Source organism: Pezoporus flaviventris, unplaced genomic scaffold, assembly GCF_033815535.1.
Source record: "Pezoporus flaviventris isolate CSIRO_AGI_PZ_B2104156 unplaced genomic scaffold, CSIRO_AGI_Pfla_v1 ptg000047l, whole genome shotgun sequence".
Lineage (NCBI taxonomy): Eukaryota > Metazoa > Chordata > Aves > Psittaciformes > Psittacidae > Pezoporus > Pezoporus flaviventris.
In genome coordinates, this window is record NW_026892595.1 from 15,186,586 (window position 1) to 15,329,663 (window position 143,078).

The 143,078-nt window shown below is 39.4% G+C and overlaps 7 protein-coding genes and 1 long non-coding RNA gene across 13 annotated transcripts in view; 7 read left to right on the plus strand and 1 right to left on the minus strand.

Moving 5' to 3' along the window:
- Positions 1-556: 556 nt before the first annotated feature.
- STEAP1 (STEAP family member 1) lies at positions 557-9,246 on the plus strand. 2 transcript variants are annotated; one of them, XM_061468422.1, is made up of 5 exons: positions 557-583; positions 3,150-3,254; positions 4,746-5,258; positions 6,708-6,872; positions 8,632-9,246. In XM_061468422.1, exons 1-5 carry the CDS (start codon positions 572-574, stop codon positions 8,887-8,889), a joined length of 1,053 nt encoding a protein of 350 aa, XP_061324406.1. In that variant the 5' UTR covers positions 557-571; the 3' UTR covers positions 8,890-9,246. The 2 variants fall into 2 exon arrangements, with proteins under 2 accessions (XP_061324406.1, XP_061324405.1); XM_061468421.1 differs by lacking the exon at positions 557-583 and having other exon boundaries at positions 2,987-3,254.
- A 12,856-nt stretch (positions 9,247-22,102) lies between these two features.
- STEAP2 (STEAP2 metalloreductase) lies at positions 22,103-39,142 on the plus strand. 3 transcript variants are annotated; one of them, XM_061468425.1, is made up of 5 exons: positions 22,103-22,302; positions 25,419-25,940; positions 27,563-28,090; positions 29,715-29,879; positions 34,659-35,395. In XM_061468425.1, the coding sequence occupies exons 2-5, from the start codon at positions 25,449-25,451 to the stop codon at positions 34,680-34,682; spliced, it is 1,209 nt and encodes a 402-aa protein (XP_061324409.1). In that variant the 5' UTR covers positions 22,103-22,302; positions 25,419-25,448; the 3' UTR covers positions 34,683-35,395. The 3 variants fall into 3 exon arrangements, with proteins under 3 accessions (XP_061324409.1, XP_061324407.1, XP_061324408.1); XM_061468423.1 differs by lacking the exon at positions 34,659-35,395 and adding an exon at positions 36,229-39,142 and having other exon boundaries at positions 22,110-22,302; XM_061468424.1 differs by lacking the exons at positions 22,103-22,302; positions 34,659-35,395 and adding exons at positions 23,277-24,881; positions 36,229-39,142.
- A 5,221-nt stretch (positions 39,143-44,363) lies between these two features.
- CFAP69 (cilia and flagella associated protein 69) lies at positions 44,364-77,891 on the plus strand. Its single transcript, XM_061468426.1, has 23 exons — positions 44,364-44,628; positions 44,909-44,971; positions 46,307-46,372; positions 47,427-47,536; positions 49,500-49,576; positions 51,020-51,118; positions 53,004-53,153; positions 53,278-53,455; positions 54,466-54,589; positions 57,052-57,100; positions 57,185-57,306; positions 57,773-57,989; positions 58,877-59,041; positions 61,161-61,279; positions 61,749-61,867; positions 62,927-63,008; positions 68,256-68,448; positions 69,068-69,205; positions 71,426-71,502; positions 72,479-72,673; positions 73,627-73,713; positions 75,333-75,437; positions 77,528-77,891. Exons 1-23 carry the CDS (start codon positions 44,446-44,448, stop codon positions 77,660-77,662), a joined length of 2,853 nt encoding a protein of 950 aa, XP_061324410.1. The 5' UTR covers positions 44,364-44,445; the 3' UTR covers positions 77,663-77,891.
- A 3,404-nt stretch (positions 77,892-81,295) lies between these two features.
- Positions 81,296-84,715, minus strand: FAM237B (family with sequence similarity 237 member B). Its single transcript, XM_061468427.1, has 3 exons — positions 84,225-84,715; positions 82,950-83,346; positions 81,296-81,903 (listed from the first exon to the last, which is right to left on the minus strand). The coding sequence occupies exons 2-3, from the start codon at positions 83,329-83,331 to the stop codon at positions 81,878-81,880; spliced, it is 408 nt and encodes a 135-aa protein (XP_061324411.1). The 5' UTR covers positions 83,332-83,346; positions 84,225-84,715; the 3' UTR covers positions 81,296-81,877.
- A 10,308-nt stretch (positions 84,716-95,023) lies between these two features.
- On the plus strand, positions 95,024-106,566 carry GTPBP10 (GTP binding protein 10). The gene is made up of 10 exons (XM_061468438.1): positions 95,024-95,144; positions 95,663-95,856; positions 95,936-96,027; positions 97,097-97,241; positions 99,645-99,718; positions 100,688-100,740; positions 103,620-103,727; positions 104,229-104,306; positions 105,257-105,380; positions 106,109-106,566. Exons 1-10 carry the CDS (start codon positions 95,112-95,114, stop codon positions 106,324-106,326), a joined length of 1,119 nt encoding a protein of 372 aa, XP_061324422.1. The 5' UTR covers positions 95,024-95,111; the 3' UTR covers positions 106,327-106,566.
- Positions 106,567-107,949: 1,383 nt separating this feature from the next.
- Positions 107,950-116,696, plus strand: CLDN12 (claudin 12). Of its 3 annotated transcripts, none has more exons than XM_061468428.1 (3): positions 107,950-107,999; positions 110,602-110,669; positions 112,716-116,696. In XM_061468428.1, the coding sequence occupies exon 3, from the start codon at positions 112,738-112,740 to the stop codon at positions 113,473-113,475; it is 738 nt and encodes a 245-aa protein (XP_061324412.1). In that variant the 5' UTR covers positions 107,950-107,999; positions 110,602-110,669; positions 112,716-112,737; the 3' UTR covers positions 113,476-116,696. The 3 variants fall into 3 exon arrangements, with proteins under 3 accessions (XP_061324412.1, XP_061324414.1, XP_061324415.1); XM_061468430.1 differs by lacking the exon at positions 107,950-107,999 and adding an exon at positions 108,268-108,306; XM_061468431.1 differs by lacking the exon at positions 107,950-107,999 and adding an exon at positions 108,484-108,508.
- A 1,998-nt stretch (positions 116,697-118,694) lies between these two features.
- LOC133276983 (uncharacterized) lies at positions 118,695-123,879 on the plus strand. The gene is made up of 2 exons (XR_009746068.1): positions 118,695-119,974; positions 121,170-123,879. It is a non-coding gene; the product is annotated as an uncharacterized LOC133276983 (long non-coding RNA).
- Positions 123,880-128,760: 4,881 nt separating this feature from the next.
- LOC133276984 (pituitary tumor-transforming gene 1 protein-interacting protein-like) overlaps positions 128,761-143,078 on the plus strand; it is a 30,073-nt gene continuing 15,755 nt past the window's right edge. The window contains exons 1-4 of the mRNA XM_061468432.1: positions 128,761-128,896; positions 133,100-133,152; positions 137,703-137,811; positions 141,565-141,673. Of these exons, the coding sequence (XP_061324416.1) occupies positions 128,779-128,896; positions 133,100-133,152; positions 137,703-137,811; positions 141,565-141,673 (389 nt within the window). The 5' untranslated portion in view covers positions 128,761-128,778. The remainder of the gene's footprint in view (positions 128,897-133,099; positions 133,153-137,702; positions 137,812-141,564; positions 141,674-143,078) is intronic.

Consider the following 143,078-nt stretch of genomic DNA (forward strand, 5'->3'; position numbering starts at 1 on the left):
CTGGCAGCCCACCCGGCCCTGCCCCGGCGACTGTGACCGAGGAGGACCTGTGAGCGACGCGCTCCTGCTCCCATCCCCCCGGCCTTCCATTAGGTTTTCCACAGAGCTCAGCAGAATTCCTGAAGAGTAAGTTAAGGGTAAGTTATTTTCTCCTGCGCTGAGTGCTTACATCGTCCTGCGCGGTGCGGCGGGCACTGCAGGAGCGAGGCAGCTATCGCTAACGCTCCCACCTTGTCGTGTTCAAATAGTGCCAAAGGAGAGAGATGTGGGCCCTGTCCCGTGCCTTTGCCAACACCTCATCCACATTATCATAGCCTATTTGTTTTGCCCATTTGTGCCAGCCCTGAAACTCTTTACAAGGGAAAACCTCTCATTGACTTTGGATGAGATTTTCTTGGGGTGATGTCTGCACAGTGTGAGTACTTGTTGGTTCAGCCTTATAAAGAGCCTGTTTTCTTGGTACAAAATGCAGTAGCGTACTCACAGTGTTGGGAAATTGGCTTCCTGCAGCTGGATATCCTCCATCCCCATCATCAGCTGCCTCCCAGAGCAGAAGGGGTGTGCACTGTGAATGGACATTACTGCAACTGTTGTCTTTCGTAACAGTTACGACTTCTGTAGGGCTATAAATGGCGAGTTTTTGTCTCCCACAGGACTCCTAAATTTCTTTCTTCAGAGGTATTCCAAAAAGATGCATGCTGTAGATGACTCCTTTCTGACAATTCATAGGACAATGAATAGTGGAATTGTAAGTGAGTTGTATTTAAGAGTTTCCAAGGCTATTACTGTGCTTTGTTACTGGGCCTACTCAAGAAATAATTTTGCGTTAAAACTGGTATCAGAAGCCAAGGGGACTGTTGTCATTTGGCATCTATGTTTCCTTGCATGCGGTCGCTTGGCTGTAGCCCATCTTTCCATGGATGAATGCTCATCCATGGAAATGTGGATGGAAAAATGCATTCATTTTTTTCATACACTTTCTTCTTTTTTTTCCATTTTGTTTTCTGCTGCATACACCATTAATGCTGTACTTAACATGGTATTAAACATTGTTTCCCAAAATAACCATTAAATCAGCATTTAGGATCAGCAGCTGTCATTCCAGCTCATGCATATTTTGTTTCTCATCATGGTACATCTTCATCAATACAAACCTTTGCTTGAAAACCATTACTGGGTTCTTCATTTCTAAATTTTCTAAATTAGGAATGATAGTACATGAGAATCAAGTGAGTCAAGCTCTTCCACACAGAGCTTCACAATCTAAACATTCTTTTGGACCCCCAAGACAGTGTGGTGATCAGAAGAGGAAAGTTATTGAAGTGACTGGAATCACCGTGTAAGCTCACATAGACTGGGGATATTAACAGTTGAAAGCTCAGTGGAGATCAATACAGAAAAAACAAATTAAAAATAAAACAGCAGAAAAGATCCAAGCCACACACTGTTTTAACAATTTTAAGAAGTCAGTCTCATTATCTAAAAGAATAAAAAGTCAGTCTGTAACTTTATGTCCTTTTATTAAAAAACATTATACTGCAAAAAAGCATTATACTGCAAAAATCAGAGGGTAGGCCCCAAAAAGAGTAAAGAGTGACTGCAGATATGACTGCCCTTCATATAATGAGTTCTTTTAAAAGTAGATCTGGAGCTCAACCTATTTGTTGCTCTTTTTTTCCAGGTAGGTAAGTTATATTGAGTTCTGTTGGCATTGCCATTGTAACAGGTAGAAATACAGCATATTGAAACATACAGAAGTTGAAATTCTTAACTAATCATGGGACTGCATGAGCTGAAGTTTTATGAAGATGTCTGATAGCCTGAAACTTGTGATAAAATCGCTGGGATTAGACATAGGAATAGCAGGGAAAAACAGAAATGTGCCTTCCTCAGCCCATGCTTTCTGTGTGCAGGATACACAAAACATCCATTGGCTGGTGTAGGGAAGGGTTAACAGCCTGACCTTCAGACAGAAGCTCTTGTTGACCCTACTCTGCAGCACTTGGCTGAAAGGTTATGCCCAAAGGTAGAACTTGCTAGCAGGAGGGAAAAATCCAAAGTGAAATACTTAGGAAAAGAATACTTTGGCTTCAGGAGTCTGGTGGCCTGGCAGAAAGCAAACCCTCATAGCAGACAGTACGAGGCTGTAGGGCTTATCCACTGAAGAACCAGACACAGTAAGAAAAGGTCAACTGTCAAAGTCTGATTTGTCCATACAATTTCCCAAAAGGTTTATGAATATAAAAGAATGAGTTGTTAGCAAAACCGTTTCCTATCTAGTAATTCAGCTGCTCAGTATGAAGGTACATGGAAGAGCTACTTTATCACTGTTTTAAAGGTAGCCACAGAAAATCAGGCTGTAGTATGGCACCCAGACCTTCCAGTGGTGTGGTGCTAGCACCTCTCCTCCTTCAGTGTGCAACAGTGGGATGCACACATGCGATCCTGATGCAGGGTCCTTGCAGTTCTTGTTGTTACTTTACAGCCTTCAAGATATTGTCTTTCCTGCTATCCTAGGATGGATTTTCAGAAACATCCATCAGTTTATCTATTCTCCCTCATTTTTTTTTTCCCTGGCTTCTGATTTCTTGTAATCCTCAATAGCTTAGAGTTTCTGCTGGTACTTGTGGGTGATGAGTACTGCCAGTATACCTTGAAACAGCATGAGCAAAGCTCCAGCTGGAATTTCCTGGCAGTCTTGAAGGAAGAATATACCTCTAAAGCCGCTGAGTGACTGTCAGGTAGACCAATCCTAAAATCTAAAAAATATTAAGAACAACACATTTGCCTGGGCTTCTTGGATCAGCAAGTCTCATGAACTTTCCAAAAATCCATCTTCATAACATTTTACATGTTATTTCCATAAGCTGTTTCACACTTATTTGCTATCATTTAAAAGCTTTCAGTGTGAGTTAATGCCTTCATTCCACTGGTGACATGGGCATTTAGCTAAAATTTTTCATCGATGATTTTGTTCTGAAAAAAATAAGCAAGATTTTCTGTTATCTTTTCAGAATTCAGACTTTCCCTAGATTATCACACCTTCTCCAGTATATGGGTGGAGGAGAGGGAAGAAAACATTTGAAGGCCCCAAAGTTCAAGTTCAGGGCTTTTCAAAACCTGTTTTACATTCTGTGTTTGCTTTGCAGGGAATTTCTGTAATGGAGAAGAAGGAAAGTGATAAACATGCCATTGATCAGAATGCAAGTCAGAACATCGTGCCAAGAAGAAATATGGGAAACTTTGGCAACTTGGTAATGTTTCTGTAAAAAAAAGTTAATAAATAAAAAATAAAAAAGTAAAAAGAAATAAAAACCTGGGTAAAAGTTTAAAAAGCTGCAAAAACAGATGAAGTTCTGTAAAAAAAGCAGCTCCAATGTCACCCAGAATATTGCAATCTTTCATGTGATTTTGTCTGTCGAGGTTACCTCATCTCCAAATGGGATTTTTATGAGATAGCAGTGCACATTTTTTATCTTTCTGTTAAAACAAAACACCTGTGTTTCTCCAAAAATGAACGCAAGATTCACATCTACCTAGCCTTACCTTATTTACAAGCAGTAACTTGTTTGAATTGACCCCTTGATCAGCTTCAGTATGATATCTGATTCTTGAGCATAAAGACAGATAACGTTGCTGAGATAGGAAGTTCTCTTGTATCTTAGCAGGATGCTAATTTACAACTTCCAAGCTACTATTTGTCTTTCTCAAAACGGACAGTGCCATTTTGCTTCTGGAGGTCTGGACATCTGCTACATTAGCCATTCTAAAGCTGAGCCATTGCATCACTAGTTCAGTTTTACTTTATATTGCACAAGAATATTAAAGGACTTACCTGTTTATTACCTAATGTTATCAATTCTCCACTGCTGGTCAGCTCTCTGATGCATCAAGTGCAATGTCCTACTGTTGATACACGTGTTTTCATTTTGTATGTACAACGGTCATATACCTCTTCCATGAATCTTTAATCTTCCATGCATCTTTTATCACCATGTAATACAGTTTATAATATTACTCCAAAATCTTGTACTAGTTTAGCCCCTTCTGAAGTCTGTGATAATTCTGCCAAGATCTGTGAGACTAGAATCAAGGCATGCCTATTTGGCAGCAGAAAATTCAGCTTTTTAACCTGAAGTGACTCCGTTTCACAAGGTTTAAGAAAAGTTAAGAAGACTTTGTGAAGGAGAGGAAGAAGACCATAGGACTTGATGCTAGGGCTGACCAATGTGCAGCTTGCCTAATATGCTGGACCCCAAATATTTCTATTTACATCTGTATTCCCCAATTAAATGTCATTAAAATAGCAGTGACTGAATGAAATATTTTAATGTCTTGACACTGGATGCTGTTATTTTGCATATTATTTGGGCTACATCATGAAGTCTGTAGCTGAAATTTGACATTTGAAATCTGTAGCTCATATCATAAGAAGCTGTAATGATGCTTCACATAATGTAATTCATCTTCCCTTGTGGTGTAGTTAACTTCCTGAAAATTAAAATCTATTTTGAAATGATCACAGATAATGAATGAAGAATGAGAAATCTATGTTAAAAGTGCCTGGCTTAACTACTATGTTTTAAAATGCTATGTTTTCAAACTACCTTGTTTATAATAGTGTGTATGTTTTGTATATGGTTTCAGTGCAGTACAGTGTAAAAGCCACAACGGCAAATACTGCCATTAGTGAAGTTTCAATCTTCTCTTGAACTCACTTGGTATTTCCTTTCTGTCCTTTCCAGAATGTGGATATGCAAGTCACCAACCCATCAGAAGCAGCTGCACTTTTTAATTTACATCGAGCACACCATTTTAGTGAGTTTGAACACTCTTCAGAACGACACTGCAAGCAGGATCTGTTCCCCAAGTGGCACTTACCAATGAAGATAGCATTCGTGCTCTCATTATTAACATTTATTTACACTTCTATGCGAGATGTCGTATATCCTTTTATAACCAAAAAGGAAAACGTTTTCTATAAAATTCCGATCCTTGTCATAAACAAAGTTTTACCAGTGGTTTCAATTACCCTTTTAGCACTAGTATATTTACCAGGAATATTAGCTGCTGGTTTCCAGTTGTACTTTGGCACCAAGTATAAAAGGTTTCCTCAGTGGCTGGATAGATGGATGTTATCAAGAAAGCAATTTGGACTTCTCAGTTTCTTCTTCGCTACAATGCATGCCTGCTATAGCCTATGCTATCCAATGAGAAGATCATACAGATACAAGCTGCTGAACTGGGCATTCCAGCAGGTATGATGGGTATGCAAGCAGAATTATTCAGAAAAAAAATGTATTCAGAAAATCCTTGGTTTTGATCATTCAAGCAAATCTGGATGGGGGGAAAAGACTGCCTTCCCCTGATTTTGAAGCAGATCCCTACAGAGCACTGTTAAGGGATGGAGCAGGACCTAGTTGTTAAAGCATGTAATAGAGAGTCAAGAGTCAACACAGCTGTGCCAGTGTGTATTAAATAAGTCATTTTCTTCATTTGGGATTTTATATCTCTGCAAAATGCACATAATTATACCTGCCTCACAGGAACATATAAGTCTTTGGCACACTATTAATGTGGATCAACCTTCTCTGCCCAGGTGGAATCTATCTACAAAAACTAAGCACGTACCATTTTTAGACATCTCCTTTCTAACATGAATTAGCTAACAATGAAGGAGGGCTGAGCTAAATCACAATAATCCGTATTTGCCACAAACTAAATTTGTGAACACTGATGTCTCCACAATTGGGATAATGCACACTAACTTGTTAAAAGATAGAATTTCAATCATGCTTCTGAGTCATGGACAATAATTGGCTTGCAAAGCTCTCCAAGATCTTCTGTGACTAGACAGTTCCTAATACTTGCATATTACGTTGAGTGCAAGGACTATTCAAATATGAGGTATAGACTGCAAATGTACATTTTATTACCCCCGAAGCCTAATCTAGAGTTTAGCATGATGTTACAAATTCTGTAAACAGTTGAACCCGTTGAAAACTGAAATCAGCCTTACTGGTAATCTGATTTGAATGGGTTACCAGAAATTTCATTGAGATTCCAGTCTTCAAGATGAAGAAATTATCATATTTGAGGCATATTACACCATGGTGAGCACTAGCAGCATCAAAGGGCTGTTGTAAGTAGTCATAAATAAGAGAAGTTTTGACATCAGTTTATTAAAATCACAATCTTTTCCTCCATACCAGCTGTTGTATTCAGTGAAGTTGAATGTACCAAGTTGTTAAGCTGTTTTTAAACAAATAGAGCTAAGCAACTATCTTGGAAGGATACCATCATTAAGAGTGCCTGCTGAATTATCTCCCTAAAATAGTGCTTTAATATATTTCCTGTTATAAGCTCTCAGATATGATATTTAGCCATAGACAGAATTTTTTTGTCAAAGAGTAAGATTTCTCCCGCTGTGAAGGCAGGCTAACAGGCCTCAGAACCAGTCTCTCCTAGAACAAGACACTGATGAAGTCTAAATTCTTCTAATTTAAAATCCAACTTTGCTTTGCACATAACTGCAGTTGAGACTTTGTCATTGGACATAAATAGCGGTTACATTCAGAAACATTCAAGAAAAAAAAAACCTGTGTTTCTTGGTATATTTCCTTAATATTATGGTGAAAATAGGTGTATTTCATGCAAATGGTAGAGTATGCCAGTCTTTCATGTTAAATATGGTGTTTGTTTGGCAGGTAAAACAAAAAAAAGAAAATGCCTGGATTGAACATGATGTTTGGAGAATGGAGATTTATGTGTCTTTAGGAATTCTGGGACTTGCTTTGCTGGCCTTGTTGGCAATAACATCAATTCCATCTGTTAGTCACTCTTTGACCTGGAGAGAATTCCACTACATTCAGGTATGCATAAATGTCATTATTGCATGTCATTAGTCCTCACTTGTAGGACTGCATGTTATCAGCTAAGATCATTAGGAGTTAGAAATATCAAACGCAGAGAAGTTAGAAAAACCAACCTAAGAGTTTGTTTCGTACTCTGTCAGTTGCTTTGCAAGAAATGTTTATTTCATCTGTTACTTTGTCAGGAGAAAAAACTGTCAGGTTCAGGGAGTAAAATGGGAAGAAAGACAACTCCAAACCACTTCTTCGCTCCTCTGCCTTTGTGATGAGCAGCAGTTGTTCCTTCAGGACGTATTCTTAGGTCAAAGACCTCTGGTGCTGAAGGCACTTAAGTCACCTTCTAGGTATCTTATGTTTCAGGAATGCCCTGTATCCTGCTGAATTGGAAGTAGGTGGTATTGAACCAGCCAATGCTGTTCCTACATACCACAGTGCATAAGGAGAAATGCTTGTTGCTCCCTTGGAGCTACCTTGGCAATTCTTTACCAGATGACTGGAAAGTCCAGAGGAAGACTTCTGCCCAATAATATATGCAAAGATTTTCCATTAGCTTCATAACCCCCACCAAAAAAATATCCTGAAAAGGAGACATCTTAGAAGAGATGCATAATCAAATGCAGCCAGTCCTTAGTTCGCTACAGATGTGCTTGTTTTGTTCACCTAAGCATCTCATTTGCTCTTAGTTATCCTGTATCATAAACAGTAATAATAAGGGGTGGCTCTGCTGGCATCAGTGTGATCACACTAAAGTTAAGCAAGTGTTGAATTAAGTCCCTGAACACCAAAATCTTAAAATTCAATGACTTAATAAGTACCTGACATTAGAAAATTTGATCTGAATTTGAAAAGTAGCTCTGAAATATGCATCTTCCAGCAATTACTGATCTGAGATTCTACCCACTCTGTGGAGTACATAATTTGTAAGAAAAGTTTTCAGCTCCACAGAGAATATATATGGACAGGTCTAGGAGACAGCCTCTGAATGAATGACTGCTTTCAGAACTAAATTAACATGGTGAAGAAACACAGAAGAGTAATACTACTATATTAGATTTGTTTTATAAACAAATAAACTTATGCTCGAAAATCTGATTCTGTAGTTTTAGCAGTTGGAAAGGCAGTGTTTGTCTTCACTGGTGGGTAACTCCATTTTTCCAACAATATCAAGATTCTTAGGCAGCAAGAATCTCAAAATTACTAGTAACTCTAGCATAAAAAATCCTTTACTCCTGTATTTAGTAGACATCCTAAGCCAAATTTTTCACTATAATGGAATGAAAGACTTCAGTTTCCCGTAGTTGTGCAATGGCTTTTGTCACAGTACTGGACTTACTAGAGCTTCTGATATTAATTGACCTTAAAGTTTTTCTTTGCAAATAATGGAAAACCATTTATAAATCTGCTTTTGAACTCACAATAATTTATAAAAAAAATAAAGTAATTTGGGATACAGTTGACATCTACAAATTGAGATATTGAGAACTGACCCTTTTTCAGGACCAGCCTGTAATCTGTAATCTCTTCTGTGTATTAGCAAAGTGCATGAAAAATGTGCCTCATCTGTTTTCTCTTACAGTGGCATAGAGGGGTATAGCTGGATTATTGAATTACAGTTCTTAAATTTAATTTAAAGCCAATAGTCTCTTTTCTTTGACTTAGGTGTGTTGGTTGAGGCCTCTCCTGATTTCCATGTTTGCTGAACAAAGTACTTTTTTTGCCAAGTTGGAAAAAAAGCTTACTGTTTTCTCTCTCTTTTCAGAGCAAGATGGGATATTTAGCTCTGCTGCTATGCACTGTTCACGCACTGGTGTTTGCTTGGAATAAGTGGGTTGATGTTAATCAATTTATTTGGTATACACCACCTTCATTTATGGTAGCCGTTTTACTTCCTATTGTAGTTCTGCTTTGCAAATGCATATTACTCCTCCCATGTTTTAGGAAAAAGATAAAAAAGATCAGATGCGGTTGGGAAGATAATGTACAAACCAATCAAACCAGTGTAACTTCCAGACTGTAGCTTAAATATGGACATATACTTTGTATGTATGAAAATCTGCTCAAGGCCATGAAATGTTCACCCGCAAGCTCTGTTTTCACATTTTCCATAGACGTTTCTTTCTCATTTTTCATTTCAGCTTCAGGAACATGGAATACTTGATGCAGTTCGAACTTTTTCTAAGACAAAGAGTGGAAACATTCATTTTTCACTCTATTCATTGTTACGGTATCTGATCATTTATTTCTTCTGACTCACTCCTTCTAAAATCCAAGGTCTTCATTGTCTCAATCCTAATTCTTTCAAAGGCAAAAGCAATCATAAAGCATTGTTACAGATGACCACAGAAAGTCAATAAAAAATTACACCACAAAACCCTGGAATGCCTCCCCCAGCCGTATTTGTTTGCTCCTTCCTTAAATCTCCAAATTACAATGGGACAACAACTAGAGTATTTATCATCCCATTCCCCCTTATTGCCTGCATCCTGTGTTTCATTCTGTGGAATGGGGACCTTGGCACATGAACCAGACAGAAGCTGTGTATTCCCGACAGGCCTTGAATTTAGGCAATTGAGCAAGCACAATTGCAGGGAACTTTACAAGGTAAATCTCTCCTGAGGCTTGGGCACAGTCTAAAAAAAGATGGCGATCTGAGTCTAAAAATTAGGTGTGTCTGTTTGCTTAAAACGATAAAACATTTCCCATTTTTTATTCCGTGAACATGTCCTTTTGTTTCTGATGCTGGAAATTTTCCATGCTTTTGACCTAAGCCTACAGTAGTTGACATGTGCTAAGCTTTATTTGCACAAATTATTCCAGTGGGATAACTCATGTCAGGTAAATGTGTTTTTGTGTTTACTCTAGGGATAGCACAATTGTGTGACTGGAAGAAAAACATTAAAAATAGACATTTGAATTTTGACATTGATTTGGTGAGATTTTCATGTAAAATGGCTTCTGAATGCATTTGCTTTTACAAGAATTTTCACGTAAACTATTTAAACCTCACTTTCCTTATGTTGCATAAGTCTGGCTGAATGTTTTAAATTAATAACTCATTTCTTAGTATCTATTTTTAAATATGTTATGCAGTAGTTAATATTTTCACCCAGCACCAGGAACATTTCTACCACTCTCTGTGAATGAGTTGACTAGGACATGGACTGACGATGCCACCTGTTGCTGGGATCATCTGAATGATGAATTGTAATTGGTAATGGCTCCAGTAATAAAATAAACAGGAAAACAATATATGTGTAAAAATAAATACTTAATATATGGGCTAATGATTCTGTTGTACATTTGTGGACTTGGTACAATGAGCATAAATAGCAGCCAAATTAAGTAGCTACAGGGATACCACATTTTGTATTTTCCTGGTTATAACTCCATTCAACTTAAAAGTTAGCTATGTTATTTGCACTTAATGTACTATGAAAATAACTTGGGACGTGGCGGCCTGTATAGACTGAAATGAGTGGCATTGTGTATCAAATCAGTAATGCATGACAGAAGCAAACACTCTGTAAAACACAGGAAGCTAGTCTGCAATGTGAATCTAAGAAATTTCTAACAGAACAGGAGAAGTGTGACTGTCAATGCACTAAAATTTACATTTGTAGAAATAAAATAAATATTTTAAAAGTCATATGAGAGATTAAGAATAATGTTTGCCAAAGGTTTATTCAGAATATTACCTGCACTTTGATGTCAGGAGTCATATGAAAATAATAAAATCATTTTTCTAGTGGAATATGCTGAGGCAAGTGCAATGATAATCCCTTTGTGTTCTGCATTGTCCACTGGCTACTCATAAAGCGTGCTCAAACTTACTACTTACGACAAAGCTGAGACTGTAAGTATTCCAAGCAACCTCTGTATACATCCATTGAAAAGAATGATGTTTGGTTTTATCAAAATACATACTAAATTATATTAAATAGTGCTCTCCCAAAACAACCCTACTGCTTCCTTACTTAGAAAAGCTGAAGAACTTAATTCAGTCTCCAGCTTTGTTAAATTCTGGTCAAATAGTTGGACTAATTGTTTACAGCTGGTCAGAGAAGCCACCCATTTGACACAAAGGAATATGAATAGCCTCAGGTGTAACAAAGCATCTGGCACAAAGAGCAGAACTTGACCCTTCATAACTGGAAAGGGGAGAATGAAGACAATCCTTAGAAGAAGCCATTCAAAGCTATTCATATGGCATGTATAAAATAAAATCAAGGCAAATTGATATGTGTATGCATGTAGAGAGCAAAATAGTTCAAGGTTTTGCAATACCTGCGCAAAGCCAGCAATGGACTTCAGTTGTTACATGTCTCTGATGTATTCGTCAGAGATACAGAATTTAAACCCTAGGAGACACTTACAAATTATTGAAGGAACTTGAGGAATTTTATGACAAGTTTACCTGGGTGGTGAGATTCCAGAATACTATTCCTGAGAAGTGGTAACAACAATCTGCCCAGGAAGCTACAGCCAGGGCTGTGCTGACAATGGCTTACTGCAAATTCCTATTGACAGCAGCATTTACTGTAAACAGTCCCTCTGTTTGGCCACTCTTCTCTGTTCTCTCAGTTCCACAAGTATTTTAAGCTGTGAAGTTAATAAGACAAGGGAATTAAATCCAGTTGAAAAGGAATGCAAGGAAAAGAATGATATAGCCAGACCCATGCACTGGTGTGATTCACCTGACAGGCGTGCACACATGCTAGCAGGAAGGACAAGAAAAGGAATGGTTACAAGTGCTTCTGAAATTCAAAACTTCAGCTATTTCATCCTGTTTCAGTAGAAAGAATGTTTCATTGCTTCACTTATTTGTCATGTCCTTAGTTTTCCATGAATCAGTAGGCAAAAATGTGTTCTAGAAATTGTAACTGAAAAACATACAAAACTGATTGATTTCTACATGACTGTGCACTGTATGGCTTCATCTGTAGAAATGATAATCTCACATCTTCCTTTTTTTTCTGCTATATCCATAGTTTCTATTGGTGTCCCTTGATAACATGACAGGTTATGTTAACCATTTTTGAAATTCAGACTAATTCCATTTAAGCTGATTTTCTTAAAATGACATTAAATTAATAACTTAGAACAACAAAACAAAAACAGATTCTTGAAAACATGCTGAATCCACCCCTGGAGAATGTAGTCTGCTGTAGTCAGTGTAAGTGTCTAGCAATGGCTGACTATTGCCACTAATTTTTTTCAGTAGTGACAGGAGTCCTTGGCCCCATCAGTATGCTACAGCTGCTGATGTCAAAATAATTTCTTTTGGTGAGACCTTGGACTCCTTAAAAGAATCTCACTGAATTCAGTTGTACAAGGGTTCAAATTTTGCATCACTGAACTCTTCTGTAGCTAGAATGTAACATTTGAATGGGGGTGGTGAGGCTAATTTATTAAGAATGCATAATAAGTTTTGAGAGATTTTCAAATTAAAATATATAAAACCAGTCAGCAAACCAAACTCTATGAACCACAGCTACTTCCAGTAAAGATGATGCAACAGAAGCTATAGTTCGTCTTTCTTTGTTTTTTCTTTTTATGTATATTTCATCAAAAGTATATTACTGAGATAAATATGTCCTTGACTTGGATAAAAATTTATAGTCCCTGTGGGACTGGTAGAATACTGCCACTGCTACTGAAGGAAGTATTTGGTCTTTAAATTTCATCTTTCGTGCTCGCTATTAAAAAGGAAGTGAGGCAAGTGTGGGTTTTTTTGAACTGGACAGTCAATCTTGTACTTTGCAGTTATGTGCAGTCTTCATATATACGCTGACACTATTTTGCTGGATGTACTCTACTTAAAAAGAATTTTCCATGTGAATGTCTCCATTACTTGAAAAGATGGGGGGCCTACAGGGGGCCCATAGGGATGCTGGAGAGGGACTCTTCATTAGAGACTGTAGTGACAGGACAAGGGGTAACGGGTTAAAACTTAAACAGGGGAAGTTTAGGTTGGATATAAGAAGGAAATTCTTTCCTGTTAGGGTGGTGAGACACTGGAATAAGTTGCCCAGGGAGGTTGTGGATGCTCCATCCCTGGCAGTGTTCAAGGCCAGGTTGGACAAGGCCTTGGGTGATTTGATTTAGCGTTGGGTGTCCCTGCCCACGGCAGGGGGTTTGGAACTAGATGATCTTAAGGTCCTTTCCAACCCCAACGATTCTATGATTCTATGAAAAATAACTTACTGCTGGACTTAAGGAATGGCCATGTAACGCATCCCTATATATTTCTCTGCCATTTTTTCCAGTCCTGTGATTCATGTATAATACTGAATGGCATTTTTGTCTTGCCTGTCCACCTGTACCTGTGCATATACAAGAATTATTTTTGAACAGTGCATCTCCTTCATTCAAAAATATTCTATGTATTCTAACCGAAAATCCTTAAAAACAAAACAAAACAAACAAGCAAACAAACAAATAAAACAAAACAAAACAAAAACCCCCAAAAACCAAACACCAACAAGAAGCTGGAATAGGAAAAAACAAGCCACTTGCAAGGCACCTTAAACATCTCTGCAACAGTTCAGATCTCTTAACAACTGATGGCACTCATAAGTGAAATAATGATAACTTTCTCTTATGCCTTCTAATTTGACTAAGTACATTTACAAAGATATGAACATCCTAAATTATTTATTCCCCAAAAATGATAGACAAAGGGTTATTATGGGGCAGAGGAAGTCTGGGGCTGTGAAGCTATGCAAAGAAGGATTAACATAGAATCATAAAGAGAACAATTCGAGATCTGGGACAAAGAGGAAAAGAGACATTGCCAGCACTCAGATTTTTTTTAAGAGAAAGGGTAAAGAAGCCCAGTGGAAAAATAGGAAAAATAAGTAGGTGGGGGATACCAAATGAGATTAATGCAACACTGAGTTGACAAGTAAAATGGAGGACAAGTGAATGACAGATTGTAAAGAGTGTGAAAAATATGAAGTGAATCCTTGAAAGAGAGGGTATGAGGGGGGTATCCACATGGAGCTGGGGAATTTAATGAACAAAGAGCCCAGGTGTGTGCAGAATTTGGCCTGCAGAACTGATTAAGCTGCAACCATTTCTCCATCCCTGAAATACCATTTGAGGAATTTCTGGGCAAATTTGTTCAAATTCCACTGATATTTATGAATACCAGCAAGTTATAAGTGGTTCTGTGACTTGATGGAATTATTCTCTGAGATGTGACCCTATGATTTTAATATGAATGAAGAATATACTGTTTCTGAATCTGGGGAGACATAAGTCATAGATATTACTCCAGTTTTCCTAACAATCTAAACATAAACCGAGTTATGTTCAAATAGATTACGCTTATAGTGGAGCAGACTTGGCTGCTTTACTTCCTGGTAAAGTGTACAAAATATTGTGCTAAATGAAGGAAAATGTTTATGTAAGACACAATGAAGATAAGCCACTCTTAAATGTTACTTACACAAGATAAGGAACCATTTGAAACCAGATTTAAATGGTGCATGAGACTATATTCAGAAAAGTAATTCCTAATAACTTCAGGTTTATCCTTGTTCTGATACCACTATTCTACCGTAAATTTTTAATCTTCACCATTTAGTTTTTGCAGAGGAAAAATTCCCAGTGAAACCAACAGCACTTTTACGTCGCTATTCAGAGTCAGGGTTGCCCCCTGCAGTCACATAAATACGGCAGGTCTGTGTTCTCCTTGACACAATTGCCAATAAATTGTTTACCTTCTCCAGTGTTTGGGATGTACTCTATTCTGCTGTGTACCTGCCATCAAGACAGCCTTTTCAAAGGAATAGCATTAAATTTTATTACCATTTTATTACCAGAGCCTGGACTGGAGCATGCCATATCACAACACAGCAGCTGAGCCACAAAATATGCTACTCACCAACAGCCCAACTTCATTCAGCCCTGTTTAACATCCTGTTAAACTTGCTAAAGTTATTCTAAGTTCCTCCCTGAAAACTCTTACATATAATAGGGTTCTTACATGTTTCTGACACCGAGTTGCTAAAAAGAGTAAGGGAAAATTGATAGTTGGGAATGGCAGTGGTGAGGAAGAGGAAAATACAGTCTAAGAGGGAATGGAATACACTTAGCTACTAGAATGAGGTGAGGGTGGGTAAATGAAGTAGGAGGAAACTGAGAGCCTGAAACAACTTTGCAAGACGGAAGCCAGGGGTAAGGCTGCTTTCACCTGTCTGTAAAAGGCCTAATCTACTTCATCCTCCTGATGAGGTGGTCGCTAGCAAACATTCACAATAGTGTCACCCTTGCTGGTCTGCCCTTTAATCCTGACCCATAAGCTCTTGACTTACTCACATCATCCACCCAAAGACAGAACTCCAGGTATTCCAGGTGCTCTCTCCACATGAAGGCCAGCTTTTCCACCTCGCCTTCCTGGCCTGTCGTTCCTAAAAAGCTTGTATCCATTCATGACCACATGCCAGTCATGCAACCTCTCCCACCATGTCCATGTAATTGCAATGAGATCAAAGCCCAGCAACTGCATGTTGATCTCTAATTCATCCTCTTTGTTTCCCATACTACATGCATTGATCTACAAACACTTCAGAGAGGTATTCAAGTGTGTCAGTTTCCTAGGAAGAGTGCAAGAAGATACCTTACAGTCATATCCAGCAGGCACTTCTTTGGCTTCGCCTCAACTTGGAAGGCAGTAAACGTGTTCTTCAATTGCAAGTCTTCAGGAGGAGCAGGAGCCTTTCTCCTACTACGGAGAGTGACCAGTTTCCAGCCTTCATCTCCTACAGATTTTTGACTTACTGACTGACATGGCACAGACCCCACCTGCATCTCTACCATAGTGGGGGGTTAAACCTATAGGGTCTCTATCTATCTCTTGCTCACCTTTATGAATGCTACATAGCATGCTTACTTCTTCTTTTAACTCTCTGACCTGGCAATATAGCTCATCAACAACAATACACCTCCTGCAGAAGGGATGACTGTCAACACCAGCTTCACAGAGAAGCACCATGCACTCCCTGCAACCTGGGACCTGCAGAGCTACATCTGCTCTCAGAATGTCTGTCTGGGTGGAAGCCTCTAGCACAGCTTACATAGCAATTTCAACAGCTACCAGAGAACAAGCTCTGTAGTGTGTCGTAACCACATCATAGGGAGCGTACGTACACTACTAGGACTGGGGACAAAGTGACCTCCTTGTGCCCTTCTGTGCTAACTGCTGTGCCCATTCGCCTCTGTGACACAACTGCTGCATCTGCTTGTTGCTTCTGTTAGCTGCAGTCAGATAATCGCAGAATGGTGCCCAGTGCATTACCAGGACTAGAGAGGATTCAATGAAACTAGTTGGAAATCAGTTTACAACCAATTAGGAAAGTGCGTCTTTATGCCGTGGGCAGTGAACCTCTGGAGCCTGCTGCCACAGAGGGCTAGGGAGGCAAACAGTATGAGCATGTTCAAAAGGGAGTTAGACAAATTCAGAGACAACAGCCCCTAAAACAACACTGAAAGGACCTTGCAGACATGTACCCTATGACATCACATGGTTTTAGGAGGAGAGGACAAAGTACAGCAGCCAGGCTTGCACGCTCTCCTTAAACAGCATTTTGGTTTGCTGCTCTTGAAAATATACTAATTGGTTAGATAGACTATTTTTCTAACCAGGTAGGGTGTTCCTATATTTCAAGAGGAAATATCTGTCAGACTGACATGTTCCTCTAAGTTCTATGGCTGGAAAACAAATGTGCTGGGAATGCCAACTTAAATCCTGAAGAAAAAGCTATTGCCTTGATCTTGAAAAGAACTTCTTAACTCTCAGGCTTTGTAGCAACTCAACTGGCCTCAGTTCATTTCTGTAGTATTAACTACACTAATCTTCACAGGACTAAGAACAGAACTGGTATTTCATTGTTCTATAAAGATACAGATTTTCCTCTTGCGTGTTAAGCTGATCTTGAATTACCATGGTTTCATTTTTATTTGTCAGGGAATATTTTACACAGCTGGCACAGTCCCATTCAGTGAAACAAAATGTTCAGAATAAACTAGCTGAAGACCTAACCTATGGCAAGGAATATGTAATAAGAAGGTTACAAATATTTTACATGTTAAATGATACATTTCTACATTTTCACAAACATGATGCTATGTATTACACATTTTGCTTCTCCTCTCAAGAAAAAACTGTGGCCTGCAGCTTTGTGAAGGCAATTTGAACTCGAAGAGCTAAAATCCTGTTAGTAAAACAAACACACCTGTTTTAGGCTGTCAAATGGTGATCAAACCACAATCTAGCCTATGCTTCCCTCAGCTACTTCAGTATTCAGGCAAGTATTATTGTCTTTCAGTTTTGCAATATCCGTTCTTCACTAGAAAGGACATAGGTCTATTTTTTGTCAACAGGTCAACTGACTGAAAGTTTTGCTCTGGATTTAGTTTGTATTATAAAAATAATCTATTTTCCCCCTGGTTTTGCATCCAACAATTCTTGCAGGCACAAGATCATACTTTTAGAAGCTGGTGTCTCACTTTGTAGATGCCTTTTAAGTTGAGCAGCCACAAACCATGAAGAAGAATTCTGACCTCATATAATCTATACCACAAAGCAAGTGTTTCAGAGTTATAGGGAGAAAGGGAAAGGTCATACATGACCTCGTCCTCCATACAAAGCCAAGGACAAAGGTCCTGAAACCTCTTAACTGGCCTTCAACAATAACTATGGAAAACCGTAGTCAGAAAAATCTAGGAGAGGTTTCCTTCCTTCAGCTTTTTCTGGTGAATAAATTTAATCTGCTAGATCATAAAAGCAGAAACAATCCTCACTGTTTTATTACTTAGATTGCCACAGAAATTGAATTGTAAGCATAGATCTCCTCTACTTTTGGTTGCTTTGGGGTTTGGTTTTTTTTTGTGGAGGTCCTCCATTTTGGATGAATTGCCCTTAATTTATAATTGTTCTTAGGAAGAAGGAGATACCTTGTCTTGTTTTGTATGACTTGCTAGGATTTCTCAGTAATGGCTTATTAAATGTGCTCTATATAAAGGTTTTAATCTTCTCTTTCATTCTGTCTTCTTTTTCCTTTCCTTTTTTCCTTTCCTGTTTTCTTTCCTATTTTCCCATCTCCTTTCTCCTGTCTCCTTTACTATCCTTCCCTTCTCCCCCTCTCTCTCTCCTTCCCTCCCCTTCCTTCCCCTGTCCTCTTCTCTCCTTCTCTCTTCTCCTCGAAAGAATACCTAAATGTTTTTATTTATCTATTTCAGTTTGTCCTTTCCTTCCTTTTGGTACTGAAATTCAGATCCTACAAGGTCTGAAAGAAGTAGTGATACCTGGACAGTTAGTGAAAAGGGAACATCAGAAATAGTGAAATCCAAAGACTACAAGAAGGGAAGAGATTTTAGTTGAGGTATTTACCATTCATTTTTGTTCTTTGTTTAGTTAGTGGTTAGGGTTTTTTGTGGGTTTTGGGCTTTTTTTTTCAGATTGTCTTTATTAAAAAAGCAACATATTTTAAGTAAACAATGACATCAGATTAATTAAAAAAATCAGAGAGAAACAAAATACTACAATATTTTTTTTTAAGAAAACAACAAAGTAAAAATAAATTTCAATTCTCTAAATATCTCAGATCCATTTTGTTCTTATAAAGAATGGGTAAGAGGTATAAGTTTTATTTTTAGTGTAATTGCAGCTGCCATAAGAAAGAATTGGCCTGAATGTTCCTGGCTGGGAAATACTGTATTTTTCTGCTAAGTTACGAAATTAGCTGTGCTGAGGGTCGTATGCCAGAAACAATTGTATTTGGGTTTGTTGCCCTGATAGGAAGCAAATTTTTGTGTGTTTGTTTTCACTCTCTTGCCACAGGGAAATCCCCAGGGCTCTGCTTTCACCTTGCCAAGAGGAAGAACCAGAATATCTGTTTCCATTTGCCAATTGGAAACTCTTTTGTTATGTTCCATCCTTTAAAGGAAGAAATAATAATGCTGCCCTTTGCTAAAGATTTTTGCAAATTACTTTGCTAAAGAAAAAAAAACACCTGCTAAGAGAAAATAATATCCTTTCTTTAACAGATTGTTTAAGATAGCCCTTTAACAGGATAGCTGAGAATTATGTTGCCCATAGATCTCTCTCTATAATTTTAGAGAACCGTATCAGTTTTATCCTCTCACTAATGAGACATGGTCCAAGTTTGCAGAAAGTTTAAGTATACAAAATGTTTGTATATATGCTTGCTGTCATGCTAAACGCCATGGAACTCTTCATATTTCTCCTGCTTGAACGGGTCAGTTACACAGCAATGGAAGGGAGGCTGTAGCTCAGTCCCAGTTTCAAAAGAGGATATTCAAACTGCAAAAAGAAACAAACAAACAAAACGAAAAAAAAAAAAAGAAAAGTTCCAAGGAAAACATAGGGTCAAGTTTTAAAGGTACTAGATATCAAGTTAGTGGTGTCTGTTCAACAGGCTGGTAAATGATCATGACTTGAAACTTTCCTCATTTATCCCTGTGCAGAAAGGCTAAAGCTAGGTAGGTTTGAACAGAGTGAGAGGAGAAACAGCTGGAGAAGAAATTAACAATGTAGGTGAGAAATGACACTGAATGACATCTGTGGGAAACCAAGTGGGCTAGGCATGAAGGACCAGGGGCAGAGATGGCACACCCTGCATAGAGCTGGCTAGAAGAAAGAACCTGTGATGGTTGCACACGGTAAACAGCTGCACAAGAACCAAGAAACAACAGAATTCAAGTGTCATTAACCATATACTATCTGTGTAAGAAAAAAGCCATCTCCCTGTTAAAAAGTCAGAACAGATCTTATAATACACCATCTCCTAAAGGTCTAAGTCTTCTGATCAAGACTTATGCTGGATTAATAATGTAAAATAAAGCCCACTAAAAAGCAATCACAATCAGATTTACAGCCTTCTTATTAAGGCTATAATTCAAATAAATTAGAAATTACAGGACCGTGACTACTCTGATTATGCATGATGCACTATCATTTTGAGGTGCATAAGTTACTTTCATGACTAAATATGCCTATTTTAATATAAATGCTTTTATGGCGACAAGAGTTGTATAAAGTTGTATGTAAAGAGAATCAGCCAAAAATAATAGAAAAGAAAAGAACATTCTGCTTTTTTCTTTTGGTATGTTTGTTGGTTGGACTAAATTTTTTGAGCTCATATTACTGTAATTGTACTGACTACAGAAAAATAAGACTGGGATGATGGTTTTTGAATCAATAGCAAAGAAAAGAAGAACATTAGAAAAAGGAACTGGAGGGCTGAAATAGTTCTCACCATGGAAAGGGCCGATTCAGTTCTGAGTAGTGTGCCAATGGACTCACCTTTCCACTGGCTTCTATGGAGTATTAACCCTGTCCTCACTGTATGGGAGCAAAAACACAGTCTGGGAAATCAGGCAACAGGTTTTCTACACATCTGTTTACCAAATTTAAAAATACTGTAGAAATACATGTTTTCAATGTCAGGAAAATGACTTATTTAATAATTGGGGGGAAATGGCCTCTGAACTACACAGGAAAAGTTTCTCAGCTCTCTTTTCAAATTCTATGGTATGCTTGTTTGTGATTATGTATTGAAGCAAATGTTTGAATTAATTATATGCTTTATTCTGCTTAAGTCCTCAGTTAAAGCACTACAGAAACAAGTCAGCATGCACACACAAAGGATCAAAACAGGTATGTTCAGTGTATCGCTGCAATCATAAGGCTCCTTTCAATCATCTGTGCATGTATTAGTTTTTTTGCTGCAGCATGAGAGACATACATTATTATGCATGTTGGTCAGTTTTAAATGTGTAAAACACAAACAGACGAGGGTTACAAATTGTTACATATACAGCACAGCTTAAGGAAAGATGGAATTATTTGGTAAATCAGAAGCTACACTTTTTCAGGAAAACTCTCCATTTGTTTTCAGCTGGAAATTTCCTTGGCCAAGCAACACAGAATTCAGATCTTGGACTTCAGCTTTGTGTTTATGCGGCTGAAGCCTGTATGTCTTCTCATTTTGTATAACACTTGTTATAATGAGAATTTTGTATAACAAGTACACAGAGTACACAGCAACCATGGGGAGTGACCTCCCTGCTACCTACACCAGGGCAAGCCAGCCTGGGCTGCCCGCACATCCAACACCCACAAGGAATTAATTTATTTTTTATGCTGAGGGTGGTGAAACCCTGTCCCAGAGACGTGGTGGATGCACCATCCCTGGAGACATTCAAGGCCAGGCTGGATGTGGTTCTGGGCAATCTGATCTAGGTAAAGATGTTCCTGCTCACTGCAGGGGGGGGTGGCCTGGATGACTTTTGAAGGTCGCTTCCAACCCAACCCAAACCATTCTATAATTCCATGACTATGATTCCTCACCGCTAGCCCTGCAGCGGGTACTGGTTGAGGGCCAGCATCACCCTTCTGCCAGGATAGAACAAGAAAAATCGGCCTGAGGAGAGCTCCCGCTGAAGAACACACCTGGGCCAGAGTAGCCGATGAGGGCAGGGGCCCAGGAGGAGAGGTGCGTTATGCATTCGGGGCCGTGAGCTCGCCTGGGGACCGACGAGGTCCCAACGCTGTGCCAGCGGGACCCCGAGTTTGGGGGTGCTGCGCAGGCTTGAGGGAGTTGCGCAGTGACTGGGTGCCGAGTTCAAGGGCACCGCGGGCCCGGCCATGTCGGCCCTCTTCTCCCACATGCAGCAGACCCCCAGGACTGCCACCCCACAGCCACCTCAACCCCAGGGGCAGCGCTCCGCTGCTCGCCTGGCCGCGGCGTAGGAGCGGCCGCAGGGGGCGGGTCGCAGCGGCAGGAGAGGCACCGCCTTCCTGCCCACCCGCCCTCCCGCCCGCCACTGCGGGCAGGAGTCTGAGGCACAGAGGTGGCGGCGCTGGTGGAGGTGAGCTACTCTGGGGCCGGGGCAGGAGGGGCTCCATCCCCGCTGGGCGCCCCCTCGGGCCGGCCGTGTCCACCGTCGCCCCGCGGGTTTTCCCCGCTGTCCATCGCTGTGGCGGTGGCCTCCCGCCGCAGCTGGACCGGGCTCTGGCGGGCCTGGCGGTGACAGCTGCCCTCCACCCGGAGTGGGTCGGGCAGCGGGGCTGCGTGCGGCCGGCCCGCGGCAGCCGTGAGGGGCAGCCGGGTGCCTGGCGGTGATGTGGAGCCGGGCTGCCCTCGCCCCGCGGCGGCCGGGCCTGGCCGCGCTGCCCCGGCTCTGCCCGGGGTTACGGAGGAGGAGGGGCGGCGAGCAGCCGGGCCGTGGGGTCGCCGCTCTTGTCATGGGTGATGTTGTCATTGCAGCTGGAGATGCTGGCCAGGACCTGGGCCCCGCCGAGTTCCTCAGGGGTAGACACCCGCACCGCGCTACCGCCCGCCAGCCTGCCGGGGGGAGACCGGCCTGCGCCCGGCCAGCGACTCGCCTCAGTCCGTGCCCCGTAAGGTGACGCCCGAGCGGGTACTCACAGGTTCAGTGACTGCTCGGGTCTGCGTGCGCTCAGGCTTCTTCTCCAGTAGTTGTTTTTCCAAGAGCTGGTTTTCACATCTGTGTCACCTTCTGGCTGACATAGTTCTGTCGTGTTTTCTTAGCTTATCTAAGGGCAGATGTCAAATTTATGTCACTACTACTCTGTTTTGTGCCTGTGAAGCCAGATATTTTGTAAAATAATAAAAAAGGGTTTGTTGCAGTCTGCTACTGAGTAACCCACCTTAGATAGTTCTTATCATCTGCTTCCCATCTATTTACAAATTGCTTGCTCAGTAAATTTTTTCCAGAGGCTGAAGTTAGGCTAACAAGTTTTTGCTTTCCTCAGTTCCCCTTCCCTCTTTTAGACATGCATGCTAGTCTGTCTCTCTTGTCCTCTCTGAGTTCTCAAGATGTCACTTCAATCATCGTTTTAAGCATTTAAGCATTTCATAAGCATTTGCTGAGTTGAGAATCTTTATCTTACCTTTATCCTTTACTCTTAACTTACCTTTTCCCACTTTAACCTCGCCTTCTGTCTCCCTGTAAATGGAATTTCAGGAAATATCTATTCACAGTTAACCTTTCTGCTGAGAGTTGAAATAAAGATGACATTTAACACTTTGTCCTACTTTGTGTCACCTATAGTTTATTCCTTTTCCTGTGAAGTTATAAACCTTGCATCCTCTCTTTTATTGTATTATGGAACCTTTACTTGTTGCCCTTCATGTCATTCACTGCTTATAACTCATTTCTGTTCTGTTGCTGTTCTGATTTTATCCCTATGTGATACCACTGTCTCTTTATAATGTTACTTAGCCATGCACATACACACCTTCTAATTATTTTTTTTTTGGTCTGATTTTATTTTATTTTTTTTTAGGTTATTAAAGCTCTCCCAATGCAGTTAAAACAGTCTTATACACTCTCTGGCCTATTATTGTGCATTTAATATAGTCCCTTTCAGTAACTGCCAGCTCTTTGATCCCTTCCATCTCTTAAATTACTTGCCGAAGTCATGTCTGCCTATCCCCTGAGGTTTTTTTATGAAGTCTGTTATTCTGTTCCTCAACTCTACTTTCCTTATAATAGGCAGTGAGAAACTTTGTCATGTTTGCTTCTGTGAGAGCCAGTCACCAGAGCACTTCCACATGTTCAAATCTTGATGTCCACTCTCCTAAGGATCCTTTGGACAAAAACTGGAAGTAGACTGCAGTATGGTTAAATGGTGCTGGTAGCCCATTTCCTCATGGTGGTTCCCTTTCTATCCCAAAGTTTTGCAGCACCTTCGCATCACATGGCATGAACTAAAGTGCGCATCTGTAGTCATCTGGTGGAAGCATGTGTGTTCTGTCATATCTAGCTGACATATATCTCTTATGTGATCAAAATACAGCTATTCTTATTATGTTCCTGGATGTGAGCTCATCATGGTTCAGGAAATACTAGTAGTTTGGTCATGTGTTAGATACATTTCAGGTCATGTGGTAACAAAGAAATCAATGTTTTTTCAGTGCATGCATGAAAATCTGTGTGGTATGCTTTTGCCAGAAAGGTTCACTTTTAGAATCTTTCCTTAGAATAGTGGTTTTGTGATCACTGTCATTATTGCTTTCCATATGTAGAATCTCAGTCCAGTTTCAGTGAGTTCTTCCTTTCTAGTTAAAGGTGAAATGAAAAGCACTCATTCTTCTAAGTAGCTTCCTCCAACTTCTGAAACTCAAAGGTACTTTGAATTGTGGAAGGTTGTTCACTACACATACTGTATTCCTAGCTGATGGCTGCATAAAGTCCCCTATTTATGCTTAGTTACCATCACATCACCTTCTGGTGATGTGATGGTAACTAATCCATGGTGGCTTATGAAAAGGTTCATTCAGTTCCTCTTTTGCACATGGGCTGGAATAGCTCCCAAGAGAGTAACCTCGTGGTTTCTCTTTTCTTCTTAGCCTGCCATTCCTCATTGCTTCCTTCATTTTCAGAACTCATTCCTGTTCTACAGTGCAGAACCACTTATGTCTTAACTGTGGTTTCAGGTGATAACTTCCCTCCTGGGGAATGTTTTGTTGATTTTTTTATGTCTGTTTGTCTTTGTTACAGCTATACTGCAGTTCTGTGAACTCTGCTCTCCAAACCTATAGCAGTATTTCTTTTAATTTTCTGTGAACCTTAGCATCTGTTCTTCAAAGCCTCCCTTACAGCACTGAATTTGAATCCTAAAACTCTCTTCCTTTTTATTATTGCATGAAACCTCTCTCTTTTCCTGCCATTAGCTCTTCATGGAATGCTCTCCCATGTGTTTGTCTTCAGGATTTATCTTCTCTGCTTAGTCGGAAAATTCTATTGAGTGCATTTTTGACCTCTGGCTTTGAATCCTTTACCTTTGCACCCAACATTTAGTTCTTATGCATCCACCGCCAGACCTAGAAGTCTGACCTAGCAGTGTCATTGGTGATCTTATGAATAGGCCTTGACAAATTTCAAGGCAATTGAAATTGGCAAGTTGTCTTTGCCAGTGGATGCTTGTGGGCAGCCCATCTCCTAGGCGGACAGGTATGTCAGATGGATGTCTGTCATGGTGGTACAATGACATTTGCAGGTTTGAGATTTTTGCATCCATTCTGTCCTGGCCAATATAGGATACCCCAATAACAACCTGCATAAGATTTTAATGGAGTTCAGCTTCCCTGAACTCAGTGTCCTTATACCAGACACAGGCCAGCTATCTTTACCTTCTAATATTTTTCATGATTATCCAGGATTCTTTACATGTATCTTATCCCATTGACCATTAGTTTCAGGAGCACAGGGTTATCTTGTTATCCAGTATTCCAGTGGAAGATAGGAATAGAAGATGGAAAAAGTATTATTTCCTTCTGTATCATTGAAGTGCCTGAAGTATTATATGTTTCTTCTTTTACAAAATTGATTTGCATATACTTTATTAAGGAGAAAATAAAACATGAAACTTAGAACCACAGATTTTGCTCACAGAGGTGTTTATGGATTCTGATGTCTCATAAAATTGTATTATGCTAAATTTTTCCTTTTGTTGCTTGTTTTGTTTTGTTGTTTTTTTTTCCCCAGAAGAAGTCATTGTAGGTGTGGTGTCTTGGAAGTATGGAATCAATCTCTATGATGGGAAGTCCTAAGAACCTCAATGAAACTTTTCTACCAAATGTTGCCAATGGCATCAAGGATGCCCGTAAGATCACAATAGGCATCATTGGAAGCGGAGACTTCGCAAAGTCATTGACAATTAGACTTATCAGATGCGGGTACCACATAGTTGTAGGAAGCAGAAACCCTAAACTTGCTGCTGAGTTCTTTCCTCATGTGGTTGATGTCACTCACCATGAAGATGCAGTAGCGAAAACAAACATCATTTTTGTAGCCATACACAGAGAACATTACGCCTCTTTGTGGGACCTCAAACATTTACTCGCTGGTAAAATTCTGATTGATGTCAGCAATAATACAAGAATAGACCAATATCCGGACTCCAATGCAGAGTATTTGGCATCACTTTTCCCAGATTCCCTGGTTGTTAAAGGGTTCAATGTCGTTTCAGCTTGGTCACTGCAGTTAGGACCAAAGGATGCCAGCAGACAGGTAAATGTTATATTTGTATTAATGTAACTTCTTTATAAGATGAAAACGACGGGAACTGAATGAAAGAGGCAGAACTCATGAGTTTTATCCTGCCTGACATAGCATGCCTGAAATGCTGGGCCTTTAGTTTAGCTTTATTGGCTACTAAAACTTTCAGAGTCTAGTTCATTCCACTGTAAGATATATGGAGTAAGTGGTCCAAATTGTTTCCTGGGATGTTTCTTGTTTCCTGTTTATTGCAGAGGAAATGTGGATACTAGCTTAGACTACGTAGTTGACCTTCAGATGACTACAGACAGAGGAGAGGAGTTGGGTCTTAGTGTCTTCTGTAGGAAATATATTAAGTTTTGTCCTTATGCTCTGTACAGTGATAGAAGCAGCCTTTCCCAGAGTATTTTAATTTCAATATTGATTTACATGGCATGAGCTATTGGAAGAGATGCACAGAAATCTGAGGTCCTGATCAAAGGGCTTAGGAGTCAGCTGTTCTAAAAATGCACTCGTTCAGCATAACGGCAAAGTGAAAGAAAGAATTTATCTAGCTTTTAGAATGTCCCAAGATCATAAATATGGGGAAGCAGAAGGAGGCACATATGTTTCTAAGTGATCATTCATTTGATCCAGGACTACTTGGGAACATCATGTTCAAGTTCCTTCCCAGTGTGTTCCCCAAATCCATCCTGCATATAGGAAAGGCAGCTTTATGTTTTTCATACTTTGCTGAAGTGATAGAAAGGATTTAAGTTTACGCAAGAACCCAGCCCTTCATGGTGTTATGGACTCTGAGAAACACGTGAGAAATGACTGGTATAATATGACTGCTGGAGGCTAAATTGAGTTTTCTGGCACTTCAGGTAGATTTTAAAAGGAATGCAACTGATATAGAATTACCATAATTTAAAAAATATCCTCACTGTACTGTTTTTATCCCCTTTCAGAATAGCACTGCATTATAAGTAAGTAACTTCTGTCAAAAGGGATCATGTTTGCTCTAAAGCAGATGGTCAGCAAACAGTGTTGGGCAAACTATACCCCACTGCAAATTTTAAAAGAACTTTAAACTACTTTGTAGCAGTGCATTTCTTTCACTATGTAATAAACTGGTCTTTACAAGGAGTTGTTATTTGGCTGCTAGTTTCTGTCTTTTCTGTGAAATTAAGCTAAAATTGTTATACATGGAGAGAATACACAGTTCTCTGCATTCTGTTTACGGGACAGCTATTCTGGGGTCATTATTCAAGATTCCTGTGTTTTTGAGATACCATGATCTTCTGAAATGCTTGTAGCCATTGTTTCAAGTTCAGTACAATCTTGTAGACATCTTGTGGGAAGTGGGGAGTGGGGTTCAATTTACAGATTACCAGGGCATCCTGCAGTCAAGAAAAAGCCAATTTCATTTTGGCTACTTTGTTGCTAAATTAGTGTGTATATTTTCACTTTAGCTGGGTTTGTATGTAGTTATATTCTCATCTTGGTGATACAAACTGGGACAACAGCATACAATTCAGCAGTAGTGCTGTTCTCTTGACCTGGAGGCCCTTAAGTCTTTTTTGTGGTTTGGGTGGGTTTTTCCCTTTGAGTCTCTCTCTGACTACAAATGATTCACTTAACTTTCCCAACAGGTCTATATATGCAGTAACAATGTTCAGGCTCGCCATCAAGTTATTGAGCTTGCCCGCCAGCTCAGTTTCATTCCTATTGATTTGGGGGCATTGTCATCTTCAAGAGAGATTGAAAACTTACCTCTGCAACTATTCACACTCTGGAAGGGGCCTGTAGTGATTGCCATTAGCCTGGCAACATTTTTCTTCATCTATTCCTTCATCAGAGATGTAATCCATCCATACGTGAAAAATCAGCAGAGTGACTTTTACAAGATCCCTATTGAGATTGTGAACAAGACTCTACCAATTGTTGCTATCACTTTACTTTCTCTAGTGTATTTATCAGGACTTATCGCAGCTGCTTATCAGCTTTACTATGGTACTAAGTATAGGCGATTTCCACTTTGGCTGGACAACTGGCTCCAGTGTCGAAAGCAGCTTGGACTGCTCAGTTTTTTCTTTGCAACAGTGCATGTGGCATACAGCCTCTGCTTACCTATGAGGAGATCGGAGCGATACTTGTTCCTCAATATGGCATACCACCAGGTAAGACAAACTAGTTCAGTGAGCCAAAAATGACTTGGCTGTATACATACGGCTAATGAATACAATATGCTTGTTTTCTTAACCTGTTCTGCTGTTTTCAGTGGAGAATGTTATGGGTTATCTTATGCATAGCTAGTGCCAAACAAGGATACTAAAAGAAACTTATGCATTGTGCTCACCTCGTGCATCAAGTTATAGTCAAGTTTGTGTGGTAGGAGGAATCAAGGATGTGTCCTACTTAAACCCCTGATAGTAATGTACACAAGGAGAATGCAGGATAGACATGATAAGAGCAACAGCAGCGAACTTCTGAGGTACATTTCTCTCTATGTATACATAACGTATGGGGGAAGTATGCATATCGTAAGTGCATTTACAAGTGTGAAAAGTATAAGAGTAGATAATGTAATAATGCTTACAGATACATCTGTGTTTACAAAATAAAAATGCTGTTACTTTATAATGCTTTTGGACCAGTGGTAAAAATATTCATTAAAAAGTATGTGAACATCACCTATTACAGGCAATAGAGATTGACTCACAGTTCCCAGGAGCAACTGGTCTTGCATAACCCTGAAACAATCTCTGGTAAATCTGTCATCCTTTAGAAGAGGGTCTGATGCTCCTGTTTGTCACTGAAGTAGCTTATTGTCACTTCTAAAGTAGCAGAAAAGCAGCAGAAAAGCAGCATTGCCAGAAAAACAACATTGCCATTCAGCACATAAAATCTGCAGGAAATACAGATGTGATGGAACAGAAAGAAAAGCAAACTAAGGAAATCAAATCAAATGAAACAAATTAGAAGGTATTGGATCCACAAATTCTAAAAGGGCTATCATAAAAAACTGAACTGAAGAGAAAGGCGGGAAGAGCAAAACTATTAAAAGGCAGCAAGAAACTGTAATTGTTCACACTTAGTAAAGGACCCACTGATACCAAGAAATTATCTTGGTTTTAATAATATTGTAAAATTCTTACTTGCTAATACTCTTGGTCAGCCTCTTTAAAGCCATGCCATATGACAATAGTTCACCTGAAAGTGGAAAACTAGTTAAATATCCAAGCCTCTCAATTGTTAAGGACCTGAGTTATTTCTTTTTTTCTGGTAAAGCTCTCCAGTGAGAACAATCTTGGATGTATCTGATGTCAACAGTGAAATAGGCAAAGTAACTTTGACTTAGCATAGGGAGCTGAAGCAAAAACAGGAAATGATGCTAAACTATTTCTAAATGCTACAAACTAAAAACAAATTGCCGGTTCACCCAATTTGTGTTACAGAATTTAAGTTTCCAGGGTCTGAAGAACACAGCTACTTTTCTACAGTGTATAAGAATACACAGATTTATCTGGTTTTATAACATACTTGTTATAAATAGTATATAATGTTAAATTTTCTTTTAAAAACTCATTTAAGCTTCCATGTTTAACATAATCTAATCTAACAAGAGCCAATACCAGTAGCAAGGGAATAGTTGTTTTTCTCCAAGACATGAGGAAACCTCTAAAATATTTGACCCCATTTTATAGTTGTCCTGTGACTGTACACTTTTACTCAGCAAAATAACTTCTGTGATATTTTTAATATTCTGTAGAATAAAGTGCTTCCTTTCTGCTCTTTCATCAGGTTCATGCAAATGTTGAAAATTCTTGGAATGAGGAAGAAGTGTGGCGAATTGAAATGTATATCTCCTTTGGAATAATGAGTCTTGGATTGCTTGCTTTGTTGGCAGTAACTTCCATCCCTTCAGTAAACAGTGCCTTAAACTGGAGGGAGTTCAGTTTCATTCAGGTGAGTTACTTTTTAAATAAGGGGGTTTTGTTGTTAACAAGAATTCCTTGATGATAATGATGATGAACAAAAGCACTTTGCAACATGGTGAGAGCTTATTTTTCCCTTCTCTCTGGTAAGTTAATAAAAACAACATATCCTTACTCAGCAGATATATTACCATGAAAGTAATTAAGCATTTCATGAGTATTAGAATGGGAATTTGCATTTCACACTTCTTGGTCTTAAATAATCACATAGCTAAGACCAAATGAGCACTAATCTATTCCTTTTCCCTTGTTACAATTTCTTGATGAATTCAAATTAGATAAATTTGGCCAAACTCACTAAAGGCAATGATCCTGATGAGATGCTACTATATGTAGATGCACACAACTGTTAAAATTGAAGATTTAATTTGTCCTGCAGGATTTTTATTGCACAGGCCTCTGACAGCCATTCAATTTTGCTTCCTTTCCACTGTGTGCAAATTAATACAGCTCTCAACTGTATTATTCCTATTAGCTGAAAATACCCACTAGCTTTGTTTATTAAACAGAGGCTTTTCCAGGTCTTGGCATGTCTTCTGCCGCCCTCTTTCCTTAGATAAATATCTACAGCATGCAGACCTAATGAGCACAAAACACTGAGGAATACAGGCTTTAATAAACAGCCTAATGTTTGATTCCAAGCAAAATTGTCATTAGTTTTAGGTAGCAGTCAATGATAAGAAATTTTATTAGATTTCAGTCTTGTGATAGATTTTGCAAGTGTGTACACACAGTTTTGGGTTTTGTTGTTTTGTTCTCTGACTTTGGAGATAGTACTCTAGTCTTAACTCTATCTTTTCTATTAAACTGTTTTTCAACACAGTCACTGTAATAATATTACCTAATTCTTAGACCTGTCACTATACAAATTCCAACGTTCAGAATGCAAGCACTGACTTAACTGTTCAGGGCTTGGGTTGTGCTTCATAATTTACATTTTAAAGGGAGTGATGAGGAATGCTTCTTTGGCTGTAGCAGTCACAAGTCTTCTGTCTGTAATGTCTTCCCTTCCCCTAGGGTTTCTGTTGGTGGAACACTCTGGGTGGGTGTACAAAAAGTTGGCCGAACAGTTTTTCAAATTGGAGTTCCCCTGATAGAACTGTTTATTCATGCCCATGTTTTTGAGCCTTCAGAGGGGGTCAGTACCCATTTTTTTATTGTTACAACATCCCTGCCATCCAAAGTTCTCTGTGCAGGGAAACAATAGTACTGCTGTTGGATGATGTAAATCAGTGTAAAAGCAAAAACATGTATTCACTTGTGACTGAGGTGATGCCTTTAAACAGTAATGACTGCCAGCCACAAACCCAGCAGTTGTGTCTTATTTTTCCTTACTCAGATTTTTAAATTTTCAGCTTGCGTGTCTGAGTCAAAACCCATACAATAATCGCATGGTGATATGTCTATAGTGGCATTTTTATTGTGTCAGATTTACTGCAGTTATTTCCACTGTAAACAAAGTCAAAATAGTTCCAAATTTAAATTGTTTGCTCTAAAGGTTACAGTTGATACATGCTGAAAAGAACTGGTATTGGTAATTAATTATGATCATTTCCAATTTTTTCTCACAAAAAATACTGAACTACTAACAGTTAATGACCATTAAATATATTTTACTTTGTCATTAATTACTTCAGAATGTAAGTTGTTCTTTATTGTTACTTGTCCTGCAAAAAAGTCCTCTTGCTTTATTCAGTCAGAAAACAGACTTTCAGTGATCCCTCACTAAAGGAGGCTCCATTTCTGCACAAGTTTCATTGTACCCAGTATGCAAGAAGAGATAAAACAGCATAATGCTTAATGCCTTTTATATTTTTCTTTACTGAAGCGCAATATGACAAAGTGAATTTTAACTTAATTTCCTTCATCTCAAACAATGGAACTATTTAGCCCATCATCTCAGTTCTGTGAAAAACAGTGCATCTCTAGCTTTAGTCCTGAATCTCAGATGATTTGCTACAATAATTGCTGAACTTGCTTTGCGTCTGACAGATGAAGAATCAGTCAGCACACTTAGACAGTTTCTCACCTCAGCACTTCCCACTGAGAACAGCATACTATTTCTTGCTCATCTTGGTAAATGCAGTTTCATCAAAATAAGGGTCTGACCTTTTCTAAAGAGTTTTACTGCTACAGCATACTCAGTCTTGAGTCCTACTAAGAAAATCTGAGTTTAGGATTAACAAATTGTAGTACAGTACAGACTGTTTTCTAGCCTTGTTCCAGTAGTACAAGCCCTGAGCAGCATCTCCCCTACCTACAGTAGTTCAAACAGGTCTCTACCACAGACTGCCTAATACCATAAAGAAACCCCAGCTGTGAATGTTTTTGCCCAGAAATCACTGGTGTCTCTGATATCCCCAGTTGTTTTGGAGATGCCTCCATCTTACCTAGCCTAGTTTCACAACATGAGTGTCAGTGCCGAAAAATACCTTAATTACGGGAAAAGGACTTTGAGAGGAGAAGCAGTGTAGGCTCCACTCCTTCCCTCAGAGTATGAATATGAATGGAGATGTGAGAAAGTTGAATAGTGATGCAAAAGAAAGTTAGCAGGAGCTAAGAGACCAGCAGAAAACTTGGAGTGGCTGGAGTACAGAGCTGACCACTGTACAAAACAAGTATCTAATTACTTTATTGCAATTCAGAAAGAAACACTTATGACATCCAAAGGAAGAAGCCACAGAATGAGAGTGATGAAGAGTTTGCTGAGTAGGTGACCCTACGTGATGTGAATTTCACATGAAACTTTGCAGGCATCTTAACATGACCTGCAGTTAGAGCTTACTGAACAAAGAAGTGGGGAAGAAGCTGGGGATGACAAAGTAATGCATCAATTTTCTTAAACACCACTGAAGTACTCTTCTTTTTCTTTTCTAAACATATTTGAATAAGGAACAAAAGTAAACATGGGCAAGAAATAAAAAAGAGTTCGTATTTTTTCAAAGCAAGCAGAATAACAAGCCTAAACCAACACACTGCAAACAGAAAAAGACATTTATTGAAAGCAGTTGTTGAACGTTCACATGAGCTACATGGAAATGGAGAACATTGTTGCAAGCAGTGCTGCACCAGGTCCTTCAGTCTTCTGAAGGAAGTTAAACTGTAATTATAGAATGTAAGCATAACTAACTAGTGCTTTTGTTTTCTGGTCTAGCAGTTCAAGGCCAAAGCACATCACTCAAAGTGGCAATGGGCAGAGCAGACTGGCTTTGAAAACTAAGCTTTAGGTTTCTTAGCAAAAATTAGTGCAAACCTGCTATTTGCATAGTAGGAAGCTGATGTTTTTGTAGACATTCCTTCTGTCTGCTAGCACAATCCAAAAGTTCTTTGGAGACTAAAACTTTTCTTTATTAATTGAAAGTATCATTAAAACTTTTCTTGTGCACACACATTGAGGAAGGGCTGTTCTGCTTTGGTTCTCTCACAGTAGGATACTTTTCCCCAAGAGTAAAGAAGGATGAGGCCTGAGTATTTAGAAATTTTATGAGTAAAATTCCAGTCAGAGTTGCTGCAGCCTGTTTGTAAGTTTAGCAATATCCTGTTACTGGGGGAATCTGAAGTATACCTTGCGTAATGTAGGCTTTAGAAAATACTTTTTGTATATATAAATTGCTTGGAACTACTTGACCATTGAGGTGGAAATTCCTGAAGCAGATTTGTCCTACAGCAGATTTGTGTTTCTATATATATGTACATCTTCTTGGTAACATTTTAGGATTTTCCTCCTGCATCTTTTCCTCTGTTTTTCTCTAACTTTTAAGCTAAAAGATAGGGAAGTTCACAGGAAATGTGCTAATCTAATTAGCTTGCAGAAAACACAGTATTACGGGAAATAGAGAAGCAAAGCAACCTAAGATGCTCTTCCGCTTTTCCCAGCATTACTCCTAGAGCTTAGACAGAGGGTTCCCATGACTTAAAACTGCTATTGCTACTCACTCGGCAATGTAAATTTACCAGTGAAGGAAAAGTATCCCTTCTAGCTGCTTTCAGAAGTCCTCTGCTCTTAGATAAGTTACCATCCTATGCTGAATACTGGCCACCCTGTACAGACATTGCTGTAGTGTTTGAACATTTGCAGATAGAGAAAAATCAAGTCTTAATAACAAAGTTTTGTACTAACGCAGCCTTCTGCAGTGGCATTTTACCTAATTAGCAAACACAGGCAGAGTTGCTTGTATTTCTGGAAAACTCATTGTCAGTAGCTACACACTGGGATAAATGTTCTTAGTGGAATTTTCTAGTGCAGATCTGCCCTGACTAAACAAATGAAATACTTCAGAATGCTAAGTCGTGTGGAGGACACCCTCTTTCTAGCTAAGCAGTGTTATTACTGTCAAAAGGTACAGCACAGAAATGTAGCAATTAAGGGCCTGCTAGAAGAAAATACCATCAGTAGCTGACAGAAGCTCCTATAGGAATGTCTTTGTTGTCATATTTTTAGATGAGCAGTTCAAATGGTCCAGTACATACTAGCACATGCTCTGTCAACACTTCAAAGAAACACATGGCAACCTTCCACAAGGAAAAAAATTAATAGGGGTGCATCATATGTTTTTCTTTTCCTTGTGATGTTAATTCAAAATGTATTCATGTAACTCTTAGCTTCCATTTTGACCATTAGATGGAAAAAACTATAGATGTCTTAAAACTGTAGATTGCATATGGAAATTAAACAAGCATTTTTTATTTCATTTTTTTTATTATTTTGGGAAGAGTCTGCATAACATTTCCCTCCAGTTTGTTTTTCAAGAATTGGTATAGTTCTCACCAGTAAGCCTGATGAAGTGAAGGGATATGATTCAGTTGTGCCTTCTTCCCTGCTGGCAGTGATACAACAACAAATTCAGGACAGTAATACCAGCAAAAATCTGCAATAACATATTCAAACATCAGGTTTTATAGTATTGTTTGCTGTCCAAATTTCTTAGCATAAGTTCTGTTTAGATACTGAGTATGTAATTTTCATATCCACAAGTGGTTGTCTGATTGTTCTGTTTCTTATAGGACATTTTGGGAGCAGATTTTTCTTTTTTAAAAAAAAGGTTGCAGCATACCTAAGACGTACCAACATGGCTTTGAAAGCCCTGGCAAAAAAGTGCATGAGTATTGGCAAGTTGAAAAAAAACCATGGTACCAACCTCTAAAAATCAAAAGTATTTTCTTTTTCCTACCATTATATCCTTGAATCCTTGCAAGCAGTATTAGCTCAGGCATTCTTCTCTTACTAGAAATTGATTCATCTTGAAGTAGAAAGAATTCTTTCACTGACTATAATAGACCCTTAGGATGAATTTTAATTGGCCTCTCTGTTTGCTGGAATGAAACCAAACCTTGGTAGCCAGTTACCTTTCTTAATATCCGTTCTGTTTCTGTAATTTTCTACAAATGTTTTTCAACCAAGTTAGTCATTACATCAGTTTTGGCCAAAAAGAGGTTTTCTTCATTTGATCACCATCAGAATTCAAAGCATAGTAGGTTTTTTTGGTTGGTTTTTTTTTTTTTTTTTACCATAGTTTGGAAAAGTGAAGGTTAGTACATTTAACTTGAGTCTGCAGAACAGCACAGCTACAGGATTCTCAAAAGGGCAGATTCATAGAAATGGCAAATGACCCCTATTAACACTGCCTTCTGTGGCATGCTCTGGATTATATAAGAGGTCCTATACAGGGTGCTGTGGGAACCTTCTAAATCACACTCCATCAGGCACTACCTGTTTATGACAAACTAACTGCATCATTTTGTCGTGCCATATGCCCAAGTCGGGCAGTCCAGGTATTCCCATTAACCAGACAACAGCTGATGGCAAGAGGTGAGGATATTTACGTTAACTTCAGGCAAATGGATGTAGGCCATTGTGAGAAAGAAGCAAACTGCACCTCTCACTGATAAAAATCTGGACTGTTAGGCTCAGATTTCCTTCAGGAGAATTGCATTGTTCCATAATCACAAATCTTGGAAGTGATCTACCCTTGTACTTAAGAAATGGGGAACTGTAGTTCCAGTAACTTCACTGGCATTGTTCCTTATTCACATACATATCCTGAGGTTGACTTCCACTACTTAGAATTTGGGCAAACATATTCATTTCAACTTTGATTAAGTCCTACAGATGCTAGCAGAGACATGTTGTAAATCAGTGCTCAGTTCAACCCATAGTTTTCAGAACGATAACTTTAAACCACACACTGCCCATTTAAAATAGTGTATAGGTAAGAGATTTTAACACGATGTCTAATAGAAGTGTTAAAATAATGGGTTAGAGCTGTCAGGACCAAGTACCATTATCTCTTCTTTTTCCCCTGTTTTCTCTTTTATCAAAGTCTACACTTGGATACGTCGCTCTGCTCATAAGTACTTTCCATGTACTGATTTACGGATGGAAAAGAGCTTTTGAAGGAGAATATTACAGATTTTATACACCACCAAATTTTGTTCTTGCCCTTGTTCTGCCTTCCATTGTAATTCTAGGTAAGATCATTTTACTTTTGCCTTGTGTAAGTAGGAAACTGAGGAGAATTCGAAGAGGATGGGAGAAAAGCTATGTTATAGAAGAAGCAAGTGGGTCTGCTCCACATCTCTCCCCAGAAAGGATAACTGTGATGTGATGATAAATCAGTATCTGTTAGCACTGTTGTAGATGTTTGGGTTTGGAGGTTTTTTTTTCATAAACTTGTATTTGTAGGAGTTGAGTTAAAGTATGAGTAAAGTCATTGTGGACTTGCTTGGTGTACAGTACAAGCTCTCAACCAAACTATGAGAAATCTGTAACTAGAACACTACTACTTCATATAGCTACAAAAGTATTTTTGTTTTGAGTTACAGAGGCCAGATTATTATGAAATCAGAATTTTTAATATTCCTTTGCACAGTTTTATCACAACAGTATTTTATTATAACCATGCTTTCCAGATATTTGACTTAGAGCATATGTGTCAGAGTGCTATTTATTAATGGCACATTTTCTGGGTAGTGTTTATTTTATTAAAATAACACTCCTGGGTTAGTGAGTTCAGAATATAGACTAATAAAGTTAATAATTTAGGAAATAATCAAGTTTTGAAGCAAATTAATTTTTAATGATGTATTGCACATGTACAGTATATATCTATTTGTGTGTGGTTTTACACCATTTCAGAAGTTGAATATGCAAAACCACTTTCAATTATGGTGTAATTGTACATCTTATAAGCAAATAGTATTGTACTAACAGGGTTGTTTTTTCCAAAGTATTACATAAGATTTTAGACCTTTGGCATCTGTTTATTTCCATACATCATATAATGAAAATTCAAAATAGTGTTGTATAGAAAGACATGCAGGTATGTATGCAAGCAACTAATTTTTTTATTTTAGAATTATTTCAAAATATCAGGAAATATTTTAAAATGTTAAAAAAAAGCTGAGAAATCTACAATAAAAATCCATTTTCACTGTGAAACTTCCAATACGTTGGTACAACAGGGAAGTATCACAATGTTCATGTTCTATATGTTTTTACACTGCTGTTTCAGTTATTACATATGAATTTCCCAGAGTCTGTCTTAAATTCTTAATATCTTTTTGTGCAAATTCAATCTTCTATTTTTATATGAAAGCCTTACTTTTACAAGTGTCTCTGGGATATGCCTGAATTTTTGAGAAACAAATTATTATTCTTATACTTAAAAATGAATTTATCTCTAAAATTTGTCATTTGCATTTCCTGTGAGATTCAAAAGAATGTTCACAATTACTTATTACTACTGCTTTGTCAGGTTCTACTCTCCTCTAACAAAATAGCCAAACTCAACGCATACTGTCAGGCTGCCTCTGCTTCATTAGCAAAACCTCTATTTCAGTGAGTCAGAATGTGGTCCTAATTTTTTTACTTGTATGAAATTATATTTTTCTTATCTATATTTGCACTGTCTAGGATCTTTGATCTCTGACTTTCTTAGCTGGACCTTCACTTATTATTTATTACTTTGCAAGAATTTGTCATCAGTAGAATACATCAGAAATATACAGTACTTAAACTTGAATTTCTCCTTAAAAATCACTAGTCCTGTAAATCTTACTATCTCTGTAATGAAACCAACAGCTCCACAGAATAAGAATCGAGATTCAAACTTTGTCCATGGTTATGGCAACCTAAATCTAAAGAGATCATGCTGTTCCAAATTCAAAAAATCTACAAGAATTTTATTTTCATTGTAGTATTCATATTCCCCAAACTTACACATTGAATCTGTGTGTATTCTGGGATTGCTGCAAATCAAGAGGCAAGAGATAATTAAAACGTCTAACTTACTTTGCCTCTATTTTGCCATTCCAATACAGGAGGCTGTACAGTTCTTGAAAAGCTTGCAGAATTATATGTAACTGAATTTCCTGACCCGTTTCCTATTCCATTATTGCAAAGGGAAACCACATATAGCTTAAGCATTTGTGCTTCAATTCTTTAAATAAGATTAATTTAAAAAATCTCAAAATACACAAAGTCATGGAGAATTATAATGGGATAAATACCATGCTGCATCTACCCCAGTCCTGTGCCCAAAACTTGATTAAAATCACTAGAATGGGATGGTATAACTACGAGCAGAATTTCATACTACTGAACAAATTTAAGGCAGAAACCATTGCTGTTGAGAATCTGATGACATTTCAAAATTAAATATGCTGCTATTATTTTGTAGTAACTCTACACTTCTGTAGAATAGGCAATAAACACTGCTGTTCCCTACAATTACCTAATTCATTTGATGTAATAGCGATAATGTTACAGAACTAAGATACGGTAGTAATTAAAAATTCCTGTCAAAGTCAATATATATTGTACTGTAATGCAACCACTGACAGTATATACAGATATGTATTGGCCCTCTAGCCTATGCAAAAAGTTATTTCATCATTAAGTTTCTTCATGAGTGTTTAAAGTGTTAAATTTTGAACTGCCAAAGGTGTCTGGAAAGGATAAGTATGTGTTGCTTCTTTTTTTCAAACTGTGTGTGTAGAAAGTTAAAAATGTGTTTTGATTTTATATGTTACTTGAAAGGTTGAAATAGTGAAGTATTAATAAATAGATGATATTTTTAGCTCAGATATATAAAGGCATTCTGTGAAATATTTGTGCTTCAATAAGACGTGGTTTCCTGCTAGGCCATCTATTTCCTGCTAACTGGAATAACAAGTTGACTTGTGATTTAATATTTTGTAGTCTATAAGGACCAATTCACTCTAACAAGACACTGTTTATTACACATTATGTATCATATCATGCATATGTTTAGTCACGTAAGGAATCTTTATTCATTTCTATAGAAGACTCACATTCAGACTTGTCATTGGAAAAAGACTTGAGGCTTAAAGTTTATTTTCGATTGCCTGAATATAAACAACTAAATTAATTTACATGTCTTCTTAGTTACTTAGGAGAATAAGTACATATTTTGAGGAACAGCCTGCTATTTTTGTGTAGCTTTATATAAATTGCTTACTGCCTAATGAAAAATGAATAATGAAATAAGCTTAATTTCTTTTCATTACGGTTCAGTAAAAAAAAAAGTAGTGCTTAATATGTAATACAGAACTATACATCATCTTAGAAAATTGAGATCTGTATGTATTTAGCAACAGGTTATTTTTTCTATGGATATTAAGGTATTCTTTCTTAACATTGTCTAAGATACAGTTCTATTACAGGTTCCATATGTGTGTTTAATTTTATCTTGAAATTTTATTAACTGTGGCAACTATATACAAGTTAATTAAGTACCCATGTTCTTGAATTATTTAGATATTAATTATTTTGTAATTGTTTTGCAAGTTCTTTGCCTGTCTAGCTTGTGGTAATGATTACTGTGAATTGGTGCCACATTTAACTTTCTGTTCCAACATTATGCATTATATGATGTGCTAACATGAGCAAGTACATTTGTATTTTTATTTGGCATTACTTACCTATAAAATACCGTGTCTGTCTGTTTGTGTCTATATGTTATTAGCTATACATGCTGCCCAACTAGCACTAAGGGAAATTCTTAATATGAGCCACTGAGTTCCCAAGTGGCTATAAAATTTCACAGTTATGAATATAGTTAGGAAACAGCTTTCCTCTTTGAAGGTTTCCTCTGAAAGTTAAATGTATCAGGTGCATAAAGATTAGATAGAGTTTTTCAGTATAGTATTTTCATATATTCAGTGGTAGTGGATGCATATGCATAGTTCCTTTCAGACACTGCATCTCCTAATACACAAGTTTTTGATTTCTTGGTTGTTCATCCTGTTCTATCAATGTAATGATTAATGTTGCAGTACCGATATTGTATCATTATATGATACTGCTTGAATTAATTAGATTACAGCCTTTGAAATAAGTGGCACATCGAACTGACTTGAGCAATGATCTCTATAATTATATATTGTTTCTGATGCCTTGCTGGCAATGTCTTGCAGTGAGCATAGGATGTCTCCCATGTGCAATATTCTCTTTGTAGTTGTGTTTGGCAATTTGTGCTGTCTCTGAACAGGGCTATTATAAATTATTAGTGATGCTCTTATCTATTTTTCCATAGAATGTGTTTTACAAAAAAATCAATAAAAAATCAGTGTCAGGTATTTGGCTTTTTCTTCTGTGCTTATGCATAATAAATTTTAGCTTGCATTTCTTTATAATACATGTGTGCTGTGATCAACATTTTCTTTGAGAGGTAGAACTTGAATGTGAGTTCGTTAAAAAAAATCTAAAGGGCAATTTGTTTTTTTTGCAATAACTGGATAACAGATATTTCACACGGACACCCTGGAAAGCCATATCCCATATCCTACTGTGAGGTATTCTCCATGATTTTAGAACAGAGAGTAAACACTACACTACTATCAATATATTCAGCCCACTCATTCAACAAACAAAAAGTCTGGCAAAATTGAGACTGCTAGGCACAAGTAAGTTGGTCAGGTGGAGATACTTTTCCTGTTTGGTTGAATATGTGAGAAAGCACTACTGTTTAAATGAGAAAAACAGGTGAACCACTTGGCAATCCTTCATTTGGGGATGTCACTTTTTTCCAGAGAGGCTTATGCCAACATAAGAAAGAGGAAAACAGTACATGAGAGGTAAAATCCTGCTTAACTAAAGGTCAGCAGCATAAACTGTTCTGAGTTCAGACAAGTCAAGATGCATGAGTCAGTGAAGCTGGCAGGATTCACATTGCTTTCACATTAAGTTACAAAGCCTTCCCAGATCCCCAGATGGAATTTAGGTACTTTTAAAATTCGGAATATATGCTAGCTGTTAGTGTCATGCCTGACATAACAGTAATGTTTTGGTCCTTGAAATCTGCCTTTTCTTCCTATTTTTTTTTTTTTTTTTTTAATCTCACCCGTTTTCTGTGTATCACAGTGCTTGTTTTACTGAGTGTTGATGCTGTGCTAGCAGCTGGAGCCCCAGACTTACACCTTTGTCCAGCTGTACCTTGTACTGTATAAAACTGTAAGTTCTACTGTGACTTACTGCATTTCCTCACATTAATAAAGATCAGTATGAAAGCCCCCCCTCAAATCCATACCACTCAGTAACCTGTTAATAGTATAGGCAGGTAAATCCAAGTATAGGCAGGTAAATCCAGATGTTGGAAACTGTGTTAACTTTATAGGTTTGAGGTTGAGTCTACTGCCAGCCACTTCACAGTTCTTTTCTTTTTTTTTCTGTGGATGTCAAACACAAGAGGTCTGGCAAGATAGTTCTGCATTCTGCTGTTCCCATGCCCCCCCTTCTTCTTCCCCTTCCTACTGACCAGAAAAAGAGATGAGAATGAAAAAGAAGACAAGGAGTCAACAGATGGATTCTTAGAAAGACTCTGATTTCTGTACTATAAAGAGCTCAGTGTCATATTATTAAACGGTGTAGATGACTTTGGAAAGTTACAGGTTCATACAGCCAAGGAAAGGATATCACTTGACTAGGGCTGAAGACCCCCACTGCAGCACATGGAAGATGTATCCTCTACTGAATAATAGTCCTTCAAAAGCTTGCAACCTAACTTGTAAGATAGTAGAGGAAATAATTCACTCAGTAAAGTCAACAGGAGATTAATGGCAGACTTAGATATGGAACCTTCTTCTAATGTACAGCTGTGTCCTACACACACAGTCCTGTAGTTTTATGAAATTTTATCCTTACCTCAGGAATAGTTTGCTGAAACCTCTTCACACCGAAAGAGTTAGTCCTGAGTCAAAACAGAAATTCTCTCTACATTGTCTACTTTTTAAATACTTCCCTTAGCATTTCTGAGACTTAGCATTTAGTATTTGTGAATTAATACCCTCAGAAGTAAGGTACTATAGCCTTGATGTCCTGAATGTTATTTGTTACCAACAGAAGAGGTAGATGCAATAAAAATACAATATAAGTCTGTTTGGGGTAGAAAACTGTTAAGTAAATATTTTCACAGTAGATTGAAGGTTTTGGGGTTGGATATTTGCCATTTGCCAAGGGCAACAGAATCCCTGTAGCTAAATTTGCACAGTGTAGCTTTCATCCCAGTTTTAAAAGTTTCATATATGAAGAAGGTGCACAGTGAGCAAATGGAGCTTTGCAATATGATCTTTGGAACAGTCAGCCAACAAATGTCATGTGACCTAAGCTTATAATTTACAGACTAAATTGCCCAATTTAGCTATGTTCTCTATACATTTGTCATTCAAAACACAAGCAACAGCACTTAAAACCACTTAAACCACAATAAAAGAAAATTTTAGCATTTGGATTTTGTTTTGTTTTTTTTTAATATATACAACTTCAGTAAGTATCTGGCCAAAAAGCAAAAAAGACCACAGTCCAGTTTGTTCAGTGATGCTTGCAGACCTGTAAGCACTGTCATTACAATTCATATCAAAAGTCTAATAGGAAAACCTGTTCCATTCAGTGTAGGCCCAGATACAAGACAGCCACTGAGAATGTTCATAGAAACAAATGTTTAATTAGAATGTGGAAGGGCTAGTAAAATGCTTAGTGGAATGGAGAGATGTGTCTGCTTGGATGGATGAAAAGCATCAAACACCAGACTAGCAGCAGCATTGGCACATTAGGTGAATGCACTGTAATGTCATGGTCCTGTATGCCCTGCCATTTTGTGACCTGCGTTCCTACCAATGCAACTCAATGCGTTATGGCTGTCAAAGTGGTCACTGCATTTTCCAAATTAGAGTCCCATTCTGTGCTAGGTTATATTTTTGCTGCCATTCTGGAGTTGTATACAGGATGAACTTGTACAAAATGTAGAGCATGGATGGGTACGTGTGCTCTTGTATATTTTCCCTGTGATGGAAGGAGAACTGTATAGTGTATGTGAGTACTAAACATGATACACATCTTATTTCTGAAGAAGGCATATATGAAATATGGGGAGGTGTAGCATTCAAGCTGGGAGGAATGAAAATAAAAACTGTGTTGGTTATAGTTGGAGCCATAAAGGTTTCTTTCTTGTTTCTGTTACCAGTTACTTCTTTTTCCCATAAAAGCTGTCTTAAGGATTTAATAAATTTATTTGTGTATTTAAATGTTTCTTTGGAATCACAGGACTTAACTATTTGTTAATGAAAACTGGGGTTGATATCAGTCAAAGACGTGGGGTTTGTGAATATCCAAAGCTGTATATGTGTAACTTCTCCGAGGCATAGCTGAAGTAAGCACATGGTGAGGTGTTCCCTTTTGCAGCCACATCTGGATAACCAGCTCTCCTTTGGGCATTAACCCAGCACAGGGCCTGGTGGCCCCAGCCAGTCTGGTGTTGATGGGCTCAGCCATGCTCCCTGGAGATGGTATTTCAGAATGTGACCATCAGGTGTACATGTATCCTCACAAGAGCAGCCGTGCTTTTAGCTGAGAGATGCAGTAGCAAACCTAGAGGTGAAAACTGTGAGCAAGTAAAATATATCCAAATCCCCTGATGCTTCTGTCCCTGCCTTTATTACTTTCCAGGCATTAGTCATCTGTTTTGTATCGGCCTATGCAGGGAAAAGATTCCTCTCCCCTTGCTCCCCAGAGGCCACCTGAGACAGAAGTATCCCATCTGCACCAGTGTTTGTTATGGTGGTCTCTCACTGTGCGTTTATTCATGATCAGAAGTTACGGATCAGCCAGCCTGTCTCTTAACAGCTTCTCATTAAGCGGGAAAAGCCCAGCCTCTGCTCTGCACAGGACTGGGAAATAATTTTCTCGCTGAGCAAGCACTATATAACAAGCCACAAAATGGCATTGCTGGTAGCGTGGAGGAGGGTGTAACAACAGATGGGTGTCCTGCCGAGGCGCAGAGATGGAGCACCGGGATGAGGGCAGAAAGGGCAGGGCTGGGGCCTGCAGGCCGGGGGGAAGCGGGAGGCTCGCGGCCCACAGCAGCCAGGCAGCTCCGCGGAGCCGGGCACCCACAAGGCCGCAGCGGGCCTGGGCTCAGCTGCAGGGAGGTGGCACCGCCCCGCTCCCATGGCAACGGCGTGAGGCCGCTCTGCTGCTGCGGCCGCGGCAGGCGGTCGGGTGGCAGTGTGAGATCGGCACCATGGCCACCCTAGCCGTGACCGAGCCCCCTTCATCACGGGCGCCCTCCCTCTCCCCATCCCGCTCCCCCGCCCGTACCCCCTCCCGCTCCCCGGCGCTGTCGCCGGCTCTTGGCCCCTCTCGTGGCGGCGGGGAGCGACGCAGGAACGCCTTGGACGCCAGCGCGGACCTCGGCGCCATCCAGGTGAGCTCCCCCGCGGCCGGGAGTCACCCTCAGCTCCGCCGGTTACTGTCGCCGCGGCCGGGAGGCGCTGTTATGGCCTGGCTTGGCTTGGTTTGATTTGGTTTGGCCGCTACGTCGGGCTGAGAACAAGCCCCGGGTTGTGCTCCACACGCAGCCTGGATTTAGCCGTCCGTAGGTAGATTCATGTTGGTTCAGAGCGGCACTCTTACATTTTAAGTTTTAAGCACTTTTAAAGCACAGCATATTAAAAATATAAAGGTAAAAAGTGTGACTTTTCCAGGATACACAGCTAAGATCAGTGGATTTGAATCGCGTCATTAAACTACTTGAAGATTCAAACTCAGTAAGTAAGCCTAATACTTAATTATTTCAGTTACACAGGTAGTAAGGGGGCTTAGAAAAATGTTTCATACATTACTTTAGTACCCACCCTAAATAAAGCAGGTGGCACTGTAGCCAGATGTGACTGACTCCAGTCAGATGTGACTGAAGCCACAGAGACTGAAGCTCTGGTATTTGAACACTTCTTCTAAAGATGGTCATTGTAATAAAGAATGGTATCAGTGATGTTTATATATATATATATATATATATAAAAGATTATCTATATATACATATATAATCCAGTAGGGCCTCAAACAGGCAAAATTCGTAGCTTATCTGGGAGTTTTAGAGTGCTGAAACCTACAGCTGAGAAACAGAAATGCATGCAGAGTACAGGCACTGAAAGTATGTCAGGAATTTATGTAATTGCCCAAGTTAACTGCCGATGTATCTCCAGGGAGATGATTTTAAAGGAAGGAGAGATACACAAAGTTCAGTATTGAGTACCTAGGCACACAGATTAGCATCTCATGGACTTCCACAGACTACATGAAGATTTGGCAGACTAAATTCATTAAGCTGTCAGTTACTTTTGATCTAAAAACCTAATAATTTATACTCTAAAAACAAGAACTTGATTAAACATACCACATTTTAAGTTAATGTCCACAGAGAAGTCATTTGTGTCTCCCCTCCCTCCCCCCTTTAGACAGAGTTGATGGTATAAACTGAGAGACTGGAGAAAAATGTGCTGGATGATGTTGTTTACTGCTTCTCTAGAGAGTATATGATAAAATGCCTTTAGGATTCTGGGTTTGTACATTCCTGAAACAACTTTCTGGCCTGCATCAACGTGCAGTGCTCTTGCCCAGCGTGGAGGTGCTCAGAAGTGCTGGAATGAATGCTGTGTATCACTGACCCACCCTGACATATCCGTGCTTCAGTTGTTTTCAACTTTGAATTTGCAGACTGTTTCCTAGCGGTGGCAGAGCTCTACTCTAAACCACTTAAATCTACATTTTTACACATCAGCGTCATGTGTGACAGAGCTTTGGTTTTATTAGGTGTCTCTCACAGAATCCCAAAGAATTTAAGAGAAAGAGCCCACACATTTGAGCTAAAGATAGGGTTTTCAAAAGTTTCTTCATTTACAAGAGCGTAGACTCTGTATTTAGAAATGAGGCTTGATCAAGGAGCTAATCCTGCTGCAAAGCACTTTCAGAATTTCCTTGTGTCTTGTGATTTTTTTAATCTGGTTTCCACTTTCATTTAAACTTAAAAGGGGATAAACATAATCATTTAACCTGCTAAGGCAAACTGCAATTAAAACCTGTTTTCCATTCTTTTACTTAAGAAAGATTTGGAAAAAGAGCAGCTGAAAAGTCTCAAGAAGGTAGCCAAGCATTTTGAAAATGGGCTTGTATCCTTTTTGGCATTGTAGCACTCTGAATTCATGGTGTTTTATGTATGTTAATACTCTGACTTTCCAGCAAAGCATTTTATCGTGTGCTGTGCTTTCACATGGAGAACACACACATTCTCATCATTGTCCTTCTTGTGTACACATAGCCAAAGCTGGCAGGTTAGCAAGATTATTGTATGCTAGATTCATTTGCTACAAAATTCAGTAGAGGGATCTCACCTTTACAGTGGTTGAAAGTGCTCAAAATGTAATTAGTGTACATTCAACTCAGCCCAGACATGCATAATAATTGTCACTTACTTAAGAAGCAGCAGATAAAATAGCAATGACTTCCAGTGAAGGAGACTTTTAAATTAAAGTCAGGCTACTTTATCTGAAACTTTTTTCATATTTACAGTACAAATTGAATGTCTTCCAGTAATCAGAAGTACTAGAGAGGGCATGGGCATGTGGAAAACTGCAATTAATTTCATACAATTCAGCTAATTGCCACAGAGATTTAAACTATCACATTACTTCACAATCAAGTTGTGTCTAAGTACTTAGAGGCAGTTTCCGTGAGTCAGTGGATTGGTAGTAAGTTCTTGGCCTCAGTGATCTGTTCAGTTTTGATCTTGTGCCTCTACCTCTACCTTAAATTTGATGTCTCAGTATGTGTTTGGGTCCAGATTGTCAAACCTTAGTCAGTCACCTGGGACTAGAGTAGGAAAGAATTTAAATACCTCAAGGATGTCTCAGAATTTAGATAGGTAAATCTGATACTGTGATGTAAAAACTTTTCATCCTGTATTTTTAAATATTCAGTACTGAACTTCCAGTGAGTTCAGCTGATAAGAAAGCAAAATCAGTTTTGCAAGAGTTGTAGAAGTAAGGCTGCTTTGAAAAGCCTAACTGTTGGCTCGTATGCTTTATTTTACACATCTGACTTTGAAAGTATTGGCCTTGCTTTTTCTCGGTTGTGTTTCTGAAGTATGACAAATATAGTGTTCAGCTTTTTCTTCTGATTCATAGCAGTACAAACAACCTGATTTCCTTTACTTTAAATTAAAAGCCCCTTAAGGATTTAGCACAAATAATGGAAATTCTTAACCTGTGTGCAGAAAAAATGAATGAACAAGAAGCTTTCACCAAGCCTTTATGTGAACTTATTAAATTATGTGGGTAAGTACTTCAGCCCTCATTTTAGAGATTTAAACATTGCTTCTTAACATGTTGATACATTTTCTAAGGCAACTGAGATATGCATACAGCAACCATTTACAACGCATCTGTACCTGCAAGGCATCTGTTATATTACCCTTCTTTTCTATGAACTGTGTTTTCCTTGAGTCCAGTTTCGGTCGGCATAAAGGAGGGACCCATTTTAGCAGTTCAGTATCTGTGGAACCACCTATTACGTCATTCAAAACTACATTGTAATTGGCCCCAGCTTGCTTGGAAGCAAGATTCCCCAGGGTGACTGAGTAAGTTGTTCTGGGACTGCTGGTCTCTGAAGATTTCAGCAGCTAAGTCCTGCTGAAGTATGCTTTGCAGTTTTAAACAAACTCTTTAAGTCAGTTTAAAAACATGAGGTGGCACAAAGACAGTTTAATACCTGAAGGTATTAAAGGCTTTACAAAATGACAAGCCACACTGCATAAGAGAAAGAAGCAAAATTGGAACATCTGGGATTTGTAGTTACTTTAGAAACATACTACATGAACTTTCAGGCATCTTTATTGTCATAATGTACCTTATTTGTAGAACGGATTTTAGGTGTTATCCACACTTGTCAGTAGCTTTTTCCTCCTCAGTAATTTAATAGTTACGTATGGAATGTTTGTAATTACAGTTACTCCTGTATTTAATTATAATCGGAGAGAATAAGGAAGAGAAAAATCACAGACAGGAGTTGCATAGTAAACTAGCTATTCAAATAGTTTTTTACATAACTTCCTCTCAGCTGCTAGGCTTAATAAGGATAGAATTTCTCAGCTGAATCTTTTAGTTCTCTGAGCACCATCAGTTGTACTGCTTTCTTTTGCTGCCACACAGTGGAAAATGAGAAACTACATCACGAAGTTTCATTTTCTTCCGTTTTAGGCAGAAGCATGGCAAAACTGAGAATGAGTGTATAAAGTTGATAAAATGTAGTTGTGAATAAGAATTTTTATTTATTAAAGCAGTTAAGCAATAATTGTGCTGTGATGAATGTATTGTGGAAAATTGCACCCTTGGGTTTTGCTTTAATTTCTGTACTGTGGAAATTCCACCACTTTCACTACTACTTTGCAGTATGGCAAAGAGAAGCCTATAACTAGAGGGAAGGGCCGTTACTTCAAATTTCCTTTCAGATAGTAGGACACCTATAGTAAAATTTTCCACTCTTTCATAACTGCTTCTGTTTACCTGTCTTCTTCCCACTTCTTTTTCAATGTCTGTTTCTTCCCCCACCCCCATTTATTCCATTATTTGCTTTCTCCTTCCTTTTTCTCTGGCTGCGTTTGCAGAGGTAAACCTACCGGAAATCTGCTTCTGCACTATGAGATGAAGAGTCCTTAACATAACATTGTAATGCTTACTGTTAGAGAATTTTTAACACTTACATGTTTATGTCATAACTAAGTATTTTGTAAATGTTATTGAGTATTTCTTAATATCCTGTTTTGAAAAATAAATTTGTCTTTGGGCTATTTGGAGTCAGTTTATTAGTTTTATTTTTATCTATTTCAAGAGATCTGCCCAGGGATAGGATCCTTTTTCTTCTACCTCTGCACATACCTATGCTTACTTTATCTCTGCAATAGCCTGATAGTGCATAGATTCCAGGATTTAATCTTCTACATTTAAATGACATTTGGTTTTGGTGTGGGTTTTTTTTTCAGTATTTCTTATTACATCGAATATGAATTATGAAAATAGTATCTATGAACGTGCACTAGTAATTGCCAGATTTTGGAACTAGAACTTTCAGTGTAGAATCAGCATTGCAAACAATGTATTTGTCCTGGGAAAACTGCCCTTTATTTGCAAAAAATGCCAAGGAGGAGAAGAAAAGCTACTGAGCTATTCTGGTGACTCGATTAAAGTGTTCTTCTATAATGTTTTAAGGATAGTTATAAAATCTTTAAACTCCATTTTGCAGGTTACCGTTTCAAAAAAAGAAATTTTCTGATGAAATAAGCTATTCTGCAGTGGTTTCAAAATTCATTGCACAATTGGGTGAGTGTAAACTGATATGCCACAACAAAATAATAATTATGCTATAATAAAATTAACTGCATTCTTAGCACAATTTTAATTTCTTTAATTTCCTCCGTAAATGTAAGTAATTTATTCCAATTATCCATTCAGTCCTCTGTTCTTTTTAGTATCAGAAAACATTCTTATTTTGCTGTGCAGGTAACCTGTAGATTAGCTAGCAGTATTACCTATTTGCCAGTGTCAGAAGCTATGTGAGTTAACTTTATCAGTCCATCTGAAGAATTAAACCTGTCTATAATATGTTTTACTTCATTTTGCTCTAAGAAATTGGTATATTACTATAAACACTGAAGCCTAGCATAAGGGGAATATGTATCCTTCCTGCTTCTTTGAAACCAAATGGAGGAAACAAGTGAGAAACAGTAACACCTGATTCCCAGCTCAAACTTTCAATTCCCAAAAGCCCGAGACCTGTCATCTAAAAGGCGAAACAGAAGTCAGTTTAGTGCCATGCCTTACTAGGAGTAGCAGTTCCTGACTTCAGTCTCCTGCTGCATCTGAGTCATAAGCTTCTATTGTTCAGAAATCTATTTTAAGAGAGCTATTGAGGAAAAGGTGTGAAAGGCATGTCTTAATGTCTTGGACCTGTCAGTATCATCTTTTTACAACTTTGCATGTCACATTTGTGATTTTCAAAGAAAATACTTCAAGTGCTGTAGGTCAAAAAGGATTTAGAATAGAGCAGGAGTGATATCAGCTCATTCAGTGGTAAGATTTAAATGGTAAAGAGGTAGCAGTCAGCCTGTCAGACATGAAAATAAAATATATATATCCTTGAAATGAGGGAGAAAAAAATATTTTTCGAAGGCTGTTTTCACAGGTCCAAGTAGGTAGCAGAATGGCCTCCTGATTTCATGAAGTTGTTGAAGGTAGTTCAGATAGTTTCAGGTTCTCTTGAGGGTACAATGTCCAAAAAGACTCTCAAATCTAAAAGATTGTTTATATTATCCATGTTAGGCATGGATAGCTGGTAGCTTTCAATGGAATTCTCTGTATCTTGTGGAAAAGTATCTCTTTCTTTGCTCCCTTTATGTCACATTATGTCTGCTAGAAGAAGAGCTTCTGACTTCATCACGTTTACAACAGCCTAGTGTAGTAGCTTTCTTCTGAATTCCACAACCTCTGGAATAACATCCAGTTTCTTATAAGGTTCTGTAGCCATAAAGCAGAGGAGGTCACTTTTTGATTAACCTTATGCTACTCCTCCAAGGTCCCTTTGTCCCCTTTGGTGTAGGAGTTCCTGTCCCTTGGGTATTTTATAATCAAACTTTGCACAAAATGACAGATTTGTAGGGGTATGACCAAAATAAACACTAGATACTGTAAATAGAAGTGTTAAGATTACTTCTAAAACTATTATAAACTTTGTAAGTTACCTTTTTTTTTTTATGTTTCTGACAGGTTATTTGATGAGGGTGCCAAGCTCTGAAGTTAGAATACAAATCTGTAAGTGTGTTATTAGCTTTTATAATACGGAGCCACCAAGAAAACTACTTTCAGGTAAAGCACAGTATTTTCAAGTGTCACAGGAAATCAAGTGTATGTGATCCCAGCTACTTTGAAAAGGCTCTTTTAATTAACTGTGGATTCAATTTTCTTTGTAACTATAGTTACTGTATCTCACGCATTAAATATATAGCATTGGCAAATGTGCAGTTAGCACTTTTATAGAAAGGCATACTCAAAATCTGAAATTAGTTCATCAATGTACAAGGAATTATTTATTACACTTAGGGGATGAGGATAACATAGTATCCAGAAAACGTGAAGTTTTCACAAGTTCTATGAAATGTGGACAGTGGAGGAAGAAATAATAGTTGGCATCAGAATTATAACAAGGGAAATGTAATTTTCAACTTTGTGTATGTAGGCTGGAGAGAAGCAGCTCTGGTTTCACTTGTGTTGCTTGTGAGGGATAGATCTGAGTCCGTCTAAATGTGGTTGAGTTCATATTATATGGACACATTTGAGTACAGGCTTTGAATAGATTGTTTGACTTGTCTCTGCAGAAAGAGGGTGATGATGCCTGTGTATGAGCTCAAGCATGATCCTGTGGTACTAAGGATCGGCATGCAAACTGTCATCAGAATCCACTACTGCTTATTCCTTTGACCCTTGTGATGGTGCCAGAGGCTGTTATCAGGCAAAGTTAGTCATGGATCCCCTCCTGAAGGGCCACAGTATCACACACTGAGAGACAGCACTAGATTTATAGCAACTAGCTAGAGATGACCGTTGTCACAGTGAGGATCCCACGCAGGAGTATGTTGGATGCTATGCTCCCTTGCTGTAGTCCTACAGTGTGGAACTAGTTCCTGTGCCCTCTTGCTAGTTTTAATTTATTTTAGGAGGCCTGAAGAAGCTGCAGCTGCAACAGCCCTCAAAGGAGACTAGAAGTAGGAAAGTATATAAATCTGGGTTTACCTTACAAACAAGACTCAAATCCTAAAGGTAGCTATGAGTGCAGCTGGTTGTATGTTTGTAAATACTTCCACTGAGATGAGTGAATGTTAAATATTGACAGGTTTTGTTACTCTCCGTCAGATTTAGAGAATAAGATGTTATCACAGAAATGAAGAATGTAGTTCAGTCTAATTTTTTAAGTGAAAATCTTCATCTCTAAGCATATATATAAATCTTGACAAAGGTTGATCTTCAAAGTTCTTTTACCTATAAAGCAATATGAACTTAGAGCCTATCAGATTTTATGCCTAGTTTCACTATGTGCATTATCTGCATTTATCAGTCCTGCATTTCATATCCTTTGATGTGTATATTTTTAGAAATCTAAGAGAAAATTTACTTTCATGAGTTAGAATATATACATAAAATTTATTTTCTCAATGCTTTTCCTTCCCTACTAATTCAGTGATGAAATATAGATTTGTATATGCAATGACAAAAGTAAAAAAGAGGTACATATTAGAAAGTCAAGCTTATAAATCAAAGGTTGGATTCACGTATTATAAGCAATACAGTTATAGAAGGCATTAATTCTCTAGTGAATAGGCTACAGAAGAGAATTAAGTCCTGCACCAACAACTTATTGCATGACCCAAAGAAGGGTTTTTAGCTATCTATAACCCCACTTGTTCTTTCAGTCTGTAAATTCTAGAAAACAATTAATTTATTTGTATAGCATTTTAGTCTTTTTGAGGGTGAGTGCTGGATATGCTTTAGGTACTGTTAATATGCAGATATAAGAAAAGCAGCTCTTATTGTTTGTTAGATTTTTTTTTTTTTTCCAAGTGATTTTAGGACTAAGGAAATACGATACTTGGCTCTTAATCCTTTCTTGAGAAGGGATGAATAGGATGAATGTTTTATGAAGTAACCAAAACTTTGAATATTTTCTGCATTTTAACTAAAGCTATTGTATGTGCAGGTTGCCAGCCAACAAGTGCAAACTATAAAATTCAGATGGCTGAATTAGGAGGATTAGCAGAAACTCTCATTTTGTCACTAGCAGTAGTTGAAAGTCAACTTATTGAGAAGTTGTGGGTACTTAAAGCTCTCCAGCATCTGTCCAGCTCTGGTTAGTACGAAGTGTTCTTTCAGCAATCTCATTACCTCTGAACTTAGATCATTTGTTCTCTGAACATGCCTAAAACACTTACTGATCTGCAGGGAATTACTTATTCTTATTTTCATAATTTTAGGAGTAAATTGCAGGCTTATGCTGAAGGCCCGAGCAGCCAGCAGACTCTGTTTGTATCTAAATGGTGATGATCCCTCAGGGCAGCTGGTGTTCCGCTCCTCAGAAATCCTATGGAACCTGGTAGAAAATACCTCAAAAGAAGAAGTCTGTAATCAGCTCAGTAGCTTGGAATGTGTACAGTAAGTACAGGGAAGCATTTTATTAATTAATATTGTGATTTTGGAGACATCTAAAGCCTTGCTATTGTGTAGCATTTTGTTTGAAATGAATCGAAAGAAAATACAAACAGGGAATGGAGGACTCTCATTAAAAACCCATCAAGTTTTCAGTATTAACACATCTGATTCTCTGAAGTGGAAGGATTCAGACCTTATAGACAAGCAGCCCATGATTTAGACCCCTCAGGCACCTGTTTCTGTTTCAGCACGTTAGACAGCACTGTGGCCTGTGAAATGCCAGGAAATGATGTATGATCCAAGAGGTGCCTGCCAGGTAGCTTACAAACTCAGTGGCTGGGGTCCAGCTAAAAGCATATACGGTCTACATCAAAACTATTTCACTGTAAAGCCTCTCTTTATTTCATCAACATGGCAATCCACCACCATTTTATTCTGCTACAGGGCAAGAGGAAGATCAAGGTGCTCTGCTGCATAGTGTAGGAGGTAGAGCCCTATCAATTGTTTTGTGTGATGAAAAAGTTGCACCATTTTCAAACTTACACATTAGACTCAGTAGGCCATGCACTGTAGAAATGCTTGTGTTATAAACTTAGTAGAAAATTCTGTGCTATGATATACAAGGCTTAGTTCTAGATAATCTGCTGGAACAAATAACAGGTTTTCCCTTAGGTGAGTTACACTATTTTAACTACTTAGGATTAGACCATTTCTTCTCATTAATAATTCAAGAACATCCAGTTCCATGCTTGAGTAAATTATAACACAGACAGTGTGTTACTGTGTGCATACAGTGTGCGATTTATAATACATGCATCTTGTGTATATGCTTAAAATGGATGTCAAGTGCTATACATAGGAATCCATTCATAATCATGTTTTAAGTTATTTCTCTTGCACTTAAACCCTAAGGCTGTGAAAAGTATGATGCTGAATGAGAATTCATATACCTAGAGCTGTCTAAATATAGAATATGAAAATAAAAGGTAAAATGCATTTCACTTTCTTTTAAGTACTTTGAAAGAAGTATTTGAAGACCTTCTTATGCATGGTTTCCGGGATCATGATCGTCAGCTACGGAATGACCTCTTGGTGTTTGCCACGTTACTAGCTGAAAATCCTGCAGCACCTATGATTGTAAGTATTTATAGATATATTCCAGAGACTAATAACTTCTCTTTTACTATTATATAATCAAGTATTTTTCCCCATTAGGGTTCTACTCTGTCTCCAGTGCTTTCCTCTTTCTCAGATTACCCTTTTTCTTTCTGCCATTCGTTCTGCCTCAGAGAGGCTTCAAATCTGCAGATCACTGGCCTGGAGCACTAACAGCAACTTTATTTAATACTTAGAAAATTACACTAACACTATTTATGTGCAAAACTTGTTAACTCTTGTATTCTTGTACAGCTTCTCAGATGTGCCATTCTGTTACAATGAGTTTTGCACTAAATCTCATTTGTTGTTTGAAAATTTAGGAGTACAGGCTATATTCAGATGGCTCAAATTCAGCTGAAGTATCTGTGCCTCATAACCAGAAACAAGAAGGTTTGCTCAGAAGCTTTAAAGAAGATGTTGAGAAAATAATAACTTAGATCCAGTTAATAAGAGGCACGTAAATTCTTTTTAAGACTATGTTACATAAATGTAGTCCAGAATGCACTAGGGTTGCTTGCGTAACAAGTAGATGACTTCGTTCTTCTGTAATATTCTAGAACATTTCAGAGGGGCCTACAGAGAAGTGAACTTTTTATGGATGTTAATACTCTTCTACTGTCTTGTTTTACAGTTGAGATTTAGAACTTTAATGAAGCTTTGACATATGTACTGAATAAATAAGCAATCAAATTCCTGTAGATCTTTTCACTATTTAGGAATGGATTGCTTTCAAGGAATTAATTTCTCAACTTGAGTCAAAGTTTCCCAATGGCTGTATTACTAAATAGATTTTATTGTCTCTAATGAAGATTACAGATTTTTCATTCAAGTTTTCTATTTTATTACTAACCATTATGAAATGTCTGTTATACCATCGCAGCAACTTGATGTCTAAAAGATTCAAGTTGTTTATCTGGCTGTAGAAACATGGCTTTTTCCTACAAGATAAATAACCAAGACACATATTTTTAATGCCTTATACTACAGGGAAGAAAAATAGTTTCAATGCAAGGAAAAAATGAAAATATCATACTTTAGATTCTGTATTCTCAGCCTCCCTAGAGATTTTACAAGGTACTGGGTATAAGTAGTAGGTAGACAGAAACATTAACATTACCGTTGACTCCTGCCTTGTAGATAATATCAGAGAAATTATCATCAGAATGTTATCATTTTTTCTTCTTATCTAAGCAACTTGAGAAAATCAGTCTTGCATTTCACATAATTCAGAAATCAGAACAGGAATTTGAGCATTTGAAAAGGAAAATAATTTTCTCACCACAAGTAAATTGAAAATTATATGTAAAATAAAGCTTATAATGGTATTAGTTATTATGTCTGTGTTAGAACAAAACTGTCTGTTTGGTAATTGCTTACTGTTTCCATTAGAATTTATTACTGCATTAATCAGCAAGGAGAAAACATTAAGAAGTTTTGATGATGTTTTTTTATTTAACCATTTTGCAATGGCTTTGTACAGATAATACAGATACCATAGAGACAAAACCTAATAGGCAATACATTTGTGTACTTCAATATTTTCTTTAAAATTACTTTTCAATCATGTTCAAATTGTGTGTATGCTAACCTCCAGAACTAGGCTGAACAAATCTGAGCCCAGCTGCTGCAAAACTAATAGAACCACTTGATTCTGTGGGGATGTCTGTGTAGTGTTCTGTGAGCTCTGCTCCTGTTGGGAGCTGGTGGAAGGATCTGTGTTGGCTTTGCCAGGGTACTGAGGCCAAGCTAATGTATTCTATTGCTCAAGAAGAATAATGTACCAGTAACCATGGTTTCTGATCACCTCAGAAACAAAGCTCTGTTGCCTGAACTGTACTGCATAAACATCCATTGGCTTTGGCCCTATCCATAGTTATATCTGACATAATTGTCCTATTAGCTTTCTAGAAGCTATGAATTCCAAGATGTTATTTTTTTCTAATTTCTTATAAGTAATATTTGTAAGTGCATGTTGTTCATACATGCAGTTTTTAATGTGCTTACTTGTAAACGCACTGCAGTTCAATGCAAGTGTATGCACAACTGATGATCCTTTTGTGCAAACTTACACATGCACAAATACATTTTGAAAACCACAATTCTAACAGTAGTGAGAACGTGGTCTTCTTGTGTGGTTCATAGTAGTGAATAAAGTTTTTTTGGATTTCCCCATAGATAGAAGTTCAGACTTGTACTGAATGAGACAAAGATTTCACTAATTGTACCCTTAGGACTGTAGTTAGTATAGTACAATGTCCAAATGGTTTATCTTCTTTGATCAAATTCTCTTTATTCTGCTATAGGATACATTAAACCCTGTTCTGGGAAAAAAAAAAAAACAAAACCAAACAAACAACAAAAAAAACCCTAAAATTAAATCATAAGTCTTGATTTCACTGCAATTGAATTTAATTAATGTATGTTTTTTTGAATACCTATAGGAAAGTGGATTTGCAAAGCTGTTAATAGCCCTTGCAACATTTACTGAAGGTAAGAGATTTCGTACTGTATAAGTACACTATTTTTACTTTTAATCATGTGTTTTTTGTAACTTATCTACAATTTCCTTCATAGTTAAAATTCCCAATCCCTTGGTGAAAGGTCTTAAACTTACGCGCTCTTATGAGGACTTTGAGATGAAGAAATTGCTATTTCATGTAATAGGAGTCTTATCTAAAGACCCACGTGCTGTACAGGTAAGTTGTAACAGAACAGAACAGAAGATATAGTAAGCAAAAAGTAAAAAAAATAAATAGAATTCAAAAGAATCACAGGAATTTTATAATGCAGTAGACTGAAATCAGCTGTTCTCCAAATCAAGAATTTATACACAGTTTGAAACAAGTCCTGCTGTTTGAAAGAAGCATAGAGTTTCTATTTTAGAAAAGTTAAAAACCTAGACCAGGAAAATTAGCTGGCAAGTGACTGCCAAGCATTGTTGAAATATATGTTAAGAACATAATAATGTTTAACAAACCACAGTCTGTGGGAATGCTACCAAATATAAACAGAGCTTGTCTGTACTTGTAGCCTTCATGACATACTTTCTCAATAAAGAATAATTTTCTTAGTGTGTGACAGATAAAGTTGACTCATTGCTTTAGATTGTTCTTACTTGCATGTGAAACCTGTGTTCTGTCTCTCTTTGTCTTGACTCTGCAGCTTCTCAGTGAGAATGATGTTATGCCAGCTTTGCTTTATTATGTAAAACCAAATCAAAAGCCTGGATTTTATGGATGGTCTGCTGCTCAGTATGAAGAATTACAGCTTCATGCAATTGCTATTTTAGCTTCTGTGGCTCCCTTGTTAATAGATAAATATTTGTCCTGCCAAGCGAATACTCTTCTCCTTGTGTTTCTAGAATGGTGTATAGGCCAAGGTAAGTACATGCTTATGACTTTCATCCACAGTAACCTCAAAACAAAACTCAACTGAACTTAGTTTCTTTGACAGGAAAGAAAAATGCAAAACTCATGAAGTCAAAATGATTGTTTTTCAATAGGTCACTTAGGAAAGTAATCTTTCGTAAGAAAAAAAAAAACAAGCAGCATATTTGTTTTTTGTACTGAAGGGTAAGCTGGTGCCCTGTTCCCTGTGTACCACTATATTGGCATTCCTTCATTTGTGTGGGCAGCCACGCATCTCTACTACCTGGGTTTTAAGCTAGTCAGATACAATTATTGTGGCAACAAGTCCAACCAGTAATTCCTGCCATGAGGAAGGACACATTAACTCAAATTGAAGAGCTGTACACAGTAAAATAGTTTGCAGACTAAAGCTGGCTTGTGGCCATCAACTAAGAGTATGGGCTAAACAAAAAGACAACCAACTGCACCCATTTTCATTGCCTGGTTTTCTGGGGATGGATAGTTTCCTTCATAAAATGTAATATATTTTTCTAGAATTTTTCATTTGGGTCTAATAGAGATCGAAAGGTTGATATTGTATGTCATGCTACAAAAGATATTTTGAATTTTGTAGACTGCTCATTAACCTAGTAAGGTTAAAAAAAATTCTAATAATTTTAAATGCTCACCGAAATCATACCTTTCTTACAAATTTAAGAAGCTTAGCCTTGTACAAAAAGGCTTATTACTAGGTAGTTTTGAACAAGAAGCCTTTCTAACACGAAGCAATTTTGTTTGGTTTTAGCTACACTAATAAGCTGGGGTTTGGGTTGGTTTTTTTTTCCGAGCACATTATTTTTCTGAACATAACTGTCTGCCAAAAGAATAAAATGAAGTATGTATTGTGATTGCTCCACAGATGCTTTCTTTGGTCAAGGTAACAGTTTCCATGCAACAAGTGGTCGTGGCAACAAACTTGCACAAATGCGCTACAGCCTGAGAGTGCTGAGGTCTGTTGTGGCTCTTTACGATGATGCTGTGAACCTTAATTTGTGTGACCAGGGAGCAATTAGCCAGCTACTGGGTAAAGCAAAATTTTTATTGCTGTACTTATATTAGGACATTTCTGTTAACACTAAGAATGTTCATGATAATTTGTGTGTTCTGGTTTTATGTGTTACTGCTCTGACTGCTGAAAAAGTTAAAAATCTCTGATTGGATTTTGAATTCTGTTACACTTTAACCCAGATAATTGAATGAATTAAACAAAACAGCTGTAAAAACCTAGGTATTTAGAGTGAAAGCTGCCCCTTTCTCCCTTCATTATACTGTATTTGTTACATCTTATTTTCATTGTGATAGTTCCTAGAAACTCCAGCCATGAGTCTTGTTCTAAGTCTATTATAGAATCCTAGAATCATAGAATGGTTTGGGTTGGAAAGGAGCTTAAGATTGTCTGGTTCCAACCCTCCTGCCATAGTCAGGGACGCCCCACACCAGACCATGTTGCCCAAGGCCCTGCCCACCCTGGCCTTGAACACTGCCAGGGATGGAGCATTCACCACTTCGTTGGGAAACCTGTTCCAGTGCCTCACCACCCCCATAGTAAAGAACTTCATTCTTATATCTCACCTGAACTTCCCCTGTTTAAGTTTGAACCTGTTTCCCTTTGTCCTGTCACTACAGTCCCTAATGAAGAGTCACCCTCTGGCATCCTTTTAGGCCCCCTTCAGATACTGGAAGGCTGATATGAGGTCTCCATGCAGCCTTCTCTTCTCCAGGTTGAACAGCCCCAACTTTCTCAGCCTGTCTTCATATGGAAGGTGCTCCAGTCCACTGATGATCCTCATGGCCCTCCTCTGGACTTATTCCAACAGTCCCATGTCCTCCTTATGTTGAGGACACCAGAACTGTACACAGTACTCCAACCAGAGGGGCAGGATCACCTCCCTCGACCTGCTGGTCATGCTCCTTTTGATGCAGCCCAGGATATGGTTTGTCTCTGGGCTGCAAGCGCACACTGAAGCTGGCTCATATTAAGTTTCTCATTGACCAACACCCCCAAGTCCTTCTCCTCAGGGCTACTCTGAATCTCTTCTCTGCCCAACCTGTAGCTGTGCATGGGAATGCCCAGACCCAGGTGTAGGACCTTGCACTTCACTTTGTTGAACCTTATAAGGTTGGCATTGTCTCACCTCTCAATCATGTCAAGGTCCCTCTAGATCCCTCTGGCATGTTGACCAAACCACATAGCTTAGTATCACTGGCAAACTTGCTGAGGGAATGGTGTCACTTTCCATAACTCCTCTTTAAATAGAAGAAAGTTAATAATATACTTCTATATGAATAACACTATAAGTGAATAAAAGCAGAATAAAACTGCTTAACCACCGCTCCTGCAAATTTAGACCATTTTCTTGTTCAGTAACACATACCTATTTTTAAATTTGGTTTTAAGTTCCAATACAAACAGGTTTAAGTTCTCTTCTTACAATAATAAGTAAGTTTCCAATACTCTGAAAAAGTTATATTGAAAGAAACAAAACAGGTAAGATCCTTTGGAATTCAAAGAGTATGTTCTGATAGAAAGCCTAGAAAGAACAGATTTTATATCCTCAGTTTAAAGTTGAACTCCAGTGAAGACAGATTTTAGTGAGAGCAAAATTAATGCTATTCCTTACGTATTAGATTTAAGTAACTTGTCTTAATTTGGGGGACTTTTTTGTTTGAATGTCCTCTTTCACGCAGTGGTTCCAAGGCTGATTTTTCTAACAGAGGTAGTGTTCTACGTCTCCCACATTTGCACTGTCAGTGCAAATGTTAGTGAGGCTGTACAGTAGAGCAAATCAGTAAGTTCATTGCCTTTTTCTAAGAGTTCCCTAATTCAGTTCAGTTCCCTGAACTCATTGCACTGGCACAATACACAGGGCAGCACAGAGGCTGAACAAAGAAGTCTGTGCAAGCTACTGTCATCTACTATCATTTACTCTTTCACCAAGAGTAAAGCCCATGAAACTACAGCATCAGAGTGCTGCACTTCTGTAAGCTAGTACAAAACACAGGAGATAAATCTGAACTGTGTAAGTAGATTCCTTTAAAAATCTCTTGGTGTAGATTTGATTTTTACTTCTTTGTCAGCAGCTATTATAGAATTCTAACTTGTGTATAGGACATTCACATGTATAAAATATATTCACTTACAGACATCCTAAAGTATGCAGTAAACAAATCTAAAGAAAAAGAAGACGCCGTTCTACTGGAAATCCAAGCTGATATATTATTTATTTTGTCTGCTGTCTGTAAAAATGATCTCCTCAGAAAGGTATGTAACTTTCTGCCTCACACTGTGAAAAAAAACCAATAAAGCAAGGTATATTTTAATTTGAAGTATAGTGCTTCTATTATTATTATTATTAATTATTCAAAAGCAGATGTCAATGACAGTTCATCGCTAACCAGTCGGGTCTGATAATTGGGTTTTGTGACAGTGACAGTTAATATTCAAAATCACTCAGAAATCCAATAGGAAGTGTCTCACCTATTTAATTGCTAATTTACATAATTCTGAAATTAATATATGAAAGTGTTAACAAATGAGACTAGCAGTTCAGAAAAACTGAAAATCTCTTTTTCTTATGTATATTGTAAGGGATTATCTTGCTCTTGCAAGTGCACTGAATTTATTATGATATAAATATTTCATTTTTGCAATTTCCTTTGTATTTTCTTGTATGTAGCTATTTAGTAAATATTATTTAAGAAACATGTTGCTTTAATTAATGTCTCAACAGGAATTCTTCAGCTATGAAGGAGTGGATATACTTATCCCATTCATTCAGATGGATCCAAAGAAGTTATGTAGTGGATTAGGCCACAATTTTCTCCTTTTAAGTGCACTCGACTGCTTGTGGTTGGTAAAGTATTTTAGCAGCAGTAACTCTTAAAAATGACAAGTCACGTATTTTTAGGTCTGCAATAGTATGGGTTTTCCCTGCAAATATAGGCTTTTCTTCTATTTGCAAAGTATAAAAATCCTTCATTCAATTTGACTCAATCAAAATGATTTAAAAACAACAACAACAAAAAAAAAGGAATATTCTGCCTATATTCTCTTCTATTAAATAGGGGATCAGTATGACAACTTAACTCCCTACACAGCAGTCTTACCTCCCCACACAGCGTGACCTCCTGACATGTAGAATCACCTAAGACTTTCTAAAAGAGGTGTATGGTTGGGGTCTGTAAATAACTTCAGAGAAGTAAACGGAAGGCAAGAATTGACCATTATTAGCTAAAAACTGCGTAAGCATAAGAAGTGGTTGTAAACTTGCTCTATGGGGCTAGAAATAAAGGAGGATAACCAAAAGTTAATTTGCTTTAAGACAGAGGTTGATAAATACATTGAAAGCCAAAAGGTATGTTTGCCTGGCAGAAAATACTAATGCAGGAGATCCCTTGTTTCTCTGTTAATGACCATAAGTGAGGAAGTAAGAGAATGAAGCAACAGTAACATGAATAGTAACATGAAAGCTGGGAGAAGAAAATACTGTTGCCAAAAAAAACAACCAGTCTTGCTTGTCTCACCCCTTGATTCTGCTGGCAGAAAATTCAGAGTCTTGCAGTACGCCAGATCAGGGATATGATCTAGCTAAATTTTAGCCTCTTCTACTGAGTTAGTTTTAGTTCAAATCCATATTCTAATCCAATTCATTGTCAGCCTGCCAAATTTTTGGGCTGCTACAAGGAAGATGTGCCACCTGCAAGAGAAGAAAGAGCAGTCAAGTAGGTTATGTTTAGTTACATGGTGTAAATGAAAAGGCATGTGAAACATGATTTTTTGACTTCCTGAAGGTATGAAGCGTATTGCATAGCAAATGAATTTGTTCAATTCCGTAAAGTAGATTAGATGTTTGTAAAATATTCTAAAGTATAAAAATGTTTCTACACAATGAAATTATTTCTGTTTAAGGTCCTGTGTCCTTGGATGTTACATTGCAGAGGATTATTTTCTTGAAAAACAGGGTGTTTTTCTCCTTCTGGATTTGTTGGCAGTAAGTATTTTGATTATTGCTTTTATAGAATGGAAGAGTAGTAAAACAACATGGAAAGTTGCATTATTTTGATACAGTATCTCCTAAGACGATGATAATACTAACAAAAAGATCAATACATGTAATTCTGTGAGATAGGAAGGTGATCATACACCAGGGTAACTCCCCAGAAATGACTGCATGGATTTTCCATGTAAATAAGAATTTGGCAGAGGGGGCTTTAAATTTAACAAGAATTTACTCTTTTTAAAAAGAAAAGCTATGCTCTTACTTTGGATGACAGCTCTGTTTAGAAAAGCACCTCACTTCTTACTTCATATTGAAGTTAGTAAGAGCAGAGTTAGTATATATTTGAACGCTTTAAAAGTTTTGATGTTTAAGGTTACTTTGTACATGTATCTTGTCTGTATAGAATCATAGAATAGTTAGGGTTGGAAAGGACCTTAAGATCATCTAGGTCCAATCCCCCTGCCATAGGCAGGGACACCTCACACTAAACCATGCCACCCAAGGCCTCGTCCAACCTGGCCTTGAACACTGCCAGTGATGGAGCATTCACAACTTCCTTGGGCAACCCATTCCAGTGCCTCACACCCCTAACAGTAAAGAACTTCTTCCTTATATACAATCTAAACCTCTCCTGTTTAAGTTTTAAGCCGTTACCCCTTGTCCTGTCACTACAGTCCCTAATGAAAAGTCCATCCCCAGCATTCCTATAGCCCCCCCTTCAGATACTGGAAGGCTGCTATGAGGTCTCCATGCAGCCTTCTCTTCTCCAGGCTGAACAGCCCCAACTTTCTCAGCTTACCTTCCCATGGGAGGTGCTCCAGTCCCCTGATCATCCTCGTGGCCCTTCTCTGGACTTGTTCCAACAGTTCCGCATCCTTTCTATGTTGAAGACACCAGAACTGTTCACAATACTCCAGGTGAGGTCTCACAAGAGCAGAGTAGAGGGGCAGGATCACCTCCTTTGACCTGCTGGTCATGCTCCTTTAGATGCAGCCTAGGACACGGTTGGCTTTCTGGGCTGCAAGCACACACTGAAGCCGGCTCATGTTCAGTTTCGCATCCACCAACATCCCCAAGTCCTTCTCCGCAGGGCTGCTCTGAATCTCTTCTCTGCCCAACCTGCAGCTGTGCCTGGGATTGCTCCGACCCAGGTGTAGGACCTTGCACTTTGCATGTCAAGGTCCCTCTGGATGGCATTCCTTCCCTCCAGGGTATCAACCGAACCACACAGCTTGGTGTCATCGGCAAACTTGCTGAGGGCGCACTCAATCCCACTGTCCATGTCAGCGACAAAGATGTTGAACAAGACCGGTCCCAACACCAATCCTGAGGGACACCACTCGTTACTGGTCTCCAGCCGGACATTGAGCCATTGACCACAACTCTTTGCATGTGGCCATCCAGCCAGTTCTTTATCCACCAAGTGGTCCCTCTATCAAATTGATGTCTCTCCAATTTAGAGACAAGGATGTCATGTGGGACAGTGTTGAACGCTTTGCACAAGTCCAGGTAGATGACATCAACTGCTCTACCCCTGTCCATCAGTTCCATAGCCCCATCATAGAAGGCCACCAAATTGGTCAGGCAGGATTTCCCCTCAGTGAAGCCATGCTGGCTGTCACCAAGCACCTTGTTGTTTTTCATGTGCTTTAGCATGCCTTCCAGGAGAATGTGCTCCAAGATTTTGCCAGGCACAGAGGTGAGACTGACTGCTCTGTAGTTCCCTGGATCATCCCTTTTCCCCTTCTTGAAAATGGGGGTTATATTTCCCTTTTTCCAGTTGTTGGGAACTTCACCTGACTGCCATAAGTTTTCAAATATGACGGCCAGTGGCTTAGCAACTTCATTCACCAGCTCCTTCAGGACCCGCGGATGGATTTCATCAGGTCCCATGGACTTGTGCACACTCAGGTTCTTAAGATGGTCTCAAACCAGATCCTCTCCTACAATGGGCCTAGGGTCTTCATTCTCACAGTCCCTGCATCTGCCTTCCAAGACTTGGGTGGTGTGGTCAGAGCCTTTGCCAGTGAAGACCGAGGCAAAGAAGTCATTCAGAACCTCAGCCTTCTCCAAATCCCGTGTAGCCAGTTCTTCCGATAGCTTCTGGAGGGGGCCCACATTGTCCCTAGTCTGATTTTTATTTGCAATTTACTTATAGAATCCCTTCCTGTTATCCTTAACATCCCTAGCCAAGTTTAATTTAACTGGGCCTTAGCTTTCCTAACCTGGTCCCTAGCTTCCCAGACAACATCCCTGTATTCTTCCCAGGCTGCCTGTCCTTGCTTCCACCTTTTATAAGCCTCTTTTTTCCTTCAAATTTTCCTCAGCAGCTCCTTATCCATCCAAGGAGGTCTCCTGGCCCTCCTGCTGCACTTTTTTCTAGTTGAGATGCAACACTCCTGAGCTTGCTGTAGGTGATCCTTGAATATCAACCAACAGGGCCTCCCTGCCCTCTAGGGCTATATCCCGTGGAACCTGAAGAGGCCAAAGTCTGCTCTTTTGAAGTCCAGGGCAGTGAGCTTGCTGCACGCTCTTCTCACTGTCCTGAGGATCTCAAATTCGACCATCTCATGATCGCTGCATCCAAGGCTGCCCTGGAGCATCACATTTCCAACGAGCCCTTCCCTGTTGGTGAGCACGAGGTCAAGCATGGCACCTCCCCTTGTCGGCTCCTCTATTACTTGCAGAAAGAAGTTGTCTTCTACACAATCGAGGAACCTCCTGGATTGCTTGTGCCGGGCCGTACCATCCTTCCAACAGATACCAGGGTGGTTGAAGTCACCCATGAGAACAAGGGCCTGTGAGTGTGAGGCTTTTCCTATCTGTCTGTAGAGCGCTTCATCCGCAGGTTCTCCTTGATCAGGCGGTCTGTAACAGATCCCCACAGTAATGTCTCCCATAGGTATATTCCCTTTAACCCTGACCCACAAACTCTCTGTTGACTGCTCATCTGTTCCCAGAGTTCCATACTCTCCAGCCAATCCCTAACATAAATAGCAATTCCCCCTCCCCACCTGCCAGGCCTGTCTTTTCTAAAGAGCCTGTAACCTTCCATTCCAACACTTCAGCCATAGCAGCCATCCCACCATGTTTCTGTGATGCCTATTACATCATACCCCTGTACACGTGCACACATCTCTAATTCCTCTTGTTTGTTCCCCATGCTATGGGCGTTTGTATAGAGGCATCTGAGCCGAGCTCCAAATGGAGCCAGCTCATTGGCTGGAGTGGATGAAATATTTCTGCATTGCTCCGAGCATTTATTATAGGTGCTAGCAACTGACTGGGTGTGTTGGGATGGAATGATGCCCCCCTCCCCCAACACATCTAGTTTAAAGCCTCCTTGACCAGTCTGGCAAGCCTCCTACCAAAACTGCTCTTTCCCTTCTTTACCAGACCAGCTCCACCAGCCCCCAGTAGACCTGGCCTACAAACTTGGGTCCCGTGTTCAAGACACCCAAACCCCCAACTATGGCAGCACCCTTTTAACCAGTTATTAACCTGGCCAATCCTCCTAGCTTTTTTAGAGTCCTCCCCTGCATCCTGGAGAATTAACAAAAAGACAGTCTGAGCTCCAGAGCCCCTAACCACCTCCCCCAGGGCTCTGTAGTCCTTCTTTATGTTCCCCAGGCTACTAGTATCTATATCCCTAGCACCCACATGTATCACCAGGAGTGGGTAATAGTCCATGGGACTTACTAGAGCAGGCAGCCTCTCTGCCACATTCCTGATCCCTGCCCCAGGTAGGAAACACACCTCCCTTGAGACCGGGTCAGGCCGACAGATGAGTGTTTCTGTCCCTTTCAAAGTAGAGTCCCCTACTACTCCGACCCGCTGCTTTTTCCTGGCAGCACCAGCAGAGATCTTCTTTAGCAGTGCATCAGCCGGATCTTTCTGGCTCGAGTGCTTTTCCTCATTAGCCCCCTGCAGGACAGCAAAGCTGTTCTGGGTGGGGACAACAGATTTAGGGGGAAGCCACTTGCTTTTAATTGTCCTCTTCGTCCTTTTTTGTTGGTTTTTTTTTTTTTTTTTTTTGTTACTATTTCCCAGCTTCCCAGGTTAACGGCCTCCTTCTTTTCTCCATGAGGTAGAGGTGAACCTCGAGGCCCCTGCACAGTTTGGGCCGGGAGCAAGCGTTCCTGCTTACTCTCAGCTTCTCTGCCATCTCGCAGCCTATTAACAGCATCCCGCAGCTCAGCCCCTGCTGCAGGAGGACCTCCACCAGGGAGCACCGAGTGCAGCCCTGCCCATTGTGCACCCTCCCCTCACCAGACCGGTGCAGGCACTCTCTGCACCCCGAGCTCTGCACTGCAGCCTCCCCTCTCACCGGCTCTGTCTGGGTGCCTGTGCTGGCCACCGCAGGGGCAGCCAGAGCAGAGCACCCAAACTGGGCCCTGATCATACGCCGAGTGCTCACCATCCCGCTCGCCTGCCCGCGCAAACTGCCTCGCCACGCTCCTGGTCGCTCGCGCTCCCTGGGGCAGGTTTTTACCCAGTCAGGGCTGGTGCCGCTGCTCCTGGCTCCGGCCCCTGTGAGTCCCTGCTTGCGTCAGCTGAGCTGCCGGCTCATGGGCAAGCTCGTTGAGGACTTGAGGCTCCCTCGGTGGCTCTTGTCGCTCTGAGCTGAGGCTCCTGGATGCTGATCTCCCCTCTCTCCGGTGTTGAAGGCGTCCTCTCTCAAGATACTCACCTCAGTAATTGACCGAGGTCTTGGACATAATGCTGGCACAGGCATTTCACCTCTTACAAAATCAGCATGCACATTCCTTGTTTCATTCCCTCCTCATTCTCACTGGCTGTACTGCCTGCCTCTGATGCCCTCGAAGTGCAAGGCTGTGGACCCTTCCCTACTCTCAGCTGCTGCTGAAAGTTCTGGCCGCAGAATAGAACAGGTGCCATGTGGTACAGCTCAGCCACTGCCTTCAGTGTCTGTTTCTTATAAAAATAAATCTTGGTAGTAGTAAATTCTCCAGCAATAGAGCCTGGAGGCATCTACACGCAGGTATGCACATCTTACATGATCCTTCATTATTCCCCTAATGTTCTTTGATTTATGAAACTTGGCAGGATTCCAGAAACTTGGCAGATTTACAATTTTATACAGCAGTTTTGTGCAAACAGTTGTGATGAAAAGCTTGCAGTTACTTGATTACATTATACAATTTCTCTATTTTTGAAGGTAGGCATCACTGTGTTTTGAACAGTATAAAACATTTTTTTCCTTTTCCCTTCACCAAGGTAAAGCAAAAGAACCTGTGCAATATAATCCTTGGAATCTTGGTTGAATTTTGTGACAACCCTAAAACCACTTCACACATCAGTACCTGGCGAGGGGAGAAAGATCAGACAGCAGCTAGCCTTCTAATACAATTATGGAGACAGGAAGAGTTGGATCTAGGAATCAAACGTGATCGCTATGGAAGGATTGCTGGTAAGTTTTATGATGCATGTGAAACTGTGAGCAGTTCCAATGAATGAAGTAAAACAAAGACAGTATTTCCTTTTGTGGTCTGAATTCTGATGAAAATAAATTATAATATTTATAGCTCTATGCTGTAGTTCTTCTCAAATACAAAATACCTTCTAGAGCCTGGCCACTAGATGGCATTTTCTACATCAGCTGGGAATGAACCAGGTAATAAATAGAACCATGGTTGCTTTGTCATGAACCATGAAAAGCTCCTGAACAGCTTTTCTAATAATGGGCAGTTAAACTACTGATTTTTTTCCCACAAAAGGCATTGTGTTTTGTTATATGTTATAAAAAGAAGTAAGGACAGTGCTATGTTCTTGCAAAACTTTAGTCATGCTAATTCATATTTCCCAAATTATGTTCAAATTCATGTCCAAACTATCAAAATGATTTACAGAGCACCCACAAAGTAAGCTTGAACTGTCTTTTGGGGGAGAAATCACACGAAAGATTATGTCCATAGCTGCCTGCAAAAGATCCTCATACTTCATTGCATAGATAACATTTTCTTTAATAGCTTTGGGAACATACTACTTCTTCACTCTTCTCCTCTGGTTTTGTGTTTTGAAATTATTAGACATGAAGAGGCCTATTATTAGCAGCTTCCAGAAACAGCAAGAGGTCGTTCCCTTGCCTGCCAACTGTCCCAGCTTTGCCATCATGGAAATTTCAGAAAACTTACAGGCAAAACTTTATTCATTATTGTGCAAGCTAGGTAAGACAAGTGAATTGCCTTTTCAGTGTCATATTTGTCATTAAATTGAATTTGTTCACTGGCAATCAATAAAGTCACTATAAAAAAAGTCAAAGGAAACTTGGAGAAGCATCATTAACACTCCATTGATGTTTGCTCATCCTGTTCTTAAAAGTCTCAGTTGTTGAGGATTTCAAGACTTCCCCAATACTTTGCTGTCCCTACCATTAGGAAGAGTTTTCCTAGAATTAAACCTAAAATTTGCTTGAAATGTTATGTAATTTGCTTTCCCACACACAATATCTCTTTCACATAACACTTTTACATTTCATTTTATTTCCCTAGATTAAGATGTTACTCACTCATTCCATTTTCTGGCATGACCTCTAATTATTTTCTGTTTTTTTTTTTTTTTCTTGAGTCTGTCCAATTGATTCACATTCTTCTTGATCTCTAGTGTCCCAAAACCGAACACAGTACTCCAAAAGAAGCCTCACTGCCATGTAGAGCTACCTTACTCAACTCATCTTTTAAATAAACATTCTGACATTAATATAACAATCCTGTATTCATTGTGCATATTGTTTGCTCATTTGATTTAGGATCTTGTACAGTGAATTACCATCCTGGATTTGCACATATGACTATTCTTACATTTAGAATTTTTTATTTGTCCTTACTGGATTAAATTCTGTAGGTTTAGATCATTTTTTGGATGGCAAAATTAATTTGCATTTTAATCTTTTCATTCAAAATGCCACAGTCGCTCCTAATTCTATGCTCTTTGTACACTGAATAATACACATTACACCCTTGACTAAAAAACCTAAACTGAAGTCAAGATACAGAATAAACTCTTGCAAATCTGTAAGATCTCTTATCTGGCTATAGAAAAAAGCTAGACCTCAGTTTTCACTAATTCATGTTGGATATAAATGTTTTCACTGTTACATTTAGCTGTATAAACATTATTTGCTTAATCATTTGTTTCAGTCTTTTTTTGTGAACTGAACTGAACCAATATTCTCTGGCTTGTCCTTTCCCTCTTTTAGAAATAGGCATTATGTTTGTTTTTTCCTGTCCATCCTCCACAGATTCAGAGATGATCAGTAATTGTTCTGAGATTGCTTCAGCCAGTTCCCTCGGTAACCTAGAGAACCAACTGTGTTGAAAGCATCTTTAGTTTCTCTAATAAACTATAGCTAGTTCTTCCTCTGTTGTAACCCAGGTTCTTACTAATTTTTATAATGTTAATTATGTTAAATGTTGGATCACAGCTAAATTCTTTATTAAAGCAAAAAGGCATGAGATTTTCTTACAGCTTTCTCCTATGTTCATACATACCTCGTGTTAGTTGTATGTCTCCTGTGAAGTACTGAAATGACGTGAGAGTGGATAACAAAAGAAATGAAAATATTTTTATAGTCTTTTGTCAGCATCTTCCTCTTACTGTAGTGATGCTCCATAACATCCTTTAACATGGTGATCAGGAAAAACAGTGTTAATTGGTCTGTATTTGTGATATTTCTTAACTTCAAAAATAATGTGATTATAGTCTAATAGATAGATGCTACATTACCAGTTACCACACAGATGGTATGATGGGGTGTAGAATGAGATTTGACAGATGTGGTTTGGTTTTTTACCATCAAATATAATTAACATTCATCGTGCAAAAAAAGACAAAGATATAATCTCAACAACCATACCCCTCTACCTTATTCTTTTACATATATTGTAAATGTGTTTTTTAAAAGATGGACTCATGCTCAAGAATTATTCTCAAGGCTCAAAACTTTGAGGTGGAGGACACCCCCATTACAGAGCTTTGAAACAAAATACTGGACATCCTGTACTATGATTCTCCTTTTGGCTGCTTCGCAGCTAAAGCAAACTGTGCTGAATTGCTTCTTTAGAAACTGACCTGTGGACTCAACTGTCTGCTTTAAGGAAAGATTAAGCCCTTTCCACACAAGCATAGCAAATCCTGGCTTTCCAAGTGATTGGAAAGTTACTGGAGCCACTCATAAGTAAAGAGTTAGTATAAAGAGAATTTATTAAGGAGCAAACAGGGGGTTTGTCACTAAAAGCCTGCTCAGGATTTTAAGAGTGACTGGTATATGTGATGAAGGTTTTGCATGTGATTATATGACAAATAGCATGGTGTCTTTTTTTTAGAATGTTACGTTTTAAGATAATTTCAGGATGCTGTTAATACTGACATGATTCATTTTCTTTTAGGTTTTGAAAATTTACCTGGCTTATCGGCTAAGGACCGTGTCACGCTTGCTATCATACAGCATTATATTGACTTTAAAGTGAGTATTGTGTTAGAAGATCTTACTATTGCATCTGTGTTTGCAAAAATAGCAAGTATATGTGAGGATACAACAAACAAATAGCCCTTCAAAAGCTGTCACCTATGTTACAAGTCGCCTATAGTTTCATAGTAAGCCAGTATTTACCATCCAAAGAAACAACCCTACCTCCCTCATTGCAGCACTCCTCAGACTCTTCCTCTGTACTGTTACAAATGTTTGTGACTGCATAGAAAATAAGACTAGAAACCAGTATTACTTAAAAATAACTCTGAGAAAGGTAGATTTAACTAACTGTTTGCCAAATCAAGAAACAGGAATGCACCAGAATATAAGTAAGAAATTAGGGAAGGGCTGGACAGTAGGACTGCCTCTTTGTCAGTAAGGTCAGTTTAAGGGAGTGGTGGCTTACTATTAAAAATTACTTTAAATCCACATTCTGGTAAAGGTTTTTCTGTGCTTTCCCATCTTTGTCCCCACATACAGTATCCATCCATACTGTCAAAAGTCAAGGATGATGTGCCTATAGGAAAAAAGAACAGGATAATAAGCTTTGTGGGAGCCATCCTGCTCAAAAGATCCTTCAGTTTATGCCAATTTTCTGCTAAGAAATGAAGTATGTGAGATCTTGAAGTGTTCAGGAACTAGCAAGACTCGATCTTTAGTTGATAATTCCAGCTTCATTTATGCCTCACATTGCAGTTTGATCTGATCATGTGTGTAATTTGAGATTTTAAGAACTAGCCAGCAGGACACAATACTTCACTCTCGTAACGTGGTATCTTGTAGCTATATGTATTTCTTCTGAGTTTCTCTAGTTGTCAGCATTCTTTTTACTCCTCTGTGGAGTCAAGCTTGGGCTTGGGAAGGCTTAGGGAGGGTTATCATAAATTAATTTGGTGTAGAATTACTGAAGTCTAACTGGAACTGAAAAAAAGATATAAATAGCAACTACTGTGGTGCTTTGCATGTACAGGTTGGAGAAGTTTGGAGTGAAATTTGTGCAGAACTAAAAGAAGAATTCAAGCCTATTGCATCAGATGAGGAAGCCTTGAAAGTTCTTTCAGAGGTATCAGAAGATATTGGAAGAATGGTTGCTGCTTTGCAGACTGAAGTGCTAGAAAGTCAACACCAACAAGAAATACAAGAAGAACAAAGAACATATAAAAAAGTAAGACAAGGAGTATTTAAACAAGTAAAGGTCATGAAAGCTTTTTTGTCAATTTATATGAAGATTTTATTATTACATAACGTTGAGAATCCCAGATCTGTACACTGCTTGAAGACATTTTAATCTGTCTCAGCAGCAAAATTTTAACTTTAAATTAAATTAGATTAAACTCAGTTCTCCCAATTTGTATAATTTTGCCACTATTTAGAGAGTAACATGAAAAAATGAAGCAGTATCATCAGTGATGCATCAGCAACAGTGTGATGAGAAATGACCATTATGCTACTATAGAGTTGCACATGTGTTCATCTGTACCAGATAATGATTTAAAGTACCTATTACAACTACATCTGATTCTAAAATGAAACATAAGCCTTTGTTACATGATCCCTTGGTTGAATAGTCACAGAGTTTCATTACTTTAGAGAGCAGGCCTTTATACTTCCTGGCATGCTAAGTGTGAACAGGAACAGACATTTTCCAGGTTTGGTTTTAAGGCAAGCATTTGGCATTTTTGCTCATCCTCTCCTGCTTTCAGATAAGTAAGTTCAGTTGGTCCAGTTGTCTAAAATCTCATGTTAGTGTTTTTGAGGATTGTCATGCATTATGATGCCTGCACTTCTGTCACCAGAAATGATTCCATCTCTGTTACTCATCATTTGAAAGTGAGAATATACAGGAAGTATTCCTGAAAGAGCTGGGGCTTTTCCAATGTCTCTGTTGGAAAAGGGGAAATTAGTTTGCACAGAGAAGGTAAGCCTTTGTTTTTATAAAGGCAGTACATAAGTGAAGTTTTTAAAGGACAAGTACATTGCTACAACATTATCATCCAATCTCAGGTGAGAGGGATGAGCTAAGGTAGCCAAAGGGGCATAGGTGAACATGATATTCAAACAGCTCAAAGAATTCAGAAAAGCTTGTGTTGCATCTTGTAAATTTTATTTATGTTACAGATCAAAGCTATCCATAAGCAGAGAGAAATGCTAAATAAATCTTGGGAAAATTTCTTGACTCGGACATCCAACTATGAGGCATTGAAGGTAAGAAATATGAGTGATGGAGCAAAACATATATTCACAGTATAGTTATAATAATTTTGAAGTTACAGATATATTTCTTAATGAATTATGGGGATATTCAAGTAGAAGTTAGAGTAGATTTTATATTCACACAGACATAGAACCGTAAGATGTATTGGCAAAGCAACACAATCTTTGATTCTTCTGCTCTTCCTATTGCCATCACAAAGGGGAGATCAACATTGCTTATGCACTTGTAATTGGGGGTGTGTGTATGTATATATATTTGTCCTGAAACTGTGGAAACTAAAACTGTGATTATTCTTACTTTAATTTTTCTAATATTTCATTCCCTATTCTTAGTCCAGCAAACATCTTTCAAGACGGGAAACACTTCATGATGAAAGGAGTTTCTTTTAGCACTATTTGTTCTTTTCCAAAAGAACATAAAAACTATTAGAGTCCTTGTTAGGCAAGCAGACTAAGTTGGAGAATGAATTAAATCAGACTTAAAAGAAATGCTTTGGCAGCTAAATTTAATTTTTCTTCATTTCCAAATGCAAAAGAGAACAATTTCCTTCATGTGCAATCACCTCCCTGGCCTGTAGTAAAGATCTATGCTAGAATTAGAAATTGAAAAAGGGCCAGAAAAAGGATCTGGAAAACTGGATAGTTCTGACTGAGTCCCTGGGAAGCTGATTTAGGTATGCAAGGGACAAGAAGGTAATTGGTAATGGCTGTCATGGATTTACCAGGGACAAATCACACCTTGACAACATGGTTGCCTTTTGTGATAAAATGCTTTGCTCTGGAGAAGGAAGAAGATGGATATTTCTTCTGTTGGCTTTAGCAAGATTTTCAGCTCAATCTTGTGTATCCTCCTTCGAGCCAAAATGGGGAGATAAGGACAGGACTGCATACCCATGGACTACAAATTGGATAAAAAACTGTCTGGACTGATGGGCTCAAAGGACAGTGGTCAATAATTAAAGTTTAACTAGCAGTCAGTTTTGAGTGATGTTCCACAGAGTCAATTATACTGTCAATACTATTTAACATTTTCATTAATGACTTGGATCAGCTTGTTCTCATCACATTCATGCAGGGTTCTGAGCTGGAGGAAGCATTCCATATGCTGGGAGGCAGGGTTGCTATTCAGAAGGACTTTGACAAGCTGTAGGGCTGGGCTGACCAAGAGTTCACGAAGTTCATGAAAAGAAATGTGAAGTCCTGCACCTGGGATGTATTATGCTTGTCATGCATTGGTACAGCCTGGGGACTAACTGGCTATGGGGATGTGTACTAGGTATGGGGTGACAAGCTGAACATGAGGCAACAGTGTGCTCTTGTGGTGATGAAGGCTAACAGCACATATGGCTACATCAGAAAGAATATAGCCCAGACGTCATAGCAAGTGATTATTCCTTTCTCACCCTTGCAAAGTCATGTCCATTTATTCTGTTTTCATGTGCCCAGTACAAGAGAGATTCACAAACCAGAGGGAGGGTGCCTATAATTAAAGACCAATAGAATTATCACCTCATTTATTTTGTTGTTGTATTTGTATATTTTCTAACAAGTGCAAATGACACAATTCATTTGGATTAAAGCAATTTTATGCTTTTACTGACTATCTTTAGAAAGCAAAAAGGCTTCAGGAAAAATCAATAGAGGCTTCCAGACCTAAACTGAAGACTCAAAATGAAGCAGTCTATTCTACTGATATTAAAGGCCTCGGTACAACAGTTAAGTAATCCCCAATTTTATTTTATTTTATTTTCATTGATGTATAAGTGCTTTGGGGTTGATTTTGTCTGTATATGTGCTGCAGCTTACTCTTCCTTCAATAATGTTTACACTGACAAGCTCCAAATATGTAAGAAAGAACCTGTATCTCCTGCAAAGCACAACTTCCCTTTCTGATATATCCTCAGACAACAGGTAGCTGGTCAAAATGAGATTCAGATCTACAGATTCCTCATAAGAAGTTTGGGCAAGATGGTCCTATGCTACTTGACATGTACCTCTTGCGGGATAGCCTTTCACGAAAACCTCGATGAGGTCAAGCCTTCCTTCATTAATTGTTGGGTAAATCTGCCTATCTCTAATACATCAGTAGAGGTGTCCTTTGTCAGTAAATGTGTTCCTCACTGTCTGCAGATAAGCCAACTCCTTGCATCTGCAGAAAAGATTTTTTTCCCCCCTCATTTCTATCAGTTCATTGAAGTGTAAGAAAATAAAAGCCATTGTTACAATCATATTTGGGTGTAACAGCATATTTAGATGTTGATTTTTGACAACCTAGGGTAAGATGTGGGAGAATCTCCACTCCAGTCAGTAACTGCTTTTGAGTTACCTGGATGATTTCTGTGTAAGCATCACAGCTAAGGAGGATTTTAGGGGAGGGATAGCTTCTTGATTGCTTGTAAGTTACTTTTACATGAGAGGAGAAACAAAGAATTAAAAACATGAGGTGTTGATTTAAAACTTGCACAAAGGCAAGAGATTCCACTATCATGGGCTCTCTGGCATGACAGCTGTAATTGACTCTCTGTAATGACAGCTAAGGGGGATGCATCCTGAAAAGGAAAAGAAGCAGCTCATGTTTGATGTGATGAAGAAAGGAGGTGCTTAATAGGAAGACAGGGGATGGTCTCAAAGTGCTGGACTAGGATTTTTATCAAATCATCTTTGCCCTAAACTTTAGTAAATGCAAGATGAAGTGGGCTCAAAAAATGATATAGTTACATGCCTGTGTCAGTGAGACAGTTAATCAGCAATATTTTGCAGAAAGTCTCTGAAAAATTTTGATACGAGCATTATGGAAATGGTTAATAGACAGAAATATGTTGTTATACTCTATTTTAAAGACTTGGATCTCAAGCCAAGACTATTCATTTTTTTGGTGGAAGAGGTTTTAAGAAGAAAGTATTTTATGGTTTTATAAACAATATCTCAACAACTGTAGGCAAAAAGAAGGAAAGGTTAGTCCATTTTGCAGAATAAGTGTGTTAAGAAATGGAATACATCAAGAACATCAAATAAAACTGCTTGGGTACATTGCTTAGAAGAAATACAAATAACAGATATGGCTGGCAATTTTTTTCTTGGAACAATCTTCTTCCCTCCTCTCTGCTAAACACCCTTTGTAGGGAGAGATAAAAATTAGGCCAAGATGGTTGTTGCAGACCAGTCAAAGTCAAGTAATTAAACATGTGAGCCACAAGCATTTGAAGAGTTGCATTGTTTGTTTTAGTAGGTCATGCTTAGAAGATAGAGGTGTCACTGGGATTTATATATATATATATATATATATATACACATATATATACATATATATAAAAATATGTATTCCTTATACTGAATATACTTATCCAATATAGAGAGTAGTATGTCCCTTTCAGTCTTCAAGTTTTCCTGGAGGAATTGCATTCTGAGAGAAATAGGGTTTGTTCCTTTTTTTTGTCGTTGAAGTATTAATGTATAATGAAATGCTGAGGACAAAAACTGGCTCATATTATATACAAATCCAAACAACATTGCACAACAAACTTCTATTGTAATAAAGGCTTGATTTGCTTTTCCTTTTCATAAGATCAGACGTGAAGGCAGAAAAGCAGAGTACATAAAGGTACCTGGTGAAAAACCACTCTGTCCTTTCCTTTGTACTGATGGGAACAATTTGTTAATTTCACATAAAGGATAGCTTGAATAGGCCTCAGAAACCTCAGCATGCATCTCTACCAGATGAATAATGTTTTTGAAAGACAGTTCATGATTTAACTCTCATTTTAAATACTAACATGACTGTCATGTAATGTATTTTGTTTTTCAGATTGGATCTGGTCACTTAGTAACCGTCAAAAGTACACCTCCTCAATTAACTGGAAGGCCACTGAATGTTACAGAACTTGCTCTTAGAAAGCTGCCTCTTTCTGAAGAAGCCTTAAAGAAAGATCAAAAGCATTAAAACACTGGACTTGGTCTAGAAAGATATGGTACCTGTGGAATAGTGTTCTGAACAGTGCTTTTATTATAGTTAACTGTATGTGTATTTTAGATACAAGATAATGTCTGTTTGTAATGCTTTGGTGAATTGCATAGAGCATCTTGAGAGCAAAATTGTATTTGCCTTAACTAATATAAACATGGGGATGATTTATTAATAAAGTACCCTGTACAGTATGGTACAAAGGTAGGCTGAGTCTAAAAATTTTGTGTGTTAGTGTCAGGTTACCGTGATCCACTCTCAGTAGGTCCACTACTTTGTTTTCCATCTCTTGTTGACTCATTCCACACATTGCAGTTTAAGTATCTCTTCCATTGAGCAGGGCGATGACCTTTCACATAAACACATTCAGTTCCTCATTTTCCTGGATCCCATACCCGTGTGGGTTTTGTCCCAGTCCATTTTGTTTCTTGAACTTTCATCTTTAGCATGAGGACGTCTGTTCTCTCACTTTTCATCTAAAGACTCCCTAAAAAGCTCGTTTGTGCTAAGTTTCTCCAAGCCTGTTGAAGACATGCTGAAGTGTCCTGCTCCTCAGGGATTTCTCACGGCTCTTGAACTGATCTTACTATTCTAATTACTTGTTGGGTTATTGCCCCTATTGTCTCCAACAGGAACTCTTTGTCTTCCACTTCTAGAATACCAACACAAACTTGTGAGCAGACCTTTTTGTACATGACTCAGTTTCTAAGCTATTGTCTCTTTTCCTAGCTTGGGCAAAGCCAAAAATTGCTATATTACAATAGTGCAAGATTCCCTGAGGCTATTACCTCATTTTAAAACCAGTTGCTAGCCAGTGATATGGCACAAAATTATGCGACATTGCAAGGGGTTCCATGACATACAAGCTCTGGCACATAGTCTGTCATTTTTGCTTGTAAGCAATGTTTCATGAAAGTATAAACTTTCACTTTGTTAAATGCAGGGTTGAAAAATGGAAACAAATTTGAGCTAAATGGATAGAATTTAGTACCCGACTCCCTTTCTCACTTCCTGAAAGAGCCATGGGGTGGGTGTGTGTATGAAGGGTTTCTTGAAAATCTGTTTGTCCATGTAACAAGACATACCAGTACCGGCATTAAACATAAAGGCAGTGATTTTTGTTTCAAAATTGTCTACTTAAATTCTATAGAAAGAAGAACCTGAATAAAATAATGAAATAAACCAAACCAGCCATATGAAATGGTACCTACTCCACAGGTGCAGTTTGCAAAGATCAGAAGCATTTTCTTATGGGCAGGTCTGTTAAACATTACATTGTAGAGTAAGTCACCTAGTACTTAAAGCTAGAGAAATCACATTAACTTAAGCTATTTTCATTTAATTTTTATGCTGGCCCTTTACTAACTGATAATTTCTAAGTATAATCTGTTTTCATGATGACTTTTTCCCCCCGCAAATTATCTGCATAATGTTAAAGTATGTTTTATTAAATAACTCTGAATGTGTATTTCTGGCCTGCCTGAAAGAAAGGTAAACTAAGGTATACAGAGGTTATTTAACTAAAGTCCTCTGTGTCAAGTAGTCTTGCTCAGTTTATTTTTCTCCAACAGCTCTTCAGCAGCTGTGCTGCTATATTACTGTTTTAGAGAATGGCAAAATATATCTACACATTGGGGCCACAAAAGTGCACTCTATTGTCTTTTCACAATTAAAACTGAGCAATACATATTTGCCTAGGAGAACAAAGACTGTGATATTTAGAGGTTTTTTTACACCCTTGCACATATGTGGATGTGCGGGTGACATTACTTCTGGCAGCATAGCAAAGGCCCATTTCTTCAAAAAACCCATACAGGACTCACGTAAATGCTACCAATTTCTATACAAAAGCTACAGCAATACCGTATAGCCAAGGTATAGATATAAAAGATCTTTTAACTGGAAATCAGTTTCTTTTTATGCTTATGTTAAAACTTCAAATCAGGCACAAAGTGCGCCCCACAGCACTCCTCCTCCAACTGTATTGTGCTTCTGCTACAGTACAGTGCAAACAAGTACCAGCAAATGCTCTTGTTAACTCTATCAAGGACTAGAGAAAGAAGGGGACAGAATTTCACGAAATGCTTACATTCACACTTGATAAATTAATATTAACACAAGCCTTCCCAGCAGCATACACAGCATCTGGTTTTGCCAGCCAGCCATGAACTGTGGTCTGGCTGTCAGCAGAGGAACCCCAAAAAAATGGGCTTGCTGTTCCTGCACAGGGGTGGAAAGAGAGGGAGTGCAGAGTACTAGTGGAGGAGGAGCTCACCCCATTCACTGTTAATCCCTCCCGTAGACACCCTAGGGGCAGCCAGCTGGCAGCATGGCTCTGTCATAATCAAAAGAGGTGAGTCCACCTGGAATTTGTTGTGCTGCTGCTGCTTACAGTGCTGTGTTCCTGTCATTCAGTCACCTGCCCCTTTGGCAGACACTGCAGGGCGCCCATAGCAAGAGATTGTTCAAGCATTCTGGAGCCAACCACGGTAGATGCTAAACAACTCTGTATCCTACAGAAAACTAATTAGAACAAAGACAATCTGAGGAAGGATGGAGCTTTTAAAACTGCATTAAACAGTTTTAAAACTGGCACTCAACTAAAAGATCACTAATATAGGAAACATTACCTTTAAAACGTTACTATAGTTCTACACATCTGTTGGTGATGAATAAAATTATCTGTAGGTGTGAAGAAGGGGAATTTATTTATCTGGTTTATGACAGCTAAAACACATTATTTGATGGAAATGCAACACAGTACACAGCTTCATAAAGTGGGTGTTATTGGAACAGATTAGACAATGGCTCTCAAATAGTTGCTCATCACAATCTATCAATTCCTGAAACTGCTGGGTTTGTGTATATCATTACTCCTTCTATTTGCTCAAGAGAAAAGGTGTATTTAAAATACTTTTTGTATCAGGAACTTACAGTGATATTCATGGGTGAGAGAAATTTCTCACTATTTTCGTGTCCTCTCCAGAATACTGTAGGAGATCTAATTTACAAGATGCAGTTTGATATTGTGTTTACCTAATGAGTGTTTACAAAATCTGTGAGATTTGTTGGATATTTTACAAGCTATATATGAGCTAGGCAAACCTGGGATGGATTTCTTGTTACTTATGAAGGTTAATATGTTGTTACTGTGTAAGTACTGTTTTCTACAATAATTAAACCCAGTTGGGATCTCATAAAAGGCTAGAACACAACAGGGACTGAACAAGCTGCATTGCCCAAGGAGTAAAGCAGAGAACAGTCTGCATCTCTGAGTGTTCCCATTTGTTCTCAGGCTTTCTGTGCTCAGGACAAATGGATTAACTCCATGGTTAATCTCCCTGAATTATTTTACCTATGCTGGACTCCTTCTTATAAAGGGAGACACGGCCAAGCTAATCTCTCACTCTTTCAAACCACTGAATGCATGGGTCTCTTCTTAACTGTGATGTTGCCTGCTGTGACAGGGATGGACTGTATCACCTTTTTTACCTGTATAAATGTGTACATAAAGAGCAGTCTCGTGTAAAATATTGTTCTTAATGTAATGTAGCAATGGCTTTACAAATAACATGTTATTAGACAAGAAAATTACTGCTATTCAGACCTTGCTGCATAAAAAAATACTTTAATTAATCCACAGCCTAGATTAAGCAGTGATAAATTACAAAGTTAAGACTGCACAGGACATTACAATAAGCATAATCCTTCCCTTTAGCTTGATGTCACACTTTTTTGCAATTCTTGAAGTTAATTTTATGTGCAAGACACTGTATAAAATGCTTGTTGACATTTTCTCCATTGCTTAAAGTATAAAAATATATTGGGCTTCTATCCAAAATGACTTTAAAAAAAGATAATTACTGGAAAAGATGAGCCTCTTCAAACATACGACACTGTTCAGACTTACAAGCTTACCTGAGACAACAAAAGTCTTAACTCAAAACACAAAAGCATTCAGACATGCAGTGGGATAAACGCAACCTTGACAGACTGCAAGACAGGAAAGCAAAAGTGACAGTGTGGCAGTTTACATACTTATCAATTTAGCAGTGATTAAATGCTTTACACAAAGAAAAGGAAAAAAAAAGAAGGTTGAACCATGCCAGTGGACTTGTCTAAGCATCTCGAGTACATGCCGTGCTTTGGTGCTCCTTCATTTTGATGTGCCTTCCTGAGGTATCTTTATTTTGACTAAAATGGGTTGGTGAAAGCAGACCCTGCAAGATTATGAAAGAAAAGTCATTATTTTCTATGCAAATTTCTAGGAATGCTAGAATTAAATTCTCTCCATGTATCAAGACAGGCTAAGAAAATTGGGGCTATTCTGTCTGCAGAAGAGAAGGCAGTGTGGTATCTGAAGGGGGCCTACAAGGATGCCAGAGGGGGACTCTTCACACCAGAGACAGTAGTGACAGGACAAGGGGAAATGGGTTCAAAGACAGGCAAAGTTCAAGTTAGATATAAGAAAGAAGTTCTTTACTATGAGGGTGGTGAGGCACTTTGGTTACCCAAAGAAGAGGTAAATGCTCCATCCCTGGCAGTATTCAATGCCAGGTTGAACAGAGCATCAGGTGACATGGTCTAGTGTGAGGAGTCCCTGCCCATGGCAGGGGGGTTGGAACTAGGTGATCTGAAGGTCCTTTCCAACCCAAACCATTCTATGATTCTATGTTCAGTCTGGAAACCTAAAACATCTGAAGAAAGTCCACTGCTAAGGATGAAGGGATCCAACAGATATAGGATTGGTTAGTAAGACCCTAACCCTACGTGATTTCAGTTCACACTCATCTCAGACCATGATGACCAAAATTTGTCACTGATGATTCACAATGACCATGAGATCATACTATGTATCAACAGTTTTAATGGGAAGAACAGGGTTCAAGCAGTCAGGTATTTGAGCTTCCCTTCTTACAGAAGGATGATTCCCCATAGTTGAGACTTAAGTCCAAACACCAGGAAACTTTTAGTACTGCAATGCCATTTATATGCACACAGTGACGGCATTCAGCATCCATTTCCACACACTACCACATGCACACCTGACATTTTTTTACATTTTGTTAAATTTAGTACCCTAACTAATTTTGGCTCCTGTATTGTGAAAGTAACTACCATTGAAAGATGCAAATACTTTTGACAGAAGTAGAGACAGAAAACTGGAAATGACTATACTCAGTTATCTAAACATTCAAGGACAAAGACGGAAGTGTTTCAGTTTAATGTTAGCATGTAACAGACTAACACTATATCCTATAGTTACCTTCTAAAGTTCTATGTGAGTATGTGGAAGAGTATTTGGGAGACGCTAATTGTCTTCTGCCCATTCCATGGGATCTTGAGAGCACACAGTCGACATACATATCCCAGAAGTTCTGGGCTAACTCATTGAAGAGTTCATTGTGCTTGGGCTTAGGGGATTCCTTTAGGAACATCATGAAGTCCCAGAGACCAATGACTGTATCTGCTACCTTGAGTTTCTTCATTTCCACCAGCCCATGGGATGAGACCTCCCAGCACTCATGGTCAATCTGACCCAGGCTTGGAGGAGTTTCTTTTTGATAGTCTAGATTGGCGTAAACTAAATTCAGCATCAATATACAGCCCAGCTGAAGATACCACCTTTTTTTCCATACAATTTCCATTGTCCAATAGGATACCTGAAAGAAAGTATAAAATCACAGTGATTCTGCTCATAGGTAGTTCATTTTCATACAACTTTCAAGGATACCCCAAGAGATGATTTATGCATTTATACAAGAAAAAAATTCTTTTGAAACCACAGATTAAATACAGTCAAGGAACCCTAATGCTGGTGCTAGATTAACACCTAGAAATTGTGAATGCTGTTTAGAACATGAAAACCTGAAGCTGAAAGTTTGAAGTGATTGTAACCTATATCAGAACTGCTCCCGGAGCTCAAGACTCCTTCCCTTAAAATCCTAAGCTTAGATCATCAGTTTGAATGTACCAGTACACTGCTGCAGCCATCTGAGGTCCCTAAACTCATTTACTTCTATCTCACCTTCAGGACTTTAGGAAATGAGACAGACAGATACCCCCCAATCTAACTCCTTTCCAAAACTTCACTTGCTAGCTACACTTCAGCAGGCAGCAGGATTACCTACCTCAGCGTCCCCAGAGTTTATGAAATGCATGGGGCTTATGAAAAGTTTCTATTCCCTGGGCTGTTAGAAAACTTGCTCCAGCAAACAAGCAGGGACAGAAATGTTTCTCCTCTCATTTCCACTTCACTAGGCAGAGGAAGGACACTCTAGCAATTTACCTACAAAGTAGGAAAACGGCAGCCAGGAAGCTGCCAATATATTGAGCTGGTCTGATTTCATGTCTCATGCTTTGATGTTTTAATCCAGTTAAAAACTAAAATGCCAAAGGTCCATTTGAATACATCAATCAGGAGCAGAGAGCACAACAAGCCTCACGGAGACTTTGAACTAGTAACTCCTACTATGCAGTACAAGACAGATGAGTTTGACAAAGGCAGTAACTAAAGAGCCACAGTAGAAGTTATACTTACAGTGCTCCTGTGGTGGGATGGAAAACAGTAGCCTTGAAACCACAACAGTCAGCCCCTTGGAGAAAAAGAGAGAAATTCATGAGAGGGCTGCAAGTGCCCGGCAGCTGCTGGATGCTCCGCGGGTGCAGGGATTACACTGCACAGGGAAGCCTCAGCCGCTGGCAGAGCAGCAGCAGCAGCAGCTTGAACTCAGGTCAGTGGGAAAGGCAGGAGGGAGCTGTGGCTGTGGCAGCCCCACCTCTTTCTGCAGCAGGCACCGAGTGTCAGCGAGCCTGGGCTGGGGCCTCACCCGAGAGACTGCCTCTGGCTGGGTGGGAGGGTGTCTGTGGTAAGGGGAGAGGCAGAGAGCTGTCAGAGGGAGGAAAATACAGGGGAGAGCAAATCTTTCTCCAAGTCAATGATATGAATGCTCTCCCCATTTTATAAACCCGAGTTTCCATCCACAATCCTGTCTGCGCCCCAGAACGGGTACCCATCAAAGACAACGTTTCAAAATACTGGAAAATGAACGTACATCTCAGAATCCATAGGCACAGTGTGCACCCACTATTCCAGATCCCTTTTCGTAGAAACCTCCTGACTTGAGATCAATTTCACATTATTTTTTAAACTCTCCTCTAACTTGGTTGCCAGGGAGGTTTTCAGTGCCGTTTTATTTGTGCTTGGCAACATCCCTTACAGAGGCTGGCACCAGCACCAGGGTTCACATCCCTCATATTCCAGCCAGCAGCAGCCCAGCTGTGCCAGTGGCTGAAGACTTCTTTTCTCTTGTTTCTGGCCAGTTATTTCCTGTTCTAAGGAACCAGACGCACGTGTAGAAGAGCTCCGTTTCCTCTGACAGAAGTTTATGAAGGAACTTACTTAGCTTTCCAATTATTTCTCCCATATATGTTCTTACGATACACCAGTTATAACGTCTCATCAGATACTGAAGTATAAGACCAAAAGTAAAGAGACCAGAGCATTAAAATTTGTAAAAAGCCTTGAGATTCTTTGGTGGAAGATGAGCTGTTAGCACAGTCTGCTCCTAAGGGCAAACTTCCTTCAGAACTCAGTCCTTGCAACTCCACACTCAGTGGGATGGATTTCTGGACCCTGTTCTAGGTATCTGTTGTGCCTAACTCAAGACAGGTTGCCCAAAATTGAGTTCTCCAAGGATGAAGATTATTACACCTACCTTGTCTTACACGATTAAAGCTTAGATTTGTCAACATGTACATTCAAATCACCTCTTAGATCACTAAGGAAAATGGATCAGGCCATATTTTGAAATGCAGGCTATTTTTGAGAGAACTTCTACACTGCATACATGCTTGTTGGGTTTATCTTCAGGGAGGCTTTTGCTTTCGAGGAAGGTCATCGGTCCTTCACCCTCAAAGGCATTAAGAGTGTATTCGCAGGCTGTCACAGTAAAACCATCAGCAGCCAAAATCATTACTTTACACATTTCTGCAAATACAATGAAATTCTGTGCTTCCTCCTAACCTGCTGTGGTCCAATGCCATTATAACATGCATGTAACCGTACGTACCTGCCTCTTTACATCACAAATTCCTACAGCTGGGAATATGCAACAAAATCAGTTATGAAAGATGGCAGGGCTATTGACCATGCCTCAGAAATGTTTCAGGATTTCTGTGCCCACTTCTGCACTAAAGGATTGTATCCAAAACACTCAAGTCCTCCACTTTGCTGGTGCCTCAGTGCAGCCTACCACTATGCAAGGGAAGAGGTTCATAACCTGAGAACCACTGCGTAACGGATCTACCAGCTCTTTTCCTATTGCATATTATGGAATAAAGCTGTTTTACTTTCTCCTTATCTAATATGGGGTGGAAATGGCTCCTTCCAATAGAAGGCTGAGAATTCCTGTGACCCAGTGCCAGTGGTACCACAGTGATAATTATAAATAAGTGAACATCATTGGTCTAGTGACTGCTTCACAGAAATTATGACTTTTAAAGGCTGTTCAGAGCTTCACTGGCACAACTTGGCATCCCCCGCAGCTTCTCTTTAAAGAAATGACATGAAATTTCCAAAGGCTACCGATCAAAGTATAATTAAATGCTGTATCGGGCACACAACAGAAAAACTCTGCAACACTGGGTCCACGTAGAAATCAACCCCCTCCGAAACTATGCACAAAACCAAAAGCTCTCTTCAAGAGAATGTGTATAGTTTGTGTATAGTTCGACATAGGTAGCTCTTCTGTATGAGATGCTGCCTGAAAGAACAGCTCTACAGCAGGAGAGGGCTGATGTAACCCGACTGCAGCTGCTCCCTTCTTCAACTCGAGTGTCACCCAACAATGAGGACTGTGATTTATTTTTCTGTGCAGTACACTACCATATATTAAAAAAACCCACAATGTACCCAGAATCGTGATGTCTGAAGCACTTAAGCATGTAAAGCCGGTATGAGTCCCAGTCCCAGAGAACCTCCTGTCCCTAAAGGAAGGCATGGCTGATGACAACATCTGACAAACACACAGTGGAATGGGGGCTGTCAGGGTTTCGCAACATGCTTTAGTGGAGCACAACATGACAGGAACAGACTGTTCTTTCAAGTGGAAATGCAAAAACTTTTGTCATGAATACAGTACAGTACTAAAGGCAAATACAAACCTGCTCTGAAATGACAACATTCAGAACTACTGCCTACTTTCTGGAAGCCTTTCCAGCTAAACCATGTAAACACCGTTTCAAAATCTTGTTTAAAAAAAAAAAGCCTGATTGGAACCTACATGGCTATGGAGAGGAAAACATCTGGAAGCCTGGAATAGCTTATTTCTGAACTCTTCTATCATTGAGCGGAGCTAACGCTGTATTAGATGTAATTACTCCTTGAAATTCTAAAGCAGTTTTCACAATAGAGGAGATTAAGATGCTAGGATGGCTGGACAAGGAACATACCTTTAAGAAAGCTCCTTCATATCATTAATCAAAATAGCTTTCAGTAAGTTTTCAAGTTAAGAAAAGTTTCTCATCTTTTAGTTTGCTCTATGCACCACTGAATTTATTAGCATGACCAATCTCACAATGAAACAGCCAACATTGCAAAGGCATTTAAAGGTATGTAAAGAAGAAGGTAGTTGCACAGCTGCCTGGCCACTGCATCAACTCCTCTTGTCATTTCATTCCCAGTTAAAGGATGTAGGTGTAGTAGCACAGGACACTGGTGCAAACAGTGATTTCATTCCACTCCAACAGCCTCTGATGGCTGCCCTCAATCCCTTTTCTTCATCTGACAGATTTATTTTTATCACACTCCTCTTGCTTTTCCTAATCTAGTAAATAAATTCACCATTTATAATCTTAAAATGAGGTATTCCCAGAACACAACTACAAAAATCAAAACCCTAAGGGAACAGATTTTCCTCAAGAAAATCCTTTCAAATGAAAAAATCCCTTTTTAAGCACCACCTCATCAACAATGCTCTCTTCAGAATATATTTATGTGAAAATTCTCTGATATCTAAAACTTCACCTCCCAAACTGAAACTTGTTCTGAAGGATGACTTTCAGATTTCATTTTCCTTTATGCTACTGTGCATTTTGTCAGTCAAGCACTGAGGAATCACAGACTCATAGAATCACAGAATGGTTTGGGTTGAAACAGACCTTAAAGATCATCTAGTTCCAACTCCCCTGCCACGGGCAGGGACACCATCTGCTAGACCAGGTTGCTCACCTATAGGAGGATGCCATCTGGAGCAAGGATGAACCCATGAATTTAATATGTCAGAGATTAAAATTACTTGCAACTAATAATCCTGCAGGATGTTACATTAATTTTGTAAGATGAAGAAGGCACTGATCATATTTATTAGGTAAGTATTGTTAATACAGTTTCTGTTTCAGAACAGGTAGAGTCAAGGAAAGTCAATCTATCACCATCTTCATAAAATCTAACATACTTTAGAGCTACGTAAAAGCTTGGGTTGTAGATGAAAAACAAAATAGAAACCAGAAACCCTGTCCACATACTTGAGAAAGCAGATTTTTTTTTTTCTCAGCTACTGACTAAATATAAATGGTATTTAGAGAAAAAATGTATTTTGCTCTCCATTCTGCAGGGGTTCAGGAAGAACGTCAAAGATCCAGCAGTGTACATCACGCATCAAACCACAGCCTCCAGCACAGCCTTTTCACACAGTAAGTTTTATGAGATTAAAAACAAAAGTGGCTATTGCTGGGATTTTTAGTTAACTGATAACCAAACTTAGGCAAAATAAAATGTTCCCCTCCAAATTCTTCCAACATCAATGGTTCTTCTATAGCATGAGTTTTGAACCGTTGCTCTTCAAGTTATATTATTGTAGTTGAGGTGCCTCCACCTAGTGGCACTTTGTTGCACTGAAGACCATATCCTTGTCATTGGTTAAACCTCTTCAAAATTCTTTAATAAATAAAAACATGAAAGTAATACATCAGGGGTTGTAGAACATCTGGACCTTGAATTTGTTGGTGTAGTTATTTATTCCAATTACAAAAACCTTTGTGCCAGCTTCCTACCATTGCAACAAGCCGTTGTGCGCATGTTCAGACAGGCAGGGCAAAAAAAACTTACTTGCATTTTTTAATTATTTCAACTCCAATTTAAAACAAAGCCATGCTGTCGAAATATTTCAGCTTATTTTTAAAGTACCTCCATCGAAGTTACTTCTTCTCTAGACTAAGAAAAACAGCACATGAAGTATGAATTTCAAAAGAAAAATTATGCTGGAAGCTTTAAAACTGTTGCAGGATGAGGTTTTACAGCTTCTTCTTGTCAGAGCTGGTGACAACACAGAACTTAATGAGTTGTATCATAAGAGAAGTGAGACAGAGTGGTCTCATAAGAGAAGTGAGACAGATTTGATGAAGCAGTACCCTTGTGATTTTCAAGCAATCATATACAAGTATGTGAAGTACACACTAAGAACAGCAAGAGTGGGAACTGAAGCATTATTTAGCATGAAAGTCAGAATGTGCATTGACTACATAGCACTCAGCAAGAGATAGCCTTTAAAATGCTATCAGACTTTTGTGTAACTGAAGTATAGATATCTCTGTGACTACACATCTGCACACTCTTGCGTAAACAGGATTCACTGAAGATGAAGAATTGACTCACCCTCTGCATTACTGATTAGCAGCGTCTCAAGTAAAGCACCACAGCGTGATGTTCTGGGTCAGGCTTGACAGTGAAGTGCTTGCAGCCCTGTTACTGAAGTTCAAGTACAGCACACCCACTGCTGATGAAGGCGCCAACGCAGACCAAAAGAACAAGATGATAGAATCAGTGCTGTCCTGGCAAAACAGCCAGAGTCTCTTCAGGTGACCAGACACATTTCTGAAGCAAAGTATTTAGAAAATAAACCATCTAAACATCCTCAGAGTTTTAAACAATTCAGTTTCAGCCAGTTTTTGCACTGTATATGTGTGATCATGTACTTACTGGTATAAAAAGTTCCAGAAAATGAAAAAAATGGCACATTTCAAGTGAAATGTTACTTAGTTATGTGCTGGTATGAGCTTGTTGGTGTAAGTTTCCTCAGTGATTAAATAAATCTGATGTTATGACAATGCATTTAACACCTTCAGTCCACAAGGGACATAGGAGACCAGTTTTTCTTTATTTCTCTTTTTTGAGGTTGAGTTGTGGATTGATTACGTGAGTTGAATTAATGTCAGTTAGTAGCTCTGCTGGCAACTCTGGACCATCTACGCATTAAGCTGTTTTTGAACGTGACCTCCTGCTGTGTGTTGAGGAATTCAGCACACTGAATGTAAGGCTTTACATATTCCATAAGCTACAGACCCGGCAGCTCTCAAAGGCTGTAATGATTCAACAGTATGAAATTCAAACAGTACACACCCTAAAAGTGGTACAAAGCATGAAAATGGGGTAATTTGATGTATACTTGTATAGGTATCCAAGGAGAGCTCAGAACCTATGACATGATCCTTGCAGAACTTTACTGATGATCTTCTTGCCGTCTGCAACTTCCCTTTGCTTTATCCGTCTCACTTAAAAAGTTCTTTTGCTTACCTCCTTTTTTCTCTTCTGTTCTATATAATGCTGACATCTTATGCTTTACGGAGGTCACAGCAGCACAACCGGACTGACAAGTCCTTCCCCTGTTATGAACCGTTAAGTCTGGACAAAATGTTCTGCTATTTGTGCTATGAATTGGCATGGTAACACGGAACAGAAAAGTCCTCTTGCATGACAGGGCCTAGCTCCCTGCCACTACAAAAAGCTCTGTTGTACAATCGCCTCATAAATTTATGAAGTGCCATATTAAAAACAGGTATATTTTCCTCCCACCAGTTTCAAGGAAAAGCTGTTTCAGAACTTGATTGCTGTAATGACTAAAACATTCTTCTCATTTCCTGATATATTTATTAATGAACAGTACATATCTGTTTGCTCTTATGTCAATATAGCCCTGCAAATGAAATGGTTTTCATCTTTTATGTTTACTTCCCTGATGTATCTATTGAGAGCACTCATATCCCCTCTCATGCTTTTGTTTTACTGAAGTAAACAAGCTGAGCCATCCTAAAATCTGTTTGTACAAAAGGCTCTCAAGCTCTCCAGTGATGGGCCTAACCTCCCTCTACCCCTCTTGCTGCTCAACCTTAGCCCAGATACAGAACAATTACTTAGAAGTTTTCACGGTACCCAGATAAGGTTTCACCAGGGCCTTAAACAATGGCATTAATACCTCCTGACTTGAAATGAAATACATCATCTGGGATATTCTCTGTACTTATACCGATTCCTAAATATATATTGCGACCAGATTTCATCAGCATGTTCTTACTGATTTTATCATGACTACTACAAAATGTAGCAAATAAAACCATCCTAATCCCAACCCTTTAAGCCTGACATCTTCCTTTTCAACCCTATTTGTGGCTATATCACTTCACAATTTCTCTCCTAACCCCCATATTCTCATTCCTTCACAGGTAATACCATTCCAAATGTTTTCTCTATAGGGTATTAATATGACAGATTGAGTTTTCCTAAGATTGAGACCAGGCTTCGGGGTCACTTTTCCTCTTTTCAAAGATAAGTAATCACAGTTCAAGCTCAGCCCACCTACCTTCAAAGGCTCTGCAGAGAGAGACATGTAAAGAGTCATTTGTGACATGGCTTGTTCTCTGCGAGGTGAGACACCTCTTATCACCAAGGTGAGAGGGTGAGAATGTCAGCCAACAAGATTCTCAGTGAAGATCCTTCAGTTAAATGCCTCAAGCACAATGCCAGACCCCCGTTTGCAATTATCCAGTCGTAACATTCTTAACAGGCCTCCTCAAAACACTTGCTGCTAGATTCTACTTATCACCTGTTTCAGGAATGCAGATGCAGTCCCTTTTATCTGAAAGCATGACACCAGTGTTGCATTTTTTGCTGTTGTAGGGATTTCTGTTCTGCCATTCACATGATCCATCTCCACCTTTCTCCACTAGGTGAAAATACTTCGGCAGTGAAGAAAGGCATACTTTGAATTCAGGGTATTTAACTTAGGCTCACTAGACAATAGCCACAACTTCTGCTCTCCCATTTGTATCACTGAAAAATCTCTAAAAATTCCATATGAGTACGATACAAGCATGGCTAGTTAGTAGGAACTGGAAGCATTTTCAGCTGAAACAGGACACGTAATTGAGGACAAAAATAAAATGGTACAGCAGAAAAAGCTGGTCAGTAATAGTAAACAGAGCGACATACTTTTGAATGTACTTTTTCTGTACATGTGGGTGGAAGGAGGACTAAGTCTTCCTAAAACTACTACTAAAAACTCCCATGGAATATGACACTTCAAGGCAAACCCCCTCACATACATTTCATACTGTACTGTCTTGTAAAATTGTATTCAATTTAAGTATGTTACTGTTTTATTCATTCACCAAGATCATCAAAAGCCATCAGGAATAACCATTCCGAATGACAGCTGTGCTTCTTCTATACCTTCTTCTGAATATCCCAGTTGCAAAGTAAACAGTTTGCTTTTTTAAGTCAGAGAGAGAAGCGTGAGTGAGCTGAAATGCACAGGATTAGGAATTTCATTTTCTTATTCATATTTCTCTGATTTGTTTCTAAAATATTTTTTCTTAATTTATGTCTAAAATTCTAGCAAATTGAAAAGCCTTTACCGTTATTATTAGGGCATTAACTAAGTAATTAACTAATGACTATGTAGAACTATTGTAGGTGGAGTTTTAAAATGTAGGTATTGGCCTAACTTTTATAGTGTACAAAATGAAGCAAAATTACAACATAAAGACCAAACAATAATACACAGAATAATCTAACTATGTAACTACTATTTTGCATGTATTTTGTAAATCTAGTTTCCAAAACTGGTGTCCTAGGCCATGAAACAATAAGAAACAAAACCTCACAAAACCAGATTTATATACTTAGAATGGCACTGTTCAACACTCACATGTTGTGATATAGCCCAGATAATGCTTAAACATTCTATTGGGCTTGTTTAGCATGTAGATGGCACACCACTGTTTTCTCAATTGTGGGGGGTTTATTATTATGCTACAGAAAAAATCTGTTGTTAAACTTATTTTTAGTATTAAATTACTGTAGATGGTATTGATTCTCCTCAGGTAGCTGCAACTGAGAATGCATGGCCTTGTGTAAAGGCTGTAAGAAGGCACACAGTATTTACTTTTTCATGAGGATTTGCACTTTAAAAAAAAATCACTGAAAATATGCTCATACTGTGTGGAAAATACTTATGCACAAAATAAAGACTTGCTAAAGAACTAACTTAGGATTTTTTTTTTTTCATTAATTTTACCATTCTGACCTCACTAATGTCATGATTTAGAATCATGGAATCGCAGAACTGTAGAATGGTTTGGGTTGGAAAGGACCTTAAGATCACCTAACTCGAATCCCCCTGCCATGGGCAGGGACACCTCAAGAACTGGGTGGATAGCCACACTCAAAGGTCAATGGCTCAATGTCTGGCTGGAGACCAGTAACGAGTGGTGTCCCTCAGGGATCAGTGTTGGGACCGGTCTTGTTCAACATCTTTGTCGGTGACATGGACAGTGGGATTGAGTGCGCCCTCAGCAAGTTTGCCAATGACACCAAGCTGTGTGGTTCGGTTGATACACTGGAGGGAAGGAATGCCATCCAGAGGGACCTTGACACACTTGTGAGGTGGGTTGATGCCAACCTCATGAAGTTTAACCATGCCAAGTGCAAGGTCCTACACCTGGGTCGGAGCAATCTCAGGCACAGCTGCAGGCTGGGCAGGGAAGAGATTCAGAGCAGCCCTGTGGAGAAGGACTTGGGGGTGTTGGTGGCTGAGAAAATGAACATGAGCCAGATTCAGTGTGTGCTCGCAGCCCATAAAGCCAACCGTATCCTGGGCTGCATCAAAAGGAGCGTGACCAGCAGGTCAAAGGAGGTGATCCTGCCCCTCTACTCTGCTCTTGTGAGACCTCACCTGGAGTATTGTGTGCAGTTCTGGTGTCCTCAACACAAAAAGGACATGGAACTGTTGGAACAAGTCCAGAAAAGGGCCATGAGGATGATCAGGGGACTGGAGCACCTCCCATATGAAGATAGGCTGAGAAAGTTGGGGCTGTTCAGCCTGGAGCAGAGAAGGCTGTGTGGAGACCTCATAGCAGCCTTCTAGCATCTGAATGGGTCCTACAGGTATGCTGGGGATGGACTCTTCATTAGGGACTGTAGTGACAGGACAAGGGGTAACGGGTTAAAACTTAAACAGGGGAAGTTTAGATTGGATATAAGGAAGAAATTCTTTCCTGTTAGGGTGGTGAGGCACTGGAATGGGTTGCCCAGAAGAAGAAAGTGTTTACTGCAAGGGTAGTGAGGCACTGGAACAGGCTGGGTGGGGAAGCTGTGGCTGCTTCATCCCTGGCAGGGCTCAAGGCCAGGTAGGACAGAGCCTTGGGTGACATAGAATCATAAAATAGTTAGGGTTGGAAAGGACCTTAAGATCGTGTACTTCTGACCCCCCCCTGCCATGGGTAGGGACACCTCACACTAAACCATGTCACCCAAGGCTTTGTCCAACCTGGCCTTGAACACCACCAGGGATGGAGCATTCACAGATTCCCCACCCAGCCCGTTCCAGTGCCTCACTACCCTTGCAGTAAACACTTTCTTCCTTACACGCAACCTCAATCTCCTGTTTAAGTGCAAACCAAATCATGTATAAAATAATTTCTCATTTGTCACCGTTTATGACACGTGCTATAAGCGTTATCAAAGCCATAAACCGGTCATCCTCATCCTAGAAACTAGCACTGTTTGAAGGCCAGGTCCCAGTTTTTTGAGGGAGAGCACACCAGCAATATGACCAACACGCTGTAATGGGGCCAGCCTCACGGGCAAACCCAACAGCAAATACTGAAGCCCGAAATCACACAGCTCCAGCACTTGGGGCCTTGCCCTCCTCCCTGGCGCCCCTTCTCGCACCTCGGCCAGAATCGCCTCGGGGCCTCTCGGCCTGAGATGCTTTGTGGGGCAGGGACGACAGAAGCGAGCAGCGCGCCACGCGGAACACACTTGTTACATCAAACCAGGCCTGGCCCTCGCCGGTCCGCAACCACGTCAGACCCCGGCTGGACCGCGCAGAGCAACCACAAGCCACCGGCGAGCCGCACCGCTCATGCGCAGCCGTGCGGGAGGCGGCTCCGCCTCGCCTGTGGCAGGACGGAAGTTGGGAGGTTGTTCATTGCCGTACGCGCTGCTCGGCTGGCAGCAGAGACCTTGGGTATTCCCTCTTGACCCGCACCCTGGAGCTTGCCCCGTGCCTCAGGGTGTGCTGCTTCTGCCCCTGCCTGTCCCTCCTCTCCCGCCGTCAGTGGGGCCCGGGCTGAGGCGGTAGCTCCGGCCATGGTGCGGGGCGGGGCGGCGGTGTTGCGGAAGGTCAGTGCGGCCGGCCCGCGGAGTGGTGGGGACGGGGCCTGCGTGCGAGCAGCCCCGCGCAGGTGGCGTTCGGGCGGCTCGAAGGGCTGGCGGGGAGCCGCGGTCCAGCTCTGTGCCCCGCAGCCTCTCCGCTGCGGGCTGCCGTGTCGGTACGCGGGCACGGCCCGGCCGAGTGCCCACTTCCTTTCCCCTGTCTAGCCCGCGGGTCGGCTGTTTGCGGGCACGCCCCTCAGTACGTGCAGGGCTAAGGCGAGGCGAGGTGAGGTGCCGGCAGGGTCCCACGCTTGTCTCCGTGCTCGCTGCCTGGGGCGCTGCAGGGCGGGCCGGCCGTGAGGTACGGCTGCCGAGGAAGATAGGTCAAACAGTTCGCTTATTAAAAGACATTATTGAGGGTTACGCGTCTGCTTTCTGGGCTTTAATTATTGCCATCAAAGTTATACCGAAGCAGTTTTACACTCATTTCTACACAACAAAATGTAAACAGAACTTAATACTGATATAAAACTTGGTCGTTTTAGTATGGCAACTTCGTCGATGATTTACGGCTCTATGTGAGAGGAGGAAGTGGTGGCATGGGTTATCCTCGCCTGGGTGGGGAAGGAGGAAGAGGTGGCGATGTATGGTTCGTTGCCCAGGAAAGAATTACCTTAAAGAGCATTAGGGAGAAATACCCTCTGAAGCGATTTGTAGCTGGAACAGGAGCCAACAGCAGGTAAGGGTCTGTTCGATGGAAGCTGTTGTATGCATTTTTTCCAGAAAGCAGTTACTAAGCCTGGTTCAATTTCTCCCAGTGTTAAAGCACTAAAAGGTGAAAAAGGAAAAGACTGTGAAGTTCGTGTGCCTCTGGGAATTTCAGTTCTCTGTGATGATGGCAAGCAGATTGGTAAGAACTTTTGCTCTATTTTAGTTTATCCAGTAGATCATGTCATGTTTATTGATGGCATTTAGCAGACTTCTGACACTACGATGTTTAAGGTTACACATTTCCCAAAATATGTGTGTATTTTCTTTCAGACAGAGTTGACAAAAAAAAACCAACAAAAAACTGTGGAAATCGTTGGAAAAGATCCCTTCCAGAAATTAGCAGGAGTTAGTTTGTATCACTATATGCAGCAGAAAGAAAATTGCTCTTGCAAGCAAGTGTTAAAGACTGGAAGCTATACTGATCCTCCACAGAATCATTAATGACCTTACTTAAATTAGGTGTCCATAAACTCAGGTGACCCTGTAACTGCTGAATTATGACACTTGTTAAAAGGTAATGATCATTGGTGTCAACTCTTCAGGTTATCTATAATACCTACTTTTCACTCTTTTTTAAAGAGTGGTGCTTGATAGTAACTAGGAGGATCTCTCAATACAGTGCTCTTGGAATAGATCTCAATGTTTTCTTTGCAGTTTCTCAGAGTTTTTCTCCTCATACTGTTGAAACTAAAGTCAGAGGTTATTTCGATTTGGAGCAAAATTTGATGTTTGGCAAGAACAGTTTATGATGTAGGCATGTGAGCGTCTAAAGGTATCCCTGAATTATATACTCAAATGTTGCATTTCATCTTATAATTATTCTAACCCTAAGGGAAATACACAGCCTGTATCTTAATGAAAGAATATGGAACCTCTGAAGATTTTTCTGTAGCTGCATCTCTATCAATGTGGATTTTTCCTTGCATTCTTGAACTCAAATATTGGAGGCTTCAGAACTACCATCTTTGCCATAGTTTGCCTGCCTGTACTTAGCACTTTTCTTGAAGTGACTAACTGTATGACAGAAGGCAAAACTGGGGTGTGATTGATTTCATTTGTTTCCAAAGAAGGAAAAATATCATGACCCTAAGTGCACAGCTCTTGCAAGGAGGTGCACAGAAAGTTGTTTCTTCATTGGAGATAAAGTGTGAAGTCACAACTGAACTCCTGCGGGTATTGTGTTTTTTCACTGGTGAACTTATTTTCAGGAGAGCTTAATGCAGCAGGAGAGAGATTCTTGGCAGCACGTGGAGGTCTTGGAGGCTGTTTGGCCACAAACTTTGTGCCTTGCAAAGGTCAGAGGCGAATTGTTCGTCTTGATTTGAAACTTATAGCAGATGTTGGCTTAGTTGGGTAAGTACTGTAGTTTGAGAACTGATACTAGAAAATAAAGTAGTAAATTTCAAATGGGATTTCAAAGGAATTTGAGGGTTTGGAGGATGAGTGCTACTGTACTTTGACATTGCCACTTAAATAACTTGCAGTTTGCAGAAATCAGAGCTTAAACCTATTAAAATTAATTTTAAAATTTGGAAAGTACTGGTTATGTTTTTGTTTGTGAAGGGCTTCGTGAGTCAGTGTAATATATCATTATTAATCAAATTTTTCAATGATGGTGATTATTAAGATAGTATTAACTAATATTTATTAAGTAAGTAGCAGGTGCAAGACAGAGCCAAGAGCACTGGCCGTATTGCATCTTTGACTTGGTGGTACTGGCATAAGTGGATACTCTCAGTAGTAGTTTTAAAGAGAGTTTCAAAGGTGATGTGCCCTACTCTCCCAAATAAACAGCTTGGAAGGAAGTAATTACAAACAAGAACATAGGACTTGCATTTCAATATTACTACTTTATAACATTGCAGATAAATGTATTTTCGTTTGGAGAAAGCTTTCAACAAACTACAGTTGTAAAAATATTGTTGTAAGTATTGTATACAAGTTCTACTCAGCATCTACTGCCAACCTCCACCTGCTCTTGTTTTAGAGTATGTGAAAATACAGTTTTACAACACTGGCACTTCTTTAATCTTGCATTTTGGGTTGTATTTTAGCTGACAGTATCCCTCTAAAATGGGTAAAAAGAATCACAGTTAATTAGAGGAGCATATTTTCTTGTTGAGAGTATGAATCAGCCTCCAGTAGTTTGTGGTTGTACTTTGATCTCTTTGTGCTTGTTATTTTTACTTTAGGAGATTTGGAAGTGGTTTGCTATTAGATCAGATAAAAAACGTTACTGATGGGTCTGAGAAAGACCTATCAGGTTTGGGTACAGGTTGTCATGTGTAGTGTAGGTTACAGCATACACTTCAAAGAGCATATTGTGCCTTAATGGGAACAAAATAGTCACTTGAGGTTATGATTAGAGTAACCTTCCAGAATGTGTTAAAGATACCTTTCAACATCAGAGCACATTAAAACTACCCTTGATAGTTTTCATGTGACAAGAAGAGTTATGATGTTTCTTTCTTTTTTAAGAAAGCCTCTTACACAACCCCTTTATGGTGCCCCTTAATGCAGTACTGGTATTGTTTTTCATTTGCTCATGTTCTTAATTAGTTGTCCCTGTTAACAGGTCTTGATTCTGTATGTAATCAAGTGGAGAGTATATGGTTTTCTATGTGGTGCATGCTTTTTTATCTTGTGACCAATGTTTAGTTACCTGTGGACACAAGTTTTCTTTGATCACTGTTGCACTGAAACATTGTGCTGAATAACTCTGTAACTTAGACTGGAACATAAGTCTTGTATGATGTTCTGTATAGAACAGATGCTGTGAATAAGCACTATAGTCTATCCTTTGTTGTTAGAATAAGCTTCAAGTTTGGCATGAATCAAGGCTATTGTGTCTTTCACAATCCTTAAATCTTTAAAATAAGATTACAATAAGCACGTCTTACAATTTTAATTTTAACTTAGGCTTCTGTTAAAACCTAACAGAAATGGGTAGATGTATTCTGTGAAGAAGCTTTTGTACAAGCTACCATACCCTTTAGAGAATGTTCCTGTATAGCTGACCTTTGTAAAGAGAAAAGGTTACAACAGTCAGATCTGCACATACCAGCTCCTGGGGCTTCACCAGTATTATTTTTGGTTTACCTGGAAACAAAGCTGGTTAGTCCTAATTTCAGGATCCCTCATACAACTCTGTTGCCTTGAAAACGTACAAACTGTGTGTTCAGTCTATATGTATACAGAGCCTCCGTCTGTGCAGAGTTTACAGCTGCTTTACTACATTGGCAAAACTGTAGCATAGGTATCATTGGTACTTAAATTGTGGACTGTTTAATTAACCATGATTTGTATTCCAAAAGACTAAATCCAGCTGATGAGATGCATTTGCTGCAGGTGCTTAGAATGTAAATGTACTTTACAAAATCAGCTATAGCATGTGAAGACTGAATTCAAGTAGACTTGTTTATGCTGTGTTTCCATCTAATTACACATACATTTACATACCTCTCTTGCTGGCATCCTTGGGAAGCATTATTGGATTTAGAAAAAATACTCAGATTTGATTTTTAAAAAATAGTAATCATCTCAGTTTTGGTCCGTTTTTTGTGGGTGGTAGGTTTTGTATGTGGTTTTAGGGGGGAGGGTGATTTTTGGGGGTGTGATTATTTTTTTTTTTTTAAGAGTAACTGAGTCTGCAAAAATTAGTTGATAGCATTGAGTTTGGTTAGGGTATTTGGTAATAAAATACAAAGGAGCCACATATTTGTTTATTCAGTGTATAAATCCTGATTTTCCTCGTAGGTTTCCAAATGCGGGAAAATCATCCTTGTTAAGTAAGGTTTCTCATGCCAAACCTGAGATTGCAAATTATGCATGTAAGTTCACACACTTACTTTTAGAGCAGTAATATTTCATGAGAGCAAAAAGTCTTTTCTCTGACTTGGTTTGCAGGTTTATAATAAAGACTAAGGTATAACCATGTTGCCTGTCAAATGTGTTACACAGATTTTTAATTATGAGAAATACTCCAAAAAGAAATTTGCTGTTTCAGTGTCAAGTCCCTTTAACAACCTCACGTTTTCATGTATGCCCCCTCTAGTTAGTGCTTCAACCTAAGCTGAAGTTCATGCAGGATCTATTTAACATTTATTTTAGTCTCAGCCCATTTAACTGCATCTGAGACTATGCTGTGTAATGTCCTTTGCCTACTAAACATGCACCAAGTTCGTTTACATAAACATCTTGTATGGTTTGGAATTCGCTACCACCTGTTCTTCCAGCAAAGTAAGATTTTGGTTTTGAATCTCTTCACTGAAAAATGGACAGAAATCTTTTTGCTGTTTTTCTATCAGTAAATCAGGTTTAATTATCTGATCAGTTTTAAATTAAAAAGAGTACAAATACCAGTAATGCCTACTGATCTTGCACCACTCCTGATTCAGTGCAGCCTTTTCATATTTTAACTCAGTGTGAAGAGGCCTGTTTTCACTTTGCCTTTTGTTAATTTTTTTTTCCTCTTTGGAAGCTCTTCCATAGAGTGGTTAATAATTTTTGTGTCTGAGACTTCCTTCATCATCCCTTTTGGGGATGACAGGACAGAACTGAAAGGGTGCCAAGACTTGGCTAGCCATTGGTTTTTGGGTGGTCTGATTTTGTTTTCTCTTGGTTTGCTTTTCTTCCTTTTCCAGTAATTTTTAAAATTCCATTTGCCTTGTTTTTTTTCTGCTACTAGTTGTTTAATCTAAATAAGTCCCACAACGTTTAAATGTTTTGTAACATGAACATCTTCTAAAATGTTAAAAACAGTTTTGTTTTCTTCCCCTTCTCTTTTTCCCTTGTCATAGTTACGACAGTACAGCCTCAACTAGGTAAGATCATGTATGCGGATTATAAGCAGGTTGGTATGAAAGTTCATTCTGGTTGTTCATTAAAGTTGTGTATAATGATTAGTTATGTTGCTTAATATAATTTCAGAAAGAAAAGGGAAGCTTTGTAGGTTTTTTTCATATGTGTATCTATAATATATACATATAAAATGCAATGACATGCACTTAATGAGAGTTGTGGAGAAAGTGCTATTTTTATGAAATAATAAGAGAGCTTTAAAGCCAAATGCTAATATGTAATATGAGGTTGAGCTAACTTCAGGTCACTTTGGAAAATGGCTTCTTTACCCTTGTCTCCTTTCTGTGGTTCTAATCCTGCTTTTATAACCTTAGAGTTGTGAACTAGTGTGTGGAACTGAGATTGCTGTGTTCTAACTCTTGTTCAGGACTTTAAAAAAAGTCATTGTTTCTGAGACTAACCTGTTATTTTTATTTAGAAGAGGCAGATTTTAGACAAGTTGACTATACAGAAAGCTCTGGAATGAATAAGTAATTTTAAGAATGGATTTTAAACAGTGGCATATTTTTAAACAGTGGCAGATCTGCAGTAGTGAATGACAGGGAATTTAGCGAATATAACTTAGTTACTGTAACTTACTGTTTTGGCTTTCTAGGTTGGCTGATCTAACTTCCATTTGGGTTTTGGTTTGCCCTGGGCTTGGTGTTTTGGTTTGGGTTGTTTTATTTCTTTGGTTTGTGGGTTTTTTTGTTTTGTTGGGGTTTATTTTATTTGTCCATTTTTCTGGTTTTTAATAAACCATAAAATAGTATGAAGTGATGACAGCCCAAACAGCCAGGATAGTGCACAATCTAAGAGGTAAGGTAGCTGGGTCCAGTTCTTTTTGTTGTAGCTCTGGAGGACTGGTGGAGCTACTGCCAACCACTTTAATTTTTGTGAACCCAAATTCCACCCAGCTTTTTCAGGTAACTCTGTGGTGCCTGGAATCCTTTCTACAGTATCCACTTGTGGGAAAACCAGTGCTAAACGAGACTCTTACTAGTAGATTTTGGACCACAAGTTCACGTAAGGTTACAGCAAACATTTTCATTCCTCAAGCTTGAATGTTCTTTGAAGTGCTTTTATTTTGTCTTTGAAGGGTATGATATATGCAGTACTGGACTTATCATTTGCAAGATTAAAGACAAATGCATAAAAGGTTTTCAGATGAGTTAACCAGAAAAGCTACTTCTCAGATGTGAAAAGACAGAAAACTCCTCTTTTCACTTTCAGAAGCAATAATCTTAGGGGGTTCAGTAGCTGATGCTTGAAACCTTCATTTAACATCCTTTTACAAAGCTGTGCATTAAAGGAAGTAAGTCTTTGTCAGGTTCCCTGTAGAGATGCACACATCTAAGGGAAATTTTTTGTATGTCCATTTTATCTGCTGGTTTAGGGTAGTTTGTCCTAGAAAGCTTGGCTGCAAATAACAGGATTGTTTATAGTGTTTTTGAAAAACTACCCACCTGCCATGGATCGGGACCTCTTGCTCTTACTGGTTTATCTTTCTCCAGCAGAACTACTTGCACTCTGTGGCTTTCTTTCCTGCAGTTTTTTTGTCTCTTACAGAGTGACCCTATTGTTGGCTGTATCTGCAGTTCATGCTTTTTATACTAGAATGTGGGTGATATATAGGAGCTATATGGACCAAAAAAAATTTTTCTGAATTCAAGGGAACTAGTGATTTGTGATTACAGGGAACATTTGTGAATAAGAGGAAGTACTTCAGCTCTGAGTATTGCAACTGCTGAAAAAAAAACCAGCATAATTAAGAGCAGTAATTGAGGTGACTGTTCTGGAGCATTCCAGGGAGAGTGGCTCATTACATCCTTTTTTTTTAAATTCAGAACATGTTTTTTTTTTTTTTTAGGAAATAGGTAGCAATTTGCTTATTTTATCTTAGAACATTTTGAAGGAGAAATTACATGCAAGTTACCTGGTGCTGTGTGTCACTGCTGCTTGGAAAAGACACAAAGTAGAGGATCTGAGTAAGAGGAGTGTGGATTCAGATCTTGATACCAGATCATGGAAACTAGCAGAACCATTTTCATCATCTGCCAGAATATCTGAACCAAGTGCTGTTTTGAGAGAATATGAGGGGCTTTTTATGAGCTCCATAAAAAATATTCTTTGAAAGAACTGAAGTTAGGGAAAAAGCTGCTTTTGATGGGATTACAGCACCCAAAGCCATCACACCAGGAAGTGGATGCTTCTGTTCTAACTCTCCAGTTGTTCTCTCCCTGTTTCTAGTTATAAGCCTGTAGTTCATCCAGCTGTATCTCATGTCACATTTTCATGGAAAATTCTGAAGGAAGGCTTCAAGTATTTAGGAAATGAATAATAATTAAAAAGTGTAACACAAATGGGAGTGTAACTCACTCATAGCAGAAAGCACCCTTCTGCCATAGGTAGCACACTGGAAATTTTGTTTGCTGGCTTAGGGTATTGTTCAGTTGAATCCAGTTGATGTCTAAATGGGTATTGGATAGATTTGACAACCCTACTTTTGTTCTTCTTTGCCTCACTGTCTTAGCTTTCTGTGAGTTACTGAGTAGATATCTGGGGCTTTAGCATACTGCTCTTTTTCAGTCTGTCTCAGCTCTCCTTTACAACTGTCTACAACCCTCTCAACCAGCACAGAAAATGACAAAATACCTTTCCACTGGGACAGTCTCTGCTGGCTTTGGTTGGAAGTTGATGGAACTGCTGGAGAACTGATCCCCCACCCAATTCCAAGGAATACACATGCTTGTAAAAGGAGTCTCTCAAAGATATTCCTGACATTCCTTGTCTGGATTCTTTTGTTTTCTGTAAAATGATAATAGATGTTGATGGTTCAAAGTAACCATTTTTGCTTGTTGGAAATATTTTGTCTGACACTTGTTTCCGTAGATCTTGGTAGCTGATCTGCCAGGACTGATTGAAGGTGCACACGTAAACAGAGGGATGGGCCACAAATTTCTCAAACATGTAGAAAGAACCAAACAGCTTCTCTTAGTTGTAAGTGAAATAAAATTTACAGCTTATTGAAATCAAAGTGCAGTAAATAAGATGCATGTTTATTGCAGTGTAGTTGGAATGTAGGAAGTAGTTTATAATTTGCATGTTTATGATAAATGTAGCTGCAGTATGGTTTTCAGAATGGAATGCTCAAACAACTGATGGTAAATTAAGGCCTTAAATACAATAGAATATAGCCAGTTAATTTAGAGCAGTGAATTGCTCCAAGTATAATTAAAGCACGGGATGATTTTTCTTCTTCTTTCTTTCTGTAAGATCCCATAAAGAAGAGGTTTAAAAATCAAACCTTTTCTCAAAACCAACCAGTTCATGCTTCTTCCAGTGTCTGTAGTGTTACTTTGGTGTATAGTTGCCCTCTGTCATTTCCCAGGAATGAGGGCATGTACATGGACATTGTACTGCAAATTAGTTGATGGAGAGTACTTTGATACTGTAGCATAACTTAATACCACAAAGCTTGGTTTTGTGTCACTTTTTCAGGTTGATATTTCTGGGTTTCAACTGTCTGTTAAGACTCAGTTCAGAACAGCCTTTGAAGCTATACTGCTTCTAACAAAGGTAAGTCCTCATCTTCCCAGTTGATGGTTGTAGTTACATGTAGAGGCAAGAAAGAGGCTCAGTTCTGATTAAGAACTTTCAAAATGTTAGTGTGTCTTCTGGATTTATAATAATAATAATTCTGGATTTATAATAATAATGCAGACAAGCTTAAACTTCTTCAAAATTATGAAATCTTTATTTTTAACTGTCCAGGTTAAACTGCTCTATTTTATTTTGGGCACAACTGCTCCTTCATTAATGTGTGCAGCATATGGGATATTTCTTACAGTCAAGGTGAAAAGACACATCATGTTCAGTTCCCCAGTCTGGATGCATTTTAGGAAATAGAAATACATGGGTATAGTTAAATCCCTGCCTTGGTGCCCTTGCTGCACAGCCTAATGGTCATGAGACGTCAGGCCCCAGCTGTGCAGATATTCAGTATTTCCATCTCTTACAATTGCTTCTGATTAAAATAAAGCATTTTATGTAATTTCAGGTTTAGCAACTGTTTTCTCTCTGGCTACACAACTTAAGATGAGGAATCTTCTGAATTTCAGCTATTGCTGTTCATTTTTAGCTTACTCACAGTTGTGACTTTATTTCTGATGTTAACCATAGTCCACTTAAGTCCTTAAAAATCAGAAAACTCTCCAAAGAATTTCCTTACACGTTTTATAGATCTGAACTTTTTCTGAAATGGATTTTGTGTTTTTGGCTATCAGAAAAACAAACCGAAACCTCATTCTTTTTATTGGAGGCTGTTTCAGAATCAGCCAGCCTGTTTACCTGAAATATCTGTGTTTGAACAAGAAGTCACTGAACATTATTTTCTTCTGACAGGTTGCTTTAATACATCCACCTTGAGCACCTTTACAGCTGCTTAGGCATGAAAGACTGACATAAAATTGAAGTAGCACTTATTAAACTGCAAATACTTACTAAGGCAAATTTACTTATCTTTCAAGGAGCTGGAACTGTACAAAGAGGAACTGCTAACAAAGCCTGCGCTTCTTGCCATTAATAAGATGGATTTGCCTTGTGCAAAGGATAACTTGAACGAACTTATGAAACAACTACAGAATCCTCAAGGTAAATTAACTTCCAATGATTGCGTTCAACAAGTCATAAGATTTCATAAGGGTTAACTGCATTGGCTAGGAGTTGTTTGAAGCTGAAGTCAGCTATTAAATTTATTATTTGAACATATGTTTTAAAACCACTTCCTGCATTTAGAGCTCTGTTTATATGCATTTTTAGTGCTGCCTTCACTGTTGGGGTAGTACTTTAATAAATAGAGATGTCCTAGAAGATCTTTCCAAACTATGATAGGGAAGAGTAAATTTCCAGTCTAGATATGTTAGATAACAGTAACCTCTGTTGAAGGTCCCCTTACGGACATTGATGTATATACATTTCTCTGGCCAAAGCATGTGAAAATACTGGACAGGCCTATATAGTTTTACTTCAAATTTGCTATTACCTTGGGGTGCATTTCTTCCCTTGAGTGTGTAAGAACCAGAAAAGCTTAAAACCATCCATATCCCAAATCCTGCAACTTGGCATTTCTTTGTACTCATCTTAAAGGAAGGTGTAGAATCTTCTCATGAGAGTGTAAGTATGGCTTAACTGTTGTGTTAGTGCTTGTCTTCAAAGCCTTTAGCTATTTTTTTAAAGATTAAGCAAATAATAAATTAGATATTAATTGCAAGTATGTTTACTGAAATTTGTTAAAGCTCATTTTCTGAATGCAGTGCGCTTCTATGGGCTTTGTAGTGATACACTGGGGTTATACTAACTCCTCTGATATGATTTTTCAGACTACTTACACTTAGTAGAAGAAGAAATGATTCCCGCAAATACACTCGAATTCAAAGATATAATTCCTATATCTGCACAAACTGGAGAAGGAATTGAGGAATTGAAAGCGAGTATAAGAAAGTCCATAGCTGAGGAAGCAGAGCAGGAGAATGAAGAATATCGGAAAAAGAAACTACTACTTCTACATGCTTCAGAAGAACAGATGAATAGAAGATAGTATTCGTGGCTGGATACAACACATTTTAGTATTTTCCGTAATATGTATGAACCCGTTTAATTTTTGTTCCCTTTGCCACCACTGCCCACTTCTCTGCTCCCTCCCCCACGTTGGTTCAGTGTCTTTTGGCACTTGGGTAGAGCACAGTGGGGAAAAAAACAGGGTTTTGTGATTTACCTTGACTACCGACTCAACAGAGTAAAGATCAAAGTATGTGCAACTCAAAGTATTGCTTAACAACTAGTGATTCTGGAGTATTTTTTGCCAAATGAGATGAATGGAAGGAATATAACTCACAGAGGTAGCAAAGGACCACGTTCAACTATTCCATGTTTTGGAAACACCAGGGGCAGTTTCTGATGGAGCAGGTTTCCAGGTTGCAGTACTTCTAATGTGAACCAGTTCCGCTACTTCAACAGGCATCAGATTGTGGGGGGGGTTGTTATTTCTAAAGATTGAAAGGAAACAAAAAAATGGCAGCAAGGAAGTGACTTGTACGAACACAAAAAAGCAAAGCTGATGTGTAATGTTAGGGTTTTATTTCACAGCTGCCAGTGTCTGCTGTAATACTCCTGAGGATATAAATCCTGATTCCAAATTCCCACTCTTTCATTTGGGATTTCTTCCTTTTATGGAGTTGTGGGTACACGTTACTTTTTAGTGAAGGAAAGGATAACTGCTTTTCAACAGTTGGGGAATAGTTTATGTTCCGGCTTTTGTGTAATAAGCAGGCATGCATTTTATTTTTGGAAAAAAAATAAAAAAGAAACCAAACAAGTGCTTTATTGTATGTTTTGGGATGGGATGTATGGGATGTTTTCTATTTCAATGGTATTATATTGATTGCAAAGCAACATAAGACTGAATGCATCAGCAGCTTCTCAGCTTAGTTTGGTTTTGTTTTGTAAGCGCACTTACCAAACCGTGCTTCTCTAAATTTTGTTAAAGCAGTCACTGGGAAAAAAGGTGTGATTTATCATGATCCAATTCTATTATCGTTAGTACTGGTTCTTATTCCTATTTTCCTCTAATTTTACTCTGTGTGTGTCCAGCATATTTTCACCAAAGTAAAGCATGGGCTGCAGACAATTTTTGATACTCCATTTATTTCATTGTTGAAAATAACATGTTTAATGGGGGGGGGGGGCGGAAGGATTGCGATGAGAACAACCTTGGCTTTATTTAAGCTGTGCACGAAGAGTTGCGATGAATAGGTAAGGTGTACGGTAACTTGTGGGTTAAGGGCAACGCATTTTAATAAGTGAAGGAAAGCAGCAGCAGCAAACGCAAGCGCTCCCCATCTACCACTGTCGGGCCGGTACCCCGCCGCTCTCCCGCATAACAGCTGCTTTGGGCTGCAGGCACCGGCTCCTCGAGCGTTAACCACGTAGCCGCCGTACGTAAGGAGCGTGTTCACAGCACCGCCTTTCCCAGTGGCGGACCCCGCGCGGGTCGCAACCGCTGGGAGCGGAACACGCTTCCTGCAGGAGCCGCCCCGCGGGGCACGCTGGGAGTTGCAGTGCGGTCGAGGGGGCTGGCGCTGCGGCGGTGCCGGACTAAACCCGCAGCCCCGCCGCGGCCTCCTGAGGGGAGAGGCGGCCCCGGCGGGCGCAGGTCGGGCAGCGCCCCGGCGATGGTGCCTTCGCTGCGTGGCCCCGTGCGCTGACAGGAAGGTGAGCGCCGGAGCGGGCATGGGGGCGGCGGCGGCTGCCGGGCCGTAAAGGGGCTGATGGGCCGGCCCGGTGCGCCGATGTTGAGGGGGCTTCGCTGTCGGTAGGCCGGCGGCGGTAGCGGTGGCTTCAGTGACTCGCCCCGGTTGGGAGCGCGACAGGTCGGGAGCGAGGAGACCTGGTGGTGTTTGGCTTTTGCCGGGCAGGCAGGGCAGCAGCTGAACCACTCGGGGAGGGGGGAGGTTTGTGTTTTCCTTTTCGGCCTTGGCTGTCGTCATCTGTTTTTCCCAGATCAGCGGGAGCCCGTGCTACATGCTGGAAAACGCTAGTGTATTAACTAGGAATGCTGAGTCTAATCCTGTGCATCTGGATTTAATTTTAATAGGAGTTTTGTAAGACTTGGAACTGTGTGATGGATTTCCAGAAGAAGAAAACATGACTGGTGGCACTGATTCTTTACCAGTTACTTCCCATTATCTTGAAACAGGATAGCTGTTGGTCTCTCGTTGCAGGTGGTCAGTTATGCAAAACTCATTATGATTTTTTTAAACTGATAACACTGTTGTGGATCGGTAGAGAATGTGTTTGTTTATAAATTGTTCTTAGTGGGACCTCTCCTGCAGAGCTTTACAGAACAGCAGTGGTCTTAGGGCTGTGCAAGGGAACAGACCTGGCCTTACTCATCACTGAAGTATGTCTCTAGTAAAGGCTTTTTTTTTTTTTTCCTTCTTTGCTTATTTTGTGCAGCTTGTGAGCAGTTAATGATCTACCAGGTTTTAACCAGCTTCAGCAAGCATCTCTTGTTACAGCAGCATAGATCTTTAAAATAGGAGCTGTGGCAAAGTCTGTCCCTGAAGTGGTATGAGGTAACGGTGGTGGACAGGATACAAAAGCCTTGAATATTAAAGCTGTAAGATCCTTGGGATATACAAAGCTTGTATCTATAATCCAGGACAAGACAGGGTTTCATCTGCCCTAGCCAAAGTGAGCTTTCTTCCCCTGGACAGCTGGTTCAGAAGTGGCTGAGGTCCTTACCTGTGCAACACCACCAGTGACAGAGAATAAAGTCAGATGGACTAAAAGGAAGATTAAAAAATACTCCCATGTCTATAGAAATGGAGGACTTTCAGAGTTAGATGTGGTAGAATATTCCATACCTGTTCTGTATCTGTTTGTTACAACAGCTGGTGGCTGCAGGTTGTCATCATTTAATGGGAGGGACTCTTGGGATAGGCAAGGCTCCTTTTCTGACACGTTTGTTTGCCAGTACTAATTTTCTACTTGATTATGGTTATTACTGAGCACTGGCTGGTATTCTGAGGAGTGACCCTGCAGAGGGAGATCTGCATGTTTATCCTAGCTTTGGTTGCTACTAAATGCACAGAAAGCTTAAAATTGCTGAGAAATACTAGTGAATAAAAAGATCTGCTCCAAGCTGTGCAGTAATGCTTTTTTGAGACCCAGACTTAAAAAAATACAAACAACTCAGCTCTGCTGCTTCTCCAAATGCAGCTGAGAGTGTTGCTGCTGACCTCTGCAGCCTTTCATAGTTAGTGTCCCCAGATTGCTGTGTTTACTCATAGTAGTCTTGGCTGATTAAGTTGGTAGTGGGAATGCTTGATTTGATTTTTGTCTGCATTTCTGTGTCTTACATGTGATAGCATTCATATTGGAGGACTCCAGACTTGGAAATTCACTTTCTCGTTTAGTGAAAGATATGGGTTGCATGAGTGTGTGCTGTCAGGTCTCTCTCTTGCCTAGATGGTTTGATAAATTCTTCGATGTTGCACTCCAGGAGACTACACATATATAAATGTTAGATTATTTCAGGATTTGATATAGATTATTTAAGAGAAATTCAATGTCCTTGTACATGTTAGTACAGCAAACTCACCTTTAGATTGTAGCTCTTAACAGTCACATAATGACATCCTTGTAGATCTGACATCATCCAGCAGAAAAGCCATTTTCCCATTATGACCTGCATAATTGTTCCTGGGACTCAGTGGTGTGGATCTCGTATGGGTGTAAAGACTCCACAAAAAAAAAAAAGATCCTTTATCTTCCTCTGGGAAAGCTAGACAGCCATTGAAAACGCATCATCATCAGTACTTCCCTTGTGTAGAAGCCAGGAAGGAATAGAGAACCACAAGTATATAAACAGTTCAGAGTCTGTGTTTTGTTGTCATTAAAAACAATTTTATCCCCTTCACCCTGCTGTTTAAGTGCAGCCTGGAACCTAACATCTGAAATAATAATTTTTTGTGACTTGGTGTGTTTGGGAGTTTATTTTGTTAGAAACATAAAACCGAGGATCTGAAAACCTTTGTGTCTTGAAACACCCTTGAGAAAGGGAGCTGTTTGCACCCCTCTTATCTGTTCCATAAAGACAGAGATAAGTAGATAGAAAGAGAACATGTTCCTGGGGAAAGGGGAAAAAAAAAATGTAGTTTGAGCTTTGTTTTTTAAATAAGAGGAAATTGTACAAAGGTGCTGAAGTCAGCCTAATGTGAGCATATCTGAGATTCCTTATTTCTGAATTACAATGTTAAACAAATGCATGAAACTAATATGATGCTGACACTCTCCTTGTTCTGTCTCTTAGATCCAGTAACACCTTTCTTCCTACTTCTAGAAGTTGCTACGGTTTCTCTTGATTTGAACACACTGTTGGTAAGTACACTGGATCAGTCTTAATTAAGGCAACATCTGTTTTGTTACTGACTTAATCAGGGACCTGTAACTGAAGCTGTAATTACAGCCATAAAGCTAGCAGCTTTGCAACATGCAACAGCATTCCATCAGATGGAGCGATCATGGATAACTTACCTACAAATTCACTTTCCCTTGATACCTCTAATGGGAAAATGAGATATTTTCTATGTATTTCCTAAGCCAAGAGAAGCACTAAGGGCTCTTTAATTTTATTAAAAACAAAACAAAGAAACAAACAAAAAAACCCACTCAAAACCAAACAAAAAAAACCTCACCCCCTCAAAAAACCCCCACGAACCCAAAACGACCACCACCACCGAAAAAAAAACCCTCAACCAACTAAACCCAAAAAAACACCTCAGCAAAGCCCAGCCAAAATCCCTACCTTGAATTCCTGGTGCGTCTACCAAAAATAAAATATGCAGGGTGGTCTAAGCACACTTGGCAACCATAGGATGAACTACAGACTAAAGTCTTCTGTCTGTGTAACTGTTACAGCAGAGGTAATAGAAAAATACAAATTTCCCCATGCTGTCTGAAGTCCTGGCAGTGTAGTCCTTGCCATAAGTCTACCTTGGTGACATAGAAGGAAAGAAAATACCCCCTTTCTTCTTGTCCGCCCTCTTGTATTAGAGAATACGGATGAACCTCACATCTTTTTTTGCCCACCCTGCATTAACTCTGCCCAGATTTTCAAATGCAAATGAATTTGCACAAACCATGGGTTTCTGAAAATGGCCACTCCTGTGCTTATTCCAGCTGCTTCCAGTATTTGTGGAAATTCCTCATCTGAAAAGTTCCCTGGGTATTTGATGTTTGCAGGTGTAGAAGGAGAGTAAGGGATCAGATCGTAGTTCTGTATGGTTGCAACCATGTCTGCAGCCTTTCTGAGATACAGATGTTCAGGTATTTGTGTACACATTAGGTAGAGCTTCTGGTACCTAAAGAATTGTTTTGTGACTTTAGACAAATAAGCACAGTGCATTGTAATGATTTTGAAAAAATTTCAGTAGGAGTTTATGACCGAATGGCACTCAGTGAGAATATTTAAGGTACTCTCATTTTTAGGTACTATAATTTTTAGTGTCTTGCTTCAGATATGTTCTGAGGTTGATGCTCAGTGCCTGTTATGGATTAGGCTTCTTTAAAGTATCTCAAGCTCCCAGAGGAGGGAATTACTCAGACTGAATCTTTTTAAAAGACCCATCATTGAGACTGTTTCCCGATATCCCTCCAGGTAAGAGACTATATACTGGGTACACAGACAGGGGTTATATTGAAAAGGAAGCAATGTTCTTTAACACTGGTTTTGAAGAGGAAAATGTGACCCCTGAAAAGCCATCTGCTTTCTGGAATTGCTTGCGTCTTGGACAGCTGCTTTTGAGAGGCAGACATAGTGTGGAAGAACTGTTAATTGCCTTTGAAAAAGTCATAATCACGTTAATCAGCAGAGTCTTCTCTGCTACTTTACAGCTCTCATCAACAGTTTGTTCTATATATAATGTGTATAACTGTGTACGTATCCATTCCTTGTCCAGTCTAACTGTGTTGGGTTTAAGCAATTCCTTTTAAGATAGGACTTAAAAGTCCTACTCTGATATTACATCTGGGCTAAAGGGGGAGCTGCCAGTTGAGGAGAGGTGAACTTAAATCACAGTCAGTGATTCACTTTCTCCACCTGAACTCTGTAGAAGTCCACACAGTGACACAAGATGAAAGGCTGTGTAGAATTACATGTTCAAGTGCTCCTTTTGAATTTTGATCACAGTGAATTTAGGAGTCTGTCAGCTGAGCAGTCCTAACAGTCTGTGAAAGAATCTGGTGTTTCATTAAAGCATGAACTTGGTAGTGCTAGCTCCACATAAGGGTGTAAGGCAAAGAACGTGCCAGAGAGTTACTGCCTACTGGCTGCCATACAAGTTTATTAACCTGGGATGAGTCAGTGTTAGTCCTGTGTCTGTAAACTTTCACCTACTGACTTTTTTTCCCTCTTCTTCATTGCAGGAAACGACTTCTGTGAGCAAGCATGGGCTGCCGGGATGTTCATGCAGCCACCGTCCTGGCCTTCCTCAGCGGAACAGCCTCAGTAGCTGGACTCCTTGCAGCAGTTCTTCTTCCAAACTGGAGGCAAATGAGACTGTGCACATTCAACAAGAATGAGAGGAACGTGACAGTTTACACTGGACTTTGGATTAAGTGCGCTCGCTTTGATGGGAGCAGAGACTGTGTGATATATGACCCACAGTGGTACACTGCTGTCGATCAACTGGATTTGCGTGTTCTTCAGTTCGCCCTTCCACTGAGTATGTTAACTGCTGTCTCGGCTCTGTTTCTCTGCTTGATTGGCATGTGTAACACAGCCTTTGTATCGACTGTGCCAAACGTCAAACTGGCTAAATGCCTTGTGAACAGTGCAGGCTGCCACCTCGTGGCTGGCCTCTTGTTCCTGCTTGCATGTGCCATTTGTCTCACTCCATCAATCTGGGTCATTTTTTATAACAACTATCTGAACAGAAAATACGAGCCTATCTTTAGCTTTGACATCTCTGTTTTTATTGCCATTGCCAGTGCTGGTGGTCTGTTTTTCACTTCCATTATGCTGTTTCTGTGGTACTGTGCATGTAAAAGTCTACCTTCTCCTTTTTGGCAGCCCCTCTATTCCCATGCCCCTAGCATGCACAGCTATGCCTCCCAGCCGTACTCTGCACGCTCTCGTCTTTCTGCCATGGAAATTGACATTCCTGTTGTGACACATGCAACTTAAGAAGACAAACTCTTGGAAGCCAAGTTCTTAAGCTCATTCAGACCGTGAGAATTGCAGGCTTGATTCTCTCTGCTGCCTTGTGCTGAGCATAATCATTTGTAAGGTCAGGTTTCCAAAGGTGCAAAGCAGTGGAGCTGCGAGTTTAGCAAGCCTCTTGCTGTTCTCATGTGTTACTTCCTGACCAACTTTTTTTGTTTTCTGTTGGCTTTTTTTTAACTCTGAGCTCACTACAGACAAAGTTGCTGCTGCTCCTTGGACATTACACTAACAATAGCACCCGTTCATCCTTCTGATTACTGAGGTCAGAGCAGGTTTGAACATCTTTGCTATTTGATAAGCTACTGGTCCCATTATAAGAGCTACATAGGTGGACCCTTGCACCCCTGCATTATCCAAATGCAGGCAGTGGAACTGAGTGCAAGGAGTTCAGATTTTCATGTTCATCTGGACACACATATTTTAAGATGTAATGTATGAAAAGGGTATTTGGCAGACTAATCCAATTCTGTAGCAGTCTGTTTTCCACTGTACACACAAAAAGCTACCTGCTTACAAACTTCTGTAATGGAATTGGTGTCAAATTACCCTTTATTTTCAAAGTAGCTATCAGAAGACAAAAATCTGATTTAAGTAGTAATGTTGTTCTGTACTGTAATAGCATTTTGTGAATTGCTGGAGGCTAGAAACTTTTTTTGTGATTTTTATTTCTAGTCTTTTTTACTGAGTTAGCAAGTTCACTGAATCTATTTTGTGATTAAAACAAAAGCCACCTGTATTTTAAAAATTCTGTTTAGAAGCTTGAATATTTTATATGAAGGCCATCTTAAAGATAGATTTTCAAGTAGGCTTTAAAGTATTAGTTCTGGAGGGAAATGTCACTTGCTGCAAGATGGATTAGGAAAACCATGAAGAATTCTGAAGGCTATGAAAGATTCTTTTGGAACAGCGTACACAAGCTATAACAACATCCCTCTAGGAGGGGGATTATAACCCTGAGGAGAGATTTTTAAATCTAGAATTATTTTTTTTTTAATGTATATACAAGTAACAATGAGCTTGTGTATTTTTCAGAGTCGTTTTTTATGGTTGTTGACTTTTCATGCTGTAGCTGATTTAATTACCAACTTCTCAGCCTTTTTCTTCGACACCTTTCAAGTTGAGCTATTTTAAAATCCAGTTATTTCCTCTGCTGCTACTTCACAAGTGGAAAAAGTTTCCTATTCCTATTTGCTGTAAGATGAGGTTTTAAATAACTTAGCTTCACCTTGTAGCTCTGCAAGGATGAGGAAGGATTATAAATTCCCAATCTGGGATGTCTTTGAGTCATGTTTTTTTCCTTCTAAAATGCAGAGCAAGTCAGCCCTAAGGATCAAAGCTTTTCAATATGGGCTCTGAAATTACCTGGAAGTTTTATGACAGTGAGTTGAAGAGTGTTATAATTAAGGCAAGTATTTGATTTGCTCAGATTTTGGTGACTTGAGATCTTGTGTTGAAGACCTCATTCCAGTAAGGAAAGTTATTTTGATTGATGGCATTCTGGAGCTCAGTGGATATTTGTATTTTATTTATCTCAGAACAAATTTGCTTTGCTAAAAAAAAAAAAAAAATCTTAAATTCCAGTTCTGTAAACTCACCGAAGGCCCTGAAAATTAGTTCATTTCTTTTTCCATGGGAACAAATGCTGTGCTGGGCAAATCTTGTTGTGTTACAATCTGTGTGATAACAGTGTACTAAGAGGAATCATTATGTTATAGCTGGTGGAGCTGGGATTTCGGCATAGAGTAGGGAAGCTGATCCCTATCATAAATTCCAGCATAGTCAGGAAAGTGACAGGCCTTTTGGACCAAGTGCTTGATTAAATTGCAGTCTAAGGAATTAACACTGTAGATGATAAAAAGCACTTGAGAACACAGGCCTCTAACATTACATGAATTTAATACCCTTTTAGGTTTATGAGGCATGATGTTAGGTGAAATATCTTTTATAATTTCTTTAATCAAATTGTGACTTGCATGGGATTAGAACACGCATAATGACATGCAAGCCAGTTGTTTCTTCGAAACTGAACTTTGCTTTGCAGTTACTCTGTTTGTCCAGCCTCAGATTCTGTTGCTGTTTCAGCTGCCCATATTGTTTGATGCCTTGTCAGGTCAAAGCAAAGGGACTGCTGGTTTGTGATTTAACATCCGCTTGCTTCTTCATCGCTCTGGTGTCTCTTCTTCTTTGTGCCTTGCTTATGTTATGAGCTGGTCGCTGAATGTTAGTTTACAGTCAGTGCCTGGTATGCTTTTTGAATTTACATTTTTATCATTTTGGAGAGATGAGGAATACATCTCAGTAATTTTAAAAGGAGCTGAATCTTCAGTATCTCCAGAGCAGGAAAGGCAGCCTGGCAAACTGATGTTTTCTACAAGAGAGTAAATGCAGCCAGTGTTTTGTTCTGTACACTTTAAATAGCAGATGTTTCTGACAGCTCTTTTGTATTCTTTGATTTTTATGCACTAAACTTTCAATTGATATTTGCTGCTGCCTCAGCTGGTAACTTGTTGCTTTGAAAATTGTGTCTTTCCAAAAGTCTAATAGAGCCAAGCTGTGGGAGGTGGGGATCCAGAAGCTAGTGGATTCCAGCACAGTTTTCACTTAAGGTCTTATTTATCAAAAAGACTATTGCATCCTGTTGTATCACTGAAGCACGGATGGGTTTCTTTGAACAGTGCTGTTAATGTGAATTTCTGCTGGATCCCAAGCGAAATTAACTGGAAGTGCTGTGCTTTATTTCTCCTCCTCTACAGAAAGAGGTGGCCAACCTGCGACACTTGAGCCAGGTGCCACTGCAGCAATTCTCTTGCGAAGGTTACCACTGTGCCCAGCAGCAGGGCTGGGGAGTGACAGGCCTCCTGGGATCTGGGGGAACAGGACCCATGTCTCCTGCATGTGTCTCCACCAGGGGCCAGCTGCTGTGAGTGATTGGTAGCCCTGCCACTGTACAGCTGCTCTTTCCTGGGCGCTTAGCTATGTACAGGACAGGCCTCTCTGGGCCTTGAACGCAGGAAGAGGTTTATTTGTGGCTGATGCAGTCAGAGGGTGCTCTGGGATGACAGGAGCCTGTATTTTTTTTTCAAGTAATTCCTGTCCAACTTCTGAAGTTGTGTTTAATTACAGTGTTGGTTCTTTTTATGTGAAACAAGATGCGTATTTTTAATAAAACATTCTCATACAAATGGAGGTGATTTTGATTAATTTTGTGGAAAGCAGTAACTGCTAGAGTATCAAGGTCTACCTGTTTTGGTACTGTTTGCCAGACTTTCAGATGCCTTAGCAGGCTCACGATGTTGCTTATATTGCATATATACTGCAATTTAACTCCTAATTTTACAGGACTCTTGCTTTAAACAAACAAAAACCAACCAAACCAAAAAACTCAACCCTTCTGCCATGCTCTGCAAGCTTGACTATTTATAATTTACTTATAAGCTAGTCCTAACATGTTCCAAGATTCGTTATCCCTTTAAAAGAAGGAGAGTGATTTCTCTTACATCTAGAGGCTTCCCTTTCTGCCCATGGACAGGATGCACACTGGGAACCAGGATCTGTTTCAACCCCCCAGGAAAGCCAAAGTATTGGCAGGACATGGAGAAGAGTGGAGTCCTCGCCCTGTACTCACAGCCCTGTCTCTCCCCTGTCAGTTCTGCTACTCATGCAGCCATCACTTAACCAGTGCAATTTACTTGCAAACCCAGCTGGAACTCCTGAGCTGGGTTATCTTCTTCCTAGTATGGTAAGATTTGCACTGTATTAGTGTCAAACAACAGCAGAGGTGGCACTAGCCATCCTCCTGCCCTCTGCTGTGCCTGCTGTGCTCTCAAGCTGGAGAATGCTACTGCCTTCTGTGTGAAAGTTGGTTCAGCATCCCAGGGACAGTCCAGGTTAGTGATGATTCATTCCCATTGTGTGCTGCTCCTGACAGCTACAGCTCAGCAGCATTGTGGTGACTCTCTACTGAGCCTTTGCCTTTGAACATTAGAAATGCTGCTGCCAGAGTGCAAGTTCACAAATCAACCTGGATTATTTATGCAGAATACAGTAAGACTTGCTGGTAATTCCTCTAGACTTCTTGTATTCTGAACTGGCATTCTAATAAGTTGTTCTTTCTATCTGTTTGGGAAAGAAATGTTTATACAAGAACAGTTCTCATGGAATATGCACATGGAGTATAAACCAGTTGTTGCCAGTACTAAAACTCACTTGGGGTGGAAAAATGATTTTATATTCTCTGCTGTTGTGGGTTCATTTCCTTCTTTGATGGTTTTTCAAGACAGGCCTCCTGTCTGCAAGAGCTGGTATAAACCTAGGGGCTAGTTGGGTGTTGACATAAACACTGGGATGCAGAGAACTCAGTTTCTCCCAAAACATGGAAGAGCCTCATTTTTTATTTTTTTTCATATTAAAATTCCTAAAAAACTACCCCACGTATTTGTGTTTATTGAAAACAAAACTCTTGACAGATTTTCCCCTGGTTTATTTCACAGGAATTGAGCACAGATGTGGTTTAGCAGGTATGTAATGTTACTTATCCTTTTGTATATCTACTGAGCAGGCAGGTAGCGTACCTTAGACGGAGCATAAGCTTTTTTTGTATGGTTTTTGTTGTACTGCTGCATCAGCCTTTATCAAGCTGGACACGCAGAGGCCTCGTCAAAGGGTAAGATGCTTTTTATGTGTGTTCCAGGCAGTCAATTTGCTCATTCAGGTATTAGGCTTCTAGGGCTGGGGGCTTTGTCTTTTGCATGCAACAGCAGCAAGGGCATGTAAAGGCTGAGCCCAGGGCAGTAGAAATTGTGGTGAGCTGGAAGGTATGAATGGTTAAGGCTATTTGGAGGAGAGAGACCAGAAAGCTGGACTTAAAGAGCAGTAGAAATTGTCCTAATTTCAGTTCTAACAAAGAGAAAAATAGGTAATTAAAGCTCTAAGTATCTGAACAACCTTCAAAGCACCAAAGACTCCCAGAATATGATAAGCAAACTTTGAAAACAAAGTGTATGAGTACTGCCCAAGAGGATGTGTCCTTGGGAACCACAGATGTTGGTCCTAGTGCACAGCACCACTTCCTAGCTACATGCGATGCCAGAAGCCTCTGTGTAGCCACTGCTGCCATAGGTGGCATTTTAGCATCAAAGCCTGGCACCAGCCTATCTGTAGTCTCGCTTACCCTGTGTTACATCACTTTCACCAGTCAGGGGGTCTGTAACCATTGATACTGCACTAGTTTTCTTCCCAAAGCTACAACATATTCATAAAGACGTATGTAAGATCATTTACAAATTCACACCGAATTTTAAGTAAATACTAACAGTTATGCCATAAAGAAGCCTTTCCTAAAAACAGGTCCTGTATGTATTTTAACTTACTGCAGACACTTTCTGACCTACTATAGTCTTCAGCATGTGAGGTTTTTGTTTTTTTTTATGAGTTTAAGCAGATACAGTGTGCTGTATGGATGAAATCCCATTTTCTTGCTGCTTTTGTTCTTTATCTTCTTCACTTACTTAGTTTTCAGCCTCCCAGGTGCCTAATCTGGTTTGCCTCCTGGTCATGAGCTCTACTGCCAACACCAGGGAGGTGGTGGGAATATGTGAGCCGAAGTAAAAGGGCAAGATGGCATGCTTGATGCCTCATGAAGTCTTACTCTCAGACCTTTGTTTTCCCACTTACTGAGCAATTTACATAAGAAAGACTGTGTTCATTTGATTTTTTTTTTAAGGTGAGTTGTATTTATTAATTGTAAAAGTTGTTGGAAAAATACTGCATTTTGAGAAAAAACACAACATTAGCAAGGCAAAAATCACGTTTCAAAATATTTTAAGGTTTATTCCCTTTTCATTTAATGCTAATTCAGTTAGTAAAAGAAGGTGTGGCAAGGAAAAAAGATAATGAAGCCTAAAGAGTTGACTTTTCAATTGAATGTGAAGATTACACTGCTTTAAACTATGTATATCTTAAGAAATCAGTAAGGAAAAGAGCTTGGTTTTTTAATAGATATATAGTGCCAAATATTAAGATACTTTCATCAGTTTATAGGTTAATCCAAATGGTTTAGTATTATCTCTGAAGACTCAGTATCATGTATCAGCATTATTGCACTGGTTTTACTCCTTAATCAAGCCAGCAAAGATAAAATGCTCAGGTTCTTCTATTGCTGTGCTAAGGTGTTCTGCAGGTGGATTGGATTTCCTGGACAAAGTGTCACCTTGGAAAGTAACTGGCAAGGAATCACATTCTCACAAAATAGGCTCAGTAGGAAGGCTTTTATTTTACAGTACAGCTGCCTGTTCTTGATTCAGTTATACATCTTCCAGAGAAGGCCTTGAGAACACAAGCTCAATCATCAACAAAAATATTCACCTTTCTGTTCCTTCTTAGGCTTTGGTGCAAGTACCTTCATATTTAACTTGCCATATGCAACTCTGACCAAATGCTGTTGACCTTCACAACTGCAGAAGTGAGCACATTTCCCTTCCAAATAATCCAGACAGTCAGTTTAACAAGTGAGGAAGAGCTGGCTCTGTGACCTTGGTGGTCCACAGACAGCCACAACACGTGAATCATTGAGTCATAGCATACCAGGTTGGAAGGGACCTCAAGGATCATCTGGTCCAACCTGTCTTGGCAAAGCATGACCTAGACTAGATGTCCCAGCACCCTGTCTAGCTGAATCTTAAAAGTGGCCAGCGTTGGGGAATCCACCACTTCCCTGGGGAGATTATTCCAATGGCAAATTGTTCTCAGTGTGAAAAATTTTCCTCTTGTGTCCGGTCATGAGGTTTCTGGCATTGCAGCTTAGCAAGCACTGAGGTGCTGGTGGGGCTCTCAGCAGTGCTTTTGTCAGCTGCTTCTGGGTTACAGAGTTCATAATTCATTATGGTACATCAGTTCCAGTTAGTTTGCATGTACACTTTCAAATGCCATGTGGCTGCACCTTAATTAGCCAAGGAGTTGTGAGAATCTTGGGAACAACTAATCTTAGTGGCTGATGCCTGTATGCCTCATGTGAGGAGTCATCTGGGAGCTGTAATTCTCTCAAGCTCTCAGCACTGATCTGCTTAGAGTTCTTGTAGAAGGTCTTGGACACTGGGCAGAGCAGCATTTGCTTTGACTAGATTTCACTACCCATGGTAAGATTCAAATGCATCACAGACTTTCTGGTTTAAAGCACAGGAACTGAATTCAAAAAGGTCTTACTGGATAGATAACATGAAAACAATGCAACTTGGTGAAATATGACTCTGAGCTGCTTGAGTGTGCATACTGAAGTACAAAAACCCCTGCAGCTTTGGAGTTTGACTCTTGAGTAAGCTAGGTAAAGTACCAAAGTTCAGATTTCTCTCCAAGAAGCATCTTTTACAAGACAGTGTCTCGGGCAACCCCTTCTTATTTTTGCAGGGCACCAGAGGTGGCATTAGGTTCTGCAGAAGCTTGTGTGTGGTCTATCACAGATAACACAGCCTATGCCTCGATTTGCTTGAATACTATTGTACACTTGTGAACTAAAATTGATAGTGCTTCCTGGGTCGGTTCTGGAAACTATTTTTTCTCACAGCTGCTTTTACAATGTTTTACATTTCATTTTGTTATTGATAATTAATCCACTACTGTAGCAATTTAACACATTTTCTTTGCTTTATTTCTGTGTCCAGCTGTCACAACTTTCTCCTAACAGGAATAAACGCAAGTTCCTAATGGCTAAAAGCTATTAATATGTTTTCTTGAGCTCCTGAAGTTCCCTATATGCCTTAAAGTGATTATTATGTTTCCTGAAAATATTGTCTGTGGCCAAGCACCATGCATATTATGTCTGTTGCTGGATAAGTGCATAACTGTGGCTGAACAAAAGAAGGGAGAATGCAGCAGAAGGCAGAACTTCCTTTTCCATTGGCACAGGCATGGAGGAAAGCACCAGAAATTTGGCCATGAGGTTTGAACTGAAAATCCCCATTCAATATATGATTCAGCCATGAACAAATCCCACTGTCTAGAAAGAAATTATCTGTAAATGAAGACAATGATTTGATCATAGTTGCTTTGAAAACGTCCAGTGTATAAAGGCAAGTATTTGTAAACTCCTGAATTCTCAACATCACAGACTCCTACCACAAGCAAGGAGATTTGGGCAGGATGCTGTGTCCACTGGAACACTTGTAATGCTATGGAACACTTGCAATGGTACTGCTTTCTGAAACAGTAGTTCTCTGCTTTGGATAATTCCAGTGAGTCTATATTGTGAGACTAAGTAACATAGTAATTAATACTAACTTCTCTGTTTCTTCACTTCTTCAAAGGAGCAAGATGTAAGTACTTGCTACAGTCAAGATTCCAGATTAAGTTATTCTGGAATGTGTGCTTGAATGATATGGAAATAGATATGGGAATTTTAGAAGGGGTTCCTTTTCTGCTATGGTGTAGAACTAGCATTGCACATAATTCCTGGACAATAACTAGATACAGACAGTACTTTCATAGCTATATAGCATTTTGAACCAAACCTGAGTCTGCAGCAGGGGTAAGAAAAGCTGAAGTGCTGACAAGCCAGGAAATACATTAACTAATAAATTAAGAATAAATTAAAAGATCCAGTGTCTAACAGAAACAGTATGTCAACTCATCTGATATAAACTCTGAAATATCAACAGACAATCTGGTCCCCTCGCAGTTTAGAGAATGGACTAAATAAAAGCAGCTGTGTGGGTAAGTACTTCTCCCATATTCTGGCATGAAATTGTTAGTTGATCTTCATCAGTTTTAACAACAACAAAAAAAATCAGATGTTAAATAAGGCCTGCAGAACAGCAGTCAAGGGATATTTTCTGCCAGTTTGTTAAACCAATAGCTTAAATCAAGTGGAGTTATTCACTGGTGGAGTTCAATAGGACCCTTCTTTTGTTGGGCTGCTCCATTTTGTGACTCTCCTACTTATCCTACCCCAACTAACTGTAGCTACAATGTCCCTCTTGCCCCAGCTATGACTGAGGAGACTTAATAAGGCAAACCCAATGATAAATAGCAAACATGCAGTTGTCTCATTATATTAATTCATTCTGGGGGAGAAAGGCAGAATCTTGGAAACATATTTCTCTAGAGAGCAAGAGCAATTTTAAACAGCAGAAAGCATAACAGCGTGATCTGTATTACATTACAGCTATGTTCAAAGGGATAGCCTGTGCCCAGTTAAACCACAAGACAGAAAGCAATCCACAGGAAATCATGAGTTGCCTATCCTAGTTCACAGCTGGATGAATGCTGTTCAGCATGGCTTTCAATTACAGAGGTGCTGTGGCAAGAGCTGTGGAATTTAAGTTTTATGTGAGGCATACAGATGAAAGTCAAGTTGTCCTTTAGTTGTAATTGCAGTATAGCTAGGTCTTAGGGTCCCTCTCTGCACACTTACTGTGCTAAACTCAGTAACTCCTTGGGTGGTCCAGGAACTCCTCAGCTAGTCCCTGTACAGAAAAGACGCTCAACTGACAAAGACAAGCTGACAGATTCAGTTCCTCAACACCTTCACAACAAAGGATCTGTCTAACCCTTGTGGGAGATCAGCTGGGGATTTCAGACAATCTTGAGGATTCCTCCCAGGAAACTCCTGCCATTCCAAGACCAATTTCTATGCCTAAATGTGTCATTTAACATCCTGAGTGAAGACTATGGCCCTTCCAGAGACTTCTGGTGGTAGTGGTTCCTGCTGCAGAATGGACCAGATTGCACACATGTAAAATGCTTGTAAATAGTCTGTAGAAACTGTTCCTGTAGATGCAGAAATGGCCACTCAGGACAGCCTTTTTGCACATAGTTAACACAGTAAGATAGTTTAGTTTAAAATACTTATAATAATGAATAATGCATGTGCTGAAGAAGTTACACAGGATCAGGGGCCAGCTGGGATGTGAGAACTGAGCAGAGAAGCTGTTAAGGAAGTCTCATCTGATCCAGTGACTCGTGTTGCTAACCAGATTGCAACCAACCAGCCTGTGTGGGAGATCCAAACAACACCCTATGCCAAGGTCCAAATCATTAGGTTTTTTTTAAGCAAACACTGATGATTTTTTGTGCAACACTGCTAACCCAAAAACCAAATCAGCCCTTCCATCCAAGAAATGCTGCATTTAACAGTTAGTCTTTGTCTAGATAAGTCCAATGGTTTTCAAGGTAAACTCATTAGCCCTGCTAGAAGTGATCAGTTCAGTACATATTATACTAGAAAATTCATTGCTCTCTGTTGTTTAAAGTACTAGAGAAGACTAAATGTTAACAACTGTTTATGCATTGCCAGATTTTACTGAAATACAAGTTCTGAAGCACTTGTCATTTTGGTCACAGTAGTACTACAATAAAGGTAGCAAGAGACTCTAATTCAGTCTGTGATTCAGTACTATTAACAATTCTGCAAAACAATGCACGTATAGCAGTGCTATTCCCACCTATTCGTTTTCCAAAACAAACCTATGAACAAAAACAAAACAAAATATGAACTATTAAGGTCAGAAGGCAAAATTTTTCATATATGCCTTTACTGATGAGACTGACACTTTTACATCTCAGTATAGTCACAAGATAATTAAGTAATTATGTAGATGCTTTTCAAACAGTCTGCTTAATCCCTAAGTATTAAGTGTTTGGTCACCTGAGTATTGTGCAATGAAAACCAAAGAAAATCAGTTGCTACTTACCACCACCCTTAGCAGAAATACTGTACTGATCCTGTGTATTTCCCTAGGTTCCCTCTTTGAAAACCCAAAATCACCATGGGTACAAATCTTATTTCCATGACAGCAAGGACCCACATCAATTGAGAAGACTGACTTTAACTGTCCCAGTAGTATTCAGCTGATCATGTCTGAATTTATTAAAACCATGTGACAGTCAGTTTAATCCCTGGTTTAATCTCAGGTTTGCCTGAAAGATGAAATTTGGCCATTGTATTTATAGCAGAATTGCAAAACCTGAAAGTATATCACTTCCCCTCTATACTTCATTGTTCTGCTCCCTGCAAATATATACTCTCTATTTGCAGGACTGGAGCTAATCTGTTTATGATACCACTTCTAATTATTAGGATCACTAGGAGTCCTGTTTCAGTGAAGATTATTTTATAATAAAGGTACTTATTATAAAACAGAAGGTGGATATTGAACTGGAAGATCTAATTTTCTTTATTTGACCTTTAGAAATGGCCTGAAGTGATCATTTCCTCTATAAAATGGTACTATTAATACTTTGAATTTAAAGAGCATAGTTGTAAGAGACATCTTATTAAAATCTGAAAATGCTCTTAAGGATGACTATATGAAGGTGCACATTCTTATTCAGCAGATCTGCTCCCTGTAACTATTTAATCACAGTTAATACCCCACTTTAGTGAAGTACTAACCACACAAGTACCCTCTTGCATGAGTTCAACATGCAAAAGCCTTAATATGAAGCTAACATGCATTTAAGCTAGTCCTGCAACTGAGGGGGGGGGGGGGGGGGGGGGGGAAGTGGTATTCCTTCTTTTTTTATTGGAATATTAGTTGTGTCCTCACAATTTCTCCTCTGCTGTGCCAGCACAGTACTTTGGTCCCCTGCTCGGTGACCCAGATAGGGTATCACTACCTAGCTGAAAAACAAACTTTCAGCTGCATCAGTTCATTATAGGACTGCAAAAATGTTTTTGCTCATATACCAGTGTTTGCTGGATGTACAAACAAGCATTCAGGGAGAGAGAAGCACAGACTTTTTGTGGGAACGCTGATCTAAGTAGTACCAAATTGCAACCTGAAGGCACTTTTATTCTCTGCCCAGCCACAAACTAACAAAACCCTTTTTGAACAATATAGTGATGGTGTAAAATGCCTTTTATGAGGGTCTATATCCATAAGCCCAACACAGCAAAAAAAAAGTGTCACTTTAATCACTTGCGTGACTTACCAGCTGAATTATTTACACATATTGTAATCAGGCAAGCTGGGTAAACTCATTCACAGTGATGAAGTAGTACTGTCATTAAGGGAATCAACCAACACACGCACACTTTGTAACTCATATGTCAGCTTTGAGATTATTGGTAATAATAAAAAATAAATCTGCTAATAAAAAGAAGACAAGGCTTCAGCCCAATCTGTTCTTGTTCAGCTACTTAATGAATGGCTTATTCAGCTGTTCTGTCACAAGGGAGGAGCTGGAGCAGAGATGAGGAAAGGGGCCAGAGCTGTTGCTGCAAATGTGTATGTGGAAACACTGTTCAAAACCCCAGGCAGCATCTACAGAGCTGGCAGAAAAATCCTTGTTATCATTTGAAATGAATATGGACTTACTGTAGGAAAAAAGCAAAATCTGTTTAAGTTCTGAGTTTTGTTTATAATATTAATGCATACTGCTTGTTCCAAACCCAGTTTCTTGGTAGATCACTTTTTCATGTCTTCTACACTCCATTTCCTGGGAATTTATGTCTGCTGAGGGAGTAGTTATCTAATCAGGGGAAAAAAGTGATTAATTACTGTAGGTATAACCCTTATTCCCCCCTCAGGAATAACAAAGCTGGGTCAGAGAAGGTGGATGTAACCATACTTCCAAAGAGCTCTCAGCAAATTTTTTTCTTTCCTCCCCTCTCTGATAACTGTTTGCTAAAGCTAACAGATACTTCCTTTAGAACAACCATGCTAGAAGCAACTCAAGGAAAAATCACAACCCCTGGCTTGGAATTTGAGCTGTTTTTGAAGAAGTTATTCTTCACCGAATACATAAAACTATCCAAAACTAAGATATAAAAAATTGGCTAGATTACTTCCCTTCTGCCTCAAACACAGTACATTTAATGAAAATCATGTGGAATATAACATCAGCTTTTGTGAAAAAGAAATGTAACAAGAACAGCTATATAAAGTCATTTCAAAGGGCACTTTTAGCTCAATATCTGGCCTAAAATGGCAGTCAACAACAGATGCCTAAGGAAGAATGTCAGAATAAAGCAATCATATGATGCATCTTCCTTGGCAGTTGCACAGAGCTTCTGACAGTGTTGTTCAGAGACTTTCTGACCCAGAGGTGATATCATGGTATTTAATAATTGTTAACAGACATATAATGGAAAAAAAAATCATCTTTCTGGACTAATCTAAACTTTTAGCATCCTTAATATCCAAAGACAGAGCTTCACAATTTAGCTATACTTTAAGCACTTTATTTTCTTCTAAGTACTTTGTTTTTAATTTTCTACTCGACAATTGTGCTTAGTGCCCTCTAGATCTCGTTTTAGGAAAGGCAGCCATTCTGTGTCCACTTTTCTGTGTCACTCATGACTTTACACATCCCTGTCACGTCTCCTTAGCTATAGTCTATTGGATTGTAACTATCTATTTAAATCTCTGGGAGTCTTTGTCACTCATCCCCACGTCTTTACTATTCCAAGAGTACATTTCAAGTGACTCAAGAATACAGAGACAAGAAAAAAAGTGTTTCAGAGCATAAAGATTTACAGACTTGAACATGTGGCAAAACCTGGTCTTCAGATGTCCCTGCTCATTGCAGAAGGGGGGTGGAACTTGATGACCTTTAGAAGTCCCTTCCAACCCAAAACCAAACCGTTCATGATTCTATGATTCATCCAGATGAAGAAGGCTGAAGTAGTAAGTCTGAATTGTCACACATTAAGCACAGGTAAAAACATCTTTGTTTCCATACGCCTCATATACCCACACTTTGGCTTTATTTTTCTCACACTGAAGGCTAAATCTGAAGACAATATAGGCAAAATTAAATGTACATAACTTTTTAATGCACAGGTTGAAACTTAAATTTAAGGTAAAGGCACCTTCCAACCAGCTCCTTCTGAACCACCAAATCTCTCACAAAGCCATCCTAGTGCAGTATAGTACTCTGTCAGCTTTGAAGGCCAACAGCCTTAGGACCAAGAACCAAGACTCAGATTTGTTCCCTTTAATTTTACACACTGGCCTAAGTCTCCAGAGTTACTAGCAGTCATCTTCATTTCCCCCAAACTCTTTCCTGGAGCTACTCATCTCTTACCATGAGTGGGATTTTAGGCACATTAATCTCTGCAGTGCAGTGAATCAAGTGTCTAAAGTTAGATAGGATGGTAAGGTCAAGCACTGTGAAGAACATCCACTGTATTCCTTGTTAAGGCTCAAGTGCATTTGTGGGAGATCTGCTCTCTCTACGCTCACAAACTAATAAAAGTAGTCTAAACACTGCCATGATTGAGATGGAAGGTCACAAGTGACTGGAGTCACTGCTGTCTGAAACAGTGCCATACTGGGAGGAGTGTTCACTTCCTACTTAAGGCACAGTCATTCAGCACTAAAAAAGAACTCTGTTGATTGCCCAGTATCAAATTTCCCATATCTGAACACAATCACAGAGAAGCTAACAAAGTTCAGCTACAGGATCATTTAATTAGGCTGCCAAAGCATGGCAAGGTATCTCATTTCACTGGCCATGAAGGACTTGATTCAGTGCCTAAGTACTGCTGTTTAGGGTCATTAAGATGCCCAAGTTTCCCAGGTGTCCTTACCCTGCCCTTTTAGAGGGCTTGGGGTGTTTCTTCCGTTCATGTGTTGTACCTTGCAGCCGTCTGGGTTTTTGTATACCTCTGGGCAGTGCAAAGGCCCTGAGAGGTGGGTCACTGTGGGAAAACAACAATCTTTGGGAATCTCATGGCAAGTTCTTGCATTTGTTGCAATCACTTTATTCCTTTCTCTGGCCTTTGTTGGCCCTGTTGGCTTTGACAGCCTGCTGGCCATCCTCACTGAAAACCACCACCAGCAATCAGGAGGTAGTGCAAGGGCTCCTCACCACCTCCCTGCCCTCACAGGAACTGGAGAAGTCCACACAGCAAAGAAAGGAAAAAAAGAAGGTCAAAGCCAAAGAACAATAAGCATTGAGGGAGCCGGAATTGGCCTGTGTATCACAGAGCTGAGCACACAAACGGCTGTGACCCTCTGCCACAGCTCGGGCCTCGTACAGGTGCGCCAAAGGGACGCAGGCAGCGCAGGCACGGCCAGCGCTGGCCGCACGCACCGGGAGCTCCCGGGAAGTCAAACATCCCCTTCCAGGAGCCTGCGGGGCCAAGACCCTGCCCCAAATCCCCAGCCCAGCTCAGCCCCGGGCGGCAGCGGACTGCATCAGCCCACCCCACGCTCTGACTCAACCCCTTCCCTTCCCTTACCCGGCCCCGCCCCGTTGGCGGCCATCGGCGCCTGCGCGGGGTTGGGTGCTGACCGGAGTCCGGCCGGTGCCGAACTGTGGTGGGTGATGGAGGAGCGGCGGCGGTTGCTGCCGTTGTGGCTCCAGAGCTTGGCGTTGTTTTGGGGCCGAGCCAGCATAGGGCTGGCGCAGCTCAGCACCACGGCTCCGCCAGCACCGGCACAGGGTAAGGAGGGGCGGGGGACAGAGGGGCAAGGGGAGCTGTTCCCTTCCTCCCAGAGGAGGGGCTTGCCCGCGGGTGCGAGCTGTGGGGCCTTCCCGGGGAAGGACGCTGTCTGGAACAGGGCTGTGGGGTGCACGGCGGGAGGGAGGCAGGTGCTCGCCCCGAGGTCTGCAGGTGCCGAGCGTCTCCTGGAGGGCTGGTGGAGCTCGGGGGCTTGCCGCGGCCCAGCGCAGGCTGGTTCCGGTACTTCGGCTGCACTTCTTCCCCGGCTCCAGTGGAACGGGGCCTGCAGCCTCCTGCCCAGGGGCTGGCTCGAGCCTCTACCGAGGGAAGTGCGACGGCACTGGGGTTTGTGCTGCCGGTCGGCCTGCAGGGCCGTGGGGTTATCGGGGGGTTTTGTTGCAAGGAGACGGCAATCGCCTAGGCTTTCTGGGGTCTGAGTGGTTGCGAGGAATGTGGTTTGAAAGGAGAAGCCGACAGAAATTCTCATGCCATCCTGCTTGTGCTGTTGGGATCGCTTATATCATAGCTGCTTTTGGAAAGCTGTTGGTGAAGCTCATCCTCAAATCTGATTGCCATTAACGCATGCGGCCAGAAAGGGGCACATTAGGTTAGTTTGCATTAAATTAGGATACATCAAGTACTTCTAAACACACCTTGACACGTGTGTGTAGAGTACAATTTGAGGTGGTTGGTTTCTTTCATGGAAAGGTTTATACTTGAAAAGAAAGTATGGAACTCTGTGAGGCAACTGACATGAAGCAGAAGAGAAAGGAAGTGGTCAGTGTTTCTCAAGAAAGAACAAAAGGTAGACCTGCTAATAGCTGCAAGTTAATCAGTTTTTTTCTAGTAGTCCTGAGAAATATAAATGAAACAAGAGTTTTTCTTACGGATTCCCTATGAAAGAAGTTTTCACATATTCTTATGTGAGTTTAGGAATTTGCTTACAACACAAAGTTGATTCTTGATATGAAGAAGGATCATGGTGATATACAGGAAGATGTGAGTGACCTTTGAGGAATAAATGCTAGAAAAAAGGTTAAAGCAAAAAATAAAAGATTGTTATGCCACATGACTAGTATCATTTTAACATTATAACAGCTGGGGGGAAAAAGTAGGGAGGTATGCTTGATGACTGTCAAATGCATAGCAGTTGCTGGAGTGATGCCCTCCTGAAGAGAAGGTTGGCAGTTTTATGGTAGTTTTTCCAAGGTTGTTGGACCTTTTATGCCATCCTGATAAATACTCCACAAGTTCAGCAGCTGTGCTTAACAGGGCTGGACTGACACAAATCAGGGCTACAAAGGGTGCATTATTCCCTATTTCAGAAAATACCAGGAAGAGTATTGCTTTTATTGCTGGAGCAGAAGGAAGGTTGAGGAAGATAAGTGCTCTTATACCGGTGGTAGGGAACAACTCTTTAAGTTGAAGAACAGTGTTGTCCTGAGAATGGGGGCAGAGAACAAACAAATTAAGCTTATTCATGGCTAATTCATTTTAGGTGTTGAAAAGTTCCCAGCCCTTCTCTCTGATCTTAGGGTTGTATGGCAGTTGTCAGTCCTTAGTGTGTGTTGGTATAGAGCCTTGTTTTCCTTAAAAACATTAAATCTATTCTATGCACAAATACTTATTGGAAAGGGGAGAGGGGGATAAAGCTGTTTTTTAAACAATTTTGTTTTTAAAACAAAGTTGTCAGCTTTATTCTGTTTTACCTGTATTTTGTTCTGTATTTTGTGCATTGTTACCTTGGTCCATGAGTATGTCTCCTAGAAAGTGAGATCAGACAGAACTTAGTACAGTTCCTGTAGGTGCGGGCAGTGTTCTAACTATAATTAAAACAAGTGCATGAACAATAATAGCTTTTTCTTATCTTGTAAGAATGTGATCTTCATACGGCTAGAGTTCACTACATACAAGATGTTACACTGAACTATTTTGGTAAAAATTACACTTATCAAAATAATGTTTCCAGTACTTGGTACTTCGAAATTATTTCTCATTTTGTTGCATGTTAGGTGATTAAAGCTGATGATATATGCTGGTATAAAAAGAATGACTACGTTTTATAAAGGCTGTTTAAAGTGCAGTGTGAATTACTGTTGGTAGTGGTGCTGTGGCTTATATTCATTTTTTTTTTCCCCCCCCATAAAGATGATACAGTAGTCCCTTGAAATACTAGAGGGAGACTGTGAACTTGATATCTGTTTGTATAAAACAGAACAAAACAAACAACCCAAATCAAAGTTGTTTTTGTTTAATGTCAGAGGGGTGTTTGGGTTTTTCTTCTTGTTCGGTTTGAGAGGTGTTTTCTTGTGTCTTCTGCTCTTGTGGGGAACACTGTAACTGGTGGGAAATTTATATAGCTTTAAGTTACGTGACCCAGAGAGACACATAATACAGAATGAATTTTTTTCTTTTCATCATCTGTAGTAATGTTAGATTTTGTAACAGCAGTACATAAAGATGTTATGATTTTTGAGAGAGATGTTGTGATGATGTATTTCAAAATATTTTCAGCCTTATGCTCTGCTTTAGAATAAATATAAATAACAGGAGTGTAATTTTTTTTTATCATTTAAGTCCTGTTCTTTTGGTGTATGCCAGTATAAGTTAGCTGCTTTAATATGTCAATAGGAAGATGACAAACTGCATGGAAAACTTGTGAGATTACCCTCTTTGGTAAGAATCTAAGGCACATTCCATTTTTGCACATTGCTGTAGACTGATCAGTTACTGAAAATATAACCTAACCCAGGTTTTTAGAAGTCCTTGGTGTACTTGCATGCTTCTCACAGTACCTCACTAATTCATGTTCAGAAAGCTGTTTTGTTTAGGTATTTTAAATACTAAAAATACAATGAAGTATTTTTGTAATAATCATGATGGTACTCCATGTGGAATAATCCCATTTGAATTTTTTTTTTTTTTTTTTTTAGTTTACACTATTTCTGAGCCTGTTTTTCATGGTTTGATACCTAAGCCTTGCACTTAGATTGTTTCTCAGTTATTGATACTGGATACAATGTTCACTGGTACCAGATAAACTAGTTAGTGTTTTCTTCTATATGGATATATTAATTAAAGATAAATATAAATAAAATAGATTTAATGTTAAGAATTAGCACCAGAAAGGCATAACATTGAAATATGGAAAGAAAGTATTGAAATATGTAGTTGTCTCAAAACATGCAAATAATTAAGCTCAAATTGATAACTGCTTGTGACTAATGCAGTTATTCATTAAAAGTAGAATTGGATTCCTAGTTTGGAGATATTTTCCTGTCATATATGGAAATAATAAAAAATGGGTTTCATTAAATAGTATTCTATGTGATGATAGGATCTATAATTACTGAAGAAAAATACAGGTTCAGGCCTGGAGAGGTGAATCCCCCTCATCTGTCGAGACTATGGCCTGAACATGGTTCTGTGGGCAACAGATTGTGTCTCCATTGTGGATAAAAAAGAATGGCCTTAAGACAGTAAGCATGCAGTAATTCTAAAAGTCATAGCCTTTGGCTGGAATCCTCTGGGAACGTGACCACCAGTAAGTTTTTTTTTTGCTTTTTTTTTTAGGATATCAGGTGTTTTTTAAAAACCAAAGAAAACCTGATTAAAGTCTTTCTGCATCACATGGCTCTTCAGATTGTTGTTGGTATTCTTGTTGACCTTTTACAAAAAGTAACTATGTTCTATGTTTGCAAATTTTTTACTTAAAATCATATTACTTGTATAGCTTTATCTTTAAAAAACTTCTCTTCCCCCCCACTGAAAGAGGTTCATGGAACAAGGACCAACCATAGGCAAGGGTCAGCTTTTGCTAGGCTTCCAAAGCTGCAAAGCTCAGAATGTTCTCAAAATTGACGGGTAAAAGTCTTGGAACTTCAGCAGACATACAGCGAGACTCTTGGGTTGTATCTCCTATGTTGTCCTTAGAAAAAGCAAACTGAAGTTAAAGGTAAGCTTGAATTGTTTCCCTAACTATGTCAGAGGTCAGATTTAAATGCTTTGTATCTCTGTTTGCTACAGTTCTCCTGGAATGGAATTGCCGAACTTTCATTACTTCAGACAAGATTGTTGCTTATATCTAGAAGCAGGGGGAAAAAAAAAAAAAAGGAAACGGCTAAATATTGCTAAATGTTTGATATTACTGAAAAAAAAAATATAACCTGTGTGTTGTTTTTTTTTTTTTTTTCTTTTTCCTAGCATGTTCAGAGTTTTCCCAGAAGTCCTGTGAAGAATGTTTAAAAAATGTTTCAGTAAGTTTTTTAACATCCTTTTTTGATTGGGAATTTGGTAGATATTTTTTCCCCTTGGTGTGAAATCAAATTGCTACAGTTTGGTTGGTTGGGGGGGGGTTTGACTTGTCTTTAATCGTGAATCTAGTCAAACTGCCCATAGGAAGAGGAAGTCAAGATCAGTTAGTTGTAATATCTGTTCTTATTTAACTGGCGGAGTCAACTTCCCCTCTGTCACACTCGATGCCAGTGTGCTTTTACTTTGCCAAGGTTGCTCTGTGACTTGGTTGCTCAGGGTATTTTTCTGCTTTGTCCAGTTTTGGTGTGTTCAGTACTTTCAATAGTTCAACTGAGCCGGTTGACATTGCTGCTGGTTTAGACTCATCCTTGTTTTGCAAACAGCACTTAATTCCATCTTATAAAAGGGTCAGACTGAATGTTAATGTGGCTAAAATGCCTTGCATTGCTTGCATGCTGAATAGGAGATTTGGGAATTTAAAGTAAATTACCTAGAAATGCCTTTCTCTGGAGATGCCCCAGGCAATGTGTTTAACTGAGGCAGATGGATCAGTGATTAGGAGATGTTCAGACCTGTTGGCCTTTCCACTGACTACATCAGACTGTAAATGCTTAAGACTGCCATGTGAGGTCACTGTTTTGGCGGCAAAGTCTTTAGATTTCCAGTGAGACTGCAATAAGGCAGATGTTTAAAGCAACAGGATTTATTTCTCCGTCCTTTGTTGAAAACCTTTTTAGCTCTACAGGAAGGTTTGCAATAACTGTGCATAAGGTGTCTGTCCCGGCAGAGCAGAAGGAACTCCCATATTTAAAGTGAGAGATTGTTTGTAACTTCAGATGTCACTGAAAAGAAACATTTCATGAATCTTTAAGTTACGTAAGTTATTGCAAAACTTTTATCACTGGGGAAAATTGAGAAATATCTGAACTTAACTTTTTTTTATGCTTATGCATATTTTGGCTTTTTAAGGGAAAAACATGAATTGGTTTGTATTGATGTGGTTATTGTGTGTTGTCAGACTTGTATATTAGTTGTCGTAAGCATGGCGTTGTGTAAATAACTCTTAATCTTCCAAAATATAAAGTAGGAAATAGAAAGTATGGGACATTAAAGATTTAATATACAGCACTACCACTGGTGTGACTGTCACTTCAAATAAGTGCTGCCACAGAACATGAGTACAGCTTTTACTTACCTTAGAACTATGTGTTCACCTTGTGAGAGAAATAAATCCTTTAGCTGTGTTTGTATACTGAAGACACTAGTGGAGTTATAGATACATTATTTTCAGAATCTGTCAAACCAGTGATAGTGTCCAAGCTTTTCTGGGTGACAGAATGATGGATGACTCAGGGTAACTGCCTCAATAGCATCAGTGTTAAGCTTGGAGAAAGGAGTTCAGACTTGATTCAGACAATTAAAGAAAAACAAAAAAACCAAAAAAACCTACAGAACAAAGCCATGAACATTTACGTGAGCAACACAAAAGCACCAGAAAGCTGAAATTACTTAATTGCTTCAGTAGGAAAAAAAAAATCAGGTTTTCATATTGTTGTTAATATAGCAGCAGATAAAAATGAGAATGAAACATTTAGTGAATAGATAAAACCAGCTCCAAACAAACCCTAAAATGTAGTAATTTAGTTCACTTAAATAGAATTATAATTTGAAATCATGTAGGAAATTATATGATGAAGAAATATAGCTAATTTTGTGAAGGAAAACTGGGAATAAAACACTTGTGTACACCTATGTGATTATAGAGGAAAAAGTATTTATTCTGTGTTCATGGAGACAAACCAGGAGATACTTACACTGTCTATGCTTTGGTAGTTCAGAAAAGTTTATTTGCCAGTTTTCCCCTGGGGCTTGACCTTGCTTTACCTCCCCCTGGGGTGTCTTCCTTACTGTTTTAGAGTTATTAACACAGCATAGGTAACATTGATGCACTATTATATTTGCCATTGTCTGCATGTGAGGACCTATGGCCTATCGACCAAGGCTAGCAGCCATCACATTGGCTCCCATATGTCATTCATTGTGAGCTCTCTTCAGTGCCTCTCTTCATTAGAGTGGTGATCAACACTTCCTTTTCTTTGGTGATCTACCACCCATCTGATGATTTAACAGATTCCAGCTGCTGGGCCAATTTGTTGTCACTTTCTATACAATCTGGAGGTTCCCATTCTACTTTTCCTGTGGGACTGAGAGCTCCAATAAGTTGCTCTGCCCTTGCCACCCTCTTAGCTGATTCATTGGCCTTTCAGTTTCCTTTTATTACCTCTGTCTGTCTGTTCTGGTGAGTTTCACAGTATATAATTGCAACTTCTTTAGGCTTCCGTGCAGCTTGTAATAAATCTAAACTTTCATGTCTGTATTTGATAGGGGATGCTTGTGATAACAGTTTTCATTATTTCTCAGTAGCCCCGTGGGTATGGACTACACCAAAGGCATATTTTGAGTCAGCATAAATATTTACACATTTTGTGTGCTGATAATTCAAGAGCATGTGTCAGAGCTATTGATTCAGACTTTTGCGCCAAGTTGTTAGAAGGCAGTGCTCAGGTTTCCACATCCTTGTGCAGCATCATTGTGGCATATCCAGCTCTCTTTTCTTCATTTATCATAAAATCATTTCCATCCGTATATAATTTCAGGTCTGCATGGGTTACAGGCGTATCCCTCAAATAAGGCTGGCTGGAATGCACTTATTCATGACTTGTAAACAATCATGCTAGGATTCTTTTTTGCTAGCATGTAATATACCTGGAGGAATCAGGGCCAGTGATGTCAAAATCACAAAATCTTGTGTGATAAGCACTGCCTGGTTATTGAGCTAATCTGATAGGTGAAATCCAGTGATGTCCGTTTTGATCAAAACCTGCCAGCACTGCATGCAGTACGACTACTGTGATAGACTGTCACAATGTTACCTTCTGGGCTACTTTCATTAGCAGCACCACAGCCACTGCTCTGAAACAGGTCAGCCATCTGTTGCCTAGTTCATCCATTTGTTTAGAAAAAATATGTTACTGGCCTCTTATTTGATCCCCAAGTCTGAGTTAACATTCCCAGAGCCATGTGTTGCTGCTCTTGTGTGTATAAAAAGAAAGATTTCATCATATTGGGCAGTTCCAGGGCTGGAGCTTTCACTAATGCAATCTTAAGGCTGTGGAAACTTTTTTGGCACTCTGGGAAGCGCGTTAGGATTTCTTCAGGATAATGGTTTGACCATTAGGCTAAAATTGACTAGATTCTGCACCAGCCTGCATTTCCCAAGACGTCTTTCAGTTCCTTTCTTGACTTGGGAGGGGTGCTATATGGCTTTTTTTCCATCTGTGCTCAGTGTCGAAGTTCCTTGGGAAATCTCAAAACCCAAATAGGTAACCTCTTTCTTCACCAACAGAGTGTTTTTCGGTGCCACATGTTACCCAGTCAATCCCAGAAAGTTGAGCAAATCTATTGTAGTTGCTCTGCATTCTGCTTCTGTTCTGGCCCACAGCAACAGATCATTCACATATTGTAACAAGGTAACAGAATGGTTCTGTCTTGCCATTATTCTAATTACTTGGCTAGTACATTACCAAACAGGGTTGGACTATTCTTGGGGCAGCACAGTCCAGCAGAATTGCACTTTTCTTCCAGTGGCTGGACTTTCCCTTTCAAAGGTGATTGTCTGGCTATTGTCTTCCAAAGGGATATGAAAGAAAGCATCTTTTAAGTCCAGAACTGTATAATGCTGATGATATTCAAGTAATGCTGATAACAGTGTATAGGGATTAGGCACCACCAGGTGTACATCAACTGTTATTTTACTAATTTCTCCTTAAGTTCTGGACTAACCCCTGAACTAACCAGTATTCTTGAGTTTGTGGCTTCCTTACTGGTAGTATGGGGTATTGTTCTCTGATTGGCATTTTTGTAACAAACCATACTGCATAAAGGTATTTATCAGGGTTCCAACCCCACCTTGGCCTCTGGATTTAAAGGGTACTGTTTCATTCTTACTGGCTGAGATTCTGCAATTAGATTTAACAGGTGCCACATTCTTTGCTCATTCCGGTGTCTTCAAAGCCCACACCAAGGGACTTGGAACATTCAAGATTTCATCTGAGATTCTATGGCTTCCTTCTTTCCTTCAGTCAGTAAGCACAGTTGGACTTTCCGTGTTGTTTTTTGTGGTGCATGCAGCTGAATAGACTTAACAGGGAAGGTCAGTTGAGCCTCTGGTTTGCATGACAACTCTTCTCCCAAAAGCAGTAAGGGGCATTCTGGCATATACAAAAATTCATGTACTAAAGTGGTATCTCCTATAGTGCACTCCATAGATTTGTTAAAAAAGTCTCAGTGTCTGCTTTCCCATGACTCTAGTGATTGGCATATGTAATTTACTTAAAGGTCCTTTACAGTTAGTCACTACTGAATAAGCAGTTCCTCTCTATATTAAAATATATCTTCACAGTGTTGTACTGTGTCAGGGGAAAGGAGCACTAAATTGTAAACTGGTTTTGAAGATGAATAATTTGGGTTGTTTTTTGTTTCTTTTGCACAGTGCCTTTGGTGTTACACCAACAACACGTGTATTGATTACCCTGTAAGAAGCATTCTTCCACCATCTTCATTATGTTCTCTCTCAAATGCTCGATGGGGAGTTTGCTGGAGTAGGTACTAATTTTACTTTTGCTGTAGAGAATGATTTAAGAGTATGATTAAAATAAGCCTACTGCTTCTAGGACTGTTTCCTGATAATTTATTTGGAGGGGTGAGGGGACAATGGTCTTTAATCTTCTGGATTTACAGTCATCGTTAAGGGTTCTTTGTGAACAGCCAGTATAGTTATGTTGGTCCAATGACTTTAAAACATTCACTATACAGTGAAGTTCTGTTGATAGTGAGGTGTAGGCTGGGAACAAGTGATGTTGGAATGTTCTGAGTATTTTATGCATGTAGTCAGGGTTCACCTGTTTCTTAATCCATACTTCTCAGTTACAGAGAAATAAGGTCATTCCCTGTTGACAAAAGGTGACTATTCTTTCTTTTTTAAAAAATTCTTCAAATATTGACTGGTATGACTGGGTCCACAATTTTTATAGTATATTCCAGTGGCAGCAGTGAACCAGTAGTACCGCATCATTTAATTGCTCTTAGATTTCCTTTTACTTTACATGTTGTGTTACAAAATACACTGTGGAGCACATGCTGCCATTGGGGTGAAATCTTTGGTGCTATTTTTGCAATACCATTTATGCAGATCTAAATTCGAACGAGGCTGGAATAGAGAACAAATAAGACATTGGAAAACTTGTCATAAGAGTATGTCTTCAGTCCAGCAAAGCAGAGGCTTGCTGTTTTCCATGTATTTGCTTATGAACACCAGGATGATAAACGGCAAAAACCAAGTGGGGGTGAATTGTCAGTGACCATTAACTATAAATTAGGAGAATGTTATCACACATAGAGCAGTGAAATTACACAGTAGTCTAAATTAGAGTATCAGGGGTAGAAGAGTGCTATTGAAATGGAGCATGCAAATTTGAATGCTACCACTTGTAGTCCCTGTTTGCAGGGATTATATGATTGGTAAAGTTCTCCTGTACTGTCCAGTCCTTTGCCCTTTAGTAGACGGGTGCTATGCTTTGTTCTGTAAGATAAAGCATTTATGCTTAGACTTCTGGAGTTTTCCTAGACCTTCAGAAGGTATAGCATTTCATTGATAAGGCATGCTTCTAAGGAAATCAGGCTTTCAATATTATAGTAAATGCTGTTGGTGTGAAATGTTAGAAAACTTCTTTCTGGAAGTGTGGTACCCACACAGTTGCTTGCTCACTCCCTCCCCTGACCCCAGTGGGGTGTGGGAAGAAAACAGAACAAAAGCAAGAAAACTCATGGATATTGAGGGAAAGGCAGTTTAATAGGGGAAGGAAAAAAGTAGGGGAAGGGGAAGTGCAAAGGAAATTGTTTACAACCTCCCACAGGTGGACTGGTGGCCAGCCAGTCCCTAAACAATAGTCACCTTGGAAGCCAAATACCACCTCCACTTATTTTTCCTTTAGCCAGAATTTTGTTGCTGATCATGGTATTATATGGTGTGGAATACTCCTTTGCCAGTTTGGGTCAGCTGTTCTTGCAGTGTCCCCTCCTGACCTCTCCAGTCTCTTGCCCCTAACTGCAGCCCTACTCACTGAGGGGGAGAAGAGAAAATCTTGATGCTCTTCAAGCCTGTTCAGCCACAGCTGAAACATAGGTGTTTTTTCAGCGCTGTTTTAGACAGAAATCCAAAGCATAGCATCATACCAGCTGCTATAGAGAAAATTAACTCAGCTACACTCAGTACAGAAATGCATGTCCTTTTGCAAAGCAGCAATGACCAGTATCTACCGAAACAAAGGGGGTTCCTGATAGTTTACTCCTGCTATAGAAAAGGAGGCTTCTACCTTGGGCTCCATTTGTGTTGCTGGGTTGAATGTGGCTTAAACACAGAATGAAAACTTCATAATTGAGCACATTCTAAGCAAAAAATTGAAGTGGAAAAAGAAAAAAAGACCCTTCAGAACCAAAACAACAACAACCCCCACCAGATCTGCATTTCCTTAATATATTTTTTACAAGTTATATGCAGCAGCATACCATGGGGATATATATATATTTGTACTGAGATTGTCCCCTTTGGACATGGCAGAAAAATTAATTACCAGATGAGTGCAGTAGTGGTGGCTTTTTCTTTTTGCAAATAAAATGGAGGTGAGTATTGGCTCAGTGTTGCTAAGATGAAGGTGAATATTGCAGCTTTCAGAAAACGTCAGAAACATGACTGGCTTCCAGTTACTATTTTATATCAAATAAGACATGTTGACAGATTATTAATCAGCAGTGAAGAAAAAAGAATGGTATGGAAACACCATAATGAAGTAGTTTAATTGTATTGTTTTTCATGAACACAGGAACACAGAAAATTGATAATCATCTTCGGCACTTTATTAATAGGGTCAAAGTATTTTTGTGGTTCAATTAAATAGTATACTTTAAAAAATGAAATGGCAATCAAACCTATTTTTCATTTTTACTTCATTGAATGAAGTTTATTTAATTGCTTATAACTTGTAGGGGAGTAGAAGAAGGAGAAATATGGCATAGTGAAATGTGTTACTTTCAGAATTGACATGTTCAGAATTGTGTGTTGTAACTAGAAACTATGTATTAACCTGTTTTATAAACTGGTACCCAGTAAACTATAAAACAGAAGCAAAAATATTTGTTGAGATCTAATCTGTAGCGAGATCTAATCTTTAACAAGATCTGTGAAGGACATGCCTTGGCCGGAAATGAGTTGGTGAGATCTGTAAAGAGGTAACAGACTCTTTGACTTGTGCATGTGATCAGAGAGGGCAGACCCTCTGAATCTCACTTGCTAAATTTGACTGTCTTATCACTATAGAGCCCTAAAGCAGTAAAAAGTATGTGCGCAGCTGCCTTTGTATTACTACAGCAGCATGAAGCTGCTGAATCTGACCATTCAGAGGGATTTATGTTGGAGAAGGGAGAAGAGACAGCTTCCCTGTCACTTCCCTCATGCTTTAAAATAGGTAGTGTGAGGTATGTGTGCCAAGAGGTGTTTAGTTTTTCTTACCACTGTTGTTACAACTTCCCTGGATGATTTCATTTTGTTCTTTGTTGGGTCCTTTAAATAGCTCCTCAGAGTTGTCTCTATAGCTTTGCTTATGTCATCCCTGTTTTCTTTCTTCTTGGGCCTCACTCGAGGACATGATTATTTTTTTATTATTTTTTCTTTTTTTAATAAATGCAGTCCCTTGAATGCTGGTTTAGACCAGCTATGGTTGTTATAGTGTATGCTATTAAAATAATACCCCCCCATCCATTTGTTAATTGCTTGTTGAACATAAAAGATGACACTCTTTGGATATAGAAGATGACTTATGAATTTTTATGAAGAGTTTTATATTGTCTCCTTCAAATTGTCTGATGTTGTAATCTTAATTTCATTTTACTCTGTGTAACTGTGGCAGGTAATGTGTATATATATACATCTGCATCTATATGACTTTACAAACTTTTTTTGTTCGTGCTGCACATTGGCTAAGGTCATGACTGGGAGGTCTGAACTGCGGAATCACACCAGTAGATATATAACCTATGAAGTATTATTACAGGATGACTTTTAATAACTTGGTATATATAAAGAGCAATTTTATGTAATGTCTCTTCAGTGCTGATTATGCATAGGAGCAAAATTAAAATGTGGTATGCTGAGCTTTAGCTGGGGTAGTTTCACAGAATTGTGGGTTTGACTTTTTTAATGCAGATATTTAAAATGCTTGGGAAAGAAGGGAAGGATTATTAGAAAGACAAATATTATTGCTGGAGTCTAACAAGTTGAATATATTCCTGTTTTTCAGTAAACTTTGAGGCTTTAATTATTGCCATAGCTGTGGTAGCTGGGCTCATTCTGGTGTCCGTAGCAGTCTGTTGCTGTTACTGCTGTTACTGCAGAAGGCGTTCCAGGAGGTAAATACATATATTTGTTTCCTTTACTAACTGCGGGTACTGGTCTTCCTTAACTACCTACAAGATTTACTCTCAAATATGCAAAGAATCTTTTAATTTGGAAGTGACTGAAAGACCGAAGTGACAGTTTTGGTCACTTTGCTTTATTTGAGAAAACAAAAAAGGAGGTGTTTTCTGACAGGCAGTATGGCACTGAAAATGATGCTGAAATGACATTGAAGTGATGTTATTAGTGGTAGCATCATAGAAGTATGTTTTAAGTAAGCTATTGCTTTGTACTTCTACATTTTACATTTCCTTGTTATGATTGGGCATGAAATATTTCAGTAGCCAAATTAATACTTGCTTATTGTGATAACAGAACAAATTTCTTTCAAGGCAAGCTCATGATAGAGCAAAAAGGGACCACGTAGATAATAAGTAACTGAGCTACAGTGCCCTACAGCACTTGGTATCCATGCTTCAGAGTTTGCTCTAGGATCTGTCAGCACACAGTCAGTATCTAAGTGATTAGCTGTCTTTGCCAAAGACAGATATTCGACAAAATAAATGTAAGATGATGCTTTTCTGCTCCAAGATACTAAGAGTGATGTTACTTATTTTAAAGGAAAGTAATACTGCAAAAATTTAAAGTTCTTTAGATCTTGGAGGACTTGTAAAACTTTTTGTTTAACTGGCTTCTCTATTGGCCAGTATTGTTCAGATGTACAGAAGTAGTTGATGACTAGCTAAAACAGGTAAGTCAGTGCTGCCATGTGAAGTGTTCAGTGCTTATTAATGAAGCACTTGGAAAGCTTTGTTTACTGTGACAGCACAATATGCTTCCTTCTATCGTTGAAGTTTTAGAGCTCAGGTTTCTGGGCAGTGTAATTTCAGCTAGCTCTGTTCCTTTAGTTTGGTACTTCTTATGTGAACAAAAATTTGGGCCTTATGTCTTGATCTGAAATAATTTCTATACTATTTCCCGTACCTATAATTCATTGGTTTTGTATGAGGGTTGTTTGTTTTTTAAAGAACTGATGCAGCTGTACAGTAATTAGGGCTCATCTTCAAGCCAGATGAATATGGTACATCTGTAGCTTTAAAGAAAGGAGAAAATAATTGTAAATACCATGTTATTCCGCTCGCTCTTCCTTGAGGAAGATGAAGCACTTGTTCTGCTGGTAGACTGGTCTACCAAATCTTTCCTAGTACCGGAATTGATAACTCTTTAGCCCTGTACTGATAAGCCCTGAAGATGTATAGAGCTGTTTTAGATTTTGTGGAAGATCGGCTAATGTCCTCTGAAGAACTGAGTACGCCCCTGTGGCTGACACGCCAACAAATAAAGCTTGATTCCTGTGAAAAGAGATATTTGTGCCAGACTTCGGTTTTAGTAGCTAAGTCGTCAATCAGTACTGTAACA

Coding starts and splice junctions, on each gene's coding strand:
- CFAP69 (XM_061468426.1), top strand. CDS start 44,446: ATGGCCACCCTAGCCGTGACCGAGCCCCCTTCATCACGGGCGCCCTCC. Junction 57,307..57,772: donor AAGACCCACGTGCTGTACAG/GTAAGTTGTAAC, acceptor TTGACTCTGCAG/CTTCTCAGTGAGAATGATGT. Junction 73,714..75,332: donor CCAACTATGAGGCATTGAAG/GTAAGAAATATG, acceptor GACTATCTTTAG/AAAGCAAAAAGGCTTCAGGA.
- CLDN12 (XM_061468428.1), top strand. CDS start 112,738: ATGGGCTGCCGGGATGTTCATGCAGCCACCGTCCTGGCCTTCCTCAGC.
- STEAP1 (XM_061468422.1), top strand. Junction 5,259..6,707: donor TGAACTGGGCATTCCAGCAG/GTATGATGGGTA, acceptor TTTGTTTGGCAG/GTAAAACAAAAAAAAGAAAA. Junction 6,873..8,631: donor GAGAATTCCACTACATTCAG/GTATGCATAAAT, acceptor CTCTCTTTTCAG/AGCAAGATGGGATATTTAGC.
- STEAP2 (XM_061468423.1), top strand. CDS start 25,449: ATGGAATCAATCTCTATGATGGGAAGTCCTAAGAACCTCAATGAAACT. Junction 25,941..27,562: donor CAAAGGATGCCAGCAGACAG/GTAAATGTTATA, acceptor CTTTCCCAACAG/GTCTATATATGCAGTAACAA. Junction 29,880..36,228: donor GGGAGTTCAGTTTCATTCAG/GTGAGTTACTTT, acceptor CTTTTATCAAAG/TCTACACTTGGATACGTCGC.
- FAM237B (XM_061468427.1), bottom strand. CDS start 83,331: ATGGAAATTGTATGGAAAAAAAGGTGGTATCTTCAGCTGGGCTGTATA. Junction 81,904..82,949: donor CTCACATAGAACTTTAGAAG/GTAACTATAGGA, acceptor ATAATCTTGCAG/GGTCTGCTTTCACCAACCCA.
- GTPBP10 (XM_061468438.1), top strand. CDS start 95,112: ATGGTGCGGGGCGGGGCGGCGGTGTTGCGGAAG. Junction 96,028..97,096: donor TGATGATGGCAAGCAGATTG/GTAAGAACTTTT, acceptor ACTTATTTTCAG/GAGAGCTTAATGCAGCAGGA. Junction 100,741..103,619: donor TGTATGCGGATTATAAGCAG/GTTGGTATGAAA, acceptor TTGTTTCCGTAG/ATCTTGGTAGCTGATCTGCC.